General features: G+C 38.9%; 1 protein-coding gene and 2 pseudogenes across 1 annotated transcript; 2 read left to right on the top strand and 1 right to left on the bottom strand.

Moving 5' to 3' along the window:
- Window positions 1-24,351: 24,351 nt before the first annotated feature.
- Kdm7a (lysine demethylase 7A) lies at window positions 24,352-105,078 on the bottom strand. The gene is made up of 20 exons (XM_076832677.2): window positions 104,861-105,078; window positions 71,479-71,564; window positions 67,156-67,273; window positions 63,479-63,639; window positions 61,246-61,387; window positions 60,742-60,928; window positions 58,639-58,801; window positions 55,525-55,612; window positions 54,188-54,294; window positions 47,184-47,275; window positions 44,697-44,786; window positions 40,515-40,727; window positions 38,473-38,597; window positions 38,132-38,286; window positions 36,832-36,929; window positions 36,179-36,327; window positions 35,833-36,041; window positions 34,180-34,265; window positions 31,534-31,807; window positions 24,352-30,885 (listed from the first exon to the last, which is right to left on the bottom strand). The coding sequence occupies exons 1-20, from the start codon at window positions 105,052-105,054 to the stop codon at window positions 30,791-30,793; spliced, it is 2,832 nt and encodes a 943-aa protein (XP_076688792.1). The 5' UTR covers window positions 105,055-105,078; the 3' UTR covers window positions 24,352-30,790.
- On the top strand, window positions 57,982-58,103 carry LOC143384243 (small nucleolar RNA SNORA51; annotated as a pseudogene).
- Window positions 105,079-108,953: 3,875 nt separating the features above from the next.
- Window positions 108,954-109,348, top strand: LOC143402636 (large ribosomal subunit protein eL22 pseudogene; annotated as a pseudogene).
- The last annotated feature ends 34,831 nt before the right edge of the window (window positions 109,349-144,179 follow it).

Raw genomic sequence — 144,179 nt, 5'->3', positions numbered from 1 at the left:
GAGGCCCAGATGTTGGACTTTATAGACAAAAGTCAGCTATTTTAGGTATGTCAAAAGAGAGAAACGACACTCTCTCCAAAAGATGAAAGGAAATTGTGAGGATGATGTCTCATCAGAGAATATCCATATAAGATTATAAAAAGGAACTGAGTAGAAATTCTAGAGCCAAAAAGAACAACGAAAAAATTCACTAGGATTCAACAACAGATTTGAGCAGGCAAGAGTCAGCAAACTTGAAGATAGGTCAATTGAGATTTTCTGGTCCATGGAGCAAAACAAGCAAAAAAAGAATGAAGCAAAAGGAGCAAATCCTCAGACCCATTCTGGACACCAAGTACTAGTGAAGCCAGATTTAAAATTAGGTAGTCAGTATAGTTAGGTAAATTGGGTCTAATATCTAAAATGGAGGCCATGTTGAGAATGAATTCCCGAAAAGTTGAGCAACTCTTCTGGAATGTTAATGAAGTCCAGGAAAAAGCCCAAGGCCAAAGTCCATCCCAAAGAAATGTTAATGAACAGCCCCAGCAGATTTAAAGATAGCCCATCCCAAAGAAATGTTAATGAACTTGAAGATGCTGACTTAAGTGCCCAGATTACTTCTTTGGCCCACCTGTGTCCCAACCCTTACGGGCCTTCCCACCTACCTTCCATCACCGAAAACTATAAAATGGAGAGACAACCGGACTTCCACAGATTCCATCTCTTGGGTCCTCTTCTTCCTCTGGGAGAAGTCTTTTCTGCTGTCCTTTAATAAACTTCTAATTTTCCACTCTGACCCTGCCTCGGTGTTATTCTTCAACATTGGGGAAGCAAGGACTCGTCACCGGCCAACAGCGGTAACACTAGGAGTAAAAAAGAGAAAGAGGAAAGAAAGGATGTTTGAAGAAATTGTGGCCAAAACTCCAAATTTTATGAAAAACACTATACATCCAAGTAATTCATTGAACTCCAGTAAGATAAACTCAAGAAGATCCACACCTAAACACATCATAATTAAGCCACTGAAAGACAAAATATCAAAAGGAAAAAAGAAGCAACTCATCATGCACAAGGGATCCTCCATAAAATTAACCATGTTTTTTATTAGCAATCTTACTTATTAGAAGTGGAATTGTTACCGAAGAATAACACCAGAGAAGCATGCTGAGGCAAGGTCAGAGTAGAAATTAGAAGTTTATTAAAGCACAGCAGAAAAGACTTCTCCCGGAGGAAGAAGGGGACCCAAGAGGTGGAATCTGTGGAAGTGTGGTTGTCTCTCCATTTTATAGTTTCTGGTGATGGACTGTAGGTTGGAAGGCCCGAGGGGTGGGACACAGGTGGGCCAAAGAAGTAATCTGGGCAGGAAGGACTTCATTAACACTTCTTTGGGATGGGCTATCTTCAAATCTGTTGGGGCTATTCATAAACATTTCTTTGGGATGGACTTTGGGCCTAGGGCTTTTCTTGGGACTTCATTAACATTTCAAGAGTTGCTCAACTTTTCCGGAAATTCATTCTCAACATGGCTTCCATTTTAGATTTCACTCGATATTACCGATTTACCTAACTACACTGACTGCCTAATTTTAAATCTGGCTTCAGAATGACATATTCAAAGTACAAAAGAAAAACAACCACCAAGATTTAAAAAAAATTTTTTTTTAGTATTACATGGGGACAATATCTTTATTTTGTTTATTTTTATGTGGTGCTAAGGATTGAACCCAGGGTCTCACAGGTGCAAGGCACTGTGGCACTGAGCCACAACGCCAGCCCAACAACCAAGATTTCTATATCCAGCATAATCATCTTTCAAACATGAAGTATAAATTAAGACATTCCCAGATAAACAAAAACAAAGAATTAGTTGCTAGCACTAAAAGAAATACTAAAGAGTCTTTTGGGCTGAAAGTTAAGGACATTAAACAATAATGCAAATCCTTATGAAGAACTAAAAAGCATCAGTAAAGGTATAGTATTAATTATTAATACTATATTAAAAAGTATAGTATGAAATATATTTTGTTTGCAACTCTTTGCCCATATCTAATTTAAAAGACAACTGCATAGGACTGGGATTGTGGCTCAGAGGAAGAGCACTCACCTAGCATGATCGAGGTCTGGGATTCCATCCTCAGTACCACGTTTAAAAAAAAAAAGTAAAATGAAGGTATTGTGTCCACCTACAACTAAAAAATATTTTTTAAAAAGACAACTGCACAATGCAATAATTATAAATCTTGTGAATATGTTCTCTGACTATAATGGAATAAAATTAAAATTGAACAACAGAAGGAAATTCACAAGTATGTGGAATAACATGCTTCTAAATATTAAATCCAAAAAGAAATCACAAAGGAAATTTGAAAATATTTTGAGATAAATGAAAAAAGAAAACAGAGTGAAAGTAACGTTTAGAGGGAAATTTGTAACTGTCAATACCTACATTTAAAAGAAGATCTCAAGTCAATATCCTAACATTCCACCTTAGAAACTAGGGGGGAAAACCAGCAAACCAAGTCCCAAAAGAAGTAAAATAAACACAATAGAGAACACAAGAGGGGGGATGTGGCTCGCCTGGCCTGCTTGCGCCCGGGTTCGATCCTCAGCACCACATATAAACAAAGATGTTGTGTCCGCCAAATACTAAAAAATAAATATTAAAAAAAAAAAGAACACAAAGAATCAACCAAATCAAAAGCTCATTCTTTGATTTAAAAAAAAATGTGTGTGTGTGTGTGTGTGTGTGTGTGTGTGTCCGCAAATCTTTATCTAGACTGATCAAGAGAAAATAGAAGACTAAAATTACTAATAGCAGAAATAGAAGAGGGATCACAGCCTTGAGTAGTCTTATGCATGTAATCCCAGCAACTCCAGAGACTGAGACAGGAGGACCACAAATTCTGAGGCCAGTTTGGGCAACTTAGCAAGACTGTAAAGCACCTTTGGGTTTAATCCCACAAAAAATAAACTTTTAAAAATGTATAAAAAAGGGGTCATTAATACTGACCTTACAGAAACAAAACAGAAATATAAGAAGAAAGAGCCACAGTTTCTAGATACTGTATTTGGTGTTTGACATTTTAGTCTTTGCAGACACTGGAAGTACTGCCCTTCACAGGGCTGGCTAATTTCTAGGGTTAGCAAACAACTCACATGTGAACTGCCTTTCAGTGCAAACCAGCTGAGCCGGGGCCATGCCTGCAGCCAGCTCCTTCCTGGAGCTCCCATACTTTGGGCCGTTGTTCTGCTGCTCTGTTCCCTACAGACCCAGGGTCTCAGGCCACTGAGAACAGTGTCTGTATGCCTCACAGGCTGCAGAAATTATTCAGGCTAACCTACCCTAAGCTTGCTGACCCTTCCTTACTATAGAAGTCACAATAAAGCCCCTTGCCCATATTTCCCCCTAGCTCTGGCTGCCTCCCTGTGGCTTTTTGTCCCTCCTATTTCTAGAGATCTGAGAGTATAAAAATCTTGGTGTATTGATTAAAATGAATCCTGGGTATCCCTGTAGGACACAGATTATGAAGGGTTTTAAGATAAAATAGAGGGGGTTGTGGTTATGGCTCAGTGGTAGAGCGCTTGCCTTGCACAAGCAAGGCCCAGGGTTCGATCCTCAGCACCACATAAAAATAAATAAATAAAATTTAAAAAAAGAGAGAATGGCTATAAGATGCCCAAGTGGAAATGCCTAGCAGATGCTTGGATCTGAATCTGGCATTTAAAGAAGACTCAAATGCATTTGAACCCACAGGACTGGATGACAGCACCCTAAAAAAGAGTGTGACTCTAGAAGGGAAGGATTCCAAGGGATGAGAAGCCAGTAGGGTAAGAAGCATGCAAAAGAATATGGAGTCACAGAAGCCAAATATCTTTTTTTTTTATTGATTCTTTTCCAATTTTTTTAGTTGTAGATGGATACAATGCCTGTATTTTATTTATTTTTATTTTTATATGGTGCCATTGATCAAACCCAGTGCCTCATGCATACCAGGCAAATTTTCTACCACTGAGCCACAACCTCGGCCCCCACAGAATATAATTTATACTAATTGAGTCCCCAGTCCATCCCCTTTCCCTTTCCTCCTCTCTCACCCCATTCCCTTCCTCTACTGATCTTTCTGCTATTTAGTTTTTATTTTTTTAAATTAGTGTCTTGTAGATACACCTGATGGTGGGATTCACTATAGTATATTCATATCTCTCTCTCTCTCTCTCACACACACACACACACAGGAAAATTAGGTCATATTCATTCCACTGTCTTTCCCTAACCCATTCCTCCTCCCCTCCCTTCATTCCCTTTCTACTCTACTGATCTTCTATTTTTTTATCCCCTCCCCCTTATTTTGGATTACCTTCTGCATAACAGAGAAAACATTCAACCTTTGGTTTTGGGGGTTTGGCTTATTTCACTTAGCATGACATTCTCCAGTTCCATCCATTTACCAGCAAGCACCACAATATCATTCTTCTTTATGGCTGAGTAATACTCCATTGTGTATATATACCACATTTTCTTTATTCATTCATCTGTTGAAATGTACCTACATTAGCTCCATAGTTTGGCTATTGTGGATTGTGCTACTATAAACATTGATATGTGTTTGCATCACTGTAGTATGCTGATTTTAAGTCCTTTGGGTATATACTGAAGAGTGGAATAGCTGGGTCATACAGTAGTTCCATTCCTAGCTTTTAAAGGAATCTCCATACTGCTTTCCAGAATGGTTGTACTAATTTGCAGTCCCAACCAACAATGTATGAGTGTACCTTTCCCCCTACATCCTCACCAATATTTATTGTCATTAGTATTGTTGATAATTGCCATTCTGACTAGAATGAGATGAAATCTCAATGTAGTTTTAATTTGAATTATTCAAATTGCTAGAGATGTTGAATATTTTTCATATATTTGTTGACTGTATTTCTTCTTTTGAGAAGTGACAGTTTAGTTCCTTCGCCCATTTATTGATTGGAGTATTTGGTTTTTTAGTGTTAAGTTTTTTGAGTTCTTTGTATATCCTGGATATTAATTCCCCATCTGAGGAGCAGGTGGTAAAGATTTTCTCCCATTCTGTAGGCTCTCTTCATGTTCTTGTTTCCTTTGCTGTGAGGAAGCTTTTTAATTTGATGCTATTCCATTTATTCCATTTATTTTATTTTTAGTTGTTGATGTACCTTTATTTTATTTATTTACTTGTGGTGCTGAGAATCAAACCTAGTACCTTATACATACTAGGCAAGGGCTCTTCCACTGAGTTACAACCTCAACCCCAATCCCATTTATTTTTATTTTATTTCTTGTCAAGGAAGTCCATTCTTGTGCTGACATATTGGAGTGTTGGGCCTACATTTCCTTCTGGCAGTTTCAGGGTTTCTGGTCTAATTCACAGGTTTTTTTTTTTTTTTTTTTTTAAGAGAGAGGTGAGAGAGAGAGAGACTGACAGAGAGAATTTTTAATATTTATTTTCCAGTTTTTGGCGGACACAACATCTTTGTTTGTACATGGTGCTGAGGATCGAACCCGGGCCACACGGATGCCAGGCGAGCGTGCTACCGCTTGAGCCACATCCCCAGCCCTAATTCCCAGGTTTTTGATCCACTTTGTGTTGATGTTTGTGCAGGGTAAGAGATAGGGGCCATATTTCATTCTTCTATATATTCATTTCCTGTTTTCTAAGCACCATTTGTTAAAGATATATTTAACACCATTTGTTAAAGATATATTCAACATATATTTTTTAAAACATTGTCTAGTATTAGATAACTGTATTTATGTAGGTTTGTCTCTGTGTCTTATATTCTATCCCATTGCCCTTCATGCCTGATTTAGTGCCAGTACCATGCTGTTTTTCTTATTATAGTTCTGTAGTATAATTGAGATTTGGTATTGTGATGCCTCCTGCTTCACTTTTCTTGCTAAAGATTACTTTGGCTTCTGGATCTATTATTTTTCTAAATGAATTTCATAACTGATTTTTCTAGTTCTGTGAAGAATTTTAATGAGAATAACATTGAATCTATATAGTGCTTTTGGTAGTATGGCCATTTTGACAATACTAATTCTGCCTAACTAAGAACATGGGAGGTCTTCCCATCTTCTAAGGTCTTCTTCAATTTCTTTTCTTTTTTTTTTTTTTTTATTGTTGGTTGTTCAAAACATTACATAGTTCTTGATATATCATATTTCATACTTTGATTCAAGTGGGTTATGAACTCCCATTTTTACCCCGTATACAAATTGCAGAATCACATCAGTTACACTTCCATTGATTTATATATTGCCATACTAGGGTCTATTGTATTCTGCTGCCTTTCCTATCCTTTACTATCCCCCTCCCCTCCCCTCCCCTCTTCTCTCTCTACCCACTCTACTGCAGTTCATATTTCCCCCTTGTATTATTTTTCCCTTTCCCCTCGCTACCTCTTGTATATAATTTTGTATAACCCTGAGGGTCTCCTTCCATTTCCATGCAATTTCCCTTCTCCCTCCCTTTCCCTCCCACCTCTCGTCCCTGTTTAATGTTAATCTTCTTCTCATGCTCTTCGTCCCTACTCTGTTCTTAGTTACTCTCCTTATATCAAAGAAGACATTTGGCATTTGTTTTTTAGGGATTGGCTGGCTTCACTTAGCATAATCTGCTCTAATGCCATCCATTTCCCTCCAAATTCTATGATTTTGTCATTTCTTAATGCAGAGTAATACTCCATTGTGTATAAATGCCACATTTTTTTTATCCATTCGTCTATTGAAGGGCATCTAGGTTGGTTCCACAGTCTTGCTATTGTGAATTGTGCTGCTATGAACATCGATGTAGCAGTGTCCCTGTAGCATGCTCTATTTAGGTCTTTAGGGAATAGACCGAGAAGGGGAATAGCTGGGTCAAATGGTGGTTCCATTCCCAGCTTTCCAAGAAATCTCCATACTGCTTTCCAGATTGGCTGCACCAATTTGCAGTCCCACCAACAATGAACAAGTGTACCCTTTTCCCCACATCCTCGCCAGCACTTGTTGTTGTTTGACTTCATAATGGCTGCCAATCTTACTGGAGTGAGATGGTATCTTAGGGTGGTTTTGATTTGCATTTCTCTGACTGCTAGGGATGGTGAGCATTTTTTCATGTACTTGTTGATTGATTGTATGTCCTCCTCTGAGAAGTGTCTGTTCATGTCTTTGGCCCATTTGTTGATTGGGTTATTTGTTATCTTGTTGTCTAATTTTTTGAGTTCTTTGTATACTCTGGATATTAGGGCTCTATCTGAAGTGTGAGGAGTAAAGATTTGTTCCCAGGATGTAGGCTCCCTATTTACCTCTCTTATTGTTTCTTTTGCTGAGAAAAAACTTTTTAGTTTGAGTAAGTCCCATTTGTTGATTCTAGTTATTAACTGTTGTGCTATGGGTGTCCTATTGAGGAATTTGGAGCCCGACCCCACAGTATGTAGAACGTAGCCGACTTTTTCTTCTATCAGACGCCGTGTCTCTGATTTGATATCAAGCTCCTTGATCCATTTTGAGTTAACTTTTGTGCATGGCGAGAGAAAGGGATTCAGTTTCATTTTGTTGCATATGGATTTCCAGTTTTCCCAGCACCATTTGTTGAAGATGCTATCCTTCCTCCATTGCATGCTTTTAGCCCCTTTATCAAATATAAGATAGTTGTAGTTTTGTGGATTGGTTTCTGTGTCCTCTATTCTGTACCATTGGTCCACCCGCCTGTTTTGGTACCAGTACCATGCTGTTTTTGTTACTATTGCTCTGTAGTATAGTTTGAAGTCTGGTATAGCTATACCGCCTGATTCACACTTCCTGCTTAGCATTGTTTTTGCTATTCTGGGTCTTTTATTTTTTCATATGAATTTCATGATTGCTTTCTCTATTTCTACAAGAAATGCCCTTGGGATTTTGATTGGCATTGCATTAAACCTATAGAGAACTTTTGGTAATATCGCCATTTTGATGATATTAGTTCTACCTATCCATGAACAGGGTATATTTTTCCATCTTCTAAGATCTTCTTCTATTTCTCTCTTTAGGGTTCTGTAGTTTTCATTGTATAAGTCTTTCACCTCTTTTGTTAGGTTGATTCCTAAGTATTTTATTTTTGGGGGGGATATTGTGAATGGAGTGGTTGTCCTCATTTCCATTTCAGAGGATTTGTCGCTGATATACAGGAATGCCTTTGATTTATACGTGTTGATTTTATATCCTGCCACTTTGCTGAATTCATTTATTAGCTCTAATAGTTTCTTTGTAGACCCTTTTGGGTCTGCTAGGTATAGAATCATGTCATCTGCAAATAGTGATAATTTAAGTTCTTCTTTTCCTATTTTTATGCCTTTAATTTCTTTCGTCTGTCTAATTGCTCTGGCCAGTGTTTCGAGAACTATGTTGAACAGAAGTGGTGAGAGAGGACATCCCTGTCTTGTTCCAGATTTTAGAGGGAATGCCTTCAATTTTTCTCCATTCAGAATGATGCTAGCCTGAGGCTTAGCATAGATTGCTTTTACAATGTTGAGGTAAGTTCCTGTTATCCCTAGTTTTTCTAGCGTTTTGAACATAAAGGGATGCTGTACTTTGTCGAATGCTTTTTCTGCATCTATCGAGATGATCATATGGTTCTTATTTTTAAGTCTATTGATGTGGTGAATAACATTAATTGATTTCCGTATATTGAACCAGCCTTGCATCCCAGGGATGAATCCTACTTGATCATGGTGCACAATTTTTTTGATATGTTTTTGAATCCGATTTGCCAGAATTTTATTGAGGATTTTTGCATCTAGGTTCATTAGAGATATTGGTCTGTAGTTTTCTTTCTTTGAAGTGTCTTTGTCTGGTTTAGGAATCAGGGTGATGTTGGCCTCGTAGAATGAATTTGGAAGTTCTCCCTCTTTTTCTATTTCCTGAAATAGCTTGAAAAGTATTGGTATTAGTTCCTCTTTAAAGGTTTTGTAAAACTCTGCTGTATACCCATCCGGTCCTGGGCTTTTCTTAGTTGGTAGTCTTTTGATGGTTTCTTCTATTTCCTCAATTGATATTGGTCTGTTTAGGTTGTCTATATCCTCCTGCCTTAATCTGGGCAGGTCATATGACTTAAGAAATTTATCGATGCCTTCACTATCTTCTATTTTATTGGAGTATAAGGATTCAAAATAGTTTCTGATTATCTTCTGTATTTCTGAAGTGTCTGTTGTGATATTGCCTTTTTCATCCCGTATGCTAGTAATTTGATTTCTCTCTCTTCTTCTCTTCGTTAGCATGGCTAAGGGTCTGTCGATTTTATTTATTTTTTCAAAGAACCAACTTTTAGTTTTGTCAATCTTTTCAATTGTTTCTTTTGTTTCGATTTCATTAATTTCAGCTCTGATTTTAATAATTTCTTGCCTTCTACTTCTTTTGCTGTTGTTTTGCTCTTCTTTTTCTAGGATTTTGAGATGGAGTATGAGATCATTTATTTGTTGGTTTTTTCTTTTTTTAAGAAATGAACTCCAAGCAATGAATTTTCCTCTTAGAACTGCTTTTAATGTGTCCCATAGATTCCGATATGTTGTGTCTATGCTTTCATTTATCTCTAAGAATTTTTTAATTTCCTCCTTGATGTCTTCTATAACCCATTGATCATTTAGTAACCAATTGTTCATTCTCCAAGTGATGCATGTTTTTTCCTTCCTTCTTTTATCGTTGATTTTCAGTTTCATTCCATTATGATCAGATAAGATGCATGGTATTATCTCCACTCCTTTATATTGTCTAAGAGTTGCCCTGTGACATAATATATGATCTATTTTTGAGAAGGATCCATGTGCTGCTGAGAAAAAAGTGTAACTGCTTGATGTTGGGTGGTATATTCTATATATATCGATTAAGTCTAGGTTATTGATTGTGTTATTGAGTTCTATAGTTTCCTTATTCAACTTTTGTTTGGAAGATCTGTCTAGTGGTGAGAGAGGTGTGTTGAAGTCTCCCATGATTATTGTATGTTGGTCTATTAGACTCTTAAACTTGAGAAGAGTTTGTTTGATGAACATAGCTGCACCATTGTTTGGGGCATATATATTTATGATAGTTATGTGTTGTTGGTGTATGGTTCCCTTGAGCAGTATGTAGTGTCCCTCTTTATCCCTTTTGATTAACTTTGGCTTGAAATCTATTTTATTTGATATGAGTATGGACACTCCTGCTTGTTTCCGAAGTCCATATGAGTGATATGATTTTTCCCAACCTTTCACCTTCAGTCTATGTATGTCTTTTCCTATCAAATGCGTCTCCTGTAGGCAGCATATTGTTGGGTCTTGTTTTGTGATCCATTCTACTAGCCTGTGTCTCTTGATTGGTGAGTTTAAGCCATTAACATTTAGGGTTATTATTGAGATATGGGTTGTTCTTCCAGCCATATTTGTTTATTTATGTTACTAAACATGGTTTGTTTTCCTTTTTGATTATTTTCCCCCCTTTACTGTCCTACCTCCCACTGTTGGTTTTCATTGTTATTTTCCATTTCCTCTTCCTGTAATGTTTTGCCGAGGATGTTTTGAAGACATGGTTTTCTAGCTGCAAATTCTTTTAACTTTAGTTTATCGTGGAAGGTTTTAATTTCATCTTCCATCCTGAAGCTTAATTTCGCTGGATACATGATTCTTGGTTGGAACCCATTTTCTTTCAGTTTTTGAAATATGTTATTCCAGGATCTTCTAGCTTTCAGAGTCTGTGTTGAAAGATCAGCTGTTATCCTGATTGGTTTACCCCTAAATGTAATCTGCTTCCTTTCTCTTGTAGCTTTTAAAATTCTCTCCTTATTCTGTATGTTGGGCATCTTCATTATAATGTGTCTAGGTGTGGATCTCTTATGATTTTGCACATTCGGCGTCCTGTATGCTTCTAGGATTTGGGATTCTGTCTCATTCTTCAAGTCTGGGAAGTTTTCTCGTATTATTTCATTGAATAGGTGGCTCATTCCTTTGGTTTGGACCTCTATACCTTCCTGTATCCCAATGACTCTTAAGTTTGGTCTCTTTATATTATTCCATATTTCTTGGATGTTCTGCTCATGGTTTCTTAACAGTTTTGCTGAGTTGTCTATGTTCTTTTCAAGTTGAAATACTTTGTCTTCATTGTCTGATGTTCTATCTTCTAAGTGTTCTACTCTGCTGGTAGTATTCTCAATTGAGTTTTTAAGTTGGTTTATTGCTTCCTGCATTTCTAGGATTTCTGTTTGTTTGTTTTTTATTACCTCTATCTCCCTGTATAGTTGATCTTTTGCTTCTTGGATTTGTTTATGTAATACATTGTCGAAGTGGTCGAAGTGATCTTTCATTGTCTGATTTTGCTGTCTAATGTCTTCCTTGAGACTCCAGATCATCTGCAGCATGTATATCCTGAATTCTTTATCTGACATTCCATCTGCTGCAGCTATTACCTCTTCTAAAGTTGAGTTGACCTGCATTGCTTGTGGTCCTTTCTTTCCTTGTCTTTTCATATTGCTCGTGTTTCTTTCTGCTTGATGAAACTGTTGTGTTTTTGAAATTTTCCCCCAATACATTTATATTGCTCTTGTATAGTTGAAAAGCCTCCCTTGCAGGGGCGGGCGGCAGCTCTGCTCCTCCTCCAATTGGGGTGATCTGTCTACCACGCTGGCGGGCCGCTGGGACTGTTCTGCCGGTCGGTCGCAGGTCTGCCTACCTTGGAGGCGCGGGCAGCGGCTCTGCTCTGCCCTTCCTCCAATTGGTGTGACGTGTCTACCACGTCCGTGAACCCCTGGGCCTGTTCTGCCAGTTAGTCGCAGATCTGACTACCTTGCAGGCGCGGGCGGCGGCTCTGTTCTGCCCCTACTCCAATTGGGGTGTCATGACTACCATGCCTGCGGGTCGCTGGGCCTGTTCCAGGCGCGGGAGGCGGCTCTGCTCTGCCCCTTCTCCAATTGGGGTGACGTGATACCACGCCGGCGGGTCGCTGGGCCTGTTCTGGGCGTGGGCGGCAGCTCTGCTCTACCCCTACTCCAATTGGGGTGACGTAACTACCATGCCGGCGGGCCTCTGGGCCTGTTCCAGGCGCAGGCAGCGGCTCTGCTCTGCCCCTACTTCAGTTAGGGTGACGTGTCTGCCACGTCCGCAAACCCCTGGGCCTGTTCTGCCGGTCAGTCGCAGATATGACTACCTTGCAGGCGCGGGCGGCGGCTCTGCTCTGCCCCTTCTCCAATTGGGTTGTCGTGACTACCACGCCGGTAGGCCGCTGGGCCTGTTCCGCCAGTCTGTCACAGGCCTGCCTATCATGTGGGCTCGGGTGGAGGATCTGCTCTGCCCCTACTCCAATTGGGGTGTCGTGACTACTACGCCAGCAGGTCGCTGGACCTGTTCTGGGCGCGGGTGGCGGCTCTGCTCTGTCCCTGCTCCAATTGGGTTGACCTGACTACGACGCTGTCGGGCCGCTGGGCCTGCTCTGACCGCGGGTGAAGGCTCTGCTCTGCCCCTACTCCAATTGGGGTGACGGGTGGCGTGTCTACCACACCCGCAGGCCGCTGGGCCTGATCCGCCGGTAGGTCGCAGGTCTGCCTACCTTGCAGGCTCAGGAGGTGGCTCTGCTCTGCCCCTCCTCCAATTGGTGTGACGTGTCTACCACACCAGTAGACCGCTGGGCCTGTTCCGCCGGTAGGTCGCAAGTCTGTCTACCTTGCAGGCTCGGGCGGCGGCTCTGCTCTGCCCCTACTCCAAATGGGGTGATGTGGCTGCCACGCCGGCGGGCCGCTGGGCCTGATGCGGGCTCGGCGAGCGGCTCTGCTCTGCTCTGCCCCTCCCCCAAGTGGTGTGACGTGTCTACCACGCCGGCAGGCCGCTGGGCCTGTTCCGCCAGTCTGTCATAGGCCTGCCTACCTTGCGGGCGCGGGTGGAGGATCTGCTTTGCCCCTACTCCAATTGGGGTGTCTTGACTACTACGCTGGCAGGTCGCTGGACCTGTTCTGGGCGCGGGTGGCGGCTCTGCTCTGTCCCTGCTCCAATTGGGTTGACGTGACTATGACGCTGTCGGGCCGCTGGGCCTGCTCCGACCGAGGGCGAAGGCTCTGCTCTGCCCCTACTCCAATTGGGATGATGGGTGACGTGTCTACCACACCAGCAGGCCGCTGGGCCTGATCCGCTGGTCGGACGCGGGTCTGCCTACCTTGCGAACTCAGGAGGCAGCTCTGCTCTGCCCCTCCTCCAATTTGTGTGACGTGTCTACCACACCAGTAGACCGCTGGGCCTGTTCCGCCGGTCGGTCGCAAGTCTGTCTACCTTGCAGGCTCGGGCGGCGGCTCTGCTCTGCCCCTACTCCAAATGGAGTGATGTGACTGCCACGCTGGCGGGCCGCTGGGCCTGATCCGGGCTCGGGGAGCGGCTCTGCTCTGCCCCTCCCCCAAGAGTTGTGACGTGTCTACCACGCCGGCAGGCCGCTGGGGCTGTTCTGCCAGTCTGTCACAGGCCTGCCTACCTTGCGGACGCGGGTGGAGGATCTGCTTTCCCCCTACTCCAATTGGGGTTTCTTGACAACCACGCCAGCGGGTCGCTGGGCCTGTTCTGGGCTCCGGCGGTGGCTCTGCTCTGCCCCTCTGGCCTCCACAGTATTCAGCAGGACCCGGACCGAGAAACAGTTTCCGCGGGTTCTTTATCCCTGGGCCAGAGCAGTTCCGGGAGCCAGAATTCGGCCTCTCCGGACTTGGTGCATGCTCCGACAGGAGCAGGCTCCAAGAAGCAGTTTCCGCGGGTTCTATAGCCCTGGGCCAGAGCAGCTCCGGGAGCCGGAGCTCCGCCGCTCCGGGCTCGGTGCGTGTTCTGATAGGAGCAGGCTCCAAGAAGCAGTTTCCGCGTGTTATTTAGCACTAAGTCTGAGCAATTTGTCTGCGAGACGCAGACAATTGTCAGCCTGAAATTACCTGTTCTATAGCTGAAAGAGCTGCAATCAGTCGAAAACAAGGATGGTGACGTCAGCTCTCCAAGATGGTGGCCGCTGGCTTCCTCCGTGGTCTGACCGGTGTGGAGAACCGAACTGGACCGTTTCCTTCCCCCGTCTCTAACCCAGAATTCAGCTCCGAGCTCAGCAAATGCCTAGCTGGCAGGAGCCCGCAGAATCAGCATCACTGTATCTCTGCGCCACCAGCCCGTCGTTTCCCAGTGCGCGCCGCAGACTTCAGCCGCGGGGCGATCTGCCGAACAAGCAGCGCTCCGTACGGACAGATCGCTCGCGTTTGAGCCCCTGAAGCTGATCCTCGTGCGATGAAAATCCTTCCACTAGGTTTTGGAGCACCCCAATTTTGCTGGAAATTCCTAACAAGATAGCTTTTAGCCGTTCTAACTCGTCATTTTCCCTCACAGTGACGCAGTACACGGAGTTACTGCACTCCCTTCGCGGCCATCTTCCCTCTCTCAATTTCTTTTCTTATAGTTCTGTAGTTTTTATTGCAGAGGTCCTTCACCTGTTTTGTTATATTGATTCCCAAGGTTTTGTTTGTGTTTGAGGCTATTAGAAATGGATTATTTTTCCTAATTTCTTTTTCAGCAGATTCATTATTGGAATATAGATATGCAATTGATTTGTGGGTACTGATCTTGTAACTTGCTACTTTGCAGAATTCATTTATGAGCTCTATAAGTTTTCTGGTGGAGTTTTTTTTTGGGGGGGACTTTTAAATGTAGAATCATGTCACCAGCAAACAGAAATAAGTTGAACTCTTCTTTTCCTATTTTTATCCCTTTAATTTCCTTTTCTTGTATGATGGCTCTGGCCAGAGTGTCAAGGACTATGTTGAATAGGAGTGGTGAAAATGGGTATCCCTGTCTTGTTTCTGTTTTTTTGAGGAAATGCTTTCAGTTTTTCTATATTCAGTATAAGGTTGCCTTGGGTTTGTCATATATAGCCTTTACAACATTGAGGTAAGTTCCTTCTATCCCTAGTTATCTAGTGTTTTAAACATGAATGGATGCTGTACTTTGTCAAATGCCTTTACTGCATCTATTGAGATAATCAGATGATTCATGTCCTTAAGACATTTATGTGGTGAGTTAGTTACATGTATTGATTTCTGTATACTGAACCAATCCTGTATCCCTGGAATGAAACCCACTTGATCATGGTGCAATGCCGCAGTCTGGCTGGGCACAAAATCACGAGCGACTCATAGCCTTGTAGATTCAAACAGCAATTCTTTATTCCCGAACTCACACCGGCACTCTACAAGCACGTTCTGGGCAAAATCCACACTCTCCACGGGGCTCTGAATCCCAAAAACTCTATCCTGCGAGAACTCAACGGGAACTCAAGGCACCTGAGGCAGCAGGATACGCCCTATTCCCAGCAGGAATCACCTTAAACCTGGAACCGCCCTAAACCCGGATAGCCCTAAATCCCGATTCGCCCTAAACCCTGATACACCCTAAAACCGGATCCACCCTGGTCCTTGAGCAAGGTCACCTTTCATGCAAAGTCACTGCAAATGACCTGGGTCCACAATGAAGAGTCCTTCCTCTAAGCAACATGGGGTAGGCTGACAAAGAATTGCCATGCGTCATTCCTACTTGGCAATGGCTCTCAGCAGTGCACTATCTTTTAATGTTTTTATATGAAGTTTGCCAATATTTTATTAAGATTTTTCTTTCATCTACGTTCATCAAGGATATTGGTCTGAAGTTTTCTTGCCTTGATGTTTCTTTGTCTGGTGTTTTGATAATTGGCTTCGTAGAATGAGTTTAGCAGTGCTCCCTCCTTTTCTATGTCATGGTTTTTGTGAATGATTGGTATTAGTTTTCTTTAAAGATCTGGTAGAACTCAGCTGAGAATCCATCTGGTCCTGGAAAAGCCAAAGATCTTTCTAAAATCATTATTTTTTGTGATACTGTGGGTTAAATCCCCCAGGCATGCTCTACCACTGAGCTACACCCCCAGCCCTTTCTATTTGAGACAGGTTCTCACTAAACCACCCAGGCTGGCCTAGAACTTGCAATGTTCCTGCCCCTGTCTCCCCAGTAGTTGGTATTACAAGGGTGCAACTCTGCACCCAGCCAAATATCTAAATTAAGAAGGGATGGTCAACTACATTAAGTGTTATCAAAAGACTGAGTAAAAGAAATGTTTTGTCTACTGTGGCATCCATCTGGAAACTTAGTAGCTAAAAAAACAATGATTTATGTTTCATGATTCTGTGAGTTGATGGGGCTCAGCTTGGTAGTTTTTCTGCTCTGCATGGCCAATGCAGCACAAGTCACTCCTGTTGCTGCATTCAGCAGGCAACTAAGCAGGGATGAGAATATCCATGATGGGTGCTCTTCCTTCAGAGTATGCTCTTGTGGCTCTCATCATTTGGTAGTCTAGCCTGAGCTTACTTCGAGTGTCCTGGTCACTTCCAAGAGAATAACCTCAATGTCAAACATTTATCAAGGTGTTGTGGTTTAGATATGTAGTGTCCCCCAAAAGCTCATGTGTGAGACAATGCAAGAAGATTCAGAGGTGAAACAATAGGGTTATGAGAGCCTTTTCCCAATCCCCTGATGGAATTAACTGGGTGATAACTAAAGGCAGGTGGGGTGTGGCTGGAGAAAGTGGAATTCGAGGGTGTGCCTTTGAGGTCTGTATTTTGTCCCTGAAGAGTGGAGCTTGCTTTATATTTCCTGATGTGATGTCCTGAGCCTCTTTCCTCTGCCACGCCCTTCTGCCATGATGTTCTGCCTCACCTCGAGCCCCAAGGAACAGAACCTGCCTTCTGTGGACTGACAACTCTAAACAATGAGCTCCCAAATACACTTTTCCTCCTCTAAAATTGTTCTTATCAGGTCTTTTGATCACGGCAGCAAAAAAGTCAACTAAAACATCAAGTTTCTCCATTTTTCTGAGGAGCTCTTGCTTCTGCCCTTAAAGTCATCCTTTCCTACAAGAAATGGCTCATATTGGCCATGAGTAATTTTCTCAACCTGCTTCCTGTCCACAAAAAATTGAGGGCCAACAAAACTTTTCACTCTGGAACTGTCCGTATCCTTTCTTTTCCAAGCTAGTACAGTTGTGTAGGTTTTCTGTGTATCAAATTATGATGCACTCTATTATGCAAAAGCCGCATCCACAAATATCTTTGAGACGGGTCCTTCTCTACTTTGGCCTGTGTGTCAGGGTGCTTAAGAATCTAGAATTCAGCCATAAAGGGTCTGGTAGGTGTATTTTTGATGTTTGTATGTGTGTTTTGCTGGGAGCTGGGGATCAAACCCAGAGCCTCACTCATGCCTCCTACCACTGAACTACACCCCTAGTCATGGCTTTTGATTTTGAATGTGAGGCCACATTTTACCAGCAGGCCCTGCCTCCAGTCTACATCCAGCATTGGCTAATGCCTGAAGGTAGGTGGGCAGAGTGGGGGGAATAAAGTCCCAGCCCTTCTGGCTCTTTGTTCCTTCTCTGGGAAAATGACTACAGAGGCTAGGGGCAGTTCTCTGATGAAAATTTTGATTCGGGCCTTAGAAGCAAGGTTCACAGATGGGCATGTAGAAGGGTTAAAGGGACCCAAAGAAGAGCCGAAAGTCCATGGCCAGCTTTTGGTTCAAGTCACAGGAACATCACTGACAAGTGGAGTAAACCACACAGGGGAGAGTGGATATCCATGTTGAGAAGGGCTCCATGCAAGGCCCAGAGAGCTGTGCATCCTGGGGCCAGGCTTTGGTACTGTTGCAGTGCCTCTAGCGTATTTCTCATTTCCTCTATTCTTACAGAAGAGACCCTGCCTTGTTCCCATTGACCTCCCCAGGGACCACCTAGTTCAGTACTCAGTAAATATTTGAGGAAGAAACAGAGAAAACAAGGGTCATCCAAAATCTCATCATCCATGCTGAACCCATATCAGTCCCTGGGGATTTGCTCTGGACAGGCGTAGGCTAGAAACCTTGCCCCCCAATTCCACCTTGGCCTAAGGGAAAGTGATCTTTCTTTAAAAAAGAAGATTTTTATGGACACAACATTTTTATTTTATATTTTATTTTATATTATGTGGTGTTGAGGATCGAACCCAGTGCCCCGCGCATGCCAGGTGAGCGCGTTACTGCTTGAGTCACATCCCCAGCCCGGAAAGTGATCTTTCTAAGGGTAGTGGGCAGGCTGATGGCTCTGAAAGGCAGATGGCATCTTTCATGCCCTAGTCAACTCTATTGTGGTCAAGGGAATCTATACTGATAATGTGACAGTAAGAAAATCCTCCCCCCTGGTGCCTCAAAATGCAACTGTATTTAGAGACAGAGTCTTTAAATAGGCAATAAAATGAGGTAATCAGTGTGGGCCCAAAGAGGAAATTTGGCATTGAGCCTGCATTCACTAACCTTTTTATAGACAGTTAATACAGATTTATATTCTAAATAAATTAAAAGACTTAGACAGGTTGTTAACTATTGCAGAAGTTTCAAGATAAATTTTAAGGGGTTTGCTTTTTCTTTCATATTTTAAATAAATATTATCAAAGTAATTTTTTTAAAAAAGAAATTTGGACACAGACATGTACAGAGGAAAGCTGATGTGAAGTAACAAGCAGAAGACAGCCACCTACCAACCAAAGAGAAAGGTATGAAATAGATCTTTCTCTCAAGGCCATGCAGAAGGAACCAACCCTTCTGAGAACTTGATTTCAGACTTTTGGCCCCCAGAATAAATTCCTATTCTTGAAGCCCTAACAACACTGTTATAGTAGCCTGAGCAAACTCGTACAAGTAGTTACCCTCAAAACCAAAGAAGAGAAGAGCCTCACAGTGGTAAGAAGAGCTGAGAAGACACAAGATTTTGGAGCATAAAATACCTCTTTTCCCCCCACAGATTGGACAAAGTCCACCTTTGTGCCCTCCCCACAAAATCGTTATGAACTACATCCCCAGGACTTCTTTGAGACAGAGCCTTGCTAAGTTGTTGAGGCCGGCCTCAAATTTGAAATCCTCCTGACTCAGCCTCCTGAGTCATTGGGATTACAGGTAGGTGCACAAAAATTGCTATTCTTGACTGCATAGCTTGGACTCTGGGAGAACTGCTGCTGGCAGTTATTGCCTGCTATTGAAAGCTGTACCTCAGGGTGCCATTGGTTCTTCTCTACAAAAAGAGCTGATTTTCTCAAGATGAGTGTGAAGATTTTGAAAAGAATTTGTGCTAGGCAGTTTCCATTTGCTCCTACAGGTCCACTCTCTGCTCTCCATCCTGTTCTGTACCTTAGGGCTGACCTCTGTGAGTTGTCCATCTCCAAGAGGGACCCACCAACTCGAGGCCCTGGGAGGAGTGCGGACAGCAAAAGCAGTAGGAACTTATTCCCCCGGCTCTCCTCGGGTGGCTGGTTATACACTGTGTCAGAGTCCGTGCCTCCTATGCTAGTAGCTTCTCCCTTCCTTGGCCCTTCAGGAGAGGCAATAGCTCCTTCTTGCTGCCAGCCTCAGGATGCTTCACCACCCCTTTTTGCTTTCCCTGTATTTTGTTGTAAATAGTCCTTTTATTAAACTCTTGGAAATTACAGACCTTGAGGGTTCGTTTTCCAAGGGACCCCCACAGATAACGGGCTAACAAGAAATCCCTTCTTAGGGAAAGTGGGTCCTGAAACAGAAGCAAACCCAGGTTACAGTCCTGAAAGATTTCTTTTCCCTTGGACTGTGAGGAATAATAGTATTGAATGGACAAATTAAACATTTTTTTCATAAATCTCTTCAATATCCAAGCCTTTGGTAATGCCCATTGAAGTGCTTAGCTCTGGGTGGGTGAGGCACATAGGAAGCCAAATGATGAGCACTAACGGCCCACAGCCTTTCCCACTCAGCAGTCTGCTGAGGTCAGTATGGGGGGTGGTGGAACTATCTCCAGAGCATGGTAGTGTCATGAAAAACTAGAGATCTGATGTACATATGTGGTGCCCTAGAGAAGCAATAAGAAGCACCTGCCAAAGAGTGACTGAGTCATGGTTGTGAGACAACCATCTTAAACCCAGATAAACCACTGCCCAGTGAAGCTTCAGGGAAGGGAGTTGATACTGTAGTGACAAATATTAAGAGTAAGGTGTTTTTGGTCCCTGCCCTCAGGTTATTTAGATGTAATAAGAAAAGATCAGAAACTCAGAAAAAGAATAACAAGGTCATGCATGCTGGCATACCGCTGTAAGCTCTGCAACTCAGGAGGCTGAGGCTGAGGCAGGAGGATCACAAGTTCAAAGTCAGCTTTAGCAACCTAGTGAGGCTCTAAACAATTTAGTGAGATCCTGTCTCAAAATAAAACATTAAAAGGGCTGGGGATGTGGCCCAGTGGTTAAGCACCCCTGGGTTCAATCCCTGCTATAAATTGAATAAATAAATAGGCTGTGGTGTAGCTCAATGGTAAACCACCCCTGGGCTCAATACCCAGTAACTCCTCCCAAATAAATAACTTGGGGCTAGTTATTGGGAGTTTACTCAGTGGTACAACACATGTTCAGCATGCACAAGAGTGTGGGTTCAATCCTCAGTACCAAGAAAAAAATCATGAAGTGATTATAGTTCACCTTCCTCCCATCGCTGGCTGGAAGATCCAAGAAGCCATCTTGGGTCATGAGGTGGAAGCCATATGTTGAGGGTGACAGGCCAGCAAAATAAATGGATCTGAGTCCTTGGCAATTTTGTGCCTAACTCCAGCCTTCTATCTTTAAGCATCTGTGCTTTGGGTTTTCTATCCCTGACAGCTAAATCCCTCTGGTTGATGTACCATATTAAGGAGTTTGGTGATGGCCTAAGAGCTTCAATGACAATTGGAGTGAGGCTGTGGTTGGTGGTGACAATCAACAGAAACCATTTTTGGGGGGTAGGGGAGGGGATGGAGGTCAGGATCACATGGTACTGTTTATTCATGTGTTTGATATTTTTAATAAGATCTGTACCAAATCTGTGAGAGGTGCTGATGATCCACAGGAGTCCTAGCCCTAAACTCAGGCTGGTAGGACAAACAGTTGAAAAGTAACAGTGAGAAGTGCAGCAGCGGAAGCACACACAGCAGTGGGGGCGGGAAGGGGTGCTCAGTGAGGCTCTCTGTGATCACCTCTGTCCCATGGTCAGTCTGAGTGGTCCCATCCTGCCAGGCTGCCCAGGTGGGGGTAGGAAAGCTGGATTCCTCAGGGACTGCACATGCACAGGTATCATGGTGTTACTGGTGTGTCTTGGGGCTGGGACCTACAACCCATAAAGCACACTTGCTTTTTAAATTACAAGTTGCCATATTATTTGAATTTAAAAAAAGCAACTCTAGGGTGGAAGTCTGCACCTTAATGATCTCCTCTATCCTGCTGCCTTCCCTGCCAGAGGGAACCAATAATTCTTAACAACCTGTGGTGCGTTATTCTAGAAACTGAAACATGTTTCAGCACCCTAGCCCATATCCTGAAATTTCTGCACATTTCCATGACTTGTGTTTGGGCTTAGCCTTCCTACTCCAGTAGGATTCTGTCCCCTCCTCATTTTTGTGTATGCCCTGCTTGTAGGCTAATCTCATTCACTCATGGCAGTAACTCTGGTCAGTAGAGCAGGTGGCACCTGGTCGAACTCCATGGCACTGTATATAGCACTACTGACTCAGAAGGCCAAGGAGGTTGTTCTGATGGCTAACAGTTGGTGTCTGCTTATGCCAGGCACAGTCCTGGGTGCTCAGCTTGTCTTCATTTATTTAATCCCCTCCACAATTTAGTGATGAAGAGAAGTATGTCACAAAAGAGTAAACTGAGGCATAGCAAGTGCCCCGAGACCAGTTAGTAAGTGGCAGAGCCAGGATTTAGCCCATTTAACTGGGCTTCGTCCTATGCTCTTAGCCTATGGAGCCTAACAGGTGAGAATGAGGAGTCCCATAAGAGCCCAGGGCTCGTCCCAAACAAATCCTGCTTGCCCCCACCTTGCTGCCAATGTTCAAGACAGGGAAGTGAGCAGCGCCTGGCATACAAGACCTCGGAGGTCTTGGGGGTAATCCAAAGTACACCATAAGAGCACTCACAGTTCAGAGTAGATGCCACGGGGATACGTAGGAACTTGGCAGTCAGAGGCCCCCTTCCCTGCCCTGACAGAAGCTGTCTAGTTGATACCCAGGGGGGGTGTAGAAGGGTACAGAGAAGAGGTTGAGGCTACAACTGGTCCAAACAGGGAAGAGAAAAATCTGCAAAGATCAGGGGTTGGACAAGAAAACTGAAATTGCTGGAGGTCCTGCCAAGTGTCTGGGAAGTGGAGTCCAGTGGTGGGTCCTGCATGACAGGTGAAAGGATGGTGGTGTGGTACTAAGTTTGAAAAACACAGCAGTAGGGCAGCTTCTAGAACAAGAGCAAAGGAGAGGGTCAAACAGGGTTTCTTATTGTTACTGTGAATCTTCTGTCCCTGGTAAAATTTGCCTTAAAAAATATTTTTTGGAATTTACACATTACTATTCGGACTTTTTTTTTTTTCTTTTTCGAACTCTAGCATGGAAGGAACATGAATTTACAAATTTCCAGACTCAGCACTTTAAAAAGTGTGAAAGTATTCTGGGGACAAAGAGTGGAACAAGCCTGAATGAGGGAGGCGGGGACAATGGGAGCCCAGAAGTGCTTGAAGTTGGTGTGGATGGCAAGGCTCTGGGAGGGGGAGCTTCAGTGTGAGGGGCTGCAGGTATTCCTTCTCCTACCACATAAGAGCTCAGGGGCAAAAACTGGCTTCAGTGTGGGAAGGCAGGGGAGGAGGAGCCGTCATGACGGTCCTCAGGGCCAGGCCAGGTGTAGTGGTGGTGGGGGCACTGGGGATGGCCTCTGCTCATCCTCTAGTTCTGAACTTCAGAAATCCACATTTGGTTCATGTACTGTGACAGTGGAGCCCACCTGTCACCCATTTACAGCCTACATTCTCCATCAGAAAATGAGCTCAGTTCTAGAAAAGAACTGGTGTTCCCCAGTATGACCAGCTCCTGGGGAAGCACAGACTCTGTAGTGTCAAGTGACAAAAAACTTCCACAAGAAAAATATTTTAATCCAAAACAGGTGGAGTCTACAAAGAAATGTTTAGGATACAGTCAAGGACCAGCTATTCCTCCTTAATGCTTAAAAGTATATAGCTAAAAATAATTAGAGAAAAACAATTCAGATAAAATAGTAAGGCCATTAGAACTGAATAGACTTCCAACTTAAATCTGTTTTACTTAGTAGAAGAACCTGGACATGTTATTTACTCTCTCTGCATCTTAGTTTCACCTAGCAGTAGTGCTGACTTCACTGGGCCACAAAGGAAGAACACAAGTATTTTTTGTATCTAGCAAGAACTCCAGTGGAATAAGAGAATGAGGGTTCTAGTCCACACCCTGTCTGAAGCAAAGCACGGGATTCTTTCTACTCTAAAACAAGAGGGTGTTAACACGTACAGCCCACAACAAGGTATTTCTTAGCCCCACTGATGGAAATATAAAACCAAGCTAAGAGTCTAAATGAGAGGGGGTGCTAATGACTCAAAGGTAAACTTGAAGGGTAAACATCCCACAGACCTAAAATAGTACATGTGGAATTTCTCAAAAGAACAGATTTGCTCAGTTTAGTCTCCCACTAGTTGTATAAAAGCAGGTCAGTCAAGAAAGAGGCAGCACAGACTGCTTTTGGTATGACGACAAAGACAGCAGCTACCATGCTCTGGCATCACAATTTTTTGGTAGTAGGGAGAAGGGGAGCCACAGTCTCTGGTGCTTCTGCTACCCATTAACTGTCTTCATCCAAGGCTTCCCTGCTGCCTATGAAGTGCTGCCCCAGCATCCCTTCCCCCTAAGCCCATGGCTCCTCTCGATTCCTGCAAGGTTAGAGCTTATCCCCATTCATACCATCCCTGATCTCTCTTAGGCCTTAGATCCAAAACTGAACTCATCCTCCTCATTGCACCTACACTTACCCTCTCCCCTTCGTGAGACAGCCAGGCCACCATGGCTCCTGGTTATCCTTTGCCATTTCCATTTCACACAAGGCTTGGGCTTGTTATGCTCACAAGTGCTAGAGCAGTGCATGGTACACTACAGGTACCCAGGTTGGGGTCAATGAGTGCTCAGAAGTGTTCATCTATAAACACCCACATCCATGTCTGCATCTCAGCCTCATCTTGCCGATCATCCTTCTCTTTCAGCCATCACACTTCTCCAGAAAAACATCTACTAAAATAATAAAACACATTATTTTTCACATTTAAATTTTCAGAGGAAGTAAGGAACAGTTTTTCACATTCTTAAATAATTTCCTGAGATTTCAATAAGAAAAAGGGAACAGAAAGTCATAATTGGATATAGAATTTGGATTTTTTTTCTTTCAGAGACATATTTTACACAACTTTTGAAATTTATACTTTCAAACAAAATGAGCAAAAAATACACTGAGTGCTAAAAAATCAAAACAGAAGTAATACAATTTTAATTTTAATATTTTAAAATACAGAAATTGGAAAGTAAGAATACCAAATACAACTTTAAACAAGTCACTGCTTCCCCTATAATAATCAATGTGAGCTACTTAAAGACTTACAAATTCAGAGTAAAACAGAAACAAAATAAATACTGTACACTTTCCCTGCCTGCAGGCAAAAGATGGGAAATACTGTTATGAATCGAAAAAAAATGCTCTTAAAGCTTCCGCATCCAACTCCCCAGCCACACCCCATTTCACTGTCACACAGTGTGCTTCTGTATTCCAAGGACACACATGTGCACACACATTGGCTGCCTACACACATAGACAAGACACTACTCCGCAGACACTCAAGACAAGAAGGGTAACAGTCACCTGGGACCGCAGACATAAAAACCAGTAAGGAAAGTCAGTCAGGCTAGCAAAACATTACTACAAAACTAGTAAGTACCATAGCCAACAACTGTCCCCTTTTCAAATTTCACAGAGTTAAAACCCCCAAAACCAATACTACCCCTCCCCATCACCACCCTCCAACATTCCCCCAAAAGAAAACTTGCTGAAGCACTGGCAAAGTTAGACATTTCACAGTAAATGTGAAAATTCATACTATATAATCTCTTAAAATGAACCTTTTCACCCTCTTTCCACAGCATGAAACTGTTATGGCTTAATTTATATTAAAAGTAGAAAAGTCTTTTCCGAAGGAAATACAATCTGCAAAGATGCTCGTGCATTTCCTGATCGGTGCTACTCCATGCCTAATAACTGCACGACTTGCTTTGCAGCCAGAAGCTGTTTGTGGAAAAACTGAGGCTGTAGCTTTTGATTCAGTCTAACCATAAACTGTAAGGCCCTTAGTTTGGTTTAGGTTTCTTTTATAAGATAAAATAACCTTGGGGTTCACTTAGTTAAGTTACACCTCAGGTCCCTGACTATAGTGTGGAAGTTATATGTATGCTTTGTAAAAAATAAAACGTTACTTTTGAATCTTAGAGGGAAGAAATGATTCTAGGCAAGGAATCAACTCCTCATTATATATTACATTTAATGCTGGTAATTTTTACCAACCAAAATCCACCAAATAAATATAAGAGTATGCCTGGGTTATTTTATTACTGCAAAATATTATATATCCTAGCACTTAATGACCATTGTTTTGGTGAAAAACCTTAGGGGGAAATAGCTTATATTTTGGAAAAGAAATGGCCAAAATAAAACTGGTTGAAAATAAGTTTGTTTGTTTGTTTTTAAAGGAAGTTCTGTTTATGAGTGCTTTCTGAAATAAAGAAAAGTGAATTCAGAAGGTCATGTTTTGCATAGGTAAACTACTTGGAGGTCAAGGGCTACGTGGTAGCCAGGGTATATTAGTGAAATAGTGCAGAGCAGATAAACTTGTTGGAAGAATCATTGAATACAGTTTTAAAAAGGTTTTAACAAAAATGTAATGTTGCACTTATTAAGACAAAGTCTTAAGACACAAGAAGGGGCACCAAAGGCAAGAGGCGGAATCTAAGGGTCTCTCAACTCAGTATTATTTCCTCCTCCCAACTAAAGAAGGAAAAATTTCTACAGAGGAATAAAACCAGTCCATCACAATAAGTTAACTGCTTTGGAAATATGCATTTGTTCTGGATGATCTTAAAACTGTTTATGTAATATCAAGTATTTCTTTGACTTATGACATGCTCACTGAGAAACAACTTAAAATAAGGGAAGGGTTTTTAGTAAGGCTGTAGTACTAAGTTGACATTACACTCAACAGCAATTTAGTAATAAGTATAGTAATTTCTCCCCTTCCTTTCCATCTGACCTCGAGCATATGAACATCATCTACGGCAAGGCAAGCAGAGGCTGCAGTGTCACAGAACAGGAGCTGTTTTAGGAAGCAAGGTTTTATTCTATAGATCCCAAGCAGATTCACCCTGTGACCCAAGCAAATCACTGCCCTGTCAGGTGTACATTTGTCTCCTTTTTCACTGGCTTTCCTAGGCTAAAGATACAAGACGCTCACCCTCAAGATCACTTTGAGTGAAGGTGTAGGACATCAGGAAAGGACTAGGGAGACTTCGCTTCTCTCTCTTTTGAAGTGCAGGGGATCTAACCAAGGGCCTTGCACATACTAGGCAAGAGCTTTTCTGTATATAAGGAGAAATTAGGTCAATATTTAATGAGAAGGATGAATTTCTGAAAGATGTTTATATTATGAAAGGCCTTTTCTGTCCCATGCAAAAACTAAAAATGCTTATTTGTTGTAACAGTGATTTCTAGCAGTAGCATACTGGGCCATGCAATCATTCCCATAAACTCTCCGAAGCCTTACCATTTTAGAAAGCATCTTTTGAAACAAGCAGATTATTTTCTGTAGAAGACATAGTCAGTCTCCTTTCCTGCACTATTCCAAAGATTTCTTTGTTTACCCAGGCAACTGTCACCCAACCTGCACCTGTCTGAAGAGTTCCGTCTTTCTACCAGTCCCAAGGGTAGTTGCTAAATAATTTTTAATTCCATAACTTATTCCATTTTTCTCCAGCACCTCAAAAGTATGCCAAATCTGGAAAGCAGTACTAAAATCTAAAGGTATCTTTTAATCATTTTACATCATCTTCATGAACTTGAGAATAAACTCTCTCACTTTCCTATCCATAAACTAGCTCACCTCTTTTTCTTTCACCTCAAGCACAGGATCTAACTGTAATTCAGCACCTTGTTAGAGAATCTTCAGATTTTTTTAGATAGCATATATTTGATAAGAAACAACAGTTTTCATTTAAAAATGTATATAAAGATGCATTCATTACGAGTTGAAACTTAAATAATGATCAATTCTCTGTAAATATGAAGTATTAATAGATTAAGGAATGTTTTTCTTCAGTAATTATTATAATAAGCATTTTCATCCAAATTTACAAATAAGACAACTAAGACTAGAAAGGCTAAGTGACTTATTTAAGGTCAAGAGCTGACACATCAGAAGCAGAACTTAGACCAAAACTCAGGACCTTTTGCTTTCTTCCACATCATTTCACATCTTTATGTTACCAACATTATTAACTAACTTTTGAAATGTTTCTTAAAAAACTCAGGTCGATTTTACTTCTACAGTGGGATATCTCAATTGAAACTAATAGAGATAAGCTACTTTTTTTTTTTTAATGAATGAGCCCTCTTTTGCTGAAGTTTGCCTAAAAGTGAAAACAGTACTGCTAAGTTCCTGGAGAAGACAATTTCTTGGGCAAAGACTACAACTGCAACTTGATATTACCCTACCATACTAAATAGTGCGAGGCACACAGTAAATGTTTGATAAATACCTGCTGATCCCATATGAATACATACAGTAGAGTACAATGAAAAGGCAATACTTAGGGTTGTTAAAAATAGAACATTCAAGTTAAGTATTTAACTAGTGATAAAGATGAGCTTGTTTCCTCTCTGAGTTTATGATTTCAGTCTTAATGTTCAATTTTGTATGCTTCAGAAAGAACTGATACTTATGAAGTTCAAATGTATTCCTAAGACACTGGATTACTATAAACTGCCAGCTTTGTATTGTTTACATCACTCGTCAGTACTGGGGAGCATAATATTGTGTGATGATGTAAATTACAGTACAGTGGATCCCAAGTTAAGAATCAATATAGGAAAATTACTATCAATATAGAAAAATTACTACTACTGTTAAGTTGCATACATTAAATCATTAATTCTTGATTTTACATATTTGTATTTGCTTACAACTAACTAAATGCTGTCTTCCTGTCTAAACTGTGGTATACTGATCATAAACAAAACTAAGATAAACACTAAAGGTTACTTATGTTACTGTTGAGCCCAGAAACCGGCAGTCATTACCTCAAAGTTCAGTCAGTTCCAAGAGATAAAGGAATGCATCATAGCAGTAACTTTATAAGAGGTTTGATTAGAAAAGTCACTGGATGGGTGGCTGAATTTTTACCAATTCAGAAAAAAAGATACATGTATTCTCTTATAGTGGTTATATGACCTTGATGAAAGTTTTGGAACTTAGCCAGTTAGTGAGCTAAAACTGCCAAAAACAAATCCACAGTACTTTCACTTAAAAATTCCACATATTTGCTACTCAGAATTAGTGTTTATTGATCTAAGGACACAGGGTGGATAGTGGCCACGATTTTTTTCTTTAAAAATAAATTATGTTTTTTCTCAATTTTTACGGCTAAAGAAAAAAGTAATTAAAAATAAGTTGTGAAAATTATAAAGAAAAAAATCCAGATCATGATGTAACTGGAAAAAGAAATTATAGTCCTATTTCTTAAACCAAAATAAAAATATGTATACTATAACATCAAAACAGGGTCTATAAAAAACCAAGACACACAAGTATATAGAGATATACTGTGGAGAAAGGTGAGAGAATCAATCAAACCCAGATTTTTGCATCTTGATATATGATGACCAGCCAATGGTTGACTACAGCCATCTCTCCACTAGTTAGGTATTCTACAGACAGGGTTTTAAGTAGGTTGTCTACAAATTTTAAGGATTTCCATAAAAATTATTTTCCTGGACATCCAGATAAGATTCAGACTCTGGCCCAGACACTCTGGACCAAAAAGGCCAACTCAGAAGTTATTTCATAGTTATCTCATGAAATACTGGAATGGAGACAGAGTAAGAAATATTTCTCTTTGGAAATACACATTTGAATACAACCATGAAAGATAATGGTATAGTTTTTTTTCTTAATAACTTAAGTGATACTTAATACAGAAAAGTCCTGCTACCTTGCTTATTAAAAAAAAAAAAAAAAAAAAAAAAGACAAATCCATAGTATGGCCATATTTCTTCTCCATAAAAATAAATTCCAGCCTATTTGCCTATATTGTCTTTGTAGAAATTTGTAAAATGCTATATTGTCAGACTTAGGAATAGTTCCACTTCACCCCTAGAAATCATTTATTTTTATACCATGGATGGGGGTGGGGGTAGGGAAGGGAAACCAGAAACTCTGATAAGCAACTGAAAACTAATATTTAGTAAAAATTGTACATAAAGGAGATAAATGATTACCTTAAAGTTCAACCAGATAGTTAACCTAAGTATACACTGGTCAAGTTAAGATATATGGAAGAAACTGCAAAAAGAAGCACCCATTTTACTCCAAATCCATATATGAAATAATTATGCACAAGGTTAAGAAAAAGTAAACACAAACACACACACACACACACACACACACACACACGATCTACTCCAACATGCTTGCATCTATACAACTTAATATAGTATAATCCTATTATATTACGACTTATTATGCAGATTTGTATATCCTACATCAATTCATACTTTTCAACAAATTGGATGTAAAGAATAAAAGCATCATGAGATATAACCTTGCAGCAGGCGTTGGCCCTGTCCTCCAACACCGACAGTAGGAAGAAGGCCCTCTGTAGTTACAAATGTATTTGGAAAAAATACATACATGACTATTTAACCAAACTTATAATACTTTCCGCACAAGTAGGAAAAAGATATTAAAGCTGTTCTCTTTGGGACCCAGATATCATCAGCAGAAATGAAAACATAAGAAGCCTAGTTCTTTATATTTAGAAGAAAACCACAATGTCAAAGGAAATGAGAAATGAGGGATCTTTTATGAAGTTCTGACACATTGGCTATGGAAGTATTTCCCTGCAAAGAGAAGAGTCTTGAAGAGTCATCACAAAATGACAGGGGGGTGCAGAGGGAAGGTGGGGTATAAGGGAATCAACCTGGATAACAGTATGCACCTTGAATGTTAGCAAAAGCGAAGCTAATAGCTTATAAAAAACACATGAAATATATAAAATAAAATGATTTTCATATACATCTTAATTTAAAATAATTAATGCATCAAATCCCTGTTTAAGACTTTAACCTGAATATCAAATTTAAGAGTCCAGACTAGTTACTGTTACCGTGGTTCTTTCCCACATGTAACACACACACTATCAAAAATAATTTAAAAACCTTCACATTCTTAAATCTAAATTAGTGAGATATTTCTCCAGAAATCTTCCAAATAAATAGCTTTAAAAAAGAAAGAATTTAAAAGCTGTTAACTTTAAAAAAATCTGTTAAATAAATTATTGATAATTCTTTACCCTACTACTGAAAATAAAACAAGACACTACCAACAACAAAATGAAATTCAAGCCCTGACAAGAGACCCTTTCCAGTTCAAGGTCTCTTTTTAAGGTTCTACCCTCCTTCTTCCTCTCCCCCACCAGGTCCAAAGGGTTATTGCTGAGTGGGTGTGGCACAGTGAAAATGCAGCATCAGGTTCATTCTGTTCTTCGGGCAGTGTTCTTACTGTACACGCAAATGTTCCAGGCAGGGGGTGGTGGAAGCTCCAGGCTTCTGCACCCCAAGACTGGTCTCCAAAGTGAAGAGTGGCTGCAACAGTGGCTCTGTCACACAAAGAAACGTGCATGGCCATTTCTGTTCAACTTAAGGATCTTTCCAAGACGTTGTTTGGCTGTTGCCATTCCTTTTTTAGGACGTTTACCTATAAAACAGCAACAACAATGAAAAGCATACTCACCAGACAGCACAGAAAGACTTAAAGAGAATTTTACAGTAAGCAAGCCCATTAGGCATTTGACTACACCAAGCCACACTTTTGGACTTCAACTGGGTTTTTTTGTTGTTGTTGTTTTTTATGTGGTGTCAGGGATAAAACCCAGTGGCTCATGCCTGCTATGCAAGTGCTTTACCACTCAGCCACGACTCCAGTCCATGGACTTACACTGTTTAAAACTCTTCCCCCTCATCATACTGGGGTAAAGACTAACCTCTTTCTAAACAAACTATGGTTTTCAGCCTCAAAATGTACTGCAATTTCACCGAAACCTCACAAACTGCTCTTCCTTGGGTACCTTAGGTCATGCTCTCTCCTCAGCCTTCCTTTCTGTCTATTCTATCTATTCCCCAATTCAGCTTGGTTAACTCCTTATCATCTACTTTTAGGGTCTGCCTCCTCCTGATCCTCAGGGTTGGCCAGGTAACTTCCTTCTTTGTTCCCACAATAGCTTGAGCATACTATTACAGAGCTGTCAAAATTCATGAGATAGTGAGCATCTTGAATGAAGTAACAATGCCATTACTGCCAAACACAGTCAGAAATATACTTAATCTGCAAATATTTAAAATTTACCTTTTGTTGCCTGGTTGCTGATAGGTGGTGGATTTGATGCAGGTCTCTTGGTGGGGTGAAGGGGCACTGAAAAGGAAGTTTCACCAACTGGCCTTTCTGGGCTTAGGCTGCCATTACTCATCTGGCATGACCCTGAAAGCAAGCTGGAATTCTGCATGTACTTTCCATTCTGAAGACCTGAGCCACTGCTCTCCATATAATTCCTACTTTGCACCTTCTGACTGGTTTCTGATGAACCTTCCTTTTTGATGCATTTCTGGCTTCTGCTTAGGTCCTGGAAAAAAAAGGAAACAAAGCTGAATTTTTAGGGTTTATGATAAGTGAGGTATTCAAACTCTACATTAGCAAAGTTAAGAGAGAGAAGAAACAAACTACTAAATTTTAGTTTTCTTAATGTATTAGCTACAGATGACCACCCTTCATGATGGTCATCTCATCCATAATAAATCTAATAGTTCAGAAGAATCCAGGTCTTGAAGTTGCATCATAACTAAGTCAAGAAGAGGGGGAGGAGGGAGGGAGGGATAACAGAGGTGTCTGCTGCCATTCCATGAGCCATGGGGGATACAAGATGGGACACAGAGACCCAACCATTTCCTTAGCACATCACAGCTTCCACAAAACTCTCATGATGTAATGTGCTATATTTTTGGAACTTAACTTTGAGTGCCTGAGTTCAATACCCGGTACCACAAAAAAAAAAAAAAAAAAGGACTTTAACCTCTGTAAGGTTCATCTACACTGTATTTGTTTGCTAGAAAAATCCCTAATTCCAGAACCCCAAGCCTATTTTTTATTTGACTATAATTCCTCTGTAAGTCTCTCAAGACTATTGAGTTAATCTTCAAGCAGGTAGACACTCCTAACTAATGAGTCTTGAAATTAACTAAGAAGGTCATGACCAGCTGGAGAAAGGAACAGACTGGCCATGAAGAGTACCCTGCAGTGTGATGTTTCAGAAACTAGCTTTAATTATGCATGCATGTGTATGAAAGAAATGTGAAAAGCATTTGATCTGACTCTGCATTGATCAAATAAGTTTCAAAAGTAGTATTAAATACAGAATTGCTGTAAATTAGTATAACAAATATTCTAGACCATAATCCTATAATTTAACATGCCATTATAATATCTCTCTAGATTATAGACAAAAGAAATTTGATTTGCTCTACTGTGATCTTGCTAATCATATGCCCTCTGCTTCTTCATTTATTTTCAAAGACAATACAAAACACAAAAGCCAGATTTAAATAATAGCTTACTTTTAATTTTTTAATAGATTATTTTTAATTCTAAATCCCTCTGATGTTAGTAAGTAACAAACTGTATACCCAGCAACTACAAAATCACACACTGAAAAAGTGAACTGTAACCGGTAAGAAATTTCTTACTTGACCTTTGACTCTGGAGCATATCCGTCTGCTCAAAGAACTAGATTGCACAAAGCCTTGTTTAAAAAAAAAAAAAACTTGGGGTACAGCACTTGCCTTGCATGTGCAAGGCCCAGCATCACAAAAAAACACTGCCACAAAAAACCTGACTTTTTCTTATTGCAAAAGTACTAAAATTTAGAAAATCCAGATAAGCCAAGCCAAGAAAAGAAAACCACCCATAATTCCACTACTCAGATATCAAAATATTGAATTCATGGAGGCAGAGTCTTACTGCCTTTTCTGTGCAGACACATACATCTCCCCCTCCAACTCAACCCAAGGCTCTGGAAGACACTTCCTGTCCTGCTGAGGTCTATCAGTACAACACTAATCTTTATTCATGAGAGTCTCCTTTCCTCTTTCTTAAACTGCCTACTCAGCTCCCCTCCTCTCACCACTCCCCCTCAAAGTGTTTTTTTTTAAACAAGAGAGAAATGACAGTATTTCTGCATTTGCTTGCTTTACTTTCCTTCTTAAGTATGCTTGGGGTTGGGGAGTTTTAGGGGCCCCACTCCACTGCATGATAACACTGATTCTTTCTCTGGCTGCCATTTTCTAAGGCTTGCCGCAAAAGGTTCTTTGTTTGATGTGACTGTAGTTTTAGTTTTTTTTTTTTTGTTGTTGTTGTTGTTGTTTGTTTGTTTGTTTTAATGCTGTTTGGGGTTCATTCTATATGGTATAAGCACACATATGCTGAGATCCTAAAATATCTAGTTTCTTAGAGCAGAGGTTTTAAATTTGTAGTCAATGGAGATTTGGTGATGGCAGCACGCACCATTTAGCAAATGTAAGCAAAAGTCAATTAAATATTTTTTTGGGAAAGATAATCTGTAACTTTCATCAAATCCTGAAAGAAATTTAGTATCAAAATGTTTAAGAGACAATATCAGAGATGAAAAAGAGATGGATGCTCTTTTCCTCATTTTTCACTCTAACCAGATAAAACCTTACAGGTGTTTGCTGCCAACGGTTTCAACTCTTTCTTGAAAAAATTACTCTTTTCCATATCACATATCACATTCTGTCTTTAAGCCTTGAAGCATCAGGCATCACAGCAGAATCTCTAAAAATGGACAGTTGTTCAAATGTGCATGTAACTGCCATTCTTTGGCTTCCTAGAGGTCGTAGTTAATAACCAGTTACAGTTTTAGAAAAGAAATCAAAATAATGATGATTTTAAATCTCCTTTTAATGTTTCAACCTTGAAATATACCTGAGGATTAAATCTGGAAGTTCTATCAAATTGTTTAACCCAGGAAGAAGTCCTCAAGTCTTGATCTTCAGTCTTGACATGGTATCCTAGGGAGAAGTTTTAATTGAATTATCTTTGTACAAACTTGATTTTAAAGAACAAAATTAGCTTACCATTTTGTTAATTCTTTAGACATTTATTCATATACCTTCACTTTTGCTACACTTTTTCCCTCTCAAAACAAAAACAAAAGTTATCAGCTTACAACCAAACTTGTTACTACTTTTTTCAGTTCTCTCAAAGACTCTTTATATGACAGGTTTTATGTCAGATGCTAGAACACCTATGGCCACATATTGTTGACGTAAAACCAAATGTAATATACTCTCTAAAAATGGTATGTTTTCCCATACAGAATTAAAGGCACGTGTTTGCTTGAACTTTGTAGCTATTTCCATAAAAAGAGCTTTCTTTTTAAAGGACCAATCAGATTATAAGAAGACAAAAATGGAGCAGTGGAAGGACAGAAAAACCCAGATTTAAATATGAGTTTTTACAGTACCAAATATACTTTAGGCACACTATTTAACCTTCAATGACTTTGGGATCAGAAAATACTAAGTTCAAATTATAATAGCTCTGAATAATAGCTATCTATGTATATGTAAAGTATGAGCAAGTTAAAATAAGTTCACTAAGGCAGGTGCAGTGGTGCATGCCTGTAATTTCAGATTTGGTCTGTTTTACATTTACTTTTTGTTTTGTCAGGACTGGGGATAAAACCCAGGGCCTCGTGCGTGTTAGACAAGTGCTCCACCACTGAGCTATATCCACAGCCCAATACCAGTTACTTGGGAGGTTGAGGCAATAGTTCAAGGCCAGCCAGCCTGGGCAACTTTGTGAGACCCTATCTTAAAATAAGTGGTAGAGCACCCCTGAGTTCAATTCCCAATACCACACACAAACAAGTAACTTCAATAAATCTTATTTCTTTTCTCTGTAAAATGGGATCAATATTACCTATCCCATAAATGAAATGAATATCAAACTCCTGGTCCACGGCTGACTCTTACTTATGTGGACTGAACACCACTGGCATTCAATCTTAATGAAGTACTGTGTTCTCCCAAAGCCTTCTCAGATTTTTTGGCAAACAAAATTTTTCTCTGGAGGTACAGAGAAGAAAACACTAGGTGGCATCACTGACATGCCATTAAGTCTACTCTTTCCTAATTCTTCCTTTTTGAGGAGGAGAAAGAATATCCTCAATTAGAAACAGTTCAAAACTTGTTTTCCCTCTCATAAAAGGAAAAAAAAAGGTTGACTGTTTTAGTTAAGCAGACCATTTAAGAGACCAAAACATTCCTTCCAACCGGTCAACCTAACAGTGGTGAAAAGGAAACTCCAGTCTTGCAAGAGCAACAGCAAAGTTGTGCCAGTGAAAGCAATTCTCAGACCTGGGTCATTCATATTTTGTGTTCTTATGCTCACATATTACATGATTTGTCTGTCAGTGCTATATATTTTTTTAGTGAATTTTCTTAACACCATGTCAAACTAAAGATGTGTAACAAATAGTCTTTATTCATATAATCTCTAACCTAAACTAGGATTATAGAGCTATTAAATTGGGGATCATATATTTTCAGAGACTTAATAATTTATGTTTCTTACCATATTCTACTGGTTTATCATAGCGATACAACTGCCTAACTTCATGGTTACTGCTATGGCAGCTGTTAGGATCCTGGAGAGAGTTCTTCTCACCACTGCAGTCTGTGCTTTGCATCTGCCTTTGTAAACATGTGGAATAGCGCAACCCTGCCATAGACAGCATGCCCTGAATAGCTTCTTCCTCTGTGCTTGTCGAGGTAGGACATTCCCTAAGGAGAAGGTCATCCAAACAGAAAAGAATATGTTTTCTGATGAAATATATAAGTTAAAAAAAACTTTAAATAATAAAAGTCTTCATTGTGTTTATATCACAATGTAAAACAAATACTACCATCAGCAAGCCCACCTTTTAATTGGAATTTCACTTCTAGATGGCTTCTGACTCTTTTGTAGGAAGTTCCTCATCCCATTAGATTCCTCCTTAAAATTTGATGTTATTTCTTGTTTCTTTTCATCACCTGAACTTTCGGACTCTTCAGTGGTAAAATTAATTTTCTGAGATCATAAATAATTAAATGGAAACAAAGTTATTTAAGAAATTGATCAAGGTTGTACAAACTAATCAAAAAAGACTTCATCCATCCAGAGAAAGTTAGAATCTTTTTTTTTAAAATCTTAATTACCACAGAATTACTTCAATGTTTCATATAAAAAAAGTGAAATCTCCAAGTAACTATGGTAACATACAACCTAAATTTAAAAACACACTATATCGATTTTAAGGAATAATAAAATATAAAATATATTTGTGAAAAATACAATCAATCTAAGAATAATATAGGCAGTGAAGTCATCTACCCTTTCAAAACTGGACAAAAGCTGGATAGTCATAGAATATGTGTGTATAAAATAACTATAGGAAGACCCTGTATTGCATAGGTCAGACAGACAAGCTTTGGGATGGGCTATTATTTGATGGGCTATTATTTCCTCCTAGGTGAAGATCCATGGATGCTTATCTCTCATCAAATGACGGACGTCACAGGGTTTCAGGCATACCAGTGCAGTGCAATCAGCTCCAGAGTCTTCTGAATCGGAAATATCAGAATATTCTGATGATCTATTCCTGAGTTCTGATTTCACACTTGTAAAAAACCCTGATGAAGAAGACAAAGGATGGAAGAAAAAAAAAAAAGCATTAGAACTTTATGAACAAGGTGGCAAGTAGTTTCCAAAGTCTACCTTGCTTCACAATACCACTTGGTCTTTCCTGCCCTAGCCTACTTTTTCTCTACTTTCATTTTCTCCTCATCTTTCCCATCTTTCTCCATAATTAACCAAGACACAGACTGAGGTATTTCTTAAAATGTCTGGTATTTATTGAAGATGATTATATTTATATTCCTTACTTGAGTGAATTAACTACATTTCTTTCTAGAAAACAACCTTCAAACCTCAAGTAAGCTGTTAAGAAACCTTTACTTCTCCTTTTGCATTAGTTCTCTCAACAGAAAACAAAAAGATAATTCTCCAATCCCTAAAATGCATTCCCACAGACGTGAATTTAACGAGCTTATTATAAACAGGGCTTTCCTACTGTCTGTTTCTCTCATGAGGCACTGTCCACAGCACCATTTCTTCCATTCCTGTTGATCAGCTGCCTTTTCACTGGCATGTGAACAAAGGCAAAGTCAACAACTGTATATATACCAAATTTACATGGAATTAGCAGGATCTGAGATATTCAACATACATTAAGTAATACTCATTATCCGGAACATTTACTTATCAAGTACTAAAATACTGCAAATTTTTTTAATTACTTTTTAAAATAGAAGGGCATATGGAAATCTTGACAGATGTTGAGAAATTGACTTTATTTAAGAAAAAAAGATCTGAAGGAGAAGGATGTATTACTTTGGCATCTGATAATGCTATTTTATTTGATGATAATCGATTAACAATCTAGTAGAGGTCTTCCTATCAAGAGGCAATAAAATAAAACTACAGAACAAGGATTCCAAGTAGCTTCAGGTCAGCCAATCATATATGCATGCTAAAACTATATATGTAAAGATCCATAAAACATATGAGCTTTCATGTGACTTTAAAAACTGACTAGACGTGGGTCTCACTTACCCACACGAATCCTCTCACTGATACATCCCTGGCCACTATACCTCATTGGTATTCACATTCAGCATTTCCCTATTCAGACATACTTCTGATTTTTCAGAACAGTATGAGGAACACACTTTCAATCCTATTACAAACTTAAGAATTTTAACACTAGTAAGTTTCTTTATCAATTGTTATACGAATAAAGAGAACTTTAAAATGACTATTACAGCAAACGTACTGTTAAGTGGTTTTCGAGATTCTTCACTTTCTATCCTGTCTATTCTTGAACTCTCTTCTGTCTTCATAATGGTCTTCTTTGTCCTTCTCTTATCCTCTTCATTTTCACTATCTGCTGTGTAGAGACTCTGATCTGCGAAGGGCTGTCTCTCATCTCTGTATCATTGGGAAAAAACAAATCAGAAATAATGCAAGACTATGTATTCCCTCCCACTTCATTTACAGAGCAGAGAACTGAGACACTTTCCCCATAAGTCAACACCAGCAGTATGGACAAGGCAGCGCAAAACAAAGGGAATCCAACAAAAACTATCTGTTTGATACCTGATCTATTGTACATACTTAATTATTCTTCCATTTGTCAGCAGCAGTCGTAGATCATTATCTTTTGCTCTCCATTCAGGTACCGTGGAAGATGGTTGGAGATGTTTGTTGAATTTTCCATTCAGTTTAGAGCTCAAGATGTCCTTAAAGTATAAAAATAGAACTGACTTAACCTCAGGCACACCTGCTCCACTGAAGGAAGACAGGAGATTGCTATTTCCCCATAGCCCTGCCATGCAGAGTGACAGACAGCTGCCTGGGTTTGGAAACATGCAGCAATCCCATATTCCAGAGTTCTTCAAGTTAAAGCATGAGGATGGTTCATCTTTTGGGAGGGCCATTGACAATAAAATACATTTTGTAAAGCAGAATGTAAAATATGCATAAAGCAAATCCAAAGAAAGCTCCGCTCCTGCAGAAGCTAAAAAGAAGGGGCAATATGGTCTTAGATTTTTTTATTCTCTTTTGCTTCTTCCTTCTAAAGTGTAACTGCTGGGCCTTCCCACTTACCCTGACCTTGACCTCATACCTCTCTTCCCATGAGGCACTGTCAGCATCCACACCATTATCACCAGGCACAGAGGCCATGAGGTGAAGAAAGACACGATGGTAGCTCATTTTATTCGTTCTTTTTAATTATTTATTTATTTATTTATTTGTCAATGGACCTTTGTTTTATTTACATATATGCAGTTCTGAGAATCAAACCCATTGCCTCACACACGTTAGGCAAGTGTTCTACCACTGAGTCACAATTCCAACCCCATTAGCTTGTTTTTTTTTTAAATATTTATTTTTTAGTTGTACACAATACCTTTATTTTGTTTATTTATTTTTATGTGGTGCTGAGGATCGAACCCAGGGCCTCGCACATGCTAGGCGAGTGCTCTACCGCTGAGCCACAACCCCAGCCCCCCAGTAGCTTGTTATTAATGTATAAAAATTATTTCCTTTCTGAGATATTTTTCCTTAAAAATAAGTAGAACCTTTTGTAATAAGCTAACACTTCCCCAGAGGGCTATGACTTAAGTAGGTTTAGAACAATATATTATTTTATTTGGGGGTTTTTTGGTACTGGGGATTGAACTCGGGGGCATTTAACCACTGGGCCTCAGCCTCCTGAGCCCCGGTATTACAGATGTATGCCACTGTGCCTGGCTTAGAACAGCATACTCTCAAAACAATGTAATTATGTACAATTTAAAATATTTAAGAAGGTTATAATTTGTATGTAATTTTTTTAATGTTTTAATCTAGTGATTCCTCTACCTTATTCATTGTGGATTACTATCTATCCTGTTCTTAAAATATAAAGTCATAGATGACACAGATCTCATCACAAATTCATTATCATGTTTTAAATGCTGCTGCATTGATCTTATTACTGCCTCTCACTCTCCCTTCTGTCCAATAGGCCAGCATTTCTGATTTTAAAGGGTTTATTCTAATAGTCTCCTAGTCAGGTAGTCAGCCAGGCTGGTGCTATTGGCTCAAGGACAGGTTTGTGTATTTGCTCTTCCCCGACCTAAAATACTATTCTCCAAATTTGTGTATCTACGTGACATCTTCCTGTTAATAAGATGTCAGTTCAAACATCTCTACCTGAGAGGCTCTCCGACCATACCAGCTAAAGCAGCTAGTCACCATGACTATTTATTCTATTGTCCTTCAAAACACTTGGCATCTGAAATTACATTATTTTAGTATATATTTTTGCCTCCCAATTTTTGTACTTGAACTCTGATGAAGTTTCATAAGGACAGGGACTTAATTTTTGCTTACTTTGGCAACTTCTCTAGAACCTAAGAGAGTACAGGGTACTTGGTAAACACTTAATAAACATGTCAGCAAATGAATGAGGTCTATTCATCCTAACATGACACTGATGCCTAGAAAGATTGGGCACCCCACCTTGCCCCCAGACAAAAATATTTGTTGACCCCTACAATTCTACAGCAAATAACAACAAGAATAGGTGATAATATAAATTTTATTACCCCTTTAAAGAACTTTAACAAACAACTGGGTTTATTTTTCTCATCATGAAGTGTAATACTTACCTCTTCCCATGGACACATCTCTAATCTTTTAAGAACTTCCCTTGTATGGAGCTCTAAGATGTCTAGGTTAGAAGGAGTTCGAATATTATTATGATCTCGAAGTTTCCTCATCTTTCGTCGGGAATGGTATGGGGAAGTTGCTTCATTTGAGGATCGTGAAACTGGACACACAGTAGGAATTCCCTGAGATTTAACTGGTTTGCCATTTTCTTCCTTTAAGAATTAGATTCAGAATGTATTTTAAGAAAAAGGCTACTATATATAGACTTGACTATTCAGCCATAAAAACATTCTTAGGAAAAAAAACTATTCCATTTAATCACAGAAAAGAAAAAGACCAAATCAAAGCCTTGGTTTCCCATCTCTTCTCTATATAATATACTATGAACACATTTCCTTGATTTCCAGTATTATACTAATAGCTGTGTAGGAGTATATCATGAATTACTGGCCTAATACTTACTGGTAGGTAGCTATTCAGGCTGCTTCCAGTTCTTTCCAATGAAAAAATTCTTTTTACATACATATTTGTGTAAATCAATACTTACTTTATATATGTATATACATATATATTTAGTTGTTGATGGACATTTATTTGTTTATATGTGGTGCTGAGGATTAAACCCAGTGACTCACACATGCTAGGCAAGTGCTCTACCATCAAACCACAACCCCAGCCCAATATTTACTTTTTAAATCAAAGTCACAGGGCTGGGACTATAGCTCAGTGGCAGAGTGCTTGCCTAGCATATGTGAGGCACTGGGTTTGATCCTCAGCACCACATAAAAATAAACAAATAAAATAAAGGTATGCTATCCATCTACAACTACAAAAAAATTTTAAAAAAATGAAAGCCACACATTTTTGCAGTTTTTTTCCTTATTTTTTTTCATGTTAAATATATTAAAGAAAGTGTATTACAGCAAAATGACTAAATATCCAGATACAATAATGAAATGTTACAGCCTTCTAGAAATAATGAATACACAGAATTTAGTTAATATTTTAAACATTTTATTAAGATTTTGAATGATTCAAAACCCACCCTGATAATGTGAAAACAAAGGAGATTTTTTTCTCCTATCTAATTATATTAATTCTTCTGCCTTTCTTTTCTTTCTCCTTAACTTCGACTACCACATGGGAACATCGGCTCTACCCTAAGCCAAAGCTATCTTCTCTAAGGATTATCTATGCAGTGGTACTTGAGTTTGGTACTTTTTCCTCCTGGTAATTTCTTATGGACCATACATCTATGCAGTTTTAAAAATTAAATAAGAATATCATGAGAAGCAGCAGTCTACTCTTTACCATCCCTGATACCCATTTTTCAAAGGCAACCACTTACCCTGTGGAAACACTTACGTTACATAAAATTTGCCATCTTAACCACTTTTAAGTATACAATTCAGGGGCATTCTGTAGTCACACTGCTGTGCAATCAGCACCCCATCCATCTCCAGAACTTCTTCATCTGCCCCCATTAACCACTAACTTCCCATCCTCCCTTTTTCCCAGCTCCTGACAGCCATTATTCTGCTTTGTCCCTATGAATTTGACAACTCTAGGAACCTCATATGAATGGGATCATACTTGTCCTTTTGTGACTGGTTTATTTCACTTCGCAAAATACCTTCAAAGTTCATCTACGTTGTAGCATGTGTCAGAATACCCATTTTATATACTCTATGTACCAGTTTGTTTATCCATTCATCCACTGATGGACTCTTGTGTTGCTCCTTCCTTTGGGCTATTGTGAATAATGCTGCTACGAATAGGGTACAAACATATCTGTCCAAGACTCTGCTTTCAATTATTCTGAGTACATAGCTAAAACTTGCAATTCTGACAACTGTTTCCCCACCACCACCCAGTTATTTGTCTCTAACTTTCTAAATAATATGTTTATACTGATTTCAGCTTTAGGTATTACTGAATTCCTACTATGTAAGAAAAAGTTTTTTAAATTTTTTTTTATAGTAGTAATGGGCAGATTGCCTTTGTTTCATTTTTATGTGGTACTAAGGATTGAACCCAGTGCCTCACACATGGAAGGCAAGTGCTCTGCCACTGAGCTACTGCCCCAGCCCGAAATTAAGTTTTAATCCTCACATACCACTTCCTAAACCTATCCATTCTTCCCTTTTCTTCAACATTTGGAATTTAAATAGGACTTGGTAAAATATGTTTTTTGATCCTAAATCCATTTATATGCAATTACTATCACTCTTTTTTTTTTTAAAGAGAGAGAGACAGAGAAAGAGAGAGAGAGAGAGAGAGAGAGAGAGAGAGAATTTTTTTTTATTTATTTTTTTAAGCTTTCGGTGGACACAACATCTTTGTTTGTATGTGGTGCTGAGGATCGAACCCGGGTCACACGCTACCACTTGAGCCACATCCCCAGCCCTAATACTATCACTCTTTAAGAGACTTTTCTACTACATTTGAACATACTGAGAAATACTTAAACTATTCTTATTCTAAATCTAGGATTTTAATATTTCTTAGATATGTACCTCTTTTCATTCCTTAAAACAGCCCTAATGTCAGATGTTAATTTACCAGTTGACCTTCATCCTCCACTTAATTTCCTCTTAATTCAAGCTATACACTACAACAATCACTTTCCTGAAAAATTATTTTAATTAAAAACCTCCTTTCTTAAATACCTAGAATATCTATTAATTATTAAAATACCTATTCAGATTTATAGGTTTTTATCAAAAGTATTTACCTCACTGGCTACTCTCACATCTTCCCTCAAGTGGACTGCCTTGCCCAACCCACTAATATCATCCCTCTTTCCAACACAGTTTCACCTAACTTTACTCACTTCCCTTAGGTTTTTTTTTTAATCTTAGTTTTTTCTCTTGCTCTAATTATTTAACATGAATTCATTTCTGAATGACTGAAATTAATTGGATCTGAAAGTTGTATTGATAACTATGTTGTTGTTTTTGTTTAATTTTTGAAGTAACCTGAAGAACCTAAGGTAACCTGGAAACTGCCTCCTCATTATTTCATTACTTCATTGCAATACAATATTCCAAAATTTTCTCCAGGATTTTAGAAATCTTGAGACTCTGTCCAAGACTCAGCTCATTCTATTTCTTCTAAGTGTGTAAGTGCTTTTGGCTTCATTTTCTTCTCTTCCCTTCCTCTTTCCCTCTCTCCCTTCCTCTCTTTTTCTTATACTAGGGATGGAATCCAGGACCTCACATGTGATAGGCAAACACTCTACTACTGAGCTACAAATGGTGCTTTCAAATGTTTGCATCATGGTGGTATGCCGGAAGCCATCCGTGAACTATATGTGAACTATGTATGAACTAAAAGAACGTAGAAGGCATTAGGCAGGAAAGTCTGGTATTGGGGACTTCGATTTTAGAGTCAGATATTTGGATTCAAATCTCAGCTTTGAATGGTACTTTTTCCTTTGGTGAAAAGGAACAACTTTGCTGGTTTGGGAATGCTTAATTCATGTAACTTCCTACCTAGCTCTGTCACAAGTTCTGCACAGTATCATGGGAGATGGAGTGACCAGCAGGAGCCACTTAGCTTCTCAGGGATGGGTGTGGCTTGACAAAATGCCAATCAACATGTTTACTGCCACAAGGAGAAGCAAGACTCCTCCCACTGAAATCTTAAAACCCTTATCCCTGACTTTGATGTCCTCCCCCTTAAAAAAAAGAAGGAGGGTGCCGAGGTTGTGGCTCAGTGGTGGAGCGCTTGCCTGGCGTGTGTGAGGCACTGGGTTTGATCCTCGCCACCACATAAAAACAAACTAATGTATCCACCTAAAACTAAAGATACATAAATAAATATTTTTAATAAATAAATAAATAAAGATATTGTGTCCATCTACAACAACAACAAAAAAAAAATTAAAAATAAAAAACCGAGGACACTTTTCAGTTGTTCAGTTCTACTCCTATCAGGATTAAAAGACCTATCAGGCACTCCCCTTTTTATCTAATTTCTGGCTCTGTCCCTATTAATCATTAATCTATTAATCTATTAATCCTTATTAATCATTTCAGACTTTTTCTTTCCTAGGCAGCTCACACCTCCTGAGCAGGAACCTACCCTGGCAGGGTACTGGTCACTCCACAATAGTGGTAGATTCATTTGCTTCTCAAAACAGAGTAAGTAAGCATTTAGATGACAGTTTCCATCCTTACCTCTATTGCTCGAATTACTTTAGAAAGTTCCTTAATAAGATGTCCAGGTCTCACATTGTCTGGAATTTCAAAGGCATGTTCAGATACAAGCTGTATTTGGATTAACAAAGATAACAAAACCAAAGTTACTTACACTTTATTAATAAAAAACTAACCTACTGACCCTATTTTTGGGTTCTCTAGACTTTGCAGACATAGTCAGTAACAATAAGCCCAGTCTCAGAGATCATATAGTTGGTATAATACCTTCTAAGGAGATCCTCATCATCATTTTATGTTTTATAATCATATAAAATCCTCAAACTGAATTAAAAACAGACTTGTTTGAGTGAATTTTGCTTTATATTGAATAGTAACATTATACTCTACACTTCAAATCCTGCTGTAATTCTAACTACAGTTACTACTACAGATACTAATTACTAAAACAATAATTCAGCCTAACATTTAATTGACAATACATAAGGAATTTTATGGGGAACACAGGCACTTAAATAATCCTAGTGTCTCATGGAAATCTAATTTGAATAAATTTTGGTAAACTCTTTTCCATTTAACAGTTAAAAGCAAAATGGGGAAACAACCCAATGAACAGAAAAAAAATTAATTGTTGAGTCACCACATTTACTCTACTGCAAACTAATGTTATTATTTTTATGCCTATTTCCATATATTAATCTCTATATCTAAGAACATTCTGATTTTTTAGACACATTCAACATAGCAGAGTTTCTACTTTTGCTTTGTACCCTCTACTTGGTTTTAGCATAATTTATTGAAACGAACTGATAATAATAGTAGTATTAACATAAAAACTGTGCTTTCATACTATTAAATAATTTATAAGCATTAACTCATTTAACCCCTTCAATAACTGTATGACACAGATACTATTGGTTTTAGTATTCCTTATCTGAAATGCTTAATTCCAAAAGTATTTTGGATTTTGAAGCATTTCAGATTTCAGATTTTTAGATTAGGGATGTTCAACCTATAAATTATTCCCATTTTGCAACCAAAGGAACTAAGGCACAGAGGTTAGGTAATGTGCCCTGAGTCACATAGTTTATTAGCAGCAAAGCTGATTTTTGTATCAAATATCTGACTCTAAAATCCAAGCTCTTAACCATTAAGGCAAGCTGCCTCTCATCTTAGAGCAAATTTAACATTACTCATGATAACAAATTTTACTATGCACTGAAATCATCTATGAGGTTTCTGGGTTCAGACCCATCCCAGATCTACCAAACTATAATCTCTAGAGAAGGATCCAGAGGTTTTATTTTTAAAAAACTCTACAGACAATGCTGATAAATACACACATTTGAGAACCACTCCTCTAAAGCCTCCAGCAGGAAACAGATTACATAGTTTTAAAAAACATAAGCTTGATTTTGTTTTTATCATGTTAGGTAGTTGTTAATTTGCTTATGCTTTTCCTTATTATCTAGATAATGAAGTCTTTGATGGTGGAAGACATGATTTTTATTTTCTGAATGTTTCCATACTGCCTTTCTCTGTGGATATATAGCAATGATAATAAAGTGAAAGGAAGTGTCAAAATTACTGGGACTATCAGAACCTATTAATTATTGTCTCCCAATAATATCTCTTAAGAGTAGAATTTTAATTTCAAATGGACATTCAAGAAATTAACATGGAAATATATTTTCATTAGCATATTATTTATCACTTATTAAAGCATTATGTGCCAAGATCTATGAGTTGAAATAAAAATGAGAAAGATGAAACCTATTTTTCAAGAGTTCATAAACCCAGAGAAAGGAAAAATGCATAATTTACTCTCTACAGATGTGTTTTAAGTTTTTACTCTCTCTATATATAGATTAGTTTTAAGTCCACTGGCACAAGAAATAAATGCTCTAGAGGGAAGGAAATACCAATTCTAAATAGAGATGTAGGATGATATCTCAAAGGTTTCAAGTACAACTGGGCCACAATTTAGTGAAAATAAAGAGCTCATGCTTGAATATTACCACCTCCTTTTCCTCATTTTTTACATAAGTTTAGCAGAGTGGCAAAGAGCAGAGGTTTGCAATCTTAGAGACTAACTCTATGTCCCTAGTTCACCAGTGTTTTTGGGAATTACTTAAACAGGGTACCAATAGACCTCATCCAGTTGCTCTGTGGATTAAATGAAATCCTGTACATAAAGACAAAGCACATTATAAGAGCTCAATTTTATTTTATTCTATAGCTACATGTTCATCTCTTAGTCAATATCTTAAATATTTTTGAAATATTTTATTTTCCAGATTAAAGACTAAAGATTTACTCAAGTACTTTCTTATCAAAAATATAACCAGACACAAGTACATCTATAAATATTGTATAATAAAATGCAGGCTATATTTTAAAACATGATTTCCATTCCCTTTACCAGTGGCAAATTCAAATGCTGCAAAAACAGCAAAAGTACTCTTTTCTTCTTGACCTTGCTACATAAAAACAACTATAATGACTTACATCTTTTTTCATCCATAATTTTAAAGCAGTATGCAGTGCTTTCACTCCCTGTACTAGATAAGTCTGAGGCTGGAAACCATCTTCTCTCAGTTCTGTAGGAATGAAGTAAGGTGGAGAAAGGAAAAGAAATTAATTTTAGGTTTTGAATAACCAGCAAATGACAAACTGCGCAATTTCTATATTAACAAAAAAAGTAGAATACAAAATAATCAATTCAAAAGACAAGGAACCTAACTATTAAATCTAAAGATATTAAATGCTCCAGCTAAACATATTTTTTTTAAAGACAGAGAGAGAGAGAGAGAGAGAGAATTTTAATATTTATTTTTTAGTTTTCGGCGGACACAACATCTTTGTTTGTATGTGGTGCTGAGGATCGAACCCGGGCCGCATGCATGCCAGGCGAGCGCGCTACCGCTTGAGCCACATCCCCAGCCCAGATAAACATATTTTTTAAAAACACAAAAAGGTGTAAGATAAAAAAGACAAAAAAAAAAAAAAAAAACCAAAAAAAAAAAAAACACAAGCTTTAAAAAAAACAGCTGGAATAGCTATATGAATTGATTTTCATTAAAAAAGGTCATTTTATAATGGCAAAATATTCAATTCGTTAGAAAGACAACTATTTAAAACTTGAACTCAAAAAGAATTACAAAATAAGCAATTCCACAATCATAGTGGAAGATTTTAACACATGTAATAAACAATAGAATAATAAGAGTACTAAAAACAAAAATCTGTAGATTCTCGTTGAATAACATGCAATGTGATTCACTGGCCATAAACAGCACACTGTACTCAGCAACTGTAGAATAGAACATTCTTTTCAAATATATACAGAACATTTACAAAAATCATCCATTTGCCAAGGTCATAAAAAAGTCCCATCAAACATCCAAAGACCTAAATCACCTATATGTTCACAAGGCAACTGAGTTTGAAATCAGTAAGACATCAGTCACAAAAAGATAACCAGAGAAAGCCCACGTGTTTAGAAACTAAGAAACCCAGATAATTAAGAAATAAACTGCTAAATAACATTTAGATTTTTAAAAAGTATTGAAAATCAGAAAACATATAACAACAATGAAAACATACATTTAAATGTACATATTAGAAAAAATGCTGAAATGCTGGGGTTGTGTATCAGCAGTAGAGCACTCGCCTAGCATATGCAAGGTCCTGGGTTCGATCCTCAGTACCATATAAAAATGAATAAATAAAATAAAGGTATTTAAAAAAAGAAAGAAAAAAATGCTGAAAATGAGTTAAGGGCACACTAAAATGTTAAAAAATAAAGAAAAAATGATAAGCAAAAATTAAACAGAAAACATTATTTATTCTCAAACTGGTATTTGAAAAGATAATAAAATCCATAAAAAGAGAAAATCAGTATAAATACAAGTATCAAGAGACATCTTTATAAATGTTACAAGCATTAAATAGTTAAGAGAATAACATAACTTTATATCAAAAATGTGAAAACCTAGAAATGAACAAACTTCTAAAAATTAGCTTATCAAAATGGACTCAACAAACTAGAAAAACTTAATAGTCCTTTATTCACAAATAATATTTATTAGCAGTCAGAAATTCTCCCATAAAGATAAGTATAAAAATCAGATTTCTTCATCAATGAGGTCTACCAGGCATTCAAGAATCTTTCCAATCATATACAAACTCCTCCAGAGAACAGAAAAAGAAGGAACAATCCCAACTTTTTTCCTGAGCCTAGCATAATTTTCATACCAAAATCAATTAAGGACAGATGAGAAAATAAAATACAAGTCTGTTTCACTCACTGCCAAAAGAAACAATAAAAGCACACATACACACATTTTTATACAATAAATATATTTTTCTATATATTCAGAGAACATATTTTACTAGTTTAGATTTATTTGAATATAAACAGACTATAATATAAACTATATTCTAACTTACTATATAGAAATTGAAACATTATCAAGTCCAAGTTTGGAATAATATTAGAAAAATCAATAAATGTAGCCACTAAGTTAAAAAATTATACAAGACAAATCATAAGACATGCAGGAAAAAGCTTTTGTTAAAATGCAACTACTACCAATTATTTAAAAACTAGTCTTTTAGCTAACTTGGAGTAGATAAGGACTTCCTCAACCTGATAAACGCTATCAACAAAAAGCTACAGCAAACCCAAGATTCAGTGATAAAAGGCTGGGAACAAGATAAAGACTCCCATCTTCCCTACTCCTAGTTACAATTGCCCTGGAGATCCTAGACAACCCAGTAAAGCAAGAAATAAGTAAATGACATAAATATTATAAAAGAAGGAACACAATTCTCATTATTCACAGAAGACTATGTGATTATACATTAAAGAACCCACTATAACCTCAGATAAATGAAGTAACAGTTTTTAATAAGATTGCTAGATCCAAAATCAATATGAAAATTGTTTCTATATTCCTGCATCACATGGTTAATAAGCTGAACTATATGAAATTGCCAATGTTTGACCATTTTTTAAATACAAAAATAGCAACTTCATATGCTCAACAGTATGTATAATTATATATGTATATCATTAATGTAATTACAATTATATTATAATATAATTATATCATAATAATTAATAATTAATTCTATTATTCTAATCATATATTATTTAAGTAACAATATATAATGGGACCAAAGCTTTTAGGAATCTGTGTGTAAGTTTTAAAATATATTTATATGACACCCTGCAAGATAACAAACAAGAACTAAATAGATGTTCCATGACAATTTTTTGAGAAAACTCAATTACCTAACTACATGGAATTTTACCAAAATTGATCTATATTCAATATGCTCAAATTAGGATACTAACACTTTTATTTGCTTGATTTTTGGGTGGGGGAGACTGGTGTCAATAAGTAATAAACTAACTCAAAAACTTATGTGGAAAAGAAAAAAAAAGCCAGGGCAAAATAAAGAATGAGGCCAAGGCTTGAAGAATAAAGTATGAGGACCTATTATATATCAATCAATTCTTAATATAATGCTAATATGATAATGTGCTTGGTGGAGAGACAGACTACCAGCCCCACAAGATTAGAAGAGTGACTATTATGGTTTGGACATCAGGTATCTCACAAAAGCTCCTGTATTGCAGGAATATTCAGAGTTGAAATGATTGAACTATGTGAGCTGCAACCTATTCAGCCATCCTAGTTTGAATGGACTGATTAAGTGGTAAACTATAGGCAGGTGGGTCATGGGTAGAGGAGGTGGGTTACCAGGGGTCATCTTCTCCTGAGTCCCGTTTCCCCTCCCTCTCTTCTTCTCACCATCCCTCACCTGCTTCTGGCTGCCAAGAGCAGAAAAGTTTCCCTCTACCATGCCCTTCCATGATGTTCTGCATGATCTTAGGCCCAGAGCAATGGAGTCAGCCAATCATGTACTAAAGCCTCTGAAACCATGAGCTAGAATAAATGCTTCCTCCTCTAAGTTGTCTTGTTGCATATTTTGGTTACAGCAAAGAAAAGCTAAGACCGTGAGTAATGAGTGAGTATCAAAGGTTCCACACATATATCAACACATGAGACAAGAACAGGATAAAAAATGGATTGTTCAAAATATGACCCTGGAACAAATGGGTATTTGTAAGAAAATGACTGCCATAGTTTTCAAGAAAATCAATTAAAATGAGTTAAAGGCCTAAATGTAAAACTTGAAACTACATAAGTTTTTAGTAGGCAAAGAGTATCTTCAAAACCTTAGGATAAGAAAGAACTTCTTAAGGCACAAAAAGCACTAATCACAAAAACTGGGGAAAAAATACTGTTTTAAAATTAATAAAGTTTGTCCTTCAACAGACACCAAAGTGAATAAAAAGGTAAGTCAAAATTGCAGGTATTTTTAACATATATTCCTGAAAGGACTAAGATCCAGGACATATGAAGAACTAGTATTAAAAAAACTAAATTAAAATATTGGCAAAAGACCTAAATAGGTACTTCACTTAAGAGGAAATCTAAAACGCCAATACATTTATAAAAAATGTTCAATTATATTAATAATCAGGAATATGCAAATTAAAAAGACAAGGAATACTATTTCACACCTGATGGGTTTGCAAAAATTAGAACTTAATGATACCAAGTATTGCCAAGGAAATGGGAATTGGGAACTACGTGAATTCTATCTATGACTCAACAATTGGGGCTGTTCTCTGGAATAACTTTTGCATTCAGTTGACACTGACAAGAACTTCTTAGAACCATCTTCCATAAATACCAAAAACTGAAAAAAAAAATGACTGGCAACAAAATGGCAACAGCTAGAATGGTCATTGGGCTCTAGCCTTAGTAGTACTAGATTAAAACAACTGTATCGCCAGTGTCCAACAACTGCAGAAGAAGCACACAAATTAAGGTATATTCACACAACATAATACTACAGTAATGAAAAAAGAAGACTACAGCTACACACAATAACATGAATGAACCTCACAAATAAAGATTAGCAAAAGACAGGTTACATATAATAGAAAAAGTTTTAATCTATTCATATGAAATTTACAAATACATAAAAATCAAACTATTTTCATTTACAACACAGGTGAAAAAATTGAAGAAAAAGATTATCACAAAAGGTGAGACAGTGATTATCTCCAGAAAGTGAAAGACAATGTATGGGGAGGTTAATGGGGTATTTTTAAGGTACTGCTGCTTTTGCTTCACTTGCAGAGAAATTACCTGAATAACAGCCTTCTTTAAATTGGATGAGAATATGTAGTCTCTGTGTGATCTATATACAGTGAGCTGTGTATGGTTTATTTTACTATTTGTCAGACAAAGTAAAAATATAAGCTCACACAAATGTTTTTTGGGGAATTGTAAACCAGAGTGTGATTATCTAAAACTCATGCAAAATATCTCAGATACGCTCCAAAATTCAGGTGAGTTGAATCAAAAGCAAAATATTTTAATTCTGCCCAGTGGCTAACTTACTTACATAAATTCAAACTGGTTCATTCTTTTATTATCATTAACATGAAACACACATTGTACGAGTTTCATATACTCCTCATTCATTTAACCCATCACACTACAGAAGCTTTTGTAACAGTCTGATAATTGGCAAACAGGCCACAATGGAAAAGTAGAAAAGTCAGTGAGCAGAACATAACATGAGATAAAAAGACTACCATTTCTGTTTCTGTTTCCAGGAAAAATGCCTAGGATGATGGCAACAGCTAGAATGGTCATTTGGCTCTAGCCTTAGTAGGACTAGATTAAAACAATTACATTGCTAAGTATCCTGGCTTACTGATCTGGCTGATAAAAAATTTTAAAGCAACTTATAAATACTCCTATTTACAGAATCCTTTTTTAAAGTCCTTAATATACAGGGCCATCCTTCTGACTGGACCTCATTTCTTAATTTTTGATGGCCTAAGACAATACTAAATTATTATTTCTAAGACAGAGCAAATTGCTGTTGCACCTTAAGGAGTCAACCTTTTGTCTCTCAGATAAAACTCTAAATTTGTTCTAAAAGGGAAACTGATGAGCCTCTCCTACACATTAGGGGCTGGGGAAGACCCCAGTGGTGGTGGGGCAGTGGGAGGGAAGTATATGTGTGGGGGCATTTCTCCTAAATAACCATAAGACAGGAACTGGGGTCCTGGGTCAAAATAAGAAAAGATGGGAAAAAATACTCTGGACCAAGTGAATTGCCAATCTCTTAACTAGACAGTTCAGTAGTTGAATTTTATTTCTAGAAAATAAGACCATTTATAAATGTTTTTATAAAGATGCTTCTGCTTTTCTAGGCATGCACTTGTATAAGAGACTGAAGTTGACTGTCCAGTTTACTGGAAATGGACATTCTGGAGATGACAACTCTACAGCCCACTGATACATTCCTGCAGCCAAGAACAATACATGAAAACAACACTGAGTCTGGGATTTAGGATAAAGATTCATTTCTAAAGCAGGGGCTAGATTTGTAAAGAAGGACCTAGTCCTTCTCATTCAAGTGACCCTACCTCCATCAAACACCCCTACAGCACTATCACATCTCCCTCAAGACTGTCCTGTATGGTGACATTGTTTTATCCTTTCAATCAAAAAAAAGGGGGGCTTATTTTGAAGAGGAAAAATCACACATGAATTTTATCATTTTACTTCTGTACATGCTTTTCCTGGGTATCTCTTTTCGTCTTTTCTTCTTACGTGTCTTCTAAATGGAATAGAAACAAATTTCTGGATAAATCTTACTGTTTTCTCTATATCTATTCTCCTGAAAGTTAATTATAATATTTGCACCATTTGCAAAATTAGAAAAGTTAGGCAACTCAAAACTAGACAAATACTATTCTCACTGGCACAAGTATATGAAATATAAAAAATGGATAGAATATACAATCTTAACTTGGCGGCTCAAAGATTAAGTCAAATATAAAAGCATGAAAATCTAAAATCTACCTTCTAAAAAAATTCAAAGCTACATAAGGAAATTTCAAAAAATATTTTTCTTCAATTACAGATTACAAACCAGCTCGTTTTTATGCTAACAGGTGAATTATACTAGCCAGAATTATGGTTGCAATGGTGATGGGTGCAGGCATTACCTGATTTCCTCAGGACATGAAAATTATCCACTTTGTATTTTTAAACCAAACATCTGGGAACACATATTAGGTAACCATCTAAATTTTTAAAGCAAGGCACTTAAACATGCTTGAGAATGTATGTAGGCCTCTAGATCACTGGATGAAAGGAATGTTTTCCAATATTACTCATGTGGCTCTAAACAGGTCTTCACATACCTGAATTCTAAGAACATGGGTTAGTAGGCTATGGACTAGAAACTACTTGCTATTAAGGTTCCTGGCAGGGGGGACATTACGTTTTAACAAACAAACAGATGTGACATCCAGACCCTAGAAAAGCATCTGTCAGGTAACTTTGAGGGAATTTACAAACATTATACATCATATTATACAACAAAGTGTACAAATTATTAATTACCTTTCAGGGTTTCCAGCAAATTTTTGGCTACAAACCAACATATGGCTTCAAAGAAAGGGAATTTGAAAAGATCTGGTGTTTTTAGTCTTTTCTCCATCTCATAACACCTAAATAAATAAGATTTGAAGAAATATTTAGTATTAATATTAGTATTTCAAAATAGTTAATTAAAGGTAGCCAGTTAAAAATAAAATAAGCAGGGCATGTTACATAAGACATACCAATCAAGTATAGTATATTACTTAATGTAACATTTGAACAACACTGAATTGTGATTTTATCCAGGTTCTGATCTTCATAAACTTGATGGTGTACTTAAGAATTATACTGGGCTTTCATGATAGGTCATTGAGATCTGTATCCTAGTTTCAATAAAAGATATTTTACAAGGGTTCTACCATTATGAATTAAATAGTATGTTTAAAATTAGCTTCATGTGTTGGACAACACTGCAGCACCCACCCAAGCATTCAAGATTGGGACCACATTTGGCACTAGATTAAGGTATAAAGACAAGAATCACAGTTTTCCATGATAACTGTGAGTCTTCTGTAGGAGTCCATGCAGCTGTCCCTATAGAAGCCATATTTCCTCCAATGACAGCTCAGGTACAAAGAGATCAAATCCAAATTTGACAGGTGTGGGACATACCCTGGGTTAAAGCCTCATGACCTCTTAGAGCTACTATCTTCTGTAATAACTCCACAGGTGCAGAGCATTCAGGGTTCCCTGTGCACATGCAAAGTTACAAGTCCCCACATTCAGTGAAGCCCAAAACTACAACCTCACACCAAGAATTTCTAGTTCTCCCAGTCCTTATGCATTTTATCAATCACGAATTATTTGTACCATAAGCAATGTTACACCATAACATTCTACCCTCATTAGACTGCAGACAGTCTAGTCCTTCTCATACAGAAAGGCAATAGCTGTTATTCCTTTATCCAAAGCAAAACTAAAACAGGTGTTCTGACAGCAATATCAACTTAAGAATTGGTTTGTTCCAGCATCAATAGTTACATGTAAGTCTGGCTAACTTAATTCATTTACCTTAGGGCAAAAATAGTCAAATAAGAACATACAAATATTTATAATTTTTTTTAATTTGGAGGTATATTAAGTTATTATTTTTGTTTTAGATTTGAAATGTATCAAGGAATCCTCCTGACAAAATTTTAAAATAATAGTTTTGTTAAAATTTCTATTCCTAATGATTTCTCAAGGCCTATCTCCATGGACTCTCAAATAAAATCTATCATAATTTTTCTTAAACAAGCAAACAAAAATGTCCTGTTTAAGGAAGGATGAAAGATCCTTTCAAAATTAATGACACAAACCTGAGCTGCATGCCAATGTTAAGGTTGTGCAGAAAGTTCCCCCCAAAAGCCATACAGTCCTGAGAAGTGAGCACAGCATGAATCCACCCTGAAATGGTTACAAACGTATAAATTAATGCTTTTCAATATTTTAAAATCAAACAAGCTGGTTGCCACGGCACAGACTTGTAACTCTAGTTAATCAGGAAGCAAGTGGATCACAAGTTTGAGTCCAATCTGGGCAACTTAACAAAACATAGTCTCAAAATTTCAAAAGGGTCCTAGGATGTAGTTCAGTGGTAGTGTGTTTGCCTAGCATGTGTGAGGCTCTAGGTTTGATCCCCACTACCTCAAAACATGCAAAACAAAACAGGTATGCTATCTGCCTGAGAAATAAGTAACTCAAATATCAACATCTCTTTCCTTCATACTCTAGTGCTAAAGAAATTAATGATTGAGGCATTCAATTAAATATTAAATGCCTATAATATGCCAGACTCTATGCTGAGTTTGAGGAATTAAAGTGAAGGGTTTTGGTGGTAATTGTTTTAGTTTAAAAATATAATCCTTAGCATTTGTCTAAGATTAAAGATTTTACAGAGACAAGTCAAATGTGCTTTAAAATTAGGAAAGCACATTTCCCATTAAAAAACACGGGGGCTGGCTGAACATTCTGCTTCTCTGGTGTCACACTGAACTGAGTGTCCTGAAGGAAACAAGCAGAGGAGGATCGAGGAACCCAATAAGACCAGACTCTGTAAGAAGGAAAAGGCAGATCACCCACATTTAATTATTATTTTTTAAATATTTTTTTAGTTGGAGACAGACACAGTACCTTTATTTTATTTATTTATTTTTAGGTGGTGCCAAGGATCAAACCCAGTGCCTCACACTTTCTAGGCAAGTGCTCTACCACTGAGCTATAACTGCAGCCCTACCCCCATACACATTTAATTATGGAGAGACATGGTCCTATAAATATAAATGTTGGCAATCAAAATGTTTTGTTTTCTTATTAAAATGTTTTCAAAGTGAGAATCATTTCAAGAGATGATAGCCTAACTTCTGTAAGAAATGCTAAAATACTTAACAGTCTTTCAGTACAGAAGTATAAATTTCAGTATAAATATGTAATGACAAAGCCCACTATTATGTATAATTATAATGCACCAATAAAAAAAACAAAAACAGGAGAATAAAAAAAGAAATATAAACTCCACTGGGCCTTCGTATAGGTACAAAGCCTGTTCATTCACAACCTGAGCACAGAAAATAGAACTTCATTATACATCTAAACAATGTATTTCTGAGTGGTTTGGGCACAATTTCCAGGAATATAACTACTCTGTAAATTGAAGGAAACTATAGTTTAGTTTGTATAGAAATATATCAGTTGCCAACTACTCTGGAAAGAAACATCACATTGCCTATAGCAGTGTTTCTCCAAATGTGGTCCCCAGACCAGACACCAGCATCAGTTGAGTACTTGACAAATTCTCAGGCCCACCCCAAATCGACTAAATCAGAATCTTGGGGAAGGAGGCCAGCAATCCGGTGGACAAGCCCTCCAGGTGATCCTGTTATTCCGTAAAATTTGAAAACCACTAACTTCTACTCATGCCACTAACAGAATTTGAGTTGCCATTAGCACGTATCTATACTGGTTTGCTGACTTACACAGTTAACCAATTCATTCTGTCCTCTATTGCTGCTGTGCACACAAATATCAAAATAACATTTCATTATAAATTACCTTTTCATTTCTTCCGTATATTCTAGTTAGGTTATTAAGTCAACTTTTAAAACAATGATTCATGTAAGTTATATTATCTATAAATTTCAATTTAAGATTCTGAAGGGGGTACAACAAAATATTTACTATAAAAAGAAGCAAGGAAGAGCTTAGTCATTCATAATGAAATACTGATACTTAACCAGGCAAATCATGGTGGTTTTGGTCATTGATTCATTCACTTATTTAAGCACACATTTATGATTATATATACCAGAGATAAGGTAAAAAGCAGGCCTATGGTAACAGAACCCTGTGAAGTTTATAGTCATTGAGGTCACCCAACCAAAGGATCACTGTCCTCAAAACCATTGGTCTGGCGAGTTTATACACTGCCATTCATTCACATCTCGGATTGACACGCTGATACCTATACTTGGGGTATCAGCTTTTCTCAGTTTTTTGTTTGTTTTATAAAGCATAGTTATTTGGGGGATAGCTTGGCTGTTCCTCAAAAAGTTAAACAGGGAAACCACCAGTGCAACAATTCCACTACTAGGTATACACCTAAGAGAAATGAACATACCGCCACATAAAAACTTGTACACAAATGTTTAAGGCAACACTATTCAGAATAGCCCAAAGTGGAAGCAACCCAAATGTCCATCAACTGATGAATGGATAAATAAAATATGGTATACCCTACAGTGGAATATTGTTGGGCCACAAAAAGATAAAGTACTTATGGCCTCCTGATGCTTACCACAGGCTGGGTTTGTATATACAAAGAGGAGGCAGAGTAAGCCTACCCCATGACAACTCAGCCCAGGACCTGTGTCTGGTTGATGTTGTGAATGGGGAGACATGAAAAGGGGGGAAAAAAAAAAGATAAAGTACTTATATGTGATATAGCATGGATAAGCCTAGAAAATATTATGGTAAAGCAAAGAAGATGGACACAAAATGCCACATTCATAAAGTGTCCAGAATAGCAAATCAAGAGAGACCGAAAGTACATTAATAGTTGTCCTTCTTCTCAGGGAAGGGGGAAATGGGAAGACTGCTAAAGGGTATGTGGTTTCTTTCTGAGATAATGAAAATGTTCTAGAATTAGATAGTGTTGATAGTTATGCAGCCTTATTAATCAACTAAAATCCACTGAATTATATACTTTAAAAGGATGAAAGTGATATAGCATGTGAATTTTATTTCAATGATACTAAAAGTGAAGGCAAATGAAATGATGCCAAAAGGAACCCTAACAAGCCCACTAAAACAACAAAGAAGTAAAAAGCCCAAGATCAGAATTATTTCTTAGGCAAATATGGAAAAGTCATAGGTCCTAATTACAAAATGTAGCTTGTATCAACTATTAATAGTAGGGGGTGGGATTAAAACCTTACCTGTAGGAACAAATAAGGTATGCCCCTGCTTTACCACACATTTATAGCATTTATCCACTTTATCTCCAAAGAACACTTCACTCTGGGTCACAGATGAACTCCAAGATTCATAGAGTGCCAAATTTTCATTTGTTGGCTTTATCAAGTAAAAAATCTTCTCACCCTAAAAGGAAGTAACATATGATATAATTTTGGAAAAAACAAATCATTTTAGGATGGCCTAACTGATATAATTTCCCAATACAATGATCTGAGTTAAATTAGATAATTATCAGATTGTTTAGGTCCAAAATATCTATGTCACATACCTGATCAATAGTTAATTCCCTTAATAAGCATTTTCACTGGAGCTAAAGCTCCCCCTACCCCCAAACTAATCAGGAGTCAATAATCAAATTGAAGAAAGGAAGGTAATAAACCAAAAAAAATCCCACTTGCTGCAACCCACAGCATCAATGAAGGATTCTCAAGTAGGGACAATGGGAGATGAAGAAAAAACACAGAGACAAAGAAGACACAGAGGTAATTTCACTAAAAAAGCTGGGGGCCAGGTGGGAAAACTGCACTCTGATGGAGTAGCAGTGACCCAGAACTAGTTCCAAAAGTTTATTATATAGATCTCCTAATGAGAAAGTTAAACTATAGGGGCACTGTAAATTGTTCAAGGGTGGTAAGCTGTCAGAGGCTTCTTTGTGCCTTAAAAAGTTCCAGAGCTAGAAACATTTTGCAACAGCTATACTATTGCTGCAGTGCTAAGAACATTCTGCCATTATCCTGCTGTACCCAGGATACCCATTGTCCTGGGATGTCTGATAAATATTAGCATCAGAGCTAGGCAGATAACATCCTTGCCTCTGGCAAGGAATGTTTCCCAGGCTTGTCTTTGCCAACACCGTAGGATCAGCTGATGGTGGGGGGGGCTCATCTGCTCTCAACACCCACTGTTGCCCACCGCACCCCTGCACTTTTATTGTCATGCCAGGGATCAAACTCAGAGCCTCAGGTATGCTAGGCAAAAACTCTACCACTGAGCTACATCCCTGGTCCATGACCTCCCATTTTTAAGGTGTAGAAATGTTAATAGGGTCCAGGTCACAGAACAATCACCTTTCAAATTCTGTCCTTTCTCCTAAGATCTATAACATAATGAATATTCTTAAAGATCTGGAAATAAACTTCCCTTACTGAATTCTGTGTCCTCAAGGAGAAAAGGAATAGGAGCTTAAGAACACAGCATCAAATACAGACCAAAGCACTGCCAGAGGCATTTGACAGAGATGAAAAATCTGGTTCTAGATCAGTCTCCAATAGACCTTCCTGTACCAATGAAACATTTTTATATCTATGCTATCCAGTACAGTAGTCCCTAGCCACATGTGGCTACTGAGCACCTAAAATGTGGCAAGTATAAAAATGAGCTGAATTTTTAATTATTTAACTAGATTTAACTAATTTAGTTAATTATTTAATATTTAACTAAATTTAATTAAATTTAGTCACATGTGGCTAGTAAATACTATATTAAGCAGTGCAGTTCTAGATAGAGCAAAGTGAATATAAACTATGTAGAATTAGCATTTTTATAGGCATATGTGACTTATCCAACCAGCTTTCCTACCCCCACCTTAAAGTCAGAAGCAATCATAACTAATTTTGCTCCTTAGATATCTGTTCAGGGATTAATGAAAAATTGATAAGGGGGAGAGAGGGCAGAAGGTTAACAGAAACCAACTTAAAAGTGGAGGTAAAAAAGGTATCTAGTGGGCTGGGGTTGTGGCTCAGTGGCAGAGCACTTGCCTAGCATGTGTGAGGCATTGGGTTCAATTCTCAGTACCGCATATAAATAAATGAACAAAATAAAGGTTCATCGACATCTTAAAAAAAAAAAAAGGAACCTAAATATATATAAAAAACTTGATTACTTGGGATTTAAAAAAAAAATCACATCTTTTAACAACAAATAGATAGATTCCACTTAAAAAGTAGAAAAATATTCCTCTGTACAAATGTTATTTATAGTAACTGAATGTGCCACCAGAAAAATATTACTAAGTGTTTTTGTCAATAAAAGGACAAAAAAAAAAAAAAAAACCCTAGTCTTACCCAGAGGACATGGTACCAGACTGAAGTTCCACCGAAGTCAATGTGGAAATCTGTATAGCTGTCTTGAACTCCCATTAAACAGTATTTCTGAACAAATGGCTTGGGAAAGACTGAATCATCTGGCCAATAATTTTCCACCCAGGAAAGTTTTCTGGCTATATCAGGGACCTCCACCAATTCAGACATCCTTTAAAAATAATAATTTAAAAAAGTACATACACATACCCTCACATAAAACAAATTAAAACTTCTTAAAAACCACTGCTCCCATGTTAACCCAAACCAAGTAATTAACTGGAATTCAAGGTTAAAAACACTTAATTAAAAGTTTAAAACACAATATGCCCAAATATTCTCTGAGGGTGCCAAAGCAAAAGATGTAATATTACTACTAGTGGACAAATTTACAAGTCACAATCATGTTTCTTACTAAAATAAATATATCATTAAACTACATTTAGCTAACACTCAGAATGCCTTATCAAAATGCCCAGAATTACTCACTTTGTATCTGAAAATTCAAGGCTGATCACATTTAACACTTTTGGTCTGTTAGGATTCATGAAGTATTTAACATAATTGTGAAGTGTCATTTTGCTGTCTGCCTGCCTTGCCACATCAATGACATCTATCACTTTGTCACCACCTGCAGAGAAAAATTAGAATCTTATTATTGGGCTTAAAAGTTATATCAATAGATGCCCTAAACAAAAATAGTTTAAAGACTGCATTTGCTTGGTATGATAATTAAGCCAACCATAAAACTATATATCTTAGGCAAAGGATACTTCTTATATTCTTATTTTTTAAGTCCAACTGGACATTTTGAAAAGAAGAGATAATGTATTATAAAACAATAACAAAGAGCTGCAAAATTAATACTGAGTGTAAAAACTTACAGGGCTTACAAAACTTTCTATGTATCAATGATTGCTTGTAACTCATAATGGCAAAAAAATACATTGTATTGGGATGTGAAAATTGTCTAATACTTTCTGAGTTTCAATTTCCTCATGCATAAAATCAAAGAATTGGCTTTTACTTTTAACTTCTGTAACACCTAAAATTCTATCAATTTGAAAACCCAATCAATCGTTGGGAAATTAGTGAGCAAGTTGACTAGAACAATTTCTGGGTTTTGTTTATTTGTTTGTAGGTAGCAGGGACTGAACCCAAGGGCGCTTTACCACTAAGCCACATCCCCAGCCCTTTTATTTTTTGAGACAGAGTCTCACTAGGTTGCTTACAGCCTAAGTTGCTGAGGCTGGCTTAAAACCTGTGAATCTCCTGTCTCATCCTCCTGAGCTGCAGGGATTTATAGGTATGTATAAACCTGGGGGGTTTTATTTATAGGTATGTATAAAACCACACCTGGAGGTTTGAACAGGATAATATCTGCTCTCCTGGTAGTGTTTTCTCTTAACTCTCAAGAAAAATTTGGTGGTTAGGAAGGAAAAATCAGTTCATTCAGTGCCTATCTGAATGCCCAAGTTCCGAGTTATGATTAATTCACAATTTTCCTATAAAACCATGACATGATAGCTTGCATTACCACCCTAGAAAGTGTAATCAGTTATATAATGGACTAACGAATAGGTGGAATTCAAAATATGGCAATATTTAACCAATCTGAACAGAAAACTAATAAATGCCATTTTCTCAATCTAATTTCACACAGGTTAATAACACTGCCTCACAGATTAGTCTTCAGGATGTAATATAGTTATATTACTAGTATTTCAACCAAGGTGCTTTGCAGTACTGAAAAGTTAGCAGTCCAAGCAGTTTTATCCTATACTTACATTACATTAGTCATTATATCACAGTGCTATCTACGAAAACAGGTTTAAGTTAAATGTCAGCCTCATCCACTAATTTATCAAATTCAAATTTAGCTGAATGTGAAGTTATGACATTAAATGGATTTCCTTAATAAAACAATCATTCACGAGAACTGTTAACCAATAGTTCAATAAAGGGACAAGTTCTTCTACATTCCAAGCTGAAAAGATAATGTATTTTAGTGGACATATAATTTTAAGTCAAAGTAGATCTGAGATGTAATCCTCAAATAATATCTTTCTACTCCTGACAAGGAATGGCACATACATACAGTCAGCCTTATCTACAGATAACATGAGGAGAATAAATGAAATGACTGAAAATCTCAATAATACAGCAATCAGTAAAGGGCTTTGGCCCTTGTTTCTTTTTACTTTCTGAGTATCAAAAATCACAAATTAAATACAGATGTTATTAAATGGCAGTATTCACCAAGTTATTAAATATACAAATAGGTCTAAATATAATCTCTTTTTACAGCCTTTCCTCCAGGCAACAAGTCACTAAGCAAGTTCCAAAAAACTAGTTGTCACACGAGCTCTAGGAATTCTGCATCTGCATTCTACAGAGGCTCAGTCCCAATCCAGTTTCTCCATGTATTCTTGGCATCTTCAGCAGCCCCTCAGTCACAGTTTTCCATAAGCAAGTATCACAGAACAGCAGGATGAAGCTGAGTAAATAAGAATAGGTAAAACCTTTCCCTCTTTTTCTGACCATTATTTCAGATCAGCTGAGAAAAGCAGTTTTCAACAAAGGTAACACTTAGTTTTACTTTTCCTGACCCAGGAAAATGAAGTAAACTGACATTTCTTCATTCAATTTTAATACTGTTAAGACACTTCCATTTTTACTTTCACCATGTTTTGCCAAGTACTTAAAGGAACCAAGTTCGTACCTACATAACGTTCCACATCCATCACAGAAAAAGCAGGTGGAGGAAGCCTGAGTCCTAGATCATCTAATTTAGAGACCATAATAGGGACATCAAATCCATGTTTTTCCAGGTATCTTTGTGTCAGCTGGTTGCCATGCATCTTTACAATGATTTCATCGGCACTAAGAAAAACATAAGAATAAAATGTCATTTTTATTGTTAATTTCAGTTTTTAAAAAATACTATGGTAATGGATTATTTCATAAATTGCATAATTATCTGCATTAGTGGTTCTCAATCTATCATACCTAATTCTCTTAATAACAAATGTTTTATAAAACCCCTTTTGCTATTCTAAAGGAAAATTCATAGATAATATAATCTATTTAATTCAATACAAAAGAATTAGAAAAACATAAGGTGCTCTAACTATAAAAAGAAAAAAACTAGCTTATAGTAAAATATGTATTTCAATATGTAAATGTTCAGGTAAATTGTACTAGAATACATAATAAAATAGTAGGATATTTAAAATTAGGTGTAATGAAGGACTGAGTTTAGGAGAAATTAAAGATCAAAAGTCACACAATATAAGCTGTGTAGAAAATAAAAAGAGCAATAAAGGGTATAATTTTTAATTTTAAAAAAATAGTGTTAGATTAAGTAAAAACAAATTAGATTTTATCTACACAAATATTTGTCAGACACTTCAAAGGGACATAGAACAATTAATTATATGTATATATGACATTGAGACAAGTGTCCCAAATGTTCTTGATAAGAATTACCAATTTAAATGATATGTTACAACCAGTATTAAACAAATTTTAATACTAGAAGTCACTGAATTCACTAAAACTTGTTGAACTCAGGCTGCCCTTTCTGATGATCTACCCAAAATCATAATTCCAAAGAAATCCAGTATGCAGCTGCCATACAAAAGTAATTGTAAAACTTGTCTTACAGGTTAAAACACAATCATTTCCATTTATCCAATCAGAGTTTAGTATTTATCTGTAACTTAGGTGGATAGGAGCTGGTTCTCTGAATTACTGGGCTCTGATCTTCCCACCCTCTTAATAAGGAAAGAGCAGTTTGAAAACTGAGAGAGCCATTTCCTAGTCTCACATTTAGGAATTTAGGTTTTCTTCATCTGACTCACCTACTGATCTTGAGTTCTGTCCCCCCATCTTTTAGTTTCCCCAAAAAGCATCCATAATTATCCCTCCTTCCCCCACCCTCTGAGGATTAAATAATTCCTTAAATGCCAAACTAAGAGAGAATTTTAAATCATCTATGTTTCTTGATCTCAAATGTTTAGTGGTTTACTTCCCCTATTGGTCAGGAAAATATATATACCAGTACTAAAATACAGATACATTATTTGCAAGAGGAAAACAACTGGAGACAAATTTAAATATATATCACATGGGGATGTTAAACAAATTATGGTATGTATACACTACTGCAGTTAAGGAGTGTAATAAATCTGTGTATACATATGGAAGAATATCTATGAAATCGAGCAAAAAAGTCAAGTTATACAACACTATGCATAACTTAATTTTTAAAAAATTATCTGGGGGCTGGTGTTGTGTCTCAGCAGTAGAGCACTCGCCTAGCACGTTCAAGGCCCTGGGTTCAATCCTCAGCACCACATAAATAAAATAAAGGTATTGAGTCCAACTACAACTAAAAAAAAAATTATATGCATCAATATATGTTTACACATAATGTTTTAAATGTTATTGTTTATAGAGAAAAATATCTTTAAAGACACTACATAGTAAAATAGGGAGAGGATAGAAAGCCTATTCACTTAGTTTTATATACTTCTGTGTTAACTATATCAAATATGTTTGATTTAGTAATTATTGTTACTCCATTAACATGGTTTTAAATAATGCAAAAGCTCATGGAATTAAATAAAATGAAACCAAAACCTTTAATTATTGATAATTACAATTTGGACATTTGTGCAATCTCTAACCTGTTCTAATTTGTGTTCATTTTTTGCAGGAAAACCATGCGAATTATTAGGCCAATATTTTAAATACTACTTTTTAGGGGGTCACAAATCTATGTGAAAAAAGTAGAGGCGTGGATGGCTCTTATGCCTGAAAAATGCACACTCACACACTGGCACTAAACTGTATATATATCAAAAATCATGTGGAAACATTATGTTTCATATGTTTTCTTTCTGTTTCTGTCTCTCAACAGATCTGATAAAGCCAAAATGAATGCTTACTAGTATATGTTTCTGTTTTAGGATTATGAGGCAGAGGGACAGATAGGAATCCTAAAGATTAAAGAAAAATAGCAGTTTTCTTTTTTCATTTCATAATCTGAATCAATTCCATTATAGGCTGCATGTGATACTGTGATTCAAATTTAAATTGTGCTTCCCCTCTTTAACAAGCCTGGATATGATCTTGTATAAAAGCCCATTAAGCATTATCACTTTAAATAGATGTCAGGCAGTGAGGAGGAAATGATCTAAATTAGCATGATTAAATGCTTTATAATGCTTTTGACTCTCTTTCACAGACAACTCAAATACATTCCATTAATTTTAAAAATCAAAAAGCTCAGTCCTGCTGCCATCAAGACTAATAATTGTGCATTCTTTTGGAGATCCTAGGGCAGAGACAGATATTGAAAACAAGACAAGGGGAAAAAAGAGTTGGAAAGGAGTGAAGGTTAGGCCAAAGAAAAAGAGAAGCAGCAGCTGCATACCTAGTAGAAACAAATACTGGGAACAAGTGCTTCAATCACTATATTTCAAAGTTTTTGAACTGTGACCCACAATTAAGAACTGTATTTTTACATGGTGCTGCACTATGTAGATACATATAACAAAAGTTTCATGAAACTATGCTTACTTACTCCCATTACATTAAATGTACAAATATTTTCTATCCTATTTCATTAAGAAATAAAATGAAGGGCTGGGGATGTGGCTCTAGCAGTAGCACGCTCGTCTGGTATGCGTGCGGCCCGGGTTCGATCCTCAGCACCACATACACATACAAAGATGTTGTGTCTGCCAAAAACTAGAAAATAAATATTGAAAAATTTTCTCTCTCTCTCTCGCTCTGTAAAAAAAAAAAAGAAAAAAAAAAAAAAGAAATAAAATGAAAAGCCCGTTGAGAATAACATATAGTAGTCCAAAGTTTGAAAATACTACTTTAGCCAACCGCGGTGGCGCACACCTTCTTTTTCACTAAAGTTTTAGAAAGTTAAAAAAAGAACACACTTTTGTAAATACTATTCCAGCAGCTCAGGAGGCTGAGGCAGGAGGATCCTGAGTTCAAAGCCAGCCTCAGCAAAAGTGAGGTGCTAAACAATTCAGTGAGCCTGTCTCTAAATTTAAAAAATACAAAACAGGGCTGGAGATGCGGCTCAGTGGCTCAGTGGTTGAATGCCCCTGAGTTCAATCCCCAATACCAAAAAAGAAAGAAAACACTACATTAGGGCTGCAGTTGTAGCTCAGTGGTGGAGCACTTGCCTGGTATACGTGAGACCATGGGTTCGATCCACACCACCACATAGAAATAAACAAATAAAATAAAAGATCCATTGACAACTAAAAAATATTAAAAAAAAAAAAAGAAAGAAAGAAAACATTTTTACATAATGTCACTTTATCAGCCAACATTCTTTCATTTTGTTTGATCAGAGCAAGTTTTCCATACCTTGGGAAGACTCGAGATCGTAATTCCTTAACAAAAGTCCTAGTTCCAGCTTGCACTGGTTTGGAACCATCATCAACTTCTGTGTAGTCATGCCTGTGCCAGTTTCTCCTCTTTTTCACTAAAGTTTTAGAAAGTTAAAAAAAGAACATACTTTTGGTAACTGGTAATACTATATACTTTCTCATTATTGTAGTCTACATTTATCAGAAATAATAACTAAGTACTATAAACTCTCAAATTTTAAATGCATTTCCAGGACACAGAAGTAAATTTTACTTAATCTAATGTTGCCCTTATAGACAATTAAGTATAGATTTTAAAACTTACTTTTTTATTTCAAAATAATTTAAAAATTAAACCAAAGAATTCAAATCAGCAAATGAAATCTTTTACAATATCTACATTTACCCATACCAGAATATTTCCAAATAATTTTAAATTATGATTTTCACTGGAATATTAGTTCATAACATAATTATCCAGATCATCTAAATTATCTTCTCAGAATAGGGTCTTTTATCCCACATCAGAAATATCTTTTAACAATATGATTTCTTTTTCTTTTAAGATTTACTTCCAAATAAGCACATTTACACTGACATGAAAAACTGAGTGGTAATTAAAGCGAGACGGTTGGTATGACAAAATAAACAACTTTATGATTAGTTCCAATGCTAAGAGCCTATGATTCTACAGTTCTGACTCAATCTTGAGTAGTCATAACAATTAAAATCAGGAGACTAGTATTTGATTCTTTTCTATCCTCTTGTAACCTTGGTAAGTTACTTAACATCTATGGATCCAGATTTCTCATGAGAGTGAAGGGGATAGGTTAGAGTGCTGACTTTCAAACTGTGAGGATCTATTCACAAAGAGGGAAGCAGAAAAAAGCCAAGGGAGAAGCTCTGGACCTCATTCCTCTTTCCACCACAATGGTGCCACTTACAACTCTTTTATGTGGTATCAATGTAAAATTTCAGTTTTAAATCTTTTTTTTTTAAGCTTGAAAGTCACTCTTATGTACAAAACCCCCATGATTCTGGCAAATGTACTGATGTTTGCAACTTATTCAGAAATTCATCAAAAAGAGAAAAGATGAATACAAAGTGGGATGGTTGCATAAAGAGATAAGTGGTAAAGCAAGTGATGTAAATGTTAATAGTAGAACCCAGCTGGTGAAGGTTTATAAGGAGATGTTGTAAAATTACTTCAGCTTTTTCTGTGTTTGAACATTTTCATAACAAAAATGTAAGGGGAAAAAAACAACTCTATGATACCAAGGTATTTTAACTTTCACCTTACCAAGATCATAATAAGACAATAATACTTGATCTTCATTTGGATAAAGAGGATTACATCAAATAATAGGAGTGGAAATAGAGTCTGAAACAAAATTCCAAAATAACTTATTGCAACCAGATCTCCAATATGGAAGAGAGTAAATTCCATTTTTTAAAAAATCTCTGGGCTGGGGATGTGGCTCAAGCGGTAGCGCGCTCGCCTGGCATGCGTGCGGCCCGGGTTCGATCCTCAGCACCACAAACAAACAAAGATGTTGTGTCCGCCGAAAACTAAAAAATAAATATTGAAAAATTCTCTTTCTCTCTCTCTCTCTCTGTCTCTCACTCTCTCTTTAAAAAAAAAAAAAAAAAATCTCACAAGAAAAATTTAGAATCACAGAGGAATCTTCCTAGAATATTCCATGGAGGGATCCTTTGTATGTTATTTTCTTCCTCACTTAAAACCACTCCTAAAATTCAAAGGCATTTCATTCCAGGTTTTTTTCCCCCTACTAAACACTGATATGTAGTTCCATTTATTTTCAAGTGGGATGACAATGTTTATCCTGCTTACCTCTCTTAAGTCATGAGCATTTTCTCCTTATTAAATATTCAAAAGCAATCTAAAGGCAGTCTAGAATTTTAAGACGTGAATGTATTGTGTTATAATTATTTGTTATTCTTAAGCACTTAGTTCACCCTGAATCTTTCTTCAAACAAAATTATGGTTAGTATTCAGACATATTAATCTGTTCCCCTAATTAATTTCTTAGGGTTTATTTCTAGAATTTCTAGAAGTAAGATCATAATTTTTGAGATGCTTGCTACATACTACAAAACTGCCTCCAGAAAAGTATTAGTAACTTGCATTCCTACCAGTACAGTACATCGTTAGCCTGGCTCAAAGCTTACCGTTAACAATGAGGATCATCATTTAAAAACAAAAAGAAAGAAAGAAAAAAAAAAGCTGCCCATTTGATAAGTGAACAATGATAATGCACTGTTTTAATTTCATTTTTGCAGAGTAATCAATGAAGTACACTGGCTTTGCTATTTGACAGCTAAGGGTTCAAACTCTAGCTCTACCAAACAGGTATATATGAGAGCTACTTACTCATTTTTCCTATATCTCTTATCAAATTGTTATAAATATCAAAGGGGAACATAGATCAAGTACTTACCCACTATCATATCCTGGTATATAATAAGCAGTTACTATCATTTCTTTAAATGTGCTGACTTTAGGAGATTTAACAGAAGGATACAATTGTCCTATTGAACCAACATGCTTAAAACATAAAATCAGCCACTATAAAGGCTGGCTGAGAGGACAATAAAAGGAACATTTTAGTAGTATCACAGGGAAAGATGAAAAACTTCTATGTAGGGATTACCTGTGCCTGAGGAACACAAAGAATATAGGTTAAAGTGCCAAGCTGTTTTCTGAGACTTACCCTGAAATAATATCCTCAATTCCCAGAGGGTAAAGTCTAAAGTTATCATATTAAATGAGTATTATGTTGTCTAAATGGTATCTATAATAAAGATTTCTGGGGAACTCTGAAAGAATCAGGAAACCCTGGGTAGCAAGCAAAAGAGGTTTAATAGCAGAGGGAAAGAAATCAAAAGTAATTACCCAAGTTGGGGCTGATGGTGAGGGCTGGGAGAAGGTGAACTTTAAATCAAAACAAAATAAATTATTGAATCTTGGGCATTTTCCCTCTGAGTATTCAGAGCTGGACCTCTGCCCAGAAGATAGCCAATGCCTAATCTTATGTTTTTCAAGAATGAGAAGTACCCCAAGGGCCACATAATAAGCAAGCTACTCTCTAAAGCATCATTATTCAAAGTGCAGGTCATAATCCATTATGGACTATATAATCAATTTAGTGAGTTTGACAAGTTTTTAAAAAGATGAAATCACACAGCGAAAGTAGAAAATAGAGTGCATCACATGTAGTAGTACATTTCTCTGCCTCTAAGTAGTAACTCAATATTTCACATAAATTAAATTAAAATTATTTCATTTTAGGATATACTTAAATTCTAAACTAAAATTGTTAGTTCTTTTTGTCCTGAGAGAACAACATTGTATTGTTTACTTCCTCCAAGAATTATTCTTAGGCAACAATTATTTCAAATTGTATACCATATACTTTAGTGCTACAGAGTAAAATCTTTTAAAAACATCTAGGACAACAAACTACTCAATTAGACATGTAACAATCCTACCAGTTTATTAACCTTAAGGTTTATACTGTGTAACTAACAAATTAAATAACCTGTGTTTCCTACAAAAATACTTCAACCCACTCATAGAATCTAAATTTCTAATTCTCTTACAAAGAAACTGTTAGAAAAACCACTAATATTTCTAACAAAACAGATAGATGAGCAGTCACTTGCTAGTAATCTATTTTCAATGATAATTTCAGAGCAACATTTCTTTTTTTTTTTTTTTTAGTTGTACACAATACCTTTATTTTATCTATTTATTTTTATGTGGTGCTGAGGATCGAACCAGGGCCTCGCATGTACTAAGTGAGTGCTCTACTGCTGAGCCACAACCCCAGCCCTCTATTTTTTTTTTTTTTTTTTTAAGTACTAGGATAAAGTAAAAAGGTGGTACATTACCTACATCCCACCCACTTCTCTAACAAGGTATCTTCAGGCAAAGGTGACTTTTAGTTTTAAAATGACAAAACCTACAGTTTCCCTTTAAATTTTGTGAACACAGAAACACTAGTTTGCAAGCCAAAATTTTAAAGAAACGTTTATATTTTCTCTCATATTTGTATAGTGACAATTAAATATTACAATCTGTTCTTTGGAAGCATCTGAACTGACAATTTAAAATACTAGTATTTTTCCCTTATTCTTTTGACTTACTTAATAAGTTATTTTAAAATTCAGACAAAAACTACATTCTAAATATCTTCAGTGAAATCTTCTCTATAATTCTTAGTGGGTATAATGTATATCATTAAAGCATTATCACACACATGTTTTCAAAATATCAATTATTCAAGCATCCAGTACTTACTCAAGGAGGAACCATGTAGTACTGCACAGTTGGGACAGTGATATAGGTCAATGTCAACAGCATGATGTTCTTCTACTCCAACACAGCTAATATAAAGAAAAATAAAATAAATATTAACTTAAGTATAAAAAAATGGAAATTGAGCAGAGAAATGTACTACAACCAGCAAATTCTGTATAATACAAAAACATATGCAAGGATAAATTGTATTTGTTTCTCTATATATTTGCTAAATATTGTGGGGGAGAATCACCCAAATATGTGAAGTGATTCACTCTCAGCAGCAGTATAAACATTGAAAATAATGCAATAAAATAAGCTATAAAATCCTAAACCATTATGCAAAATCTATTCTGGAATTAGTGTCAATAAAGTATGACTCAAAAGAAAAGCCATAATGAAAACCTTAAAAATTGAGAACACAATGAAAATACTATATAAAAAAATTTACTGGATGCAGAACTTACAAACAGAAATGTTTATCCCTAAATGAATGTGTTAGAAAAAGGCTGAGCTGGGCTGGTGATGTGTACCTGTAATCCCAGCTACTCAGAAAACTGAGGCAGGAGAATACAGATTTCAAGGCCAGCCTGAGTAATGTAACAAGATCATGTCTAAAATACAATTAGAAAAAAAAAAAAAGAGAGAGAGAGGCTGAAACTACTGAGTTAAGCATATGCTCAAGAAGTTTAAAAAAAAAAAAAGAATAATAAAATAAATCTTAGAAACAGAAATAAAAGCATAAAGAGTAGAAATTGATGACATAAAAACAAACATGTAACAGAGGATCTAAGTCAAAAATGGATTCTTTGAGGGGCTGGGGTTGTGGCTCAGCAGTAGAGCTCTTGCCTAGCACGTGCAAGGCGTTGGGTTCTATCGTTGGCACCACATAAAAATAAATGAATAAAATAAAGGTATTGTGTCCAACTACAACTAAAAAAATATTTTTTTTAAAAAAATGAATTCCTTGAAAAGACTCACAAAATTGGCAAACCATAGCAAGATCAAGATAAGAGATGGTATTATGAACAATGTTATGAAATTTAAAAAGGCATATATGTGTGAATTATATATATATATATATATATATATATATGTATGTATACACACACACACACACACACACACACACAGGCAAACCTGACTCACAAAGAAATAGAGTATCTGAATAGTCCTACGCTATGACTAATTTTTTAAATCAATCTATAAAGAAAACTTCAAGTCTAGGTGACATCACAAACAAGTTCTATCAAACATTCAGTGAATAAATGATTTTAATTATTATGTAAAACTTGCTCTAGAGAGTAGGAAAAGGTTTAATTCCCTATATCATTTTAATGATAGCATAACCTTAGTACCAAAACTTGGAAAGGATGATTGTAGGTCACTCTTGCTTATAAGCAAAGATACAAATAGAAAGTTTGGTCTATCCCAGGTATGCAAGGTAGTTTTTAATATTAAAAAAAATAACCAGTGAAATTAACCACATTAATAGATTAAAATTTTAAAAAGCATATTACACTTTTAAAACATACAGGGCAAATATTTGATAAAGTTCAACATTAACTTGTGATTAAAAAAGCAAACAAACAGAACCTCTCAGCAAACTAAAAGTAGAGGATACCTCCAATAAAAGGTAACTCTTAAAAAATTCGATTCAAATAACATGAAAGCAGTCACTTTCAGATTAAGAACACAGGAGAAACACTTGATGGTACCACTTCTGCTAAGCATTTCCTGCAGAAGCAAGATAGTATAGTAAAATAAGAAAAATAATAAAAGAGTAAAAGAATTGGACAATTAAAAGCTGTTGTTTGCAAATGCAATGGTAGCACATGCAGAGAACACAAAATGATAAATTATAAGAATCAATTGCTAGATATAATATCAGTATATAAAAATAATCATATCTCCTTATATCAACAATAGAAAGATAAAAAATGAAATAAAACATGATGAGCAGTCAGGCATTGTGGCATACACCTGTAACACTTGTTACTCAGGAGGCTAAGGCAGAAGGATCTCAAGTTTGATAGTAAACTGCCCCTGAGTTCAATCCCCAATACCAAATAAACAAAACTTCATGTACAACTTACATTAAAAATGCTAAGATACACTGAAATAAATTTAATTTAATTATAAAACATCATTGAAAGACTTTAAACAAGACCTTAAATAAGGAGAGATTTACATCATGATCACATAGTTTCAATAAGGTAAAGATTAATTTTTCTCAAAGTAATTTATACATTCAATTTAATCCCAATCAAAATCTGTGGAAATATAAAGGGCCAAGAATATGCAAGGCATTCTTAGGGGGAAAAACCTCTACCAGGTATCAAGATTTATTTTAAAGCTATAGGAATCAAGGTAACTCAGAACAGATGCCTGTACCCCCCACACCCCCCAAAAATCTATGCATCTGTGGACATTTATGTTTAACCTAGGAGGCACTGCAGGTCACATGAACAAGGACAGGCAAGTTTTCAATAGAGTTCCAGAGACACACTGTATATATCTGCATGGGATTATAAACCTAAACACAAAAGGAGAAAGTACAAAGGTTATGCAACACAATGTAGAAAATAGCTTTAGGATTTTGTGGCAGGAAGGGTTGTCTTAAAAAAAAAAAAAAAAAGAGAGAGAGAGAGTGAGAGAGGGAGAGAGAGAGAGAGAATTTTAATATTTATTTTTCAGTTATCTGCGGACACAACATCTTTGTTTTGTATGTGGTGCTGAGGATCGAACCGGGCCGCACGCAAGCCAGGCGAGCGTGCTACCACTTGAGCCACATCCCCAGCCCCTTCTTTTGTTTTTGGTTTTGGTTTTCTGTCAGTATTGGGAATTGAATCCAAAGGTACTCTACCACTTAGCTACATCCTTGTCCTTTTTTATTTTTTATTTTGAGAGAGAAAGTCTCACTGAATTGAACCTGAAATCCTCCTGCCTCCACCTCTTGAGTATCTGGGATTACAGGTGAGTAGCTGAGGTTACAGGCATGTTCCACCAAACACAGCAGGAAGGGTCATCTTAATCAAAACATAAAAAGTACTCTCTATAAGTGGAACAACTTTTAACTGAAGCCATATTTAAAATAACTTGTTTATTTAATGATAAAGAGTGAAATAAACCAGAGTAGAGGACATTACAATACAGATAACCACTAAAGAAATTTTATCTAGAATATAATGAACTCCTACAAATTAATAAGAAGGGGGAAAAAAGAACCAGCCAATAGAAAAGCAGACTAAAGACTTGAAAAGGTACACATCAAACAGGAAATCCCACTTGAATAGCTGCACATCATGACAGGAAATTCAAGTGATTAATACAAAATGAAAACTGTATAACCTCAAAAATAACAGGAAGAAATATAAATTAAAATACTACATGGTATTCACTAAAACTAAAAAGTCTGATGATACCAAACGTTGAAGATGATGTGAAGCAATGAGAACCTTAATATACAACTGGCTGCATCAAAACTGAAGAGTCGTGTGCTCTATAACCACGCAATTCTTCTTTTAGGTAAATATATCTTAAAGAAACTCATGTACATGTGCACTTATACAGGAATGGTTGTAGAATCTTTGTAATAGTCTATTAACAAAAATCAATAATTCACAGTACATCTCATAATGGAAGTTTACACAGCAATCAAAGTGAAAGAACTATAATACCATGCTGTAAATGGATAAATTCTACAATATGCTCAGTTACAAAAGACTTAAAAGAATACATATTGTATATGTTCTTCTTATACATGAAGTTCAAAGAAGGGAAAGCTGTTTAAGGATGATGAAACTACACAGAGAAGGAAGAGATGGATTGTAACACTAGGACAGTGAGCTTCTTTACAGAGTTTGAATCTGGAAAGAATGGGTGAGAGGATCTTGTGGTCCTGGGTCTGTTTTTTTATATTCTTCATTAAAATGTCTGTATGTTACCATTATTTCATAATCAAAATATTTAAGGGTAAAATTTTATTAAGCTAACTAAAAATTTGAAATATATTAATCCAATAACTACACAATATATCAAAATCAATGAACAGAAGCAAACACTGGGTACCCCCAAAACAAGCCTATACTTACCTGAGAAACCCAGTACCTTTGCTACCATGAGGTCTTTGAGAATCTTGAGTATAATATGCTGCAATAAAATCCATAAAGTCAAAGCCAAATAGGTATCAAATAAACAAACAAGGACTGGGGGTGTAGTAGTTCAGTGACACAGTGCTGGCCCAGCATGTGGGAAGTCATGGGCTTGATCCTTAACAAGAAAAGCTTGATCCTTAACAAGAATGCACGTACCTGAATTGGGCAATGACAATTTTACCTTTGTATAAAGCTGGCATTTACTTCATTTTTCCAATTTAGATTTACTTTATTTCTTCTTCACAGAGAGGGGGAAAAAAAAAAGAATATGCCAATTGTTTGGTGGGTGGTAACTGGTTTTCTTCTGATGCCAAGACTGAACCAAGGGCCTAGGCAAGCTATGCATGGCTCTACAAGGAGCTATACATCCCCAGCCCCTAAAGTGTTTTTGTTTTTGTACCAGGTTTTGAACCAAGGGCAACTTAGCCACTGAGCCACATCCCCAGCCCTTTTAAAAATTTTTTTATTTTGAGAAAGGAACTCACTAAGTTGCTTAGGGCCTCACTTTGAACTTGCAATCCTCAGCACCCTGAGCCGCTAGGATTGCAGGCATGTGCCACCACACTTGGCCCTAAAGTTATTTTTTTAAACTGAAAGACTACAAACTTCCAGTCCAATATAATAAACTTAATTTATATACATATGTGTGTGTTTATACATATATATATAAATTAGCTTAAATGGGTCACATGCTAAAACTATACAATTCCTCAAATAAAATACAGGAGCCAATTGTCATGGCCTTGAATCAGGATATGGTTTCTTAGATCAGACACCAAAAGCACAAGGGACAAAAGAAAAAATAGAGAAATTGGACTTCATACTACAGTCTGAAGACTTGTGTTTTCTCAGCTTAGTTGGTGTGAAATAATCAGTTGAGTATGGAAAGAAGCAGGAGTGAAGAAAGAAAGTATAAAATGGTTGATGTGAAAAATGAAAGACCAAAAATGGCAGTAACAACATTACTAGCATTGTTGAGAGTTCACTGAGGTTTATGATAATGAATTACAAGCCATTTTTGCAAAGTTTTGTGATTTTTTTTTTTTTTAAATAATGTTCAGTTCAGAGTGGGAAGTTAGGTCTACCCGCAGAATTAGGGTTTTCATAGGGGAAGACCAGAAAGGGAGTTGAGGGCATTTACACAAGGAGTTAAAACAAAGACAACACATGGAATTTAAGGTGGACTAAAAGGGAGAAGACAGAAAAAGGCAGTGAGAAAACAGTGAGATGATCTGAGGGATTTCAATGTGGTTCTAGCATTGATTCACTGGAAGGTCTTGAGCAAATAATCTACAAGGGACAGAGATTGTGCTCAAAGAGTAGAATGATTAGAATTTGACATTTCTGGGCTGGGGATGTGGCTCAAGCGGTAGCGCGCTCGCCTGGCATGCGTGCGGCCCGGGTTGGATCCTCAGCACCACATACAAACAAAGATGTTGTGTCCGCCGAAAACTAAAAAATAAATATTAAAAAAAATTCTCTCTCTCTCTCTCTTTTTAAAAAAAAAAAAAAAAGAATTTGACATTTCTGAAGTAGTTCAGTCTATAACAGTGATGAAGTTCAAGTGTGATAACAATGGGTAACCAAGATGGGACAAATACAAAGACCTTCTGCAGATCAGACGTAGGAGAGCTAACTTGAATTCAATAAAACAGTTCAAAACCAGCTGCCCTGATTTTCAAAGTGAAATTTATTAGGTGTCAGTATTAGGTTCTACACTCCCATCAGAACAGAAACTCAAGGCCACAGAAGTCAATAGAGCACTTCTAGAAACTCATGATTTGTCTTCTCATTATCTTGCCCTTCCAAAACTTTTTCAAATTTCTCACTACTTTTCTTATTTTTGGTAGGGGTGGAAGGGTGTGCTGGGGATTGAACTAAGAGACACTCGACCACTGAGCCACATCCCCAGCCCTATTCTGTATTTTTATTTAGAAACAGGATCTCACTGAGTTGCTTAGCACCTTGCATTTGCTGAGGCTGGCTTAGAACCCATGATCTTCCTGCTGTAGCCTCCCCAGCTGCTGGGATTGCAGGTGTGCGCTACTGCACCCAGCTATATTCCCACTTTTAAATAGTGATGTCAGAAATGAGAGAAAAATGTTATGTATCCATAAAAACCTAAAGTGGGCTCATATCAATAAGCTCATCTATGAACATCTAAGTTACATAAGTGAGACTCCCATAAAGCTTAGGGAAGAGAAAGAAACAGGCATTTTGATTAGTCAAGGACACTTTATGCAAAACTTAGCTATTAGTCCTCAAAAACCCAGAAATTGCCCTCTCTGGATTCTGTTCTTCATGTCCCTTCTCATACCATTTAATCTGTTTTACTAAAATGTCAGTGATGTCTGCAGATTTTGGCCAATTTTAATCAACCATCAGAACACTTACAGCTACATTTCTAAATCTAAACATTTAGCAAATTTGGTAAATCAGCAAAAACATTAAATTTGATAAATGAATAAACCTTTAAAAGTCCACTTTATCAAAAAAAACATAATTTAAAAAAAAACAAATTTAACATAAAATTTTAATTTTCCTAAACCAAGATTATTTTGGATCTTTGAAGAGCACTAAAAGGAATTACTACATACACTTCAGTTCCTCTCTCGGGGAGGGACAGACAACTGCTCTCCACTCTTCATTAAGCCTACTCACTCTGCCCCTCACCTCCCATTAAAAGAATTCTAGAATCACTATGTCTTCTAACAGACACGTTAAGAGCAATTGCAGTAAGATGCATAAAGTGTACAGCTTTGAAAGCAAGTTTTGTAAGAATCACTTTCAATTCTGACACTAAATTTTCTCTGGTCTCTTCCATTCCATTTATTTCTCCTGTCAAATTTTCCTTCAGATTCAAACTTTCAGTTTTTCCTACCAGCAAAACATTCCATGTTTTTTAGACTATTGTGTAGGGGACAGGAGTGGGCTTTCCTGTGTGGTGACAATCTGACCTTTGAGGAATAGTTCCCGTCTACAGAACGGCCTCACTGCCATTTGGTGAGTGGGGCAGTGACAACTTTAGCACATTCTATTGTCTTAATCTTCTCAAATGTTGCTTAGCTGGCTTTTTTGGACACCTGATAAGAAGAGAATTGAATTAATGGCCAACCAGAATTCCCTAGGATCTGCCAAACACTTTTTCTCTTGGATAATGCTCTCATTTATATTTTCTACTCTTGGTGCTAGGAGAGTGGTCATCAAATTCTTTAAGAACTTAGTATCAATGGGCTTCATTAGATATTCCTCTTACTTAAAAATACTCTCTCCATTCTTTTTTTTTCCCCCTCTCCATTCTTTACCAAGCAGTCTTACCCTCCCTCATCTTCAAAGTCCAGCACAAATTCTTCGTCGGTGCAACCACACTTGAGCACCCCAAGGAAGTCCCTCAACATTTTATTAATGTACATTTCCACTCATTTTGGCCTAATACTGAGTTATTTTGAATACCCTGTTTCCTGAACTAAACTCCCTAAGACTCTCAGTTCCAAGCACATGATCCCAGTTATACTCCATGTATGTGTAATATGCCAAAAAATACATTCTACTGTCATGTATAACTAAAAAAGGACAACAAAAAACTAAAAATCCTGTTGTCAAGCTTCTAATGAAATCATTTCATGATGAGTACATGAAACACATGTGTCAAACATTACTTCTGTGCTGGCATCTTAAACTCTTGGCTTCCTGAGTGCAGAAGACATGCTTGCTGTTACTTGTTGTTGTCTCTTGACAATGAACACAGAGTAGTAGGCAATGCAAATTATGAATAAACCACTCTCTCATGAAGGTAATAATTTCTACTGAATTCCTTCTAAACAAGAAAATGGTGTATAACATTTCTGAAATATCAAAAAAAAAAAAAAAAAAGACCTGTGGTCCTTCCACTAGTCATTCTACCTCTCAAACTAACATTTTCTAGTTCCTCTTCACTAGTTAACTTTCCACCTCTCCAAGCTGTATGAGGTGTGTCCACAGAGACTAAGGGAAGCTATAATACAAACAGTGCCCAGTGCACCTGCTATTTTGTGGAAATAAAAACTATACTTTTATGTATAACCAGCGATACAAAAGAAAAATAATCAGTGATACAGCAAAAAAAAAAAAAAAAAAAAAACTTCCCCAAATGAATATTATGTGAAAATTTAATTAAGAATTTTATAAATCATCTTGGAGGAGAAAAAATGAATCCGGGAGTTCACACATGCTAGGCAAGTGCTCTACCACTGAGCTACACCCTCAGTTGCCAAAATTATCATTTTATAGAGCAAAATTTTTGATATAATGTACTAATTGCCTTCTGCCTTCTCTGTTCACCCCCACCTCCCTTAACATTAAAGAAAGATGAACAGTAACGAACACCTAGAGCTCAAAGGTAGAAAATCCTTGCTTCTAACTGATTCCACCATCACAAGTTATCTCCTTTATGAAAAAAACAAATACATACTACTGCCTTAATATATTTTGAATGATGAATTCTACCTAATAACTTTTGCAAAGAAGGAACTTATGCAAAAGTTTGTTTGAATCTAGATGTTCATTAAATATTTGCTAGTCCAACTCCTTATGAAAGGCAAAACTTAAAGAATTAACATTGCAAGAAAACTTTTTCTAAACCCTTTAATAAATTTGGTCTAAATATGGCTCCCAAAACTAGCATTAGAATCCCATGCAGAGCTTTTCTAGACTGGTACTAGGCATAGGCAGCCTTTCAAAAGATTGAAGCAGCTCTCTAAGAAGGGTTATGGGAAGAGCTCCAAAATACATTGTAAAACAAAACAACAACAACAACAAAAAGCCAGGTACGTAACAGTTTTATAATATTCCCCCTAGAAACACACATTTGTAGATGCAAGGTGTATGTCTCGAAAATATATGCAAGAAACTGGTAGCAGAGGCTGCCTCTGGGAAAGAAGAATGAATGGATACAAGAATGAAAGAGAGGATTTTTACCATATAGCCTTCTATTTTTGAAATTTGTACTGTGCACTGGTTATTTTTAAAAAGAAAAACACATTCCTGAGCCCCACCTTTAATCTACAGGGAAAAGGTAAGGGTTGGCCCAATAATCTTTTTCTTAACAAGTTCCCTAGGTGATTTTTTTGCAGCCAGCTCATCAAAAAGTGGCACTGGGGAACGAGTGACCTAAAACCCTAGCACAGAGGCTAGCAGAGTACCTTATTCACAACTATTTCCTGTGAAAACTCCATTACTCCAATTAGACTTTGGTCTCCGACTGGGTAATACTTAATACATAATTCAGAATTTCCTACTCTCAACAGATGTATCTAAAGCTGATTCCACACAAAATATTTACTGATTGATACAAAGCAAGAATGTAAAGCACAATGGGGAGGCATTATTTTGGGGATGCATTACTTTGGGCTATTAACCTGTAGACTGCTTAAACATGTATTTTGCAAATATGAAGGACTAGAAAGTGAATGTGAGGGGGAAAATAAACTCTCCTTTCGAGATCTTATTCTGAAATCCTTATAATTTTTGTCAATGAAAAAGAATGCAGTATTTTTACTGCAGGTTTAGTTGCACGTATAATCCTTTTGAATAGAAACAGTCCCTATTCATTACAAATTTATATAAAATGCTCATTTACTTTGTTATCCTTTCATGCTTTTCTTTCATGTGGCCCCAAAACCCCTATATTAACTTGATTTTACAAACAGACTATCTATAGATAATAGATGCAGAAATCAATTTTAAATGAACCAACAGCCATCAGAAACACTGCAATCCAGTTGCAGTTTTATTTTCCATTAAGAGTATAGAAAGAAAAGTTAGTTTTCTAGGACAAGATGACACCTATGGAAAATTTAATATATGCAGAGCTAAGAGACTATCCCATGGAATAAAAGTTAACAGATAGTCAAAAGTGTTTATATCCAGGATACTTAATGATGTGTCAGCTGCCAAGGACTGAAATCAACTAAAGCAGATCAAATCTTTCTGCTAACCTTTCTCATCTCATATGTAATAGTTCCAGGGCTTGCATTTAAAGGAAAGAACACATGCCAAGCCAAGCAAAAGCATTTACATTAGAAAACTTCCTGTTGGACAAAAACTAAGGTAACATACTTCAGGGGACTTAATACTGTTAGCATGCTCCTTCATTCTTCATGAGAGATTTCAACCACAGAAATCCTGTCATAATCCATAACAAATATCCCAAAGTGGAATTTCATATGTGACTCAGGAGATCTCAAAGAATTTCAATACAATTACAAATCAGAAATGCCCATCAACAGTAAAATGGGTAGTACAGATTTATGTGGAAAAGTCCAACAACAAGCACTGGACCATCTTATTTCAACACATACAAGTCAGAGAGACATTTAAAGTGTGCAATATACAAAAGAAGGACTTTTTACTTATTCATATATTGGTTCCTTTCAAAACACAGTTTGTCATTACAGGTTCCTGTCACTTTTGTAACTTTTAATTTCCACTAAGATCAGATGATGGATGACTGACAAATGTAAGAGAAACCCAGGCAGCCCATGTTTTGCATGATAGCACAGGACCATAAAAGTAACTATACAAAGCCATCTTAATAATCAATGGTGGAAATTACAATTGTTCTGTGACCTTGAAAAATGTTTGTCAAAGCCTTAAAACCTTTCACACTGTTGTTACAATATAGAGTGAAACCAACAATAGTAATATTTCTTTCTATATATTTCTTTAATATACTTTAATACATTGTGCTGATTAAGTGTGTCTTCACTAAGTGTCTCTGGCTGGATGGCTAGAGTCACTCCAGGGTTGGTAGCGCCAATGTTTCCATGTCAGTTATTTACGCTATTACTCCAGTTAGGCCCAATTCAATTTCACTTCCAGCAAGATCACTTTCTGTTTCTTTGCTGCACTTTCATCTTTATTGCTCTTTCAATTATCCATTTTGATAATATGTCCTGTGGGTTTGATCCTGGGAGGCAAGGTGGCAGCACAACACACTTTCTTGTCTGGTGAACCGGAGAACAGATGTACAACTCTTACTTATAAAGTGATTTTGGATCTGCACACTAAAGAGGTAGCAGTAAATCTACATGCATTCCCAGGTAATTTGTCATTTGACTATAATTTGAATACTGGGGAACTGATGTTATTCAAGCCATCTAAAGGAAATCAGTGCAAGAGCTAAAATAAGGACAAAGACTGCCTATAGGAAATCACCGGAAAAAATATTTTTAAAACTGTCCCACAAGACAAGGATACTAACAAAAAAAATTTCATAATTGATAACACTGAGAAACACTGGGTTAAAATCAAATCACCTTTATTTACCAGCTTAACAAGTTAACCAGCACTCCAGAGTTCCATGATGGGAATCTAACATACGTGATAAATACTACACTCTAACCTCAGGTCAGTCTTTCTCTCTTTCTTTCTTTCTTTTTCATGAAACACTTTGTCAGGCTATTACCTTCCACTGTAGGAAAGTATTTTAGGTTACTTTTCAGGCTCATAAGGTGTGAAGAGTTTACTGTTATAAATTTAACATGTTTAAGACTTAATTTTTTTTGACCTTTTTATAGTTGGTATAAAGTACCAATAAATCAAATGCATTGCATTAACAACCGAGAAAATTAGTGATAGCATTACCAAGCATTTACTGACTACCAGCAAAGCACATTAGTAGAATATATATAAGCCAAATTTTTTTAATCTTTTTAAAATATTTAATTGATTTTATTTTTTAAATACATGACAGTGGAATGCATTACAATTCTTTTTTTAATCTTATTTTTTTAAATACAGGACAGCAGAATGCATTACAATTCTTATTACACATATAGAGCACAATTTTTCATATCTTTGTATATAAAGTATGTACACGCCAATTCATGTCTTTATACATGTACTTTGTTTTGGGGAGTTTTTTTGCATTACAATTCTTATTACACATATACAGCACAATTTTTCATATCTCTGTTTGTATATAAAGTATGTTCACACCAATTCATGTCTTCATACATGTACTTTAGATAACGATGACTATTACATTCCAACATCATTGCTAACCCCCTGCCCCTCCCTTCCCCTCCCACCCCTCTATTCCTCCCATGCTCCCTCTCCCTACCCCATTATGGGTCAGTCACCTTATAGCAGAGAAAACATTTGGCATTTTTTGGGGGGGATTGGCTAACTTCACTTAGCATTATTTTCTCCAATGCCATCCATTTACCTGCAAATGCCATGATTTTATTCTTTTTTATTGCTGAGTAATATTCCATTGTGTATATATGCCACATTTTTTTAATCTACTCATCTACTGAGGGGCATCTAGGTTGGTTCCACAGTTTAGCTATTGTGAATTGTGCTGCTATAAACATTGATGTGGCATTGTCCCTGTAATATGCTGTCCTATAACTTTGGGGTATAGACCAAGGAGAGGGATAGCTGGGTCAAATGCTGGTTCCATTCCCAGTTTTCCAAGGAATTTCCATACTGCTTTCCATATTGGCTACACCAATTTGCAATCCCACCAGCAATGTATGAGTGTGCCTTTTTCCCCATATCCTCACCAACACTTATTGTTGTCTGTCTTCAAAATAGCTGCCTTTCTGACTGGAGTAAGATGATATCTTAGAGTAGTTTTGATTTGCATTTCTCTAATTATGAGAGATGATGAACATTTTTTCATATATTTGTTAATTAACTGTATATCTTCTTCTGAGAAGTGTCTGTTCATGTCCTTGGCCCATTTATTGGTTGGGTTATTTGTTTTTTTGGTGCTTAGCTTTTTGAGTTCTTTACATTCCCTAGAGATTAATGCTCTATCTGATGTGTGAGGGGTAAAAATTTGCTCCCAAGATGTAGGGAGTTAGTTTCTTCTTTTGCTGAGAAGAAACTTTTTAGTTTGAGTCCATCCATTTATTGATTCTTGGTTTTAATTCTTATGCTATAGGAGTCTTATTAAGGAAGTTGGGGCCTAATCCCACATGATGAAGATTAGGGCCTACTTTTTCTTCTATTAAACACAGAGTCTCTGGTTTAATTCCTAGGTCCTTGATCCACTTTGAGTTGAATTTTGTGCATGGTGAGAGATAAAGGTTTAATTTCATTTTGTTGCATATGAATTTCCAGTTTTCCCAGTACCATTTGTTGAAGAGGCTATCTTTTCTCCAGTGCATGTTTTTGTGAGCCAAATTTTAAAAAACCTTTTAACCTCAAAACTTAGCAAAGACATTTGTCTCAAATTATTATTATTTTTTCTTTTCCCAGTACTAGGAATTGAACCCAAGGGCACTCTACCACATCCTCAGCCCTTTTGAGCTATATCCACTGCCCTTTTATAGTTTATTTTGAGGATTTTGATAAATTGCCCAGGTTGACCTCCAATTTATGATCTTCCTGCCTCAGCTTCCTGAGTAGCTGGGATTACAGGTGTGCACTACATCCAACTTTAAATTACTCATATTAGGGCTGGGGATGTGGCTCAATTGGTAGCGCGCTCGTATGGCATGCGTGCGGCCTGGGTTCGATCCTCAGCACCACATACCAACAAAGATGTAGTGTCTGCTGATAACTAAAAAATAAATAAATATTTTTTAAAAAAATTACTCATATTACAAATAATTATCAAGTATGTACAGGATACTTGCAAAGCTAAAGCCTAAAAACTGAGTACTCTTACATTAAGGAGCTACCAATTTTATTAAAATACAAAACCAAAATAAGAAGTAAGATACACTATCTCTAAACCATCTGATTGTGTTCTGTAAAATAACATGGAAAGCTAGACTATCCTCACCACCAGCCACAGCTTCTATCTTAGGAAGAATATAAAGTGATCTAGTACCATGCATACTTGCTTCAAAAATTCCAACTCTGACTGCTAGGCGGATTCAAATGATATCTGACAAATCCTTTTAGCTTGGCTTGACTCCATTCCTGGTAAGGCCCCATACTATTGTCACCAATGTATCAGAAAGATGGAGTAGGCATATTAAGCTGTCTGTGTCTGATTCCCCACAGAAATCTTAAGTTTTGCTCTAGTTATAAGAACAGAAAATTAGGAGTAGGGGCTGACCAAAAGCAGACTAAGCAGCAGCAGGAAAAATAAACTACAAAAATGGAGATGAAACCCTATGAATAAATGACAACTGTTCTGGGGCTATTTAGTACACAAAGAGTCCAAAAGCCCACATGACACAGAAAATAACTAAGGTCTATGATACTTAGTCATCAAAATTAGTGTACTATTCTATTAAGAAGAGCATAATATATCCGACAAAATCCTTCTAAAAATAGTTGACATATGAAGAAGTTTATCTCCTGGATAATTTTTCTGAGGACCTCAGTTACTTCACAAGTAAATCCTTCAGTTAGATGAAAATCTTATTTAAGTAGACCATACCACGTCCCAAAAAAGGTAAAATAGCTGCTAGTTTTCCTACGTGCTAATTACCTGTGCATTGTTAACAATTTATTGCAGTGTTCCCATCCTAAAGGTTACTTCCCACTCTGGGGCATTTCTGGTGTTTTGATAAATATAGGATTTGAAAGGAAGACAGAAATAAAACAGCAACAAACTTAGAATTAAAATCACATCACACTATAGCTTCCAGGCAGGATATCTTCTCAAAGTAGCAAGACCAAAAAACTATTCCATGAGATAAGGAAGCAGTTTTCATAATCTATTCTGAGAGCTACATTCATAACACATCTGCACATAGATGTAAGTAAATGAAATCATATCACTATACAGATATTATAACCATGATGTCAAAAACCTATTATCAATGAAATCCAAATTCTTCTCCCACCCCCTTTTGGAACTCAGGCCCTCAAAAAGGCTTGGTAAGTGCTACTACAGAACTACACCTCCAAATCCCCCACCCAAGTTTGCCATTCTAATCCAACATTTCTCATTTATCATCTTTTTTTTTTTTAATGACCCTATGGAATCCATATTATTTTATTTACACATTCAGTTGTGAAAGGATTCTGGAGACTGATTTCTTCCTTTTTTTTTTTTTTTAAGAGAGAGTGAGAGAGAATTTTTTAATATTTATTTTTTAGTTTTCGGCAGACACAACATCTTTGTTTGTATGTGGTGCTGAGGATCGAACCCAGGCCACACGCATGCCAGGCGAGCGCGCTACTGCTTGAGCCACATCCCCAGCCCTCTCATTTATCATCTTTATTCTCAATAATTTATCTACTGGTTTAGTTTGGAGTCCCCAGAAGCAGATCTTGAGACCTGATTTGAGTGTAAGTAACCATTCATACAGGAGGTAATCACCTGGAAGCATTAGTAGGAAAGTGGAAGGGTGAGACAGGGAAGGGAAGCAAGTCACAGAGTACCTTAATAAGCAATACCCTCTGGGGACATTTGGACTAGCAGAAGGGGCTTTAGCACAAGAGGAAGTTTGCTTATCCATTGTTTCCCCTTAGACACTGTTGGAGGGCTAGCCCAGAGGCATTAACATCCCAGTATTTCCAGCCTGCTTCAAGTATAAGCTGCTGAGCAACTGCAGCCAGAAGGCCCTTAGGCTAAGTCTCTGGGTCTTTTAGCAATAAATTTTCCAGAGGCAGAAAGAAACAGAGAAAGTCAGGGATGTGGGTGGAGCTCTAAAGAATCCATTACCTGTATGAAATTCTACTCCACACACACACACACACACACACACACATTTAACCAGCCCATTCTTTGCATGCACATGCTCCTCTTAATACCCACTGTACTCTTCCCACTTCTCTGATGTCCCATCATCCTCTCTGGGATAAACACTGCATAAGAATATATACAAGATAAGTATAATATGTAAATTTACCTATAAATTTTTTATAGGTAAGCGGGTATAGATCAAATAAATAATCTTAAGCACTATTTAATACTTAATTCAACACAAGTAATATTTAATACTAATAATTTAATGTGAATAATAAGCAATATTTAATATTAAAATTGTCCAACTTGATGAGGAAATCACAATTGATTTGTATGAGAGAAAAAGAACCATCTTTGGGAAAATTAATCATTCCTAGCAACTTACTCTATGTCAGTTCCAGAGCCAAAAATGAAATTGATGAGTTTCAAAAACAAATCTTGTCCTACCAGTGAGGCAGATTCACCTCTAATGTGTAGAAGATTGAGATGTGGAGTAGGTAAAGAAAGGAAAATAGTCTTTTAGACAAAAGGAACTAAAATACACAAGCTATCTTTTTAAAATATGTTTTTAGTTGTAGATGGACACAATGCCTTTATTTTATTTTATTTTTTTTTGTGGTGTTAAGGATCAAACCCAGTGCCCTCCACATGCGAGGCAAGCACTCTACCACTGAGCTACAAGCTCCCACAAGCTATGGTAAGTTCTGCAAAGTAAGTAACACTTTAGGAAATATTTAAGAATAGGGAAATTGTGCTGATGACCAAGGAATGTCCAGAGAAGCTTTTCATATGAGAACAAATATTATGCTAAATTACATTTAAGAATGGGGTGGGGTGGGGTAGAGTGAGGGGACAGAAGATATGGAGAAGGATTGCTCTGAAAATGAGGAGGAAAGTCAAGAAGCTAGGACCAGGCAAAAGACTGGGTCAAGAAGATATAGCTAGATGATAACCAAACCCATGGAAGAAGGCAAAAGCAAGGAAGAGACATACTAAGAGACAAAGGTATATGCCGTATTATAGATGGGTAAAATACACATTTGATATCACCTTCTTCCCCTTATCAAGAGATACATATTGTGCCAGGTACAGTGTTCTAAGTCTGTAATCCCAGCTATTTGGGAGGCTAAACAGGAGAGAGAGCAAGTTCAAGGCCAGTCTGTACAACTTAGTGAGATCCTATCTCAAAAAGGGCTGGGAAGGCCAGGGTTGTGGCGCAGCAGTAGAGCACTCACCTAGTAAATGCAAGGCCCTGGGTTCAATCCTCAGCATCTTTTATATATATATAAATAAAGGTATTGTTTCCAACTACAACTAAAAAATAAATATTCTTAAAAAAAACAAAAGTGTGAGACCCTGGGTTTGATTCCCAGCACCACATATGAATAAATAAATAAACAAATAAACATAAGATGGACTGACAACTAAAAAATGTTAAAAAAAAAAAAAAAGAAAGAAAGAAAGAAATGAAAAAAATAAAGAGTTGGGGATGTAACTCAGTGGCGAGTGCCCCTGAGTTCAGTCATCAATACCACAAAAAAGGGGAAAGAAACAAACTTTGTGCCATGGAAGAATTCAAAAATGCTGATTACTGGCTCACATTTACTCATTTAAAACACTATCAGGACAATGAAAATGCAGCAATAATAAAATCAACAAATCAAATGTCTACTCTATTGAAATTTAAAAACCAAACAAGTACATATGTAGTGTGTCTAATGGTAATAAGTACAATGGAGAAAAAAGTGCAAGAGGGCAAGGGAATTTCTGTTTTATATTAAGAGTGGTTAGGCAAGGCCTCAATGAGAAGATAACAATTAAAAAAAAAAAAAAAAAAACAGCAGAAGTGCAGGAGCAAGCCTTGGATATCTGAGGGATGCTCTAAGCAGAAATGAAGTAAATGCAAGGGCCCCAAGGCAAGAACAAGTCTGATCTGTCTGAGAAACAACTAGGAGTTTGTACATGAATGAATAAGTCTAAATTTTATCTCCTGAGCCGTAGTTTGAACATGTAATTACCATTTTCATATCTCTATTTGGATAATAAGCATCTCAACCTGAAGTATATCCTGTAGAATTCCCTTCCTTCCTGATGAGACCTGTTCCTCCTGCAGTCCTCTCCATCTTACTTACTGGCAATCCTTCAAGTAGTTTAGGACAGAATCTTTGAAGTCTTCTTTGATTCTTAAGACCTGCTTTAAAAATCTTCAGCTAAATCCTAATGGCTTACCTTTGGAATCTTAGCACTTCGTATCACCTTCACCATTACCAACTTTGTATGAGATGAGATGACTGCAGTAGACTCCTAACTGATCTCCTTCCTCCTGCCCTCTAGAAACCACAGTGGTACATGTAAATTAGTCCTGTTATTCTTCATATTGACATCTTGAAAGAATTCCATCTCACTCAAAGTAATAGCCTTTCTGTGGCCCGTGGGAGCTTAAAGATTATTCCTCTGTCTGATATCATCACTTACCACTGCTCCCTTGCTTTATATCTACATATATGACAGGTAAAACACTCTGGCAGCTCACAGAGAAGAAAAGCCCAGGAACTCACAAACTCAATCTTTAGGGGAGAAAACTCCCATGTGATCACCCCCAAGAAGTTTTTGAAGCCATTGGCCAGAAACCTTTGCTTCAAGAGTACCTTGTGTCCTATACTTTGTCACTTTGGGACTCAGGATTCTATCCAAACTGTTTTGCTTTTCTGAACTTTGTTCATGATTTTTTCAATAGCCTGCAGGGTTCCTGTGTAATGGGAATATATCCAGGACCTCCAGGGAGATCTCCAGGACCATTTTATTTTCCTTTTAATATAGTATTAAGGAATCCATGGGAAGTATATAAATCAAACTGACCACACTGGATTACATTCCTGTTGCTCTGTAAAACAGCAACCACTCATCAGACAACAGTTGTTGCACATTAAAAACAACAAACAAAGGCTGGGGGTATATAGCTCAGTAGTACAGCACTTGCCTAATATGCACAAAGATCTAGCTTCAATCCTCAATGTATTTGTGATGCTGCGCGCGCGCGCACACACACACACACACACAATGATCTACAATGGTATAGGTTTTCCCAGCTTTTGAAATTCCATGATTTTACAGCATATGATATCAAATGGTTATGATTACTAACTGTAGAGGGGAGTCAATATTTTAGATGTTTGGAATTCCTGTTTTGTGCTCAAGGAAAATGACATTTCTAAATTATAAAGGAAGAGAGAAGCACTTCATAAAAAATATGAAAGTGTTTCATCCCCCTTCCCCACTATAAAATATAAATTGGATATAATGTCACTGTATTTTCTCTAACATTGAATTTTGTTAGCATGAGTTTAGAAAAGTAATCAAATGGACGCTCAAACAAGGGCTGTCGATTGAAAAAGCTTCATATTACTCTCCAAATTGAAAGTGAATACAAAGAAAAGAATATTTTATCCTTTTGTCCCTCCAATCGCTCTTTCCTTTTTCCCTTTCTTCTGTATAAAACCTACAGACATTAATATAATCTGTAGTTTCCAGAAGATACTTCCCCTGACAAATTGTGTACTTCATTAATCAGAATAAGACTGTGAAGCATGAAATACATCTTAGGGACAGTCCAAGAAATAACTCAAAATTTCTCCACTTTGGGATTCACTTTTAGAAGTGACAATTTTAAAGAAGACAATTGAGTTACCCCCAAAGAAGATAATATAGCAGTTATTTCCAGTAAGGTCTCAATTCTAACACTGATTTTTTTAAGATGATTCCTTTTACATACATACATTTTATATATATATATATATATATATATATATATATATATATATATATATATTTTTTTTTTTTTTTCTTTTTTAATGTGGTGTTGGGGATCAAACTTAGGGCCTTGTCTGTGCTAGGCGAGCACTCTACTGCTGGGCCACAACCCCAGCCCCTAACACTGATTTTTGATGTATCAGAATTATCAGATAAATATGACTTAGAGCCCTGGTAAAGAACCATCTTACATTTGGATTGCATATTTAAGCTCATCAAACTTATGTATCAGTTTTCTTAGGTTTCCTGTGTTTGATCAATGGTCCCTCTAGAACACAAATTTTAAAATATGATTACAGATAAAAACAATTTCAAAACGTATAATGCTAGAAACCTTCTTTAAGGATATCCAAATGCATGTCAATTTTGTTTTATTCTAAAAGCTAAATATATGCACAAATAATATCTATTTACATATATACATATATATATTTCATATAGCACTGTTAAATAGGAAGAGAGAACCCAATCCAAGCACACACACACAACACACACACACTCAACAGAGGGCAAATCCACAAAACGGAATTCTATGCAACTACTAAAAAGGAGATATTTATATATGCTGGCAGAAAAACAACTATACTAGATTGTCAGAAAATTTTAATGAATAAAAGTTACAGAAACAGGTTCATAGTATGATCCCATCCTCTGGATGAAAACTCAAAACTTTTCACATAACAGTGTTAATCGCTGGGGTTGGGACTGTAGGAAAGAGAAAAACGATTTTCACTTTTCAATCTGTCTACACTGCTTGAATTTCTTCCCAGATCTTTCGTTTTGTCTTGTTTTGTGTTGCTAATGTTTTAATACAGGATCTTGTTGGGTTCCAACAATTCTCTCACCTCAGCATCCCCAGTAGCTGAAGGTACACACTGCCATGTTCCCATTTTTGTTGTTGTTATCATTTTAATGATAGGTTATGTGGTCAAGGGAGACAAAACCATTTTGTATCCATCTTTTTACCTCTTTGTATAGCCTAAAACTAATAAATATTATACATTTAATTTCTTTTTTAAGCAATAACAATGGAGAATGCTAATGATCTGATTAATTTTTTAAAACTAAAGAAGAGGGAAAGCAAGTGTTTGATTCTGCCTGTCCTATATACACTGTACAACTAGGTAAATGAATAGTTGAAGGAAAATTTTCTCTTTACAGAAGTACTGCAGCTAACAAAGAAGAAACTTTGAAATGAAAATATTACTTTCCATCATTATTTAGCTTTCAATGATGTCTGCAAACATGACAAAAAAAGAAACCACTAGACATTTTAAGCCTTCTGATTAGCTTCCTGATAGAAGACAGAAGACTACATCAGCCATCTATAAAATATTCTTGAAGGGAAAAACCTGAATCTGATCAAGCTCCTCTAGAGTCAACTACTAATCTGCAGGAAAGAAAGAAACAGGTTACAGGAAAAGAAGAATATATTAAAAGACACTATAGGAATGTAAATCAGCAATATCCAAAAACTGAAAATTTTATAGGATAAGTACTTTCTGAAGCAGATTACAAAAGGGAAAAGAAAGATACAAAAAGAAAAATCCATAAATCAGGGTTTCTCAACAAGAACACATTTGGCCATTTTGCACCAGGCCCACAAGTGCATGTTCAGCAGCACCCCCACCTATTAGAGCCAGCAGTAATCACCCTCTGCCTCAAGTTAAAAATGTTTCTAGACATTGCAATGCTCCCTGGGGGACAAAACTGGTTACCTAAAAGCATATTATACTATTCTACTTCTGGGTTGTTGTTTTTTTTTTTTTTTTTTTTTTTAATTTTCTCCAATAGCATTTAGTAAATGATAAACCAGCCCCAGAATGAATCTTCAGAACTTTCATCTTAAATCCCTGTCACAAAATACAGGCTTACAAAACACTCCGTAGTATGGGGGAAGGGCGGGTGGGAAGGATTAAAAGAAATTGCTGCTTTAAGGAAATTCCTGGTCATTTATGCTTTGGGGACTCCTATTATATTCATTTGCTTGCTCAGTGTTTCTTTATTCCTCTAAGTCACTTATGTCAGTTTTGTTTTATTCTAAAAACTATCAAAGGCAGTGATCTTTTTAAATTTAGATACAGGATAATATCTGTAATAGGTACAGAGCATCCATAAGGTACAATTTAAATATCCAATAGTGAATCAAGTAGTTAAGACTATTTACCCAAGAACCTATTCTTCATAGCAACTACTGACAAATTACACTTAAAATCATTATATTATCAGACCTAAGGAAAAAGGTATATGGGTTGTCTCCACAGATGCTTAAGCAGTCTTTGACAAAATTCAGCATCCATTTATGACAAAAACACAGGAAGAAAGCAAGGAAGGAAGGGAGGGGAGGAAGGAGGGAAGAAAGCCGAAGAACTTTTCTTATATGAAAAAAATCAGTCCTAAAGTTAGTATCTTCTTTCATCAGGACATAGAAGCATGTCCACTAAGAACAGGAACAGAACTATCTCTGTCAATACCCAACTCTGAACTAGTGATGTAAGCCTGTGAAATTATTAAAGAGAAATCAGAGGCAGAATAAACTGGTAAAATCACCTCTATTTGCATATGATATGAACTTCTGGCAAACTAGTTAGTTATAATGATTTAACTAACTTAATTCTTTTAGTAAGACAACAAGATACAAAAGTAACATTAAAAAAGCAATATTCTGCATATACACAAACAATAACCAATAATAAACAAACTGCAGAGAAAATGCCATTTACAACAGTAAACAAGGAAAATTAAATACTTAGGAGTAAACTTAACAAGAAATGAGCAAAATATATAAAAAGAAGGATTTTTAAAAATACCTGAAAGATACAAAAGTAGATATAAAGAGAGATATCCCTATTCTGGGAGAGAATGATTCAATATCATAAAAATGTCAGTTCTCACTGTTAATTTAAAATTTTAATATAATCCAAATAAAAATATCTATAAGCTTTTTAATAAGATTGGATACTAAAGTTCCTATAGAAAAAGAAATCTGCAAGAATAGCCAGAAAAACACTGAAAAAAACATTAACTATAAGAACAAGACTGATCTTACCAGAGTTAAAACATTCTATAAAAGCCTCTGTAATTAAAATAATATGATACTGGCCAGGTGTGGTGGCGTATGCCTGTAATCCCAGCAGCTTGGAAGCTGAGATAGGAGGATCTTGAGTTCAAAGCCAGCCTCACCAAAAGTGAGGCGCTATGCAACTCAGTGAGACCCTGTCTCTAAATAAAATATAAAATAAGGTTGGAGATGTGGCTCAATGGTCAAGTGCCCCTGAGTTCAATCCCCAGTACCCCCCCAAAAAAAAAAATTTGTGATGCTGGTACATGAATGGACAGACTGATAGAACAGACTAGAAAGCATGGAATTTGGGGACACACACACACACACACACACACACACACACACACTTTTGGCATATCAAATCACTGGAGCAAATATGAACTTTTCAATAAACAGTGCTGGAACAACTGGATATTTGTTTAGAAAAAAATAAAATCATATTTCTATTTTGTACCATATACAAGAAGAAAATCCAAATGAATCACGATCTAAATTTAAGAAACAAAACCATACATATACTATTGAAAAAAAAATGGATAAAATTCTCTTTCTCCTTGGTGTAGAGAAAGGATTGCTAATTATGACTCAAAATCCAGAGCCAATTAAAATAAACAGTTGACAACACTCTGGTTTTTCTTTAAATCATATCTTTCACCTTTTACTAAAAGAAAAAAAATGATAAATATGACTACATAACTATTTTTAAAAATTATGTGGCAAAGGGGTTGGGGTTGTGTCTCAGTGGTAGAGCGCTTGCCTAGTATGCAGTGAGGCACTGGATTCAATCCCTGGCATCACATAAAAATAAAACATATAAAATAAAGGTACTGTGTCCATCTACACCTAAATATATATATATTTTTTTAAAAAAATTATGTGGCAGGAAAAAAATCACCATAAACAAAACCAAAAGACAAGTAAAAAGTGGGAGAGAATATTTAGAACACATCACAAAGGGTTAATATCTCTAATATATAAAGAGCTCTTAAAAAGTGGGGAAAAGGACCAAAAACCTGACAGAATCAGAAATCAATGTAAACAAATGATTCTAAAAGAGGTTCTAAAACATGAAAATTGTACAAACTCACTTATAATGCCTATTAAAACACAGATACCATAAATTGGCAAAGATTTTAAACAGGACAGCATCCTGATGGCAAGGATGTGGATAAAGAGGCATTCTTATACACTGCTGGTGGGAATGCAAACTAGTCCAACCATTCTGGAAAGAAACCTAGTAATCCTAATAAAACACTGTTGCAAATATCTTTTAACCAAATAATCCCACTTTAAGCAATCTAACTAAAGATATACTTCCAACAATATGAAAATGCATACACACAAATTATTCATTGCAGAATTGTTTGACTGCAAAATACCATAAATTTCAATGCCCATATACAAGAGAGTGATCATAAATAAGACATGGTACATCCACACAAAGGAGTACTATACAGAGATAAAGACCTCTATGAACTGACATAAAGTGATTTCCAGTATATATAATTTTAAAAGGCGGGGAGAGTGCAAAAAAGCATTTTTTTGGAAAGAAAGAAGATAAAATACATAAGCGTCTGCTTGTTTGTGGGAAAAACAAACTAAAAGCACAAGGGGTGGTGGGGGTGCAGCTCAATGGTAAAGCACTTGCCTAACATGTGCAAGGTCCTGAGTTTGGTCCATAGCATCATAATATATAAAATTAAATAAATAACCAAACACAAACAGGGTGTAGTAGCAGATGGTGGACTTAGCATTCATAAGGCCCTGTATTCAATCCCCTGCACCAAAAAATAAGTTAAAGACAACAATCAAAACACACACACACACACACACACACACACACACACACACACACGATAAACCAGAAGCTAAAGGGACTGATCACTTAAAGATGTGAATGAGAAACTGTAGAAAAAAGAATGAGAAAGTCATAGGAAGGACAAAGTGGGAGTGACATTTCTCTGTATACCTTTCATAAAACCATAATTTTATGAATCAATAATTACAACCAATTACAATGTGGGAGGAATCAAACTGCAATATAAACAGTAATAAACAAACCTAAATATGTTACAATAAAAATGACAGCACACCACAGTAGGGGAGAAAAGAATTAATTTAAGAACTGTGGAAAACAGTATTTTGACTGGATAGCATAAGGTTAAAGATAAAAAGAACTATATAAAAACATTGTAATACCTAGAAAATTTGTTTCTCACAGTGGGATGGGTTAACAATTCTAGGGTTACTTTATGTATTCACTGGGATTCAACAAATATATTTATCATGGATAATGAGAGTTGAGTTTCTCACTGTTGGACAAAAAAGTTACAAGTAGGGAAAAGGAAAAGATAAAATAAACCCTGTGCTGTTGGACTAAAATCAAAGGTATCATTATGAAAATTTGTGGTTTTCACCATACACAGATACAGAAACAAACACAGATGTCCATGTATGTGGATGATTAGTGTATTTCCTAGCTCTGTCTACTGAGTATACCTAGAAGCAATGAGCCTGCCTAGTGCCAAACAGCCATCAGTTTCTAAACATGATTTTCCAATAAAAGGAACCAGAGTTCACACAAATACACACACACACACACACACACACACACACACACACACACACAAAATACAAGTTATTATTAACTCACACTATAATTAATGAGGAAAGTAACATTTTTATTAACAGAAAAGTAAGTAAAGACTGGCATAGTGGCATACACTTATAATCCCAGCTAATCAGAAAGCTAAAGCAGGAAGATCACAAGTTCGAAGCCAGCATAGGCAACTTAACAAGACCTTATCTCAAAATAAAATAAAAAGGGTTGGGGATGTTGCTCAGTCATAGAGTACTTGCCTACTATGTGTGAAGCCCCAGGTCAATCCTCACTACCTCAAGAGGGAAAAAAAAAAATAAAGGATCACTATAATAATAAAATGTAACTTCCAAAAAGAACCAAAAACTTGGTAGCTAGCAGCTGTGAGATCAGCACCCGCCAGCTGTTCAAAAGCTGTGCAAATTATCTTGGAGTTTAAATTGCTAGAATCAACCAAAGCATGCTTTATAATCAAACTGCTCTACACCTGTTCTTATTCTCAAGCCCCCACTTCACATCTTCAAAAATAAAAGCATTCCTCCCCTTGGATGATCAGAAAACTCAATTTCAAATCTAAAATCACAGGATATAAGAGGATAACAAGCAGAAATCTGCCCCAAACTAATGGTTTAAAAAAAAAAAAAATCGCTTGTCGAGAAAACTCTTATGTTCCCTATTATAAACTGTCTTAACAAAAAGAAGAAGTTGGAAAGTTCAATAAATGGACACTTTGTTTTATTATGGGGAGATATGTTCATTTAGTGAGTTTATAATACTATGTTCATTTAGTGAGTTTATAATACTCACACTAAAAGATGTCATTATTTAAGAACAAATGTCTATAAAACAAATTTTTAAAATAATTCCAACTCCCAACTATTTTTAAAAAATCAAATACACTCTAATAAGAAATCCATTTATAACAAAAATGAAAGCAAAGTTAAATCTGAAAATGTTTCAAATATTATATAAATATTTTGCCCCTAAAGCAGTAATACATTTTTAGATATTTATACTGAAGAACATAATTCTTAAAAAAGAACCAAAAAAGTAAGAGGTTGCCAGGCATGGTAGCACAGGCCAGTAATCTCAAGATCAAAAGTTCAAAGACAACCTCAGCAACTTGGCAAGGCCCTAAGCAACTTATCAAGACCCTGTCTCAAAATAAAACATAAAAAGGGCTGGGGATGTTAAGTGACCCTGGGTCAATCCCTGGTACCAAAAAAAAAAAAAAAAAAAAAAAAAGTGAGAGGTTTCTAGGCATCTGTCTCTGGAACCCTGTCAAATCTGTTCTATCTGCACACCCTCAAGACAGAAACAAACCCACTTCCATCTACTTGTTTTCCTGAGTCTGGGTACTACCCAGGAGCAGAGGATACCCAGGACAGCTATTAGTTGAGCCATGAGCTCTGCACTTAGCCACTGCAATGCTCTCACCTTTTAGCTTTGCACCCCAGGGAAGTTACTGAACTCTCTAACCCTCAGTTTCCTCATCTGTAAAATGGGATAATTCTGACATTTATCCAACAAGGCGAATGTGAGAATTAGATGAGTTAATTAAACATGTAATGTAATTAGAACAGTATTTAGCACTTGGTAAAACATTTGGTAAGTGTTCAAGTGAGTTTCTGTGGTTCTGTAGGGCAAGTACCTAAGAAATTCCCACCCAATTCTTCTACTCATGAATTAAGTCCTTCATTCATTCAAGCTGCAGAAATAAACATCAACATAACACATTTGTAAATTACCAAAACCTACTACTAAAACATTGCAGAGCATCTGTCACTTGGATTATTACAATAGCCTTCTTACTGGTATCTTGGCCTTTACCTTTGCCTTCTTCCAGTCTATTCTCCAAGCAGGCATAATCAGCTTGAGATGCTATACATGCTAGGCATGCACTCTACCACTGAGCTATTCGCCCAAACTAAGACTGATTCTTTTTTTTTTTTTTTTTGGGGGGGTGGCTTTTATTGGGGACTGAACACAGACGCACTCAACCATGGAGCTACATCCCAGCCCTGTTTTGTATTTTATTTAAAGACAGGGTCTCACTTAGTTGCTTAGTACCTCACTGTTGTTGAGTTGGCTTTGAACTTGCAATCTTCCTGCCTCCATCTCCCAAGACGCTGGGATTAGAGTCATGCATCACCACGCCAGGCAAGACTGATTCTTTTAAAGATTATGTCAGCTCAGTTACTCCTCCACTCAGATCAAATCTTTACTTAGAGTAAAATCCAAAATACTAGTCCTGGCCTATGAGACCCAACAATGACCCCCATATCCCTCCACATGAGTGTTCTTGTTCTTCCTATAAAATGACAAGCAGGGCTCACCCTCAGGACCCTGAACTTCTTTTTCCTTTGGCCTGGCATTCTTGAGCTCAAATGTTTCCTCAAGGCTTTCCATAATCACACCAGATGAAAGTAGCATCAGTACTACTCTATCTCTCTCTGTTCCCAGCTCAATTTTTCTTCACAGCACTCTGCGCTCATTTGCCATATGCATTTGTTTACCTCTCCTGCACCCCAATAGAATATGTAACCAGAGAGCAAGGACTTTGTTCTGCTCATTGCTATATTCCTAGCACCAAGAGAAGAGCCTGGTATACAACAAACTAGACCAAAGTCAACATCATACTTAAATGATAAAACATAAGAACAAAAACCAAAATTACAAAATACTAGACATCAGCTACCAAATTGGCAAATTTTTAATTTTTACAACTGTTTAGTGAGCTGGGCTCAGTGGTAGAGTACTTGCCTAGCAAGTATGAGGCACTGGGTTCAATTTTCAGCACCCCATATAAATATATAAAATAAATAAATAAAAATAAATATAATAAATAAAGGTCCATATAAATAAATAAAATATAAATATAAATAAATAAAATAAAGGTCCCTCAACAACTTTTTAGTGATTAAAGTATACTTCAAACATTAAAATAAAAGGTTTCTTTTTAAATCCTCGGTGCACAGAAAACTCATATTTTCAGATCCATACACAGGTAACCAGTACCCAAGAGGAAGACACAAAACATTCCCTGTGCCCAAGAAATTCCCTCTCAGCCAATAACACCCAGAAAACATAAACACTCTCTGGCTTCTATCCTTCAATTATACCTGTACTTGAATTTCACAAAAATGGAATCAAACAGTATACTCCTTTGTGCCTGGCTTCTTCTGTTCCATTTTACATCTCTGACATTCACCCACAATGGTGCATACATCAATAGAGTATTCTTTTTTATTGCTGAGTAGCATTCCACTCTATGAATATATTACAATTTATCCAAACTACTGTCGGTGATATTTATGTTGTTCCAGTTCAGGGACTGCTATAAGTAGTTGGTAGGCTTTTTTTTTTTTTTAGTTATTGATGAACTTTTTTTTTTTTTTTTAAGTGGTGCTGAGGATCAAACACAGTGCCTCACACATGCTAGGCAAGTGCTCTACCACTGAGCATACCCCAGCCGTATGAATAATTTTGGATATTTCTTTTGGTGAGAATATTCACTTATCCACAGAGCAGCAAAGTTTCTATTTGTTTTGGGGGTAAAAATGAATAACACCTTAGATTGGTAAGGATGCAAGGAACCAGAAGGTGGGTGCTGCTGATGAGAACATAAATTGGAATAACCTTTTTAGAGGACAATCTGGTAGTAGACACAGAAAATCTATAAACATCCGTACCTTCTGACCAAAAATTCTAGCTCAAGGAAAACTCTTATTGAGAACTTACACATGCCAGGTCTTCTTCTAAGTGTTTCATGTGTATTAACTATCTGGTTTACACTACAGAATAGAGATACCCACAATAATTTCTTAAAAATATGTCAATCATACCATTAATAAATACAAGAAAGTAGTAAAGCAATTGTTAAAAAGGGAATGATTTTCAAGCATATAGTACTTTCATGGAATTAAATACTATGCTATCACTAAAAAGTTTTTCAAAGAAGATTAAAGATATAGGGAAAGTACACATTAATGGAAAATTTAGTTAACAACAGAATGCATAAAACAAATACCAATTTTTTTTAAAAAAGGATATACATGCCAGGCACAGTGCAATATGCCTATAATTCTAGCTACTCAAGAAGATGAAGCAATAGAATTGCAAGTTCAATTCTAAAATAAAAAATAAAAAGGGTTGGGGATGTAAAGTGTCCCTGAATTCAATCTGGGGTGTGGTGAGGAAGAATATACCTAGAGACATACCTCAAATATTAAAAATAGAGGTGATCTCTGGAAGACATGGCCCTTTGTATTACTTTTCAATTTTCCCAAATTACTTTTAGAAATAAAAAGAATATGAGATTTTAAAAATCAATAAACAAACTTTTTTAGTTTGGGGCTGAGTTTGGGGTTCAGCAGTAGAGTGCTTGTCTCGCACCAGGTTCAATCCTCAGCACCACATAAAAATAATAAAGTCATGTCCATCTACAACTAAAAACATTTTTTAAAAAAATGTTTGATTTTAATGGGAACACAGCAGACACTCTAAGACAATTTACTTAGGGCAATGATACAGTTTTTTATGGGATGATGTCAAAGTGCTATAGAAAGTCATGGAGCCTAAAGATTAGAGAGTGAGGCATTATCAGGAAGAACCTCCATTGTTCTACTTCCACCCAGGACTTGGAAAGGAAGAATTTCATCTCTAGGTTGGAAGGAACTTTCCCAGGAAAATTATGCTAATTCCTCAGCTAGGGTAGCAATTATACACCACACCATACCTGGTGAGTGTTCTTTCTTCCATTCTCTTGCAAAAAGGCCTGGGTGGATGAAGGGATGGGAACTCCTGAACACCAAGGATGCACACCCAGACCTGGAAGAAGCTGTTCCACTCCCCCTGCAGCCTTGCTGAAAAACATCAAGGAAGGACCTTTCTTCCATCAGAAGAAATTAAGACAACTTTTCAGATTTCTGAGTATCAGAAACTCCAAGCAGGATGAATGAAAATTTATACTGATTCACTGACTCCTCAAATTTAAAAAGTTCTTTTACTTAAAGAAATAAAACTATCAAAATAAAGGCAATTCTCTGTATCCAACTTCTTACTCCCCTGCTTTCTCCTCTGCTGATGCCACTTCTGTAAACTATAAGACATCTGAGCATGGGTACTGAAGATATACCTTAGTCTTTTAGATGCCAATTCTCTTATATTTGCTTAATAATTATTATATAAGAAAGAGTCTGGGGCTGGGGTTGTGGCTCAACGGAGAGTGCTCGCATAGTGTGTGTGAGGCCCTTGGTTCAATCCTTAGCACCACATAAAAATAAACAAATAAAACAAAGGTATTGTGTCCAATTATAACTAAAAAATAAATATCTTTTAAAAAACAAGAAAGTCTGATGTGTTAAAATATATGTGTGTATGTATATGTATGTATATATATATGTATATATATACATATATATGTATGTGTGTGTATATATATGTATATGTGTGTGTGTGTGTATATATATATATATATATATATATATATATATATATATAAAATTCCGTGGTACACTAAACAGTGGAGTAAATACTTAGCCCAAGACCAGGCACAGTGGCACACACCTGTAACCCCAGCTGAGAAAGGAGGATCACAAGTTCAAAGACAGCCTCAGCAAAGGTGAAGCACTAAGCAACTCAGTGAGACCCTGACTCTAAATAAAATACAAAATAGGTCTGGGGCTGGGGCTGGGGCTCAGGCTCAGTGGTAGAGTGCCCTGAGTTCAATCCCCAATACCAAAAAAAAAAAAAAACTATTGAGCCCAAGAAAATTACATAGATCCTAAATTACCAATAATTTAATTCATTACTTTAAAAAAAAAAAAAAGATACTCCTTTGAAAGGCAGGAAATATCAGTAAATTTTCTAACTTTTGAATCTGAATAACATTAAAGTTTCAATTATTGGTGGTCACAAAGACCTTGGACTCAAAAAGTACTATTTTAGGGTCACTTTCACAAACATGAAGTCACACACATGTGACAAAGCAGAGGACACCTGTTTTGGCCTCTCTGTGTCTCATTCACATATGTCCTCTTTATTTCCTGTTCAATTTCTCCTGTTTACAAATGTGTACTTATTCATGTAACAAAAAGTTCTCCAGAAAATACCTGAAGCTTGTTGGGTATAGTACTAGGTTATCTAAATTAAGATTTAAAAAGCTCTAGTCTAAAATTTACTACCCAATCAAATCTCTATATTGCATAGTGGAGCAAGTTTCTTATGCAGCTTAAAGAGCCTCAATTTCAAAAAACAGTTCATTGAAAACAAACATTTACATAATCACTATGGATTCTAATTCTTATTCTATACAGAACTAACATGCTTGGATTATTCTCTATTCTGGTTGCTTAGAACATTTTACAAACAAAAGATGTAGAGTTAGAATTGGAAAGATTTTATATCTTCAAATTTCATTTTTATATATAATCAAAATATAGAAAAACATCAGTTTAAACTTAAAAAAAATTTATGGATAGTTTACTCTTAATCACAAGTGCCAAAACTGCAATAATATTCCTCCACCATTTATCAGACTCTTAAGAGATTGCCTTATACAAAATGAGGATGCTGCCCTTCTTCTAAAGTGACAATGTGTTGTCTTGTTTTCTGTCGCCAGAATCCTCTAACCTGGTTAAGTAAAACTAAGTGTACTTCAAAATTAAGTAAACTATACCTAGAACTCAACGCCGAAAAGAACCTTGTAATTTAAATGGTTTTCTCTCGCCGGACCAGTAGAGGGAGACTGAGACATCTGGCCTGGTCGTGCACTGTTTCTGTAAAATTGGGGAGGGGGGAGCGGAGGCTGTATTTAAATGTCCTGCTGTCAATCAAAGGACACTTCCTACAATCACAGTCACCATAACAGCTACTACTCGCGAGCGTGCTCTCGCCGAGATACACCACCCAACGGTGCCTAGGAAACCGGCTTCACCTAAAGGTGACCGCTGGCTGTGCCACAACACCCAAATAAGGACTTTGGGAGCCCAACCTCAACTAGTTTCTTTGTTTAAATGCCTACGAATCCTCCCACGCCGGAGTCAAGAGGCTGTGGCGCCGCCCTTTATTAGCCTCACACTTTGATTACAAAACACACGAGTCGGCGGCCTGGCTGAGGAGGCGGCCCGAGCTCTCACAAACGTCAAACCCGAGGCTCGGCGCAATCAGAGGGCAACGTCCGCCACCGTCGCCGCAGCCGCCCCAAAGTTGGACGCCCCGGCGCCCCGGCCGCCGCCGCGGGCCGTCCTGATGTCGCCGGCCTGCGGGCGACTGCAACCGCACTCTTTGTAAAGTTTGAGCCGCCGCGCGAGGACTAGGCGGGGGGTCGGGAGGAGCTGTCCCCTCGCCCCGCCGCCCACTCCCTCCGCCCACCCCCGGCGGCAGGGGGTGTGTTGCCGGGTGGGCCGTCCCGGAGCCGACCTGCCGCCGCGCCGGGCCACCGCCGCCCGCACCTCGCAGGTCACCGAGAGTGCCTCAACTGTTGCTCTGTTTACTCGCCCAGCCCCGCCGCGCCGCTCCGTCGCCCCCGTCCCGCCGCCCGACGGCCGAGGAAGTTTGATAAAGATGGAAAGGGGGCGCGACGCGATGCGACCCGCGGCGGGGACACGCGCGGCCAGAGCGAGCGCTGCCGCCCGGAAGCAAGGCAGGCGCGGCGGCCGGCCGGGCAGGCGGCGGGGCGGCCGGCGAGTCGGGCCGGAGCCCGGGGCGCAGCGGGGCGGGGCGGGGCGGCGGCGGCCCGGGCGGCGGCAGGCGAGGGGCTGCGGGCCCTACCGGCGCCCGCCGCCGTCCCCGCCGCGCCGCCCGGAGCGTCCCCTCGGCCAGGGTTCCCCCTGCCAACTTCTCCGCCGGCCCCCTTTGTTCCTGTTTGTTGTGGCGACTCTTCGCCCGGGCCGGGCGAGCCCACCGGCTCCCCTCGGCAGCTTGCCCGGCGCCCGGCGAGCCCGGGGCCCCGCGCACCCCTCCACCCGGCCTGAGGGCTCCGCGCCGGGGCCGTAGGGTGCGGGGCAAGGCGCGGCGGCCCGGCCGGAGGGAGGCGCGGCCGGCCAGCCGCAGCGGCAGCGGCAGCTGGTCGGTGGCCGGCGGCGGCGACGGGGCTGAGGGGGTTTATTTACCTGCCGTGGAACCAGTCCTTGCAGATATCGCACTCGATCATGAAGCGGTTCACGTCGTACGGCTGCCGGCACACACAGTATACGGGCGGGGGCGGCGGGGGCGCCGAGGCCCGACCCGGGGCCCCCACCGACACGGCTGCCGCGGCGGCTCCAGCTGCTGCTCCCGCGGCCACCGCCGCCGCCGCTCCGGCCATCTTTAAAAAACACACACACGCTCGCTCGCTGCTCCGCTCGCCGACTGGAGCGAGCGCAGCCGCCAGCCAGCGCCGCCTCCTGCAGCAGCAGGAGCAGCAGCCGCGGCGGCGGCGGCGGCGGCGGCGGCGGCCTCGGCGCCTCAGTGCGCGCGCGCGCGAGGCCGCGGCGGCGGGGGTGTGGGCGGCGCGCGCGACGCGCGAGGCCGGGCCCGGCTGCTTCCGGCGCTCGGCGCGGGGCCGTGCGTCTCGCGCACGTCGTCGCCTCGCGGCGCGCGCCCCCCGCTCGCTCCGCGGCGGCCTGAAGGAACTCTCCGCAGAAGGGCGCCCGGGGCCGGAGAGGCGGAGGCGGCGTCAGGACACGCGCAGCGGCATCGGGCGCGCGGCTGCGGACGAAGGAGGACGGCGGGCGCGTGCGAGGCGCCGGCTTGGTTATATCTGAGTGGAAGCCGAGGTCGGGGGAAGTTCCTGCCGAGTGAAGAGGGCAGATGTTGCGTCTGTGTTCTGAGACGCGGAAGCTAGGAAGTTTCAGACCGCTAGTGTCGCCTCGCCACCAGGGCAGTCTGAGATCAATTAGCGGCCGCCCACGGGTGACGGGAAGATGCCGCCCCGCGTCCTGTGGGGGGGCCCAGCCGAGGTGACTCGCCGGGCGGCTGTGTCCTTCCGAGGTGAAGGGACGCGCGGTGCAGTCCAAACTTCTGGAAGTGTCGTCCCCGAATTCCCGGCGAGCAGCTAGAAAATAGGAGTGTTGATGGGGCTGCTGTTGGGTAGAGGGTTGTCCCCAAGAGGAATTCATGAATGTCTGTCACCGAAGGAACCAGCCCTGGCAAGGGGCCGTTGGCGAAAGGAATGGAGGAGAACCTGCGTGTTTATAAGTAACCTGTCTGAACTTTAAATGCTCCCAATTCCCCAGTTGGGAAGCTCGATATAAAATTCGAAATGACTTCCCTGCGAAGAGAAATAGTACAAAAAGTGGCTCTTAACAGTGCTCAGTGCATCATGGGCCATCTATTAATATTTTTGAAGGATGCAATTGAGAGCCAAATGTAAGATGATAAAATGAAGGACTAAAGCAGTTCAAGGGTGGGGATAGGGAAGAACAGAGGTGCTCTGGTTTAGACCGAGGGGAGTGAAGGGAACGGGGAAGGAAGGAGAGTGGAATGTATCGGACATTATATGATTACACGATAGCTGAAATTCCACATCATGTACAACTAGAAGAATGAGGAGTTAAACTCCATTTACGTATGATGTCAAAATGTATTCTACTGTCATTATAAATAGTTAGAACCAAAAAAATAAGCAGTTTACAGGGCTGGGGTTGTGGCTCAGCGGTAGAGCGCTTGCCTAGCATGTGCGTGCGAGGCGCTGGGTTCGATCTTCAGAACCACATAAAAATAAATAAAGGTGTTGTGTCCAACTACAGCTGTGTGTGTGTGTGTGTGTGTGTGTGTGTGTGTGTGTGTGTAGCAGTTAACAAATGTTGATTTTACAAAGATTGCCTTGGAAGTATAAATTATGAGAATTGAAAGGGATTTTTTTTTTAGAGAGAATTTTTTAATATTTATTTTTTAGTTTTCGGTGGACACAACCTCTTTATTTTTATGTGGTGCTGAGGATCGAACCCAGCGCCCCGCGCATGCCAGGCGAGCGCCACATCCCCAGCCCATGTTAAGAACTTTTGAACGGAATATTTGTGCAGAATTTCTGTAGGCCTATCACTAGGAAAAAACTAAGTAACTTTTATTAGGGAACTATGGAGGGTGGTCCATCTCACTCCTGCAGGCAGAGACTCACTAATCTATTCTCACCTCCTTTTCATAGTTGGGGTAAGCAAGTAACTTGCCTGAAGTCTCACAGATACAGTTGAAACTACAATTCTTTTTCTACTGCACCAATGTTTGTCACATATATCATTGCAGGAAAAGAAAAACACAGAAATTATAGTTGACCACAAACTGAATTAGTGTGAAACATTTCTACTGGAGGGAAAAAAAGAAAAGTACTATACTTTTGCATTTGGTCAGAGATACCATAGATAGGTGGAGTGGAAAGAGCCCTCCCTGCATTTAGAGCCTGCTTTATAAAGGATGTGCGACTTTGGGAAGTCACTCCATCCCTCTTGAACTAGATCCCTGAAGATATGTTAAAGAAAAATTACGGATAATAATTATATTTTTATAGTTGTTGATGGACCTTTATTTTATTTACCTTACATGTGGTGCTGAGAATCAAACCCAATGCTAGGCAAGTGCTCTACCACTAAGCCACAACCCTAGCCCACCTTCCCTAATTATTTCACTGAAGTTTTACAAAAAGCAAAAGAGAATTTTTTTATTTTTATTTTTTATTTTATTTTAAGACAGGGTCTCACAGAGTTGTTTAGCATCTTGCTAAATTGCTGAGGATGGCTTTGAATTCGCAATCCTCCTGCTGCCTTCTTCCGAGCTGGTGGGATTACAGGTGTGCTGTCTGCCCAGCAAGAGAATATATTTTTAATTTTATATTTTGTAGAGGGTGTGTGCAGTCAGGAGACCACACAGCATAATCAGTGAAGGGGAGACAGCCAGAGCTATGATAAAGTCTGAGGAGTGCATACATGAACGAAAATGCCTGGTGTGAGGTGTTCTCTGGAAGCTAACTGCCTATAAGAGGGCAGCATAGAGGGGCAGTGGTTTGTAGAGAGCAACTGAGCAGAGCAGGAGGCTGCTGCAGCAAGATATGGTCATGTAGCAAGGCTTGATCAAATAACTGAATATGTTAAGGAAAATAGCCAGATTTCTCATTGTTGAGGAAACGAATTACAAATATGGGAAGGTAAAACAAGAAAACCTTTCGATGGACTTGGGGTGGTGGTACCAATCTATTTGTAGAAATAGGTACTGGGTACATAAGTACATACATTCTCTTTCCCTTGTCAGGATCCAGGAGTGAATTCACAAAACAATTAGTACAACTAGCCCAGACCTCGGCTTCTAAGTACCATTCTCCACTTTTCCTCTTGGTAAAATAGTTGATTCCAGAACTAAAGAAGTGAAGATATGAGCCCGAAGCCTCTAGTCGTGCTAAGAACATGCTCAAAGAATAATGGGGGCACGTCAGAAGCAAACAGGCCAGCTTTTAAATGGCCAACTTGAGAACAAATGAGCTTAAAAACAATATATATATATAAAATACTATATGCATATAGTATTTTGACCCATTGAATAGTAAAAGCATACAAATATAAATAAATATATAAACTGGAAGTTTGATAAGGATTTGGACATATACATAGTTTTAAAATATCTCCCCACAGAATTCTTAATAATTATAGGGGGAACTACAGAAAATCTACAGTGTGGAAAACCAGACATCATCTTAATCAAGTAATCAAGTGCTTTCAAAATGGGAAAAACTGAAATCACATTCCATCTGATGGAAAAGTACTAGCAACCCTCCTCTGCATTTCTGCCCAGTCTACTTAATTGAGTCTCCAGTTTGGAAATGCAGCTAGTTTTAAAGGTATATGAAGAGAGAGTAGTAAAAAATATAAACACTGTAAGGCACACAGATCTGCCAAAAAGGTTAAAGAAAGTGTAAATACAAATATTTGACTTTGAGAACAAAGGGATAAAGGCTACAATTCTGGATAATGCAAAATATCCATAGTAACCAAACTCATGGGTTTGGATTCCACAACCTACTATCTCTTATGACAACTTATGCTTGGGTTTTAGTTTTCTCATTTTAATGGGGATGATAATATTTTCCTCACAGGTTGCCTGCATTAAATGAGAGAACAAATTGCTGAGCACAGTTCTTAGCACATCATAAGCCATATAGCTGCTAACTATAGTTATGAATAATCATTTTTACTTGTTTATTAAAGACCAAAGACCCTTTCTGCCTCTGATGCTACCATGGTGCCTATGAAAAACCTTGTGGCAAAGGGGGAAAAAAAAAAAAAGAAGAAGCATGTTATAAAGTTCACCTTTGAATGCACCCACCCTGCGCAGAAGATGGAGTCATGAACACTGCCAGTTTTGAGCAGCTTCTCCAAAACAGAATTGAATAGAAAAGCTGCGAATCTCTGTGGGGTGGTTGTGACCATCGAAAAGAGCAAGAGCAAGATCATTGTAACACCTGAGGTGGCTTTTTCCAAAAGGTATTTGAAATATCTCACCCCGCCCCCCCCCCAAAAAAAAATGAAGACTGGTCTACATGACTGGTTGCACAGTCACTAAATTCAGAGAGTTATGAATTACATTACTTCCAGATTAACCAGGATGAAGAAAAGGAGGGAGATGAGGATTAAAACTTTTTTTATTTGAAATATTTTGTAAGAGTTCTTGAATAAAACTTGGGAACCAAAAATAAAATAAAAAAGACTGTAGACAGCTTGGAAAATTAGGATAAAGAAAAAGAGAGGATGGGGACATAGCTCATTGGTGTAGTGTTTACCTTGCATGCACAAAGCCCTGGGCTCAATCCCTAGCACCACCAAAAGAGAGAGAGAGAGAGAGAGAGAGAGAGAGAGAGAGAGAGAGAGAGAGAGAGAGAACACGAGAACACACTAGGAGAGCATAAGAAAGAAAGTATCTTGCAGAAAGGCACCAGACCCATGCCAGTGTTGACTGAAAAATGACTATGGATTTCCTCCACCTTTCTCCTTTGTGTACCTGCAATAGATCTCTATTCACGTCAGATCTAAGCTATTTTATCTGTTTGATTTTAATACTCTACTTGTCCCTAAAACCTCATTTCTTCAACAAGGAATTTTTGTTTCAACCCAGAAATCCTTCTTCCTGTTACTACCAATACTTGTCTACCTCCATAGTGCCTGTTCTTTCTCTTCCATGGAAAACAAATTTTGGGGATACTACATTGAATCATTGGCATGCATTGTGGTTTGGATCTAAGTGTCCCTCAAAGGCCTATATTCCAAAGACATGGTCATCAGCTTGTGGTGCTACAGGGAGGTAATGGAACCTTGAAGAGGTGGGACCTAGTTGGGAGAGTTAAATCACTGAGGGTGTGCCCTTGAAGGGGATACTGGAACCATGGTCCCTTCCCCTCTCTCTGCTTCCTGACCTCCATGAGGTGAACAGGCTTCCTCAGCTATGATTTACTACCTTGCCACAGGCCCAAAAGCCAACAGGGCTTATTGCTATGGAACACTGAAAGTGTGAGCCAAAATAAACCTTGTAAGTTGATTGTCTCAGATTTTGGCACAGTAATAGAAAACTAATACAACATGCATTAAATGACAGTTATTTGTTTTTGTGTAGCACTTCATACTACTTGATCCTCATAATATATAGCCTATTCATCTTGTTTTGAGGAAAGAGGCTGCCTACAGTTGTACAGCAAAAAAAAAAAAAAAAAATAGGAAATTTTATTTTACTGAGCTGGAGGGAAGAGGATAATGTCTGGATTGAAAATATTGCCCAGGGGGAGTAGATCTTGAGGAGGAAGTATTTCATTGGTCCTGGGAAAAAGGAAAGCAGAATCGCAGTGGAGAAAGCAGGACCCCAAACTCAAAATTCAGCAGCTTCATTGATGGTCAACCTAGTTGTCTTTGCTTCTACCGAGAAGATAAAAATTTTACACTAATGCCGGCCATGGTGGTGCACACCTGTAATCCCAGCAGCTGGGAGACAGAGGCAGGAGGATCACGAGTTCAAAGCCAGCCTCAGAAAAAGTGAGGAACTAAGCAACTCCGTGAGACCCTGTCTCTAATAAAATGCAAAATAGATCTGGGGATGTGGCTCAGTGGTTGAGTACCCCTGACTTCAATCCCTAGTACCAAAAAAGAAAGAAAAAGAAAATTTACACTAATAGCTCTAACAGCTCAAGGTTAAGATATTATTAAAAGAAGACTATCAACATGTTCAATATATTCAATCTAAGTGAGAATATAAGAATAAAACAGTTATGAGAAAGAAATATAGGTGAAGACAAAGTAAATAAGTGACATTAGTAAGGAAGTGTATAAAATATGTAGCCTGGCATTATACATCTCAGTATGAGGTTCACAGCATCACAAAGAATTCTTACCAGAAATGTTTAACCTGAATGCAATTGATCCTTTAGACTTAACTTCCAGTTTACAGAAATTCATGAAAGAGGGCAAATAGTTGTATGAAACCACAAACAAGACAAATCCAAAATGTGAAATATTCCACAAAACTCTTAATTTATTTTCAAAAGTTATATGTGTATGCACATGCACGTGCACAGGAACTCATATATGATAAGCACATTAAAGTTGTTAACAACAACAACCAAAAAGACAGGAGAAGGGAGGAACAAAATAAGTCTTAAGAAACAAAATCAAACACAATCCATGATTCTGATTATTAAAAAAAAGTGTACGTTAAAAACAATTTGGAGGATACATGAAAATTTTTAATATAACTTGGAATTAGGAAGTATTAAGGAAATATTCACAGTAATGTGGTTTTATTTTTAGGACACATGTGCTGAGATTTTTAAAGGGGAAGCATGATGTCAACACTTGCTTTGAAAGATTCAGCCCAAAAAAGTAGGAGCAAGAGAAAGAGAGAGAGGTGAAGCAAGTATAACATTTGCTAAATCTAGGTCCTAATTAAGAAATTAGCATTAAACCAAAAGGGGTTTGAAATTTTAGTTTTGTTTTTTAATTGCACAAAAGCTGTGAAATACCACTGACTATGTTTCCTCATAGTATAGGAGTTCGGAATTGCTAGTTATCTTTTGCTTAAATATTAAAATGTAGTAATAATGTGTAATCATCCTTACTATTCAGGGCTGGTTTATGGGGGAATGCCTTATATTTTCACATGTCTGAGAAAGACTACCTTTAAAGACACTTTTAACAAATACACTAAAAAGACTCACTTTAGCATTTGGTAACAAAAATAAGTTGGGTTGATAAGATTTTATGGTGGTCTTTCATATAAGGCACTGTGCTAGATGCCACAGAGGAAATGAAAGAAATATAAAAATAGTTCCTACTATGAAGCACACAGAGAGCCACAGGGCAGAATTTTCAGAGAACTTAGAGAAAGGGACATTCAATCGAGCAAATACGGAATGTCACTATAGATTCGTATGGAAGGTATCAGGAAGATTCAAACCTAGGATAAGCTGGGCCCTGCCAAAAAAAGTTAAGGACAACTAAAAGGATCCTTTAATCTATATTTAGGAAAAGAACAAGAAAGGTATAGGCATGATGCCTGGTGCAGATAATGTAGTACTGGTGCGTGATAAGACAAAGCTGCTCAACTTCTATTTTGTTTTCATTTCAGTTATCAGTAGATGTCTTTGAGCTAAGAAGTACTCGCCATCCAAAAAGATGGACATGGAACTCAGTATTGACTTGACCCACTTACTGTAGCAAGATTGGGCAGACTGGAAATTTTCTCTATTTGAAGCTAGACTACGTTTCCTGAAGGCCAAAGGGAAGTATCAAAATCTGGACAAATCAGAGGTAGCTGATGCCAGAGAACCCGACCAAGGTGCTGACACAGGGGGAAGAATGAGTTTGTCACAAAAGTGAAAAAAAAGTAAATAAATAAGCTCATTGTCCAAAGGAATAGAAAAACTGGATGACAATGATGCAAAGAAGCACTGGCTCTGGGACCAGAGATAAGAGAGCAAAGATGGGAGAACAGAGCTGGCATTTGTGTGCCAGGAACTCTCCCAGCTGCACAGTACTTCACCTCTCACTTAATCCCTGCAGCAACCTGAATGCAAGTGCCATGCTGATCCCTGGGCTCTTCTAATGTAGAAAACAAAACATAACTATTTAAGGGCATGGCTAGGAAGCGCCAGGAGATCTGACCCCAGGTCTACATGACTTTATGGTGGGTCTTTCTTCTGTATGCTGAAGAGGACACAATAATGTGGAATCCAAGACACGATAAATTAGAGAATGTGAGGTGTCCATAGCATCAAGGAGGTCTGTGAGCAGAGGGGACAGCCTCCCCCCTGGGGCTGGAGCTTAGGGGGAGGATGATATTTTATGTCTGGTTTCTTTCACTTAGCATAATATTTTTAAGGTCCATGCATGTTATAGCATTAACATGGCAGTACTCCATTCCTTCTCATGACTAAATAATATTCCATGATATGAATTCACCCACATTCTGTTTATTTGGTCTTTTTTTTTTTTTTTTTTTTGGTACTGGGAATTGAACTCAGAGACACTTGACCACTGAGCCACATCCCTAGCCCTATTTTGTATTTTATTTAGAGATAGGGTCTCAATGAGTTGCTTAGCACCTTGACCATTGCTAAAGCTGGCTTTGAACTCATTATTCTCCTGTCTCAGCCTCCTAAGCCACTGGAATTATAGACTTGTGCCACTGCACCCGGCCCATCTGATCATTATTGATGGACATTTGGAGTACTTCCACTTTCTGGCTCCTGTGACCACTGCTATGAGGGAGGCCATTTTAAATTTTGCATTAAGAAATTCTTGCTTGGACTGGGGATGTGGCTCACCTGGCATGCGTGCGGCCCGGGTTCGATCCTCAGCACCACATACAAACAAAGATGTTGGGTCCGCCAAAAACTAAAAAATAAATATTAAAAAATTCTCTCTCTCTCTCTCAAAAAAAAAAAAAGAAAGAAAGAAAGAAAGAAAAGAAAGAAAGAAAGAAAAAGAAAAAAGAAAAAAAAAAGAAATTCTTGCTAGCAAAGAAACTTTAGAATACTGTCCCTAGCCAGGCACACTTATAATCCCAGCAACCTTGGAGGCTGAGACGGGAGGATCGCAAGTTCAAGGCCAGTCTGGCTAATTTAACAAGACATGGTCTCAAAATAAAAAATAAAAAAGTTTTCTGGGAATATAGCTCAATGCCACAGTTTTAATCCCCAGTATCAAGAAAAAAAAAATACAGAAAGAAAAAAGAGAGACAGAGACAATATAGCCTGTCTCATCTGCCCCCATCCCCTTACCTCTCTAACATCATTACAGATAATATTCTGCTTCGCCAGATGTGGTGGCACACACCTGCAATTCCAGTGACCCAGAAGGCCAAGGTAGGAGGTCTGCAAGTTCATGTTCAGCTGCAGAAACCTGATGAGCTCTTGTTTCAAAATAAAATTTTAAAAAGGTTAGGGGTATAAAGCTTAGAGGTGAAATGCTCCTGGTATTTATTTGGGTACAAATACCAGGTATCACAGGGGGAAAAAAAATCTGCTTTGCTTTCTCCACTCCAGGTACTCTGGCTTTCTTGCTAATCCTGGAACTTACTGGTACACTCCTGCCCCAGGACACTTGTACTAGCCATTCTGGCTTAGATACTCCCAGATATCCACTTGATAATCACTTTCCTATCTTTACTCATTTAATCACTCTCTCAGTGAGTACTTTCCTGCCCACCCAACCTTTAACTGTAATACATCATCCCCTGACCACAGGTGACCAAAGGGTCACTTCCTTTGACCTTTGTCCTAATGGAAGTTTCTTTAGAACATACCGCCTAGGATGTCGGCTTGTGCACTAGGATGCAGGTTCCATGAGGACCATTTTTTGTTTGATTTTACTTGTTCAAGTTCCCTGCTGCATCCCAGCACTGCTCACCTGGGATGTGGTAGCAACGAGTTCTCTTGATCTATGAGGCTAGTAACCAGGAAATAAAGACAGAAAGTTGTTATGGGTTTGATCTAGAATGTTCCCCCAAAGGCTCATGTGGCGAAGGCTTGGTCCTCAAAGCTGCAATGTTCAGAGGTGGAGGGGCTTTGGGGAAGTGATTGGATCACAAGGGTTCTGATGGGTGTGTCCATCACTGGATGGCATTATTGGGAAGTGAGGGAAACTCTAGAAGGTGGGACCTAGTTGAAGGAATAGGTCCTCAGGGGCATGCCCTTGGGGACTGTATCTTGTCCCTGGCCCCTTCCTCTCCCTCTCTCCCTCTCTCCTCTCCCTGGCTGCCATGAGCCCCCCTTCTCTGGGCACGTCCAGCCATGCCATTGTGTCACAGAGTCTGCGTCACCTAAGGTCCAAAAGAGCAAAGCTGGCCAACCATGAACTGAATTCTCTGAAAGTGTGAGCCAAAATAAATCTTTCCTCCTTTAAGTTTTTCATGTCAGATATTTTGGTCACAGAGATGAAAAGCTGACTAACACAAAAGCCAAGTTCACTGAGCCATACTGGCTCCAACTGATGCCTCTCTCCTTCATTGCCTTTCTCATTCAATTCAGTTTTAATTATAGAAATAATGCATGCGCACAGATAAATGAAAACAATCCAGGAAAGTGCAAAATGCAGAGGCAGCTTCATGTTCCCCTCTCCAAACTGCTCCCTCTGTCCCATTCCCCAGAACCTCTCATTGCCAGGATTTTCTGTTTTAAATTTGTATGGTGGTTTTTACAGAACCTGAAATAATTTGTTTATATCTTTATTTCTTGTCAATACCGAATGTGCCTGTTAATTCCCTGCTAAAAAAAATGAAGAATTTAATGCCTCTCTAATGCCACCTACATTCTCTACTCAGTTTTTATCAGGTATATTTTAGTTCTTTCTTTTTTTTTAAGCTCTTCTATGATACATTTTACAAGTTCAAATAAATATTAAAACCTTTATTCTGCATTTTTCAAATTCAGGCAGGTCCTAATGACCCTCTGCTATGATAGATGAGGATATTGGCATACTTTGCATTTTCTTTTTTTTTTCTCATCCACCTCCGATTTCTTTATTAGACTTTGTGTATGTGTGTGTGTGTGTGTTGCTGTGAATCAAACCCAGGACCTTGCACATGCTAGGCAAGTGTTCTGGCTACATCCCAGTCCTCTAATAATTTTTTTGATCTAGGTTTGGTGTTAAGGAAAATTTCTAAATTCTTAGAAGTCCAAAATGTCTTCCATTTGCCCCCCTGTTGGGTGAGGAGTTCAGCTGGATGTAGAATTCAGGTTCAAAGTCTTTGCTTCCAAGAACTTGGAAGCAGGGGTTCTTCACGGACATGACACCTGTGCATGAAGGTACCACTGAAGGTACCACTTGTTCATTCTTTATTCAACTTATTTGCTTCTTTTAAAACACAGATGTTGGCAGTGGTACCTTCAGACAGAAAGTGACTGACAGACAACTGGCATTGGTCACTGAGAATGATCCTGCAATGCAGGAAGTAAAAAAGACAGTAAGAGACCCTGTACTAAAAAGGGCCGCACCCTTGGTTAATGCTTTTCTGTCGCCATCTTGAATTTCTTCAGTGATCCCTGTAAATTATTTGAGATCCACCAATGTCAATGATTCTAAAATAGATTGACTCTTATTTCTTTGTAGGTGACAAGCTTTCTCTTTCTGCAAATTCTTGATACATATACACACATCCTCATCCTCATTATCATCATTATTATTGAAATTCTGAATTTTTACCAAGGTATGACTAGATATGGTCTGACTACCCTGTCTTGGCATTCACCAGGCCTTTCCAGTCTAAAATCATTCATTTTGGGCTGGGGATGTGGCTCAAGCGGTAGCGCGCTCGCCTGGCATGCGTGCGGCCCGGGTTCGATCCTCAGCACCACATACAAAACAAAGATGTTGTGTCTGCCGATAACTAAAAAATAAATATTAAAATCATTCATTTTATTTTTCACTTTGGGCAAGTTTTTTCTATAGTTTCTTGGATCCCACTCACCACCTTCTCTTCTTCTTTTTCTTTCTTTTTTTCTCTGTGGAAGTTTTATTAGGTGGATGTTGGGCTTCCTTTACCTCCTGCACCTCCACCTTCCTCTCCTATCTTCCATTGCCTTTTTGCATCATGTTCTGGAAGACTGCCTTGGTTCTACGTAACAAATCACCAATTTGCTCATTCGCTTTGTTCATTCATTATTCAACTTATTTGCTTCTTTAAAAACACAGATGTTGGCAGTGGTACCTTCAGGTTCCCCACCACCTGCGAGGGAGCGGGGCAGGCTCCTTTTCCACAGTAGCTTGCTCTTGCCACTGGAAGTTTGCTCTCAAGTTTCTCTGACGTTTTTTATCAGAAACAAGGCACAGATGCATTTCTTCTGTGTTCCTGAACTTCGCTTCTTCCTCCAGGTGAGCTGTAATTGGGGGTTTGTTTTCCGTGTGAGTCCATTTTTTGTTGCTGTTGATTTTTCTCACGTGCCTTTCTTTTCCTCCACATTTCCGTCTCTGGTTCTTCATCTGTAGCTGGGTTGGGTTTTTCTAAGGTTTGCCAGTAGGATTCTTCCCTCCAGGAAACCCTGATGGTCGTTTCCCCTAGGGAGTCCTGACAGGCCTTCCCAGCTCTGACCTGGTGTGGACCTGAGGCCAGCAGGTTGGGAACTCCTCACTTGCCATGTGAGAGGGTTTTGTCCTGGGAGAGTAGAACCTGGTGTGTAACCTGGTGTGTTTCTGGCCTGCCTCTCCTGCTTCTCCTCTCCTTCCTGGTGGACTTGCTCTCTGCTCTAAGGCCTGAGTTACCTTCCATCAGGGCACTTCTCTCCCCACCCTCAGTACCCTTACTCCCTGGGCCTCCCTAGGCCTGTGGCCCATTTTCTTTAGAGAGCAGTTCTAGCCCCAGCCTGGACCTGTGGCTCACAGTGTGGTGGCAGACCACAGCGTCAGCAAGACTGGGAACTTACATATGCAAATTCTCAGCCCCACCCAGGACCTATGGAAACTGGGCGTGGGGCTCAGCAATCTGCATTTCAACAAATCCAAAAAAACCTCTGTAGCTCCGTCGCTCCAGGACTGCTGGCCCCAAACAAAGCCATTGCTGCCAGCAGCTCTGCTCCTGGGGAGGGGTCTACTACCTCTGGGGCTAATAAGTGGGCCTGACCATTGTCCCATGGCTCACTCCTTTTCTTCAAATGTATGACCTGGAGCTCAGAGCTTCTCTGAGGTTTTCTGGAGAAGACTCACAATGAATTTGGTGTGGATTCTTTATCTCAATCAATCAAATCCTACCTGCTTTTCAAAAAGTAGCATATTTTTAGCTATACCCTTATAATCCCAGTGGCTCAGGAGGCTGAGGCAGGAGGAGCATAAATTTGAGGCCTGCCTTGGCAAGTTAGCAAGACCTTCAGTCACTTAGTGAGACTCTGTTTCAAAATAAAAGACTAAAAAGGGCTGGGATGCAGTTCCTGGGGTCAATCCCCAGTAATATAAAAAGAAAAGGAAGAAAAGGAAGAAAAACAAAAGCAAGAGAGAAAGAAAAGAAAAAGAGAAGGAGTTAAAAAAAATAAGAAATAAAGAAGAAAGAAACGTGGAGAGTTGGCAAATCCTTAGAGAAAAATATTAGTAGCTGCTAAGGGTCAAGGCAAGGAGTGAATGGGAACAACTGCCTATTGGTCATAGTGTCTCTGCTTGGGGTGATCAAAACATTCTGGAACTAGAGAGTAGTGATGGTTACACAACAAAGTGAGTGTACTTACTGCTACAGAACACTCTGATGTGGTTAAAATGGTAAATTTTATGTTATGCATTTTTTACCACAATACACACACACACACACACACACACACACAAAGAATCCATGGCCTCCATTTGTACAAAGCCCCAAACTTCGTTTTTAGCATTTACTCAAGAGTAATGTATTAGAACATTTCCATTTACAAACTTCATGCTTGATATTACTTGACATTAAATAGATGATACCTAAGAAGGAGATTTCTTAATTTGTGACTTATGAAGACAACAGAAAGGTCTGTTGGAATCTGACAGCTTAATTTTAGCAAGATATTAGATAAAAATGTCTCATTGATTTCTTATGAACAAGGTAGAATAATCAGGACCATACAGAGGTGGATCCATGGCTGGTTGTCTAATGTTTCCCAAGCAGTGTTAATTGATGGACGTGTACTAGCTTGGACGAAGGTCTCCAGTGGCCTTGAATGCTCTCACCCTACCCTTGGTGGTTTGGTTTTTATAGCTTCCATTTGCATCTTGATAGCAAGCTGATCAAAATTATATGATCTGAGGGCTGGGGTTGTAGCACAGTGGTAGAGAGTTCACCTAGCATGTGTTAGGCACTGGGTTCAATCCTCAGCACCACATAAAAATAAAAAATAAAGGTATTGTGTCCATCTACAACTAAAAAAATAAATATTTAAAAAATTATATTATCTGAGGTTGGGAAGGAAATGTAAAGTTAGATGACAGAATTAAGACTCCAAAAGATTTTGAAAGGTTGGTATCTGGACAGTCTAATAAAATAAGATTTAATTAGGATAAATCTTTTTACAAAATACACATAATTCCTCCAAAGCAACTTCCATGATTTTAAGATAGGATGAAGAATAGGGGCTACAGCACTGTGGAGATCCATCCTTCAGCAGAATATGTGGAAATGAACTTGGAGGAGATTATTGGAACGGAAGCATGCATTACCTCCCTAATTAAAACAAACAAACAAAGAAACAATGACTGAACCCTGTTCTGTTCTCCAACCAGAAGATGGACATTGACAAAATAGAACTCACCCTTAAGAGGACAACAGGGCTGGCGCCAGCCTGGCATCCAAGTGACATGAGAAATGAGCAAAGGACCTAGAGATGCTCAGCCAGGCAGTCAAGAGGGCTTGGGGGATGACATTACTGTTTCTTGTACTTTAAGGGTTATCCTATAGAAAAGGGATTAGGATAAGATAGGGGACCAGAAGTTACATACCCCAAGTTAGATGTGAAAGAAAACTGAACTTGATTCCATAACTTCCCTGATCATGTTCTGGAACTGCCATTCTCATGTTGGGGTTAGGTCAGCGTGGGAGGGGGGATTTGCATATTGAAGATGATTCTACCTTTTCTGATTTAGAATAGTCTCCTGAATATTAAAGCAGTAGCTCATGATGTAAGTTTGGTTAGCTCTGGATGGTCCCCATCTGCCTTGTTTTTTGTTTGTTTTAATGGGGGAGGGGGCAGTGCTGGACTAGGCGTGCTAGGCAAATGCTGTACCCTGGGCTACACAGCTACCCCCAACCCTACCCAGATGCCTTCTTGAGCATTCTCCCCAAAAGTCTGTAAAGTTCATGAAGAGTAGGGGGCTTCTGGATCATCCTGAGTCCATGGAGAGTTGTCTAAATTACAAAATGGTATCATGTGGCCCCATACCCTGCTGAAGTGAAGAGTTTCTGCAAACAGACTTGCTGTTTCCTCAAGCAACCCTCTAAGAAGCAAAGAGCAAGCCCTCCTGCCTCAGGATCCCTCAGATACAAGCAGATTTGATTTCTTCTTATTATTATTTGGCTGTGCTGGAGATTGAACCCAGGGCTTTGCTTGTGCTAAGCATGTTCTCTACCAATGAACTACATTCCCAGCTTTGTAGACTCTAAATCATATTCAACTGTGGCAGACCTTTTAAAGAAAATGAATATAAAATTAAGTAATGAAAATAAATATCTACAAAGGATGATAAAAGAATCAGATTTGGGGGGATACACACTCTTTGATTACATTTATTTATTTATTTATTTATTTGTAATTGCAGATGGACAGCATGCTTTTATTTTATTTGCTTATTTTGGTATGTAGTGCAAAGGATTGAACCCAGTGCCTCACCCATGCTAGGCAAGTGCTCTGCCCCTGAGCCACAGCCTCACTCTGATTACTTTTTCATATGGCAGTTTTGGAATACCTGTGCTTTTGAAATAGAGTCTCACTAAATTGCCCAGGCTGGCTTCAAACTCTTAATCCTCCTGCCTCAGCTTCCTGTGAGGCTGGGAGGAACACCCTATTTTCTTTAGAGAACAGAAAGATAATTCAGTCTTTCCCCTATGATGATTCATTTTTTAAAATCTTATTTATAACTTAGAAAAGTTTCTTCCAATTCCACAAATCATTAGTAGAAATGTCATATAAATTTTTAGGATTACTGTTAAACCTATTTAGTTTCCTTCAAACATGAGCTGTGAGATTTCAAGGCAATTCCAATTTTCTTGTGCAAGAACTAATCTTTGAATTGGTGACACAAAATAACCAATTCATTGTTACTATCCCCATTGTAATGTCATATTGTCGGTTTTAGTTGTTTTAATTGATGTCAATATTTTGAGTTAATAATGAAGACTAAAACCTCTTCCCAATATGCTTATGTAATTCTAATTATTAATTGCAGTATCAGAAATTTAAACCTATTTTTTACTCCTGTTCAAAGTAAATCTCTCGAGCTGGGGATGTGGCTCAAGCAGTAGCGCGCTCGCCTGGCATGCATGCGGCCCGGGTTTGATCCTCAGCAACACATACAAACAAAGATGTTGTGTCTGCCGAAAACTAAAAAATAAATATTAAAATTTTCTCTTTCTCTCTCTTTAAAAAAAAAAGTAAATCTCTTCCTCTTCATGAAATAATACTTCTGATGTGATCAGAATGTTTTTCATATCACCATTTCTGTCAAAATAATTTACATTTTCTCACTTATTTGTATTTTTAACTTTCATCTTCTATTAACGCTGATTTGAATTTATTCTTAAATATTCCACAAATATATTTAAAGTTGACAAAAGAAGGTCCCATTTGTATACACACAAATGAGAATTCCATTATTTCTCATTTTCTTATATGGAGATGTTCAAAGCATTTTCCAAATTGCAGTTTAAGTGGTAGATTCAAGTTTTATAAACACCACCACTCCCGTCAGTGTAGACCATCTCCAGAATGGCCTCCAGTGGTATCCGCCTCAGGTGAGCTGGACACAAAGCCTTCTAACTAGGTCACTAACCAAGAGGCTACAGCAGACATGAGGGGATGCCACTTGGGAGATTAGGTTAGAGAAAGACTATGGCCTCCATCTTGCTTTCTTCTCTTCCTCTTTCACTTCCTCACGCTGATGGAGACTGGCTGCCTTGTTGGGAGCTGCCTCAGGGAGAGCCCTACACAGCTAGGAACTGAAGGCCTCCAGCCAACAGTCGGTGAGGAACTGAGACCCTCAGAGCCACAGCCATGAGGAACTGAATGCTCTTGAGTTGACAGAACTTGGAAAAGCATCCCCACCTGGGGTCAGGCCCCTCCAGCCCAGACTCCTGACCTGAGGAAACTGCAAGGTACTAAGTGTTTTCTGTTGAACTGCTAAGCCAGGGAATTACTTGTAATGGAGCAGCAGGTAACTTGTCAACTTTCTCTCACTGACAAATACCTGAGAAAACCAACTTGAGAGGAAGAAAGCTTCATTTTGGCTCAGTGTCACAGGTTTGGGTCTTGGTTGCAGTGAGCCAATGGTATCCACCTCTGGTGTTGGTACTCTTATTCAGGCAAGGAAGAACATCACACTGGGGGAGGGGGGAGGTTGGAGCAAAAGCCAACCCTCTGGGTGGCTGGGAAACAAACAGCAGACATCTCCAAGGACCCTGCAAGGGCACATGCCAATAACCTACTTCCTCCCGTGATGCCCCTTCTCCTAAGGTCTCCACCACCTTGATAGCACCATCGCCTGAGAACCAACTTTGAGGTCTCAGAGGACAATTATGACCCAAACCTAACCCACCATCCAAAATAAAATAAAAATTTGAGGATTGAACCCGGGGTGCTTAACCACTGAGCCACATCCCCAGTCCTTTTTTTAATTTTTTATTTTGAGACATGGTCTCACTAAGTTGCGTGCGACCTCACTAAGTTGCTGAGGCTGGCTTTGCACTCAAAATCCTCCTGCCTCAGCCTCCTGAGCCACTGAAATTAAGGTGTATACCACCGCCCCCTGCCCCAAATATTTTTAATATGTAGGCATTGATAATTTTATACACTAAATTATCCCAAGTCACTAAGCATAATACTGACAGTTAAAAACTTTCACTTGACTAGGCACTGATGGGAATCAAAACCTCTAGGCACAAATTTACACATCTTAAGACTGAAAGAATTTGCCTCAGATTAGTTTTAGGCTTCCTTCTCTTAAAAAAATCTTTTTTCTCCTCCACTGCTCACATAATTCATTTCAAATGACTAGCTTTTTTGTTGTTATTGTTAGTACTGGGGACTGAATCTGGGGCCTTGCACACACTAGGCATGTGCTCTACTACTGATCTACGGCCCCGGTCCTTAAATTCCTAACTCCTGCCCTAAAACAGAGTGCACCAACAAATTGGGCAGTAGCAGCACTCCTGGCCTACGTGGTGTGCTGGTGGCTCTCTCCAGCTCTTGAGAGCCAATGGTCAGCTGGTCAGGAGTCTGGGGAGCCATCTGTTAAACATTTTGTTTTTAGTATTATTTATTTAATTATCAATTTATATGATTTAATTTTTAAATTTTTGATTTTTAATTAAATATAAATTTAAAATTAAATAAATAATAAGACAAAGAGGACAAACCACAAACCTCATCACTTCCCAATTATTTCACTGTATTTTACTATCCCTTTGCTCTTGAAGTTATTTACATCTATTTAGATACGGGGGAAATGCTATGGCACGGTGTCTTACCTTCCCAACTTGGCATTAGTGCTGTCACATTTGACAGTTTGCTCTAGGCCATGAGTTATCTGGAAATTGGCGAACAAACACTAGCAATCCAGTTGTTGAACACTTACTAGAATACTCTCACCCCCAGTAGCCATCACTACTCTGGGACAGCTAGCTGTAACATAACTACATACAGATCTGACGAACTGTATCCCACAAAATCCAAACAAAATGAGATCCCAACTCAAATTTCCTTAGCCCAATGTCAACAATATCTTTGGCCACTCCTGATCACTGGACAAGAGGCTACATGTGGTGGAGAGGAAGCCAGAGTGGCAACAGAGAGCAGTTCTACCCCATGGCAGTTAAAATATCTTTTTAAAAAATTTAAATGAGATAATGTTAATACATTGCTGAGGCCCCTCTTAGGGCACCAGAAGATGCCCCAGCAAGAAAGAGGCTCTGAAACCTGAGCTTCATTAGCTTCATGATACATTTGCCTGTGCTGCAAAACTCTCTGGATATTGCCACTGCTGCTCATTGGCTCCTACCTGGGGCTGACTCCAGGGGTGGGGAGACGGTGGGGTGGGAGAACACTGGCATTTGATGCGCTTCTTTCTGTTCACATGGTGGGCTCTTTGTACACAGATGTGGGTAGGACTTTGCATATCCTTCCATTCTTTCCTGTGGCTTAACTCTCTTATTTTTAGGGGTCCTCATCCTTCCCAGAGACATTATGCCTCTGTCCCTTGTCCTAGCATTAATGGTAAAACAAAACAAAACACGGCTGGGAAAAAGTCTTCCTGATTTATCATGAAGGAAAACAGAAAAGTATTTCAAAAACTATCATTTTGGCTGGGTATGGTGGCACACACCTGTAATCCCAGCTGTCCGGGAGGTTGAGGCAGGAAGATCATGAGTTCAAAGCCCGTCTCAGCAAAGTAAAGAGATCCTAAGCAACTCAATGAGACCCTGTCTCTAAATAAAATACAAAAAAAGGGCTGGGGATGTGGCTCAGTGGTTAGGTGCCCTTAAGTTCAATCCCCAGTACAAAAAAAAAAAAAAAAACTATCAATCTGTTATGTAATGGTTCTATATAAATTCATACAGAATAAGGATCAGATCTGGAGTCCAGGTGTGGAGGCTGAAGTGGAGCCAGTTTTAGTTCAGTGTGAAAGTATGGTCCAGAGTGGCATTGCCTTGTAGCCAAAGAGTTCTCCAAAACCTTATGAGCTCAAAGAGAACTCAGGCATCAGAGGGACACGCCCAAGCCCAAGATGGAAGCTAGTCTGAGGATATTCACACACCAGACCAAGTTTTGAATTAGATGACTTTCTTTTTTTTTAATATTTATTTTTTTAGTTTTAGTTGGACACAATATTTTTATTTTATTTATTTTTATGTGGTGCTGAGGATGGAACCCAGGGCCTCACATGTGCTAGATGAGTACTCTACGACTGAGCCACAACCCCAGCCCGAATTAGATGACTTTCAAGTCATCATTCTCCGATTCTTTTTACACGAGGATAGCAAATACACCACTAGCTTCAGGAAATCTTTTATTTTAACAGTGTAGGAATAAATTACTATTCAAAATCTACTTTATAACTTAGAACTGTAGGTAAGTCATTTTCCTTTAAAATTTTATCAGGAAAAGATCTGACATGATTGAAAGACAAAACAAAAACAAAAATTCCCCAAGCTCCAGGATTTGAAATTCAAGAAACAACGTTCCAGATCTCAACATGAAATGATCCAAAATAGGCAATATAATTTTCACATCCCTTGGGAAAATACTGAGTCATATTGCCCACCCACATCTTACAAAAATAACAGAAATCCAATGATTCAAGCAAGATACTCTCTGTCATTGTCTGAAGCAAACACTTGAGTCATTCTGGAAAATTAGGAACAAACCCTTGTCAGTGACAAAAGTTTAAATTCCATGTCCCAAGGAACATTTTGCAATGAGGAGTTCCTTCCAGGCCCAAACGTAAGCTTTTCTTGTAGCCTGGGATACCTTGGGGCTGGATATTACCCTCTTTCAGGGAACAACAAACATCACATGTTGGACAGGCTGTGCTGAAAGGGCGATGTCATTCATTCAGGCAGAGCACAGCCAAGAGTCCAGGGAGCAGTGATTAGGACTCCATCAACAGTCCTTAGGGAACAGGCCCAACAGCCTGGGACAAAGAGTGGGAACGGCTTCCTAGAGACCCTGGCAACCCGCAGGACAGATGGAGGCCACGCCTCCTCACTCTCCCGGTCCCCCTCCTCCTCCAGATTTGCTGTCTCATTCCACCTCCTGAAGCAGCAGCCTCACCCTCCACCTGGGAGCTCACACCTCCCTGCCCTCCCGTGGCGCTTGTGCATCCCCCATCTCCTTTCTCTTTCTTCCTACAAGCTCAGCTTTCCCGGTGCTTGCCCAGCAGTGTCTGATGACTGACCAGGAGAAAATGACAACTAAAGCAAAAGTCATCCTAAGAAGCTGTCCCTGAACCTGTCAGTCCTAAAGGAACCAACCCAGCCTTCCCCTGATCCCCCCACAAGGAACTTCAGTGGCTCCATTTTTCTCTCCAGTCCCTGGGTTGCACCAAGAGAACACACTGACATGATCCCCAGAAGGGCACCAATGGCCTCTTGGCTGCTAAATAAGGGGCTGTTGCCCCAGTTCATTCTCCTCACTGTCAGCAGCCCTGGACAGTGATGGTGACCCACTCTCTTGGGGAGTTCTTTGTGGCACCCCTGCTTTTTCTTGTAATCATACCAACCAACATCTGCAAAGCCCTTTCCCTGCACACAGCCCCCTTCCTGCTCCACAGATTCCCCTCCGAGCCCTTCATCCCTCCACTCTAGTGCTACAGATGCCCAAACTGCCCAGCTTCCCAGTTCCATTATCAATGTCCAGAACTTCTTCCTCAGCCCTCCTCACTCCTCCCACCACCCTCAGGGTCTCCATCTTTGCCCCACCATGGCCGCTTCCTGATTCCTGCTGCAAGCATCTCACTTCTATTTATGCAGACCTCAGCCTTCCATCTTCTCTGACTCTTAGGTAGGCCTGGTCACCACTGCCCACCTACAAGTCCTCAGGCTGATCAAACATGTAATAGTCTTGACTGGACTCCTGAAGGCTTTCTTTAAACTGTTTATCCCATCACCTGCCTCCACCAGTGCCCCCACCTCTATCTACCACACTCCTGGATTCTTGCACTTCCCACCCACAGATTTATCTCCCAAGGTTTAGTCTCTCATTCCTCCTGCTCAGCTTGAGGCCTCTTCCCCAAGCACCCACTCATCTGCTCTACCCTGCTCATGACACTCAGTGTGTTCCCATCCTCCCTAAATCAATTAATTTCCTTAGCTCCCCAGCAACAGAATCCCCCAGCAGCAACAACAAACAAACAAGTACCTGGCCCTTACCTTCTTGGCCAGCAGCACTGGAAGCAGTTCTCTAGAGCCAGATTCCTCCTTTCCACTAATGCAGTTTTTTAGCAAATCATCTAACCTGAGTCTCAGTTTCCTTATCTGCCAAATGGGGCCAAATAGCAACTTACATTATAAATTAAATTTATATATAAGGGTAGATATAGCATAACAGATAAGTTGGTGTATAGAAAATGGAGCAATGCCTGACATATTGCAGTTGCTCAGTAAAAGGTGGCTAGCCTGATTTCTGAACCTGTTCTCCCACAGCTCCCATCTAGGAACCTGTTGATCCACCAGTCAAGTTGGCCTGCACAGGCTTTCCCTGGCTTCTCTGCTATGCCCAGGTGAGCGTAACCATATAAGATGCCCACCCTTCTCCACTGGCTGAAATCATTAAAGACAAACTCAAATGCTACCTTCTCTTCATAAAGCCCTATTTAATTTCATTAGCAGGAAGAAATAGTAGGGCTTCTTCCCTGGTGCTTTTCATCTTATGCCCAGTTGGGTGGATTATATTTACTTCACAATTTTTCATGTGTATTTTCATCTCTGAAAGTTTAACTTGCTTTATTTTAATAGCTTTTCTTTTCATGTCTATTTAATATTTATTATTTTAGTTGTAATTAGACACAATACCTTTATTTTATCTATTTATTTTTATGTGGTGCTGAGGATCGAACTCAGGGCCTTGCACGTGTGAGGCAAGTGCTCTACCGCTGAGCCACAACCCCAGCCCCTTTCATGTCTACTTTTAATCATGCTCATTTTTTTTTTTTTTACCTTTTTGAATACATATTTTAATATCCTTATCTATTATTTTATCATCTGGGTCTGTTTATAATGCATCATTTTTCTTCTCATTATGAGTCATGTTTTCCTCTTTTCTACCTGCCTGGTAATTTTTGTTTAGGTGCTAGACATTGTGACTTTTACATTAAGTGTTGGGATTTTTGTGTTTCTTGAATTATTTTTATACTTTGCCCTGAGATGCAGTAAATTATTAGAAATAGTCTAATCTGCTCAAGGTTGCTTTTAAGCTTTGTTTACTGGTCAGAACAGCTGTTAGTCTAGAGTTAATTTGACCCCAGCACTGAAATAATGCCTTTCTGAGGTATCATCATTCAGTGGTCCATATTTCCACTCTGGCTGGTAAAATCAGAAATTATTCCCAGCTCTGTGCGAGCTTAGGTGATCCACCCCCGCATCTTTTCAAGTGATACTTTCCCAGCCTCTGATTATTTCCTCATATGCAAGCGCTGATTAGAATTCACATGAAAACTTATGGGGAAAATTCTACAGATCTTCTGAATTCTGTCTGTCTTTGTCTGTCTCTTCTGGGTCTCCATCTCTGACCCCACTCCAGCCCCAAGTATGAGTGTGTGTGAGAAGCTTTCTCTTCTGCATGACTCTGCCCTGCAGATTCTAGCCACCTTGAGCCTCCAAACGCTGAATTCTGCTTTTGCACCCTCAAGTCTGCTTGCTGGGCTCTATTTGGTTCCCCCTCCCTGCACTACAGACTGGAAACTCTCTCCAGATAGTAACTAGAGGGGTTTCATGATGCACCTCATTTGTTTCAATTCTTTCAGCATTGCCTGCTCTACAATGTCTGAAAACACTTTTTTCATGTATTTGGTTTTTAAAGTGTTTTAGGTGGGAGGAAATATCTGGTCCTAGTGTCTCTAATATGGCTAGAAACAGTAGTATATCTTTACACAAAGCCAAGGAGAGTATTGTTTGTTGATCTAAGTGGTCAATATTTTAAAATAGCATTTTTATTTCCAAATTTTAATTTTCTTATTTTACTTATCACAGAAAATCTTTTTTTTTTATTTTTTATTTTTTATTTTTTGGTACTGGAGATTGAACCCAGGGCCACTTTACCACTATGCTACATCCCCAGTCTTTTTGAATTTTGAGACAAGAACTTGATAAATTGCTAAGGCTGGCCTTGAACTTGCAATCCTCCTGCCTCAGCCTCTCAACCCACCGGGATTACAAGCATATGCCAATGCACCCAGCCAGAAAACTTTTAACTCCAGAGAAACACAAAGTTAAAAAATCTGTTCACATATAGCCTCCCCCTTTTCTCTGCATGACATTCATCTCTTTATGAATACATTGGTGAATATATATTTATTATCTCTATTACTTACTCACTAAACACTTTCAAATGAATACCAGTGAACTGATGCTAAAGAGTCTGGGATCACATACAAGGATTCTCAGAGAATCCTCTTTATTCTTGAGTGGAAAACAAAGAGCTGCTTACTAGGTGGAGGGAGCTGCTTCATGAGAAAGCCCTTCTTTGAGGGGTCCTTTCAGGAGTTTGACAAGTCTACAAGTGAGCCCACACCTGACTGCTCTGGGGGCAGGGGTTGCCTTAAGCTGGCAGGTCACAAAGCCTCTCTTTCCAGAGAGAAAGGTAGACTATCCTGTTGCACCTCAAGTGAGGCTGGTTTGAAATGACTACAGGAAGAGGGAAGAAGACCCAAGGGTTTGAAGGGGCCCAGACATTCTGAGGTGATCTCCAATATACCCTGGTGGAGAAAGGGCATCTTTTAAAGTTCCTCAATCTCATGGGTAAAACCTCTTTCACTCCCTCCCATTCATTCCCAGCTCACAGAAGTCAGGCCATGAATATTGGTTGGAAAATGAATGGAATATATACATATAACAATAGAAGGTCTCTGAGACGCAAAACCTTCTGGAAAGCCATTCTCCCCATGATGGTTTCACCTAAGCCAAGCATGTTGGTAGCTCAGCCCATGCTGGATCTGAAATGTTTGGCACTTGTCCCACAGGGACAGGGATCCAGTGAACTGAGTCACATGAGCAGAGGTTTTCATCATCCTTTCAATTTTCAATTGTCCGACCTTCAGCCATTGTTTACGTGACCAAGCTGGTGCCCTTTGATTCCTGCCATTGACTTCTGACCTCTCAATTCCTTTTGGTAAACTGTCTCTGAGTAGTAGGGAAAGATAGAGAATGGAAGGAAGTTCAAGTGTCCACCAGGCAGAAATATTTCTTTTGATGAGAATCCAGTGAAAAGTCTGAAAATCTATAGCAACAAAATACAGGGAAGGGGAAGGGGGAGAGAAAACACCCTATCCTTCTTCTTTTACGCTGAGCACCAATGACCCTGGGGTTGGACACGGTCAAGCCATCTCAGCCAAGCATGGGAGAAACTCTCATAAGCAAACAACAAGTTCTCAATTCTCATAGTCAGAGCTAAGGCAAGGCCTCTTTTCCTGTCTTTCTTATCTCAGTCATGAGAGCAGACGGGCTGGGGATGCTCTAGTATCTAAGTGCACACGCCTGGAGTGTTACAGACCAGGGTTTGCATCCCAGCCCCAATGCCTCATGCCAACATGACCTTGAGCTTGACCTCACTTATAAGGTGCCAACAAACTTCACTGTCCTTTATGCACGAGGTTGTTGTGAAGGTTCAGTGAGGACGGGCTGAAGATGTAGCTCCATGGTAGAGCACTTGTCTAGAACATGTGAGGCCCTGAATTTGAAACCCACCACAAGGAAAAAAAAAAAAAAAAGTCAATGAGCTAAGAAGTATTTTAAAAGTCTCTGGTATTCAGTAAATCTCAATAATGTTAATAAATGTTAGCTTTATTGGGCTGGGGTTGTAGCTCAGTGGTACAGCACTTGCCTGGCATGTGTGAAACACTAGGTTCTGTTCTATGTAAATAAAAAAATAAAGAAAAAATGTTAGCTATTATTATTATTTTATTTTCTAAAACTTTCTCCTTACGTGTCCTCACATTGTTTGGTTTGACTTAAAGAATCATGAGGTCTAGAGTTGGAAATGGTTACAAAAAAATAATGACATTGTGGCTGGGGGGTAGATCAGTGCAGAGAGCTCGCCTAGCACTGCCAAGCCTTTGGTATCATCCCCAGCACTGGAGATAAAAAAGAAAAGATTGAAGACATCATGAAACAAATGTTTCTGAGGGGAAAAGGGAGATAAAAAGAACTTAGGGGAAAAGAGAAATATCAAATGGGAAAAATACATAAATACCCTTTTTATGTTATTCTTTGCAGGACTAAGAATTGAATCTAAGGCCTCACCCATGCTAGAAAAGTGCTCTACCACTGAGTTACATGCCCAGCCCTTTTTATTTTATTTTAGACAGGTTCTTGCTAAGTTACCCAACCGTCTTCAAAATTGTAATCCTCCTACCACAGCCTCCTGACTAGCTAGGATTGCAGGCATGAGCCACCACACCTGACCACATAAATGCCCTTTAAGCTATTGAAATTGCTTTGATGTTTACAAACATTAAAAGATTCTTGCTGGGCACAGTTGATAGCCTGTAATCCCAGCAACTCCTGAGACTGAGGCAGAAGGATCACAAGTTCAAAGATAGCCTCAGCAATTTCAGCAAGGCCCTAAGCAACTTAAAGAGACCCTGTCTCAAAATAAAAAGGGTTAGGGATGTGGCTAAGCACTCCTGGGTTCAATCCCCAGTGCTCCCCCCCCACCCCGACAAAATGCACTTGCTCCTAGAATGTTTTGTATATTAAATATAAAGATACACCTCGCCTAGGCAGAAGGTTTGGGTAGCTCTGCCCACAGTGGATATCCTGTCAGATGACTTTCTTTTCTTTTTTTTTTTGATACCAGGGTTTGAACTCAGGGGCACTTGACCACTGAGCCACATCCCCAGTCCTATTTTTTTGTATTTTATTTATTGTATTTAGAGACATTGTCTCCCTGAATTGTTTAGTGCCTTGCTTTTTGCTGGGGCTGGCTTTGAACTTGCGATCCTCCTGTCTCAGCCTCCAGAGCCGCTGGAATTACAGGCATGCCTGTCTGTCAGCTGACTTTCTGTGTTGAACTCTTGCTGTGAATAAAGCTGATAGACGCTGAAGGACTCTAAGTTTCTAAGTTGTCAGTTTTTGCCTATTTAATGAGAATCAGAAAAAAAAAAAATCTAAGAATTGGGAGGAAAGTCAACCTCATAATAAAACAAAGGAAGTCCTTATGTTCCTTGTACCCATTGTCCTCTGCTGCGCCAAGAAGATACAGAGAGCCCTGGTTTCCAGAAAAGAAGCTGAGAATAAAACAAACCCAGATTCGCAGAGAACATCTTTTTCCACTTGTCTAATCAGTGTGTGTGCTGTCACTAACATGAATTTCTGCTTTTTTGTTTCATTTTATCATCTTCAAGGATTTTGGGAGAATGAAATTTTTTTTCTTTCCCATGCTAGATTATTTCAGGAACAAACATGTCATTTATTTGTTTGCTCAAAAAATATTTATACCTTCAGTGTGCCCGGCACTGTACCCTGGAGGACCTCACTGGGCAGGAGGGAGACTTGTAAACAAGAAAGAGGTCTAGAGAGGCACAGGAGCAGTGCCTGGCTCTTGAAAGGAGGATCAAACTCAGAGAACCTCACCGGGGTGTCAGTACCAAGATTCAACAATTCCATTTTCCTTCCCAGCAGTCTTTTGAAAAAAAAAATATATATATATATAATCTTTTTTTGAGGCTGGCATCCACTCAGGTGATTTTCACTGGGCTGACCAGAGGTCACAGCTGAGATGAGTTAGTGTAAGGCAGGCTGTGAGGAGTGTGAGTGGGTGGCAGGCTGGGGATAGGAGGAGGGGCGCCTTGCAGAGGCTGGATCAAAGCCCCAGGCCCCCAGTGGGGGTCCCAGGATCAGGAAAGGAGCCAGTGCAGAGAGGGTGGGGGAAAGAAGTCAGACCCGCTCACTGCCAGATCTTAACACCTTCCTCTGACTTCCAGAAGCACTGACCATCTGCCCTAGCATCCCCAGGTTTAGGGACAAATAGGTGCCTATGTGGTTCCGAGAGGAAACAGAATGACACCAAGACTAGTTGGGAGGACATCTGCTGGGGAAAGACTTCAGGATCAGCCACTGACCTCGAGTGAAGGAAGCCAATGTGGGCAGAGGGAGGAGCCTCAGTCAATCCCACTGAGAGCTCTGGAGCTGGCATGGCCCCTTAGAGCTGTCCTGAATTGGGACGTGGGGGCCGGCCACGGATGTACCCCAGCATTAACCAGCCAATGGATATGGGATGCCCTGGGGTAAGGGGTGGACCTTGAGCAAAGAAAGCAATTCCAGGAGGACCCAACTAAGAGCCATCAGCTACCATAGCTCCCAGCAGCCAGGGGAGCTGACAGGACCCAGGTCAAAGGTGTATGGTTACATAATAAAGGATCAATCATTACCCGCTGTCATTTGGTTTCACATTAGATGACAAACATGTTCAAGGAAAGACTTGCCCTTGCAACTCGTGGCACCCAGTGCCAAAACCCCTGAAAGCTCAGGGTGAAATCTGGGTCTCCCCACACAGTATCACCAACGGGGGCTGTAATTAATTAGCATATCTAAAGTCCTCTCTGATGCATAGATGCTGGCATAACAAATGGAAGTGCGTGGGGAAGGGTGTCATCTTGGCCTGGGTTTCCTTCTGGCCTGGGTTTCCTCCTATTTCAGAGTGCTAGCAGTCTAGAGCTGAGAGCAAGGGGGCCTCTCAGAACTCCAACCCCCTGCTGACCCAGAAACTCCAGGGGGTCTCAGGGTATGGTCTTTGGGCCAGCTGCATCAGTATCACCTGGGAACTTGGTAGAAATGCAAAACCCCAGGCCCCACCCCAGACCCGCTGAATCACAACATCCTGGGCTGGGCTGGGGAGGGCTGCTCCTGTTCTAACAAGCTTTCCAGAGAGGCAGACTCCGATGCAGCTTGGCAGGCAGGGGGACCTGAAAGTCACACCTCTGCTAAGGCCGACACCCGGCCAAAGAGAAGAACAGGACAAGGGCAGGAAGGAAAAAGCAGGAGAGGCCAGTGTGTCCCTCCAAGGACTTACCCTGGCAGAGGGGGGACAAGAGGAAGGAGCCAGGCTGGCCTTGACATTCAGCACCTGTTGCCATGTGAGATGAGGTTTGACAAAGATGTCCCTCAGGAGCTCTGTGCTGGCTGTCATCTCCTTAGTGTAGTTCCACTCTGGGCCTTATTTCCTTGGGCAAGAAATAAAAAGTTTGGGCCTAAAGCCACTTCCCTTCAAAGGAAAGTGAAACAGGTTGTGGGCTGGGAGGAAGGAGCACCAACTGTGTGAGCTGCGGGCACCAACCGGCCTGGCTGCTGTCCTCTGCCAGCACAACCCCAGTGGCCAAAGAAGATGGAATTGGCTCCTGTATAAGCAGGTGCCTTCAGGTCAGGGGTTGTGTTTCTGTACCTGCTCATACACCTCACATTTATTACAGCCTACACATGCTTAGGACACCACAGAGGACACAGTCCCTGCTGGAAAGTTCCAGTGGCTACTTAAGGGGAACAGACAAATTCACCTGAAAGAACATCAAATGGCCCCAACCTGTATGATCAGGGGCTACACTGCATGCTCTGGGCACTAAGAACTGCCTGTTGGGAAGGAGCACACCATGAAGACTGCAGTCAATCAAGAGGTGGAGGCTTGAAGGAGGAAAATGGCCCCAGAGACCAGGAGAAAGAGAGAGGACAGGGCCTGGGCACAAAGCTGCAGGAACAGAAGGCTGGCGGCAGGGCAGACTGTGAAGTGCAGGCCTCTGGAGAGCAGAGAGCTCTGCAAGAGAGCCAGGTGTGGGGTCAAGACCCAGAGGAGCTGCCTCAACAGGGTCATGGACAATATACAGGACACATAGTTAAGTTTGGATTTCACCTAAATAATGAGTAATGGTCAGCCTAAGTATAATGCAAGACTTTCATTCTAAAATATGAGCCATTGGGGCTGGGGATGTGGCTCAAGCGGTAGTGTGCTCGCCTGGCATGTGTGCGGCCCGGGTTCGATCTTTAGCACCACATACAAAGATGTTGTGTCTGCCGGGAATTAAAAAATAAATATTGAAAAAAAATTTTGTCTTCTCTCTCTCTCTCTCTCTCTCTCTCTCTCTCTCTTTAAAAAAATAAATAAATAAACACCTCTTTAAAAAAATAAAATAAAATATGATCCATTGTTTATCTAAAACTCAAATTTAACCTAGCATCCTGAACCTTCTTTGCTAAATCAGGCAACCTCAGACCTGGAGTCCTTAATTTTATACTTCACTCTCCTCAGGACTTCCTTCTGCTAGAAGGAATCTGAGTCACAGAGATGCCCATGACTACACAGTCTGTCTCCACAGTCTGCTCCTAACCTCAGGTACCTGACAGTTTGGGGTCCATCAGGCCTTAATCTAGTCAAAGTCTGGCTCTGCCACTTTCTAAGTATGTGACCCTGGCAAGTCATTTAAGCTTCTGAGTCTCAGTTTCTCCTTCTGGGGATAATAACTGGTTCCTGACTTTCAGCATTTTGTGAGAATTAGGTGAAATAATTGAACATATGGAAAGCGATCACTAAATAGTAATGTGATGATGATAACCATGGTGATGGGGAACCTGGAAACCCCTGAAGCACAATCATTTATGATACGAAGACAATGAGGAGCCCTGGGCAGGCTCTGGGCTGTTCTCCTGCCTTCACATCCCTGCCTCCAACCTGTGCTCTGTGCTCCATTCTCTAACTTGTTCGCTGCTCCCCATCTGCAGGCACCAAGCTTCCTCCTGGAGCTACCAGGAACCTCTGAGTCCCCAGGTCCTCAGTGCTGGTGGCTGCAGCAAACCGCCTGGACATCTAGCCCAGGTGCCTGACTATTAACAGCCCAGGGTTTTCCTCGAGTCTGACCACTGCCCAGATGGGCCTCCCTCCTAGTTCTTGCTGCCATCAGGGAAAAAAAATCCAAACACTGAAGTTTCCCTTCCGTATTATATAACAGCCTAATTCAGACTGCCAGCAAGCGTGCTCTGAACTACTTTAACTACGCATCCACTGAGTAAGATCAAGACAGAAAATATCTGTTGATTAGGTTCCATTTTAGTCATTTCCTGCCTTCGCAGAAAAGTCAGATCGAGAGATTCCTTCCTGGTCCCCAGCTTCCCCCGGAAGCCCCCTTCTGGTTCCAGGTCTGCATAGCAATGGGGTGACCCTGACCAGGTGTTTCCCTCCTCACACCTGGATTAGGTTGAGCTGGGTCAGGATGGTGATCCAGCTACTGGCAAAGATCACCTTCCGCTTAGCACCGTGCTAGTTTAGATGTTTCTTATTTTATTTTTTTAACCATGCTGCACTTACATATAAATCCTAGTAAGCAGAAAAATGTCTAGTCAATTCTCCCGCTGAACTCTCTCTACTGCCCAGTGCTCAAAGAGCCCATTCTCCCACTGTCAAGGCCAGTCCTTCAAGCAGCCTCCTGAGGCCTAATGCTCAGCCTGATCTGCGTGACCCTCATTTTAGGAATTGTGTATGGCAGCATAGACAGAGCAGAGAAAGAGTCCAGATTCTGGCTCTCAAGAAACCAATAATAGACTCTATATATGTACATATATGTATATGTGTGTGTGTGTGTGTGTGCGTGTGTGTGTGTGTGTGTGTGTGTGTGTATATATATATATATATATATATATATATATATATATATATATATTTTTTTTTTTTTTTAACAGTACTGGAGATTGAGCCCAGGGTATTCTAACACTGAGCTACACCCCCAGCCCTTTTCATTTTTTTATTTTGAGACAGGGTCTCCCTAAGTTGCTGAGGCTGGCCTCAAACTTGCAATTCTCCTGCTTCAGCCTCCTGAGTCACTGGTATTATGGGCATGTGCCACCACACCCAGGTGACCCAGATTTCAATTGTGTAGTCACCCCTGGTCTCTTTATTGTCTTTTTTCCTGCTGTCTCCCATCCCACCGCCACCCCCCCCCTTTTTTTTTTTTTTTTTTTTGAGACGGGGTCTTGCTGTCATTCCCCAGGCTAGCCTCAGACTTCTGGGCTCAAGCGATCCTCCTGCCTCAGTTTCTGAGTGCTGGGACTATAGGCTTGTGCCCCAGTGCCTGACTTCTTAGCTTGACGTTTAGGACTGGTGGCTGTAGACCTCTCACTGGGCCCTGGCTCCACATTCTCCTAGGTTCCAACCTGTTCCTATACCATCTACCTGGCCCACACAGTTTGCAGTTTTCTCTGACTCTCTCAGCTCTAGGGCTGAGGCCTGCCCCCAAGACCCTTGGTTGCCCACCCCACAACACTGACAATGCAGAGAGTCCAGCCATCTGGCCCTCATAAAATGTCTCAGGCTCCATGCCAAATTGTGCTCCAGATTGTGTGGCCCCCAGTTCCCTAGGAAACTGTACATGGAACTGGCTGCCAAGCCGTCAGAGAGTTTTGGCCATGTGGTTGGCCACCTGGGCAGGAACCTGGCTGATTGCTTTCTTATCTGGCAGTTCCCCTTCCTGGGTCTTGGAGCCCAACCCTATCTGAGTCACCTAGGCCTTGGAAACCTGTTCCTCTGAAGTCCCAGCCCTTCTGAATTACAGGCGTCTCGGATATCTGATGTGCACTGCTTCATTTATGTCTTTTGGACTCTAAACTGTTCATCTCATTCCTGGTTTTGCTCCCAGATGCCCTAGACCTATGAGAGGTGGCTTCCCAAAACAGGCCATCTTATCCCCTGAACCTGTCTCTGAATCACCAGAATCTTGGGAACTTTTTCTAGATCAACGAAAATCTACAGCTATATCAGAGTCCTACTTTCACTCACCCGCTCTGCTCACCCGCCTACATCTTGACAAATACTTATGGAGCATGTATTTTGAAACCAGATAATGTGTTAGCTGAGGTTTCCTCCAAGGAATGGACAAGACATGGTTCCTGGGCTAAAGGAGTTCGCAGCCCAAGTGGAAGATGTCAAAGTTAACATAATTCATTTCAAAGCATGAAGTGTTACACCTTGAACTTGGGGCACCTGGGAAGAGTTTCTAAATAGGCCCCGGGGTACAGGGAATATCTTCCACAGTGGGTGATATAAAGTCTAAGCTGAATCCAAAATAGCAGCAAGAGCTGGCAAATGGATGTGGGGGGAGTCCAGATTTCATGTGTGAAAACCCAAGAAGAGGAACAACTAAAAATGGGAAACTACAAACACCAACGTGATATGGGGCAGTTGGAGAAGTGGGCAGGACCTCACCATTAAAAAGGAGTTGACTGGTATCTGAGGGACAAGAGGAAGCCACTGAGGGTTCTCCGTAGGACCTGCTCTACTCTTCAGGATGAGGTCTACAATTTAGGAACCTCACTCTGCCATCATAATGGAGAATGAATTAAAGGGAAGGCAGGGCCTGGCAAAAGGAGCAGAGGGAGACTGTGGCAGGATGCACATGCAGTAGATGACAGTGGCCTGAGCACTGAATGGAGCGGTGAGAAGAATTGGGAACAGGAGACCCATAGGAATTAGTGGCCCATGGTGCATAAAGGCCCGGGGAAGGGAGGAATCAAGGATGATGGACAATAGGGAACACACTGTTGCCATGAACCATCCCCAGGGACTAGAGGAGGAAGGGCAGGCCGTGGGGAGTGGGGAACAGGAGGCAGGGCCCTGGACAGGAGGGCAGTGTTGAGTTTCAGTGGTTACAGGTCATCCTGTGTGAGGGTGCTGTCTCCAGAGCGATCCTGGCCAAAGACAGATCTGAGAGGGATCAGGGAAGCCAAGAACACCGGGACATGAGGAGAACAGATGGCTGAGGATGGAGCCCTAAGAAATATCAGCACTAAGAGAAAATTTTACATAATCTCAATGAGACTCCCTTACATGATACTCATCACACAGTGGAGACACCTTAACCAAGTGGCCAAAGTCAACAGCAGCAGGAGCGGGACAGGGAGACATCCTGTGCCTCCTGATAGGACGCACTGGGAAGGACACCACAGCGCATCTGCGGCACGGCTGCCCAAAGCGTGCCATCTGAACCTCATCCCAGGGAACATCTGACAAACCCACATGGAGGGTTGATCCACAAATAACTGGTCTGTGCTCTTCAAAAATGTCAAGGTCATGAACGGTAAGGACTAAAGAACTGTTCTGGATTAAAGAAAACTAAAGACCTGGGCGTGGTGGCTCACACCTGTGATCCCAGTGACTCAGAAGGCTGAGAAAGGAGGATCCCGAGTTCAAAGCCAGCCTCAGCAAAAAAGCAAGTGCCCCTAAATTCAACCCCCGGTTCCAAAAAAAAAAAAAAAACAACCCAGAAAAACAAAAAACGGAGACTAAAGAACAAATGTAACTTTACCTATAATCCCAGTAGCCCAGGAGTCTGAGGCAGGAGGATTGAGAGTTCTAAACCAGCCTCAGCATCTTAGCAAGGCCCTAAGCAAGACCCCATCTCAAAAATACAAATGGGCTGGGGATATGGCTCAGTAGTTAAGTGCCCCTGGATTCAGTCACCAATTCCCCAAAAGTAAAAGAACAAATGTAACTATATAACTCAGTGTATGGTCCTAGATTAGATTCTAGACTGGGGGGAAAAAAGCTCACCTTTTTTTTTTCTTTTGTTACAATTATTTTGTGATAATTAGTAAAAGTTGAAATGTAGTTTATTGATTAGATGATATTATATCAGTATGTGTTATGTTTCTAATTTTAATCACTGTTCTATGTTAGAGAATGCCTTTTTAGGAGATACAAATTTAACTATTTAGGGCTGGGGTTGTAGCTCAGTAGAGCACTTGCCTAGCAATTGTGAGGCACTGGGTTCAATTCTCAGCACCACATATAGACAAATAAATAAAAATAAAGGCCCATTGACAAGTAAAAAAAAAAAAAAAAGAATGGAACTATTTAGGGGTAAAAGAGAATTGCATCTGCAACTCACTCTCTATAGTTCAGGTAAAAGTTTACATATAGATGTATGAGCTGGGTGCTGTGGCTCATGCCTATAATCCCAGTGGCTCAGGAGGCTGGGGCAGTATTGTGAGTTCAAAGCCAGCCTCAACAACAGTGAGGTGCTAAGCAACTCAGCAAGATCCAGTTTCTAAATAAAATATAAAAAAAGGACTGGGGATGTGGCTTAGTGGTTGAGTGCCCCTGAGTTCAATCTCCAGTACCCCAAAAAGAAAAAAAAAATGAATGAGAAGTAGATAGTGCTAAAGCAAATGTGATAAAATGTTAACATATGGGAACCTGAGTACAAAAATGCTGGAATTGTTGGTAACATTCTTTCCCAGTTTTCTGTAAATCTGAAATTATTTTCAGGTATATATTAAATACACACCTGAGTTGCTTAGCTCCTCACTTTTTTGCTGAGGCTGGCTTTGAACTCAGGATCCTCCTAAATTGAGTTGAAAACCAACTTGTTCCTCTGAGAATTTCCATTCCCACCTTTACTCACCCTACCCCTCCCTTTCAATGCTACTATGATTCAAAATAGAATTTTCTCTTTTAAAATTATTATTATTTTTAATAGTTATTTTTTAGTTTTAAGTGGACACGATGTCTTTATTTTACATCTATGTGGTGCTGAGGATTGAACTCAGTGCCTCAAGTATGCTAGGCAAGCACTCCACCACTGAGCCACAACCCTAGCCTCTCTTTTAAAATTATTACTGAAAAAAATGATATAACATTAAATTTACCATCTTAACCTTTTTTAAAATTTTACTTTTTGCAGTGCTGTGGATGGAACCCAGGGTATATCACACATGCTAGGCAAGTGCTCTACCACTGAGCCACATCCCAGCCCCTATCTTACACATTAAGTGAAACAACAGAGTCGAGTACATTCATATTATTGTGCAGTAGATCTCTAGTAAGTCTGCAATTATTTTCAAGTAAAAGCTTTGCTTTGTTTTGTTTTGTTTTCCTAAAAAGGTAGCAGAAGAGACACCTATTAGGAGACAGAAAGAACAGGTACAGAGGCAGGAGGGGAAAGAGAAGGCAAGATGTGGTGATGCTAAGTGGGGTGAGGGGGTATGTTAGGGTCCTAGGAGCAGAGACACCATCCAAACATGGGAGGGAGACAGAAGACCAACCAAGCACAACTCCATGAATTCAATATAGAAACATCTTCTTCTCCATCCTCCTTCCACAGGTACTCCTGATGGGGAGGGAAGCCTAGAATGTTCTTTGAGCCTACTAATTCTCTGGAATAAAAACTGGCATCAGAATTCCTGCCAGCACCCGTGCAGCTGGGGAGGCTGGAGAGGGGTGGACTGTGCTTCTGTTTGGAAGGTTGTGGACGGCTGGCCACATCAGTACCAGGGAGGCTCCCCAGCACCCACCCTCGCCCTAGCCTGGAAGGAAAAGTTGAGTCAAAGGGGAAATGAAATCACCAAACACAGAGAGTAGGGGTTATTTTTGTGAACCCCAGGGGATGCAGGACTCTGGGGTAGGCCTTGGGACTAAAAGATGCTAAAATATGGAGGCCATTCCAGGAGGAGAGGAGGAAATTCTAGCAACGTAGCAGTGCAGTGGCCAGAGAGAGGCTGCTGGGTAGAGTCCTCAGGGCCCACAGGGGCAGATGTCCAGCTTTCTTTGCTTTTTCTTCTAACCTGTAATTCCCCCAAATTATCCAGACTCTTTCTATCAGTCTCTGCCGCCCAGTGGCACCCAGTGAGCAGTGTCCTTGGGCATGAAGACAGGAGGTGGGTTCACATCTAGCATGATGCAAATCAGAGAGCGCTGGGCAGGGCTGGGGTGGAGCTCAGTGATAGGGGCAGCACCCCCCCCCCAAAAAAAATGGAGAGGGAGGGAGGGAGAGCTTGAGTGAACAGGCACTCAGCAGCCCACAGGTAGGGTCAGGACCCGGAGTCCAGAGGGAAAGCTTAGAGTTCAAAATACACCTCCACCCATATCCCTTCTGAAGTGGGGGATCTTCCACTACAGGGGACCAGGCTGGTCTTAAATGTGTCTCTCATATTTCCACACTGAACTTGAGTTGTTCAAGTAAAGGGTGATCTCAAAAAGCCCAAGGAACGAGGGACATTCAGGTCACATAAGAACTAAAATTGCTCATTGGGGTTGTTCCTGACCCTGGCAGGAGCACTCTTGGTAGAGGAATTTGGCACAAAACAGCTGACAATGACCACAGGTGGGCAGTGGGAGAGGCTGCTGGTGTAGACAACCTGATCGAGTTTCTTGGCTGTGGAAAGAGAAAAGATACAGGTAACAGGATCTTCTGCTTAGAGGTAAAAGGGGTTTCTTTTGTCCTTTTTTTTTTTTTTTTAATATTTTTTTTTTAAAGAGAGAGTGAGAGAGGAGAGAGAGAGAGAGAGAATTTTAATATTTATTTTTTAGTTATCGGTGGACACAACATCTTTATTTGTACGTGGTGCTGAGAATCGAACCCGGGCCGCACGCATGCCAGGCGAGCGCGCTACCACTTGAGCCACATCCCCAGCCCTCTTTTGTCTTGAGATGGGAAATCCTTCAGAATATTTAACTGATGTGATAAAAATAAAAACAGCAAAGAGAAAAAGATACAAAAATTAGGGAAGAAAATCCATAACAGAGGGACTTGGTTGGTTCTCTTCACTGCCCAGCAGGAAGAACATTGACCCCCATGAGACCAGAGACAGGAGCTCTACCTAGGCACCTGCTCAGGGTGATGCTCCAGGGTCACAATGCCAGCAATTGTATTTTAAGCCTTGAGAACTAATTGGTGGAATCCCTAAAACCAGACCTTTTTAATCTACCTTAACCCCTGAGGTGGTGTGGAACCCTATGATGAACAGATGACATCGAAATAAACTAACATTTGCCAGGCGCAATGGCACACGCTATAATCCTAGTGGCTCAGGAGACTGAGGCAAGAGGATCACAAGTTCAAGGCCAGCCTCAGAAACTTAATAAGACCCTAAGCAACTTAGGGAGATCCTGCCTCATAAAAAAAAATAATAATAAAAAAAAATAAATAAATAAAAAAAAATAAAAATTAAAGGGCTAGGGATGTGGCTCTGTGGTTAAGTGCCCCTGGGTCAATCCCTGGTATCAAAAAAATAGATTAAAAAAATAAGCTCACATTTACATAAAACCTGCTAAGCTTTACATAGCTAGTTCCCAGTAGTTCTTACAGCAGCCCCCTTGGTAGCTGGTCCCAATCCCATTATATAGATCAGCAAATTGAGGTTCAGAGTAATTAAGTAGAAAATGGCAGATCAGGGAAACAAGCCCAGATCTTATACCAAAGTTCATTTTCTTTTCACTCTGGACTTTAGGGAATATATTCTAATGTCCCTGAGGCAAGACACTGATGTCCAATTAACTATAGATGCACCGAAGTATGACCATTTTTCTACTAGCCCCTGGATTTTCACAATTACCGACACACGTCCTTCTATCTCTGGAACCACAGAAACCTGAACCTATAGAACTTGTCCAATTTGGGCTGGAGATGTAGCTCAGTTGGTAGAGTGCTTGCCTTGCATGCACAAGGCCCTGGGTTTGATCCCCAGCACCAAAAAACAAAAAACAAACAAACAAAAAAACTTGTCCAATTTGCTTCTTCAGAAAGTTTCCGCAATTGCTCCTGAAGTTTCTGCCCTGCCCAGGTTGCTGTAGAGCTGCTGAGTTGTGTGGGGCAGGAAAGTGCAGGTAAAAGAGCCCAGGAAGCACCTGCTTAGCTTCTCTGTCTCAGCCCTAGTTGTCCTCTTTAATTTCTGAGGCACCCCCTGGAAACCCCAGGACTTGGAACTCAGTTTAATAACTTCTGCTATAGGACACAATCTTTTTTTTTTTTTTTTTTTTTTTTTTTTACTTTAATGAAGATATTGAAGTTCACAAAAGTCAAGTATTCTGTCTAGGATCACAATGAGAGTTAAGTGAATTGTAAATCCCAATAACCTGTTTACTGCACAGCCACTTATCCAGCTTTCTCTAATACCTGCCTGTTCGATCCAGTCCCAAGACTCTTTCTGCACCACCCAGCTTTTTCTTTTGGGTACCGGCAATTGAACTCAGGGGCACATGACCACTGAGCCACATCCCCAGCCCTATTATGTATTTTATTTAGAAACAGGGGCTCACTGAGTTGCTTAGCAACTTGCTTTTTCTGAGCTGGCTTTGAACTTGCAATCCTCCAGCCTCAGCCTCCTGAGCCTCTAGGATTACAGACATGCGCCACCACGCCCAGTTCTTTCTGCCCCCTTTTAACAAAACCATGCATTTTTTTCAGAGTGCATACTCTGCAGGCTGGGTTGTGGCTCGCTGGTAGAGAGCTTGCTTAGCATGCGTGAGGCACTGGGTTTGATCCTCAGCACCACATAAAAATAAATAAATAAAATAAAGGTATTTTGTCCAACTACAACTAAAAAAAAAAAAAAAAAAGAGTGCACTCTGCTAAATTACTTATATTTCCCAGCCTCTCTTCAACTTGGTCTAAATGTTAAGTCTGGTCAATAAAATGCAAATCAGGAACAACCTCAACCATTTTTTCAAACCCTAATCCCAGTTCCCAACTGTGTGTCTGTCTCTGGGGCCTAGAAGGCATGAGCAGTGACCTCCCACTCACTCTGGAAGCCCCGTGCTCCTGAGGCAGGGCAGCCTGGCAGTCAGCTCCATCCTGGGGAGGA

Source organism: Callospermophilus lateralis, chromosome 1, assembly GCF_048772815.1.
Source record: "Callospermophilus lateralis isolate mCalLat2 chromosome 1, mCalLat2.hap1, whole genome shotgun sequence".
Lineage (NCBI taxonomy): Eukaryota > Metazoa > Chordata > Mammalia > Rodentia > Sciuridae > Callospermophilus > Callospermophilus lateralis.
This window is presented reverse-complemented; position numbering and strand designations above follow the sequence as displayed.

Excerpts from the sequence above, each read along its gene's own strand:
- Kdm7a (XM_076832677.2), bottom strand. The coding sequence starts at position 105,054 with ATGGCCGGAGCGGCGGCGGCGGTGGCCGCGGGAGCAGCAGCTGGAGCC. Across the intron at positions 36,328-36,831 it reads GAGCTGATTGCACTGCACTG|AAAATTAATTTTACCACTGA; the intron begins GTATGCCTGAAA and ends TTATGATCTCAG. Across the intron at positions 36,042-36,178 it reads AGTGAAATTCCAATTAAAAG|GGAATGTCCTACCTCGACAA; the intron begins GTGGGCTTGCTG and ends CCTTCTCCTTAG.